Source organism: Cynocephalus volans, chromosome 2, assembly GCF_027409185.1.
Source record: "Cynocephalus volans isolate mCynVol1 chromosome 2, mCynVol1.pri, whole genome shotgun sequence".
In the NCBI taxonomy this organism is placed as follows: Eukaryota; Metazoa; Chordata; class Mammalia; order Dermoptera; family Cynocephalidae; genus Cynocephalus; species Cynocephalus volans.
Window position 1 is genome coordinate 151,092,766 of NC_084461.1, and position 144,179 is coordinate 151,236,944.

At 43.9% G+C, this 144,179-nt stretch overlaps 3 protein-coding genes and 1 pseudogene across 4 annotated transcripts in view; 3 read left to right on the top strand and 1 right to left on the bottom strand.

Annotated features, from left to right (window-relative positions):
* The first annotated feature begins 2,778 nt into the window (after nt 1-2,778).
* On the top strand, nt 2,779-3,604 carry LOC134370635 (glucose-induced degradation protein 8 homolog; annotated as a pseudogene).
* Nucleotides 3,605-23,446: 19,842 nt separating this feature from the next.
* On the top strand, nt 23,447-34,937 carry C2H5orf58 (chromosome 2 C5orf58 homolog). Its single transcript, XM_063085743.1, has 2 exons — nt 23,447-23,540; nt 34,786-34,937. Exons 1-2 carry the CDS (start codon nt 23,447-23,449, stop codon nt 34,935-34,937), a joined length of 246 nt encoding a protein of 81 aa, XP_062941813.1.
* Nucleotides 34,938-37,872: 2,935 nt separating this feature from the next.
* Nucleotides 37,873-83,615, bottom strand: LCP2 (lymphocyte cytosolic protein 2). The gene is made up of 21 exons (XM_063088102.1): nt 83,538-83,615; nt 79,275-79,337; nt 74,111-74,157; nt 63,459-63,524; nt 62,976-63,007; nt 62,318-62,355; nt 59,067-59,262; nt 56,722-56,819; nt 55,095-55,161; nt 54,910-54,993; nt 52,096-52,121; nt 51,948-51,976; nt 51,734-51,841; nt 50,284-50,314; nt 48,011-48,023; nt 47,165-47,294; nt 45,702-45,748; nt 42,560-42,654; nt 41,896-41,973; nt 39,562-39,717; nt 37,873-37,995 (listed from the first exon to the last, which is right to left on the bottom strand). Exons 1-21 carry the CDS (start codon nt 83,613-83,615, stop codon nt 37,873-37,875), a joined length of 1,605 nt encoding a protein of 534 aa, XP_062944172.1.
* Nucleotides 83,616-142,584: 58,969 nt separating this feature from the next.
* KCNIP1 (potassium voltage-gated channel interacting protein 1) overlaps nt 142,585-144,179 on the top strand; it is a 384,666-nt gene continuing 383,071 nt past the window's right edge. For both annotated transcript variants that reach the window (XM_063085913.1, XM_063085916.1), the window contains exon 1: nt 142,585-142,672. In XM_063085913.1, the coding sequence (XP_062941983.1) occupies nt 142,585-142,672 (88 nt within the window). The remainder of the gene's footprint in view (nt 142,673-144,179) is intronic.

A 144,179-nucleotide genomic window follows, 5' to 3' on the forward strand; every position in this document is an offset into this window, starting at 1 on the left:
CTTCTAAGAGTTTCATAGTATTAGATCTTACATTTGGGTTATTCGTTCATTTTGAGTAAATTTTGTATATGGTGTGAGGTTGGAGTCCAATTTTATTTTTTTATATGAATTTTTAATTTTAAGACTCCTTATCTTTTGGAGAATCATAAATATTTGCAGATTAATTTAAATGTCCAGAACTTGTTTTAAAATAATATGTGAAAGAGATGAAGAGAATATATAGATAAAATAAGATCGCCCATGAACTGATCACTGTTGAAGTCAGATAATGAGTATATGGAAGTTTATTACACTAATCTACTTCTGTATACTTTTAGTTTTTTCATAATAAAATAAAGGCATTATCTTTTAAAAAGATATATAGAAATATTTACAAATGAAAATACATGATGTCTGAAATTTGTTTCAAAATAATTTTGATGAGGGAGTGGCGGAGAATGTAAATGAAACAAAAGTGGTCATGAGTTGGTAGTTACTGAAGCTGTGTGATGGCACATGTGGGTTAATTGTGCTGATCTTTCCACTTTTGAATATATTTGAAATTTTTCCACATTCATTTTTTTTTTAATGGGATACATATTTTATTGCCCAAGATTTTACTTGGTAATAGTGAGAATCTTTCCAAATGAAGGCAAGAGAAGACAGGCTACACAACAGTAATGGTGGGTAATGTTAATTATTCTCAAAAGCCAGCCAGTGTCAGAACTGTATAAAAGGAATCTAGCAGGTTAGCATGTTTTCATAATTCTCCCAGAAAAGGAGGAGGGGTAACATTTGATTGGGCCTTAAAGGATGAGCATAAGTTTGTCAAGAAGAGAGAAGAGAAAGGGTGGTCTTGGTAAAGGCCCTGGGGTGGTAAAAGGCTGGGAAAATTTGAGAGGAGTGAGCAGCTAGTCATAGGAAGTCAGGAGATTAGGTAATGGACTATTGGTGACGGTCCTTGAAGAGCTTGCTAAGAACAGGCTTTCAAGTAAGCCAGAGTGTGTGTTAACTGAACCAACATTTATTCAAAAAAGAATGCAGGAGACTTTATCTAAAAATCTGAATTTCTAAATTTCTTGAAAATTTGGAAGATCTAGCAACATGGGGCCTGCATTCTCCAATGGAACAACTGACCAGAGCTGAAGGGTGGCTGCCCCTGTAGAGTGGCCATACTTTCTTCAGTTCAATGAGTCTCTCCCAGCCTCTGTCACATGCTCCACAGGAGGCCCGGTGGCAGGGCCATTCATTGCCATAATTTGCCTGGAGTTTTTGTTTTGTTTTGTTTTGTTTTCTTATAATGAGGAAATATTTATCTGCAATTTCTTATGTCTCTGTCAAAAGTGAGAAAATAAAATGTAGACACAGAGGTCTGAGCATCTCAATAAAACATTTGAGAGAGCACAGTTCTCTGTGACAGTGAAGACAGCTCTATTTCAATCTGTTTCATATGCAGGGTGTAGCAGTATTAAGCAAATACGACTTAGGATGCCAGAGCAACAACAATAACAATTGCACTGACACTAACAGGAGTCTACTGAGCACCCACCTGCACCAGATGCTCTTCTACTGCTTTTCAGTATTACATCATTTCCTCCTTATGAAGACCTCCTATCCCCACTCGACAAGGTTATGTTGCTGTGTCCACAGCCAGCGAGTTGTGATTCAAGGCACAGATCTCAGAGCTCCAGACCACCATGCTTAGCAACGGCAAGAAAGTTAAGACTGATAATGCTACAAGATTTATTCTTGAATGTGAGTTAGAAGGTACTCCACCCATGGAAGGCAGTGACGTTGTCTTACTCCTTTCTGTATTGAAGACCCTTCCCCGACATCTAGCATGATGTCTTTTCCGTAGTGGGGATCCAAATAATACTTGTTTAATCAATTAATTAATAAGTGTTGTCATCAGATCCTCTTGGAGTTTTCTCTTCACCAGGGTAAACATCCTTTGAATGTTTAATGTTCCTTACTTCTCAGAGCTAACCTTAAGGCACCCAGGGCCAGGACTAGGGGAGGCAAGAGAAGTGCCCAGATTGCAATGTGAAGAAGACACCAGCTCTCAGTTGTCCACCCTGCACTTGCATGAGCCCCGGAATGAGGGCCTCCTTATATTTTGTACCTTGGCCACCTCTCTTGCCTCATCCCTGCCCAGCAAGTCACCTCTCTCTTTCATATCCCTGGACTCCAGGTGTGATCTACTCAAAACAAACTACAAGAAGGGCTGCCATCATCTTTGTTCTGAACATAACATCCCTGTTAATACTGTCTAGGATCCCATTTCTAATCTTTTACACTTCCCTTCCCTACCCTAGGTCTGTCTCTGTCCTTCTTCCCCATACCACGTACACACATGGGCTTCTCTCTCCAGCACTGGCCCATCCTATCCTTTTTTAAGACTGGGAGCAGGGCTTTGCACTTAATCTAAATAAGCTTTATCTTGTTTGTTTCAACAACTACTGTGATTAAGTATCATTTTTTTTAGATCTTGTTTATTTTTCAGCACATTAGCTATTTTCCCAAGCCTTGTTTTTATTCACTCATTTATTCATTCAACACACATTTCCTGAGCGCCCGTTCTGAGCCAAGCCCTGTGCTGAGGGCACAGAAATGAATGACATGGTCTCTGTCCTTGAGGATCTATGGCATAGTCCAATGGAAGAAACAGGCAGGTAAACAGCTGACAATAACACAGTGGGCTGAGTGTGATGGGAGAGGAGAAGGGCAGTGCTAAGTGCCCACAATGGCACCAAAACCAGACTAGAGGTCCTGGGAAGGCTTCTGGAAGAGGTGACCTGGATGTTGAGATCAGAGAGGGATGACCAGATATTGTTCATCATTGGGTCTGATAAACGAGCCTTCTTGTCTTCCTCCAAGTTGTTAATACACGTCCAATGAGCAGATATGAATCGACTCATCATGAACTACCTGGTTACAGAGGGTTTTAAGGAAGCAGCAGAGAAGTTTCAAATGGAATCTGGGATTGAACTTAGCATGGATCTTGAAACACTTGATAAGCAAATCAAGATTCGGGAGATGATACTGAACGGTCAAATGCAGGAGGCTGTCACGTTGACAGCCTCCATCCAGAGCTCTTGGACAAAAATTGGTATCTTCACTTTCATTTGCAGCAACACCATTTGATTGAGCTGATCCACCAGCAAGAGACAGAGGCGGCACTGGAGTTTGCCCAGACACGGATGGCAGAGAAGGGTGGGGAGAGCAGAGAATGCCTCACAGATATGGAGTGCACACTGGCCCTGCTGGCCTTTCACAGCCCCCAAGAGTCGCCCTTTGGAGACCTCCTCCACACGATGCAGAGGAAGAAGGTATGGAGTGAAGTTAACCAGACTGTCCTAGGTTATGAAAACCATGAGCCAACAGCCAGGGTTGCAAAGGTACTGAAACTACTGCTTTGGGCTCAGAGTGAGCTGGGCCAGAAGAAAGTAAAATATCCCAAAATGACAGACCTTTCAGCAAGGTTGTGATTGAGGAGCCCAAGCAGAGACTGTGCAGGCAGACCCGGCACTGTCCTTGCAGCACAGGACTCGCCTCCATCAGCCTGCAACTAGAAGCTTTTTACTGCAGAAGAAAACTTTTCTTCTCCCCTTGTACTTTTTTTTGACCTGGCATCTTTCTTAAAGGGAAAAAATGGCCCTTCTAAGCACCGGAAAACTCGCAATGAAAGACATTGTCTCTTTGGAAGTCTGATGCCAACTGTGCACCGCAGTACCTTTTTTTTTAGACAGGCAGCAGGTTACTCCTCCAGTGCTCTTGGAATTCTTGGCTATGGAGGGTTTAGTCTGCCACAGAGTGCCACATTGTTAGGGAATATCAGATAACCTGAAGGCCACCCACTCAAAGTGTATGAAAAGCACTGATCATTATTTGGCTTTCTGTTATCACATAGGCAAACAGCACATTTTCTTAATTCTCCTAGGTCTTGTCAGGAATTCATCTACAAATTTTTCCTTGGTTTTTCCACCCTTGGTTTTTTGTCTGGTATTTTTTGTTAGTTTTTTCATAAGAAAAAATATATATAAATTTATAAATCTTAATTCAGAGATGACTTTTGTTTTGTTTTGTCTCATTTTCCTGATAACTCAGAAAAATATTTTTGATTAAACTTTTGAGATAGTTGTCAATTCACATGCAAATGGAAGAAATGATACAGAGATCCTGCATACTCTCTACCCAATTTCTTGGGTACTGTTTCAGAGATGACTTTTGTCTGATGGTATTGAGTTTGATTTCTTTTTCCCTTTGGTCTGGGTTGTGTGGATCTGAGAGAGGGGAGGATCTGTGTGTGAGGGGAGGGACTGTGTGGTTTTTAAGTTTTTAAATATATATTTTGGTGCTGTATGTGATAAGAGACTCGTTCATAATGGATCAACAAACCGTCTCTTCTAGGCAGTTTTGTCAAAAATAAAGGTTTCTCTTTAATTTCAAGAATGACCAAAAAATAAAAATAAAAAGAGTCAGGGGGCAGGACTAAGGCTAAGCTTTGTAAGAAACAGGAAAACGTCTCCATCTGAGAAAGGAAGTCACTCCATTGAATACCAGATGTGCTTTAAAAGGCTGCTGCTAGCTTATAGGGGGCCTTTGTGAATATTAAAGAAAAAAAAATACACCTCTAGGCAGAGGAATTAGAAAAAGGCAGTCCTAAAGTAGGCTTCTCTGCTCCTCCCTCCCTCCCCGCTGTACGGTCTGATGAGAGGAGCGTAACCAAAATACAGTGGGAAGGGTCCCTTGAGGGGAAAAGGTCCTATTCCCCTGCTTCTCTCCCTTTTCATCCATAATCATCAGCAGAGTCCTTTAGGTTGTAACGAAAGAGAGGGGGTGACTAGCCCACAGTCACAAGGCCCTCAGAAGACAAAAGAGGCTGATGTTCAGGACTCCAGACTTGGCAGTGTCAGTCAGAACCTTCACAGTCCCTGCCTCAAGAAATTCACTGCTCCTCAAACCTCCCACTGAACTCAGTTCTCAAATGCCCGATCACAGCGGCTGAGCCAAGTCAGCCGTCTCTTTATTAAGGAAGCAGCGCCCCCCGCTGACACTCCTGACCATATATAGACGTGCTTTATAGATGATTACTGAGCTGTGCTGGAGTCAGCAGAGATTTTATTTACACTCACTATGTCTCTGAAAAGAAGCCCAGTCGGACCACTGTTCATTGGCTTTATTTATTCAATTTATTTCAAATGCGAAGAACTGGGGAATTCCATCTTATATATTATTATTAATGGTAATAACAATTATTGATTATCAAACATTATGATTCATGTATTGTGCTAAGTGCTTATATGCACTATATTCAAATTTCTCAACAATATAATAGAAATGAATTAGTAAAAAAATAAAATGAAAAATCAAAGATATAAAAACGAATAGCACAAATTTATGATTACCTGATTCAACAGACATACTCAGTCAAACTGCTATTACTTTACTGTTTTTATTGTGGAGATGGTTTGCAAACTAGCACCTGTCAAGGACCACACTTTGAGAAGCTCAAAGCTTTAGAGCCCCAGTGAGCCACTATATCTGTGTCTGGAAGAATAAGTGGCATTCAGCCAGGGCACAAGGGGAAAAGAGCAGATGAGGAGGGCATTGAGGCGAGGGCAGAGCCATGTGAAGCCAGATGGTATGATTGGGGAATAGCAGACTGTTGGCTAGGTGGGCTGGAGAGGTGAGAGGTGAGGTTAGCAGGTAAGCTCAGGTCTTGGAGGGCTTTTATGGCTATGATGGAGAGCTGAGCAATGAAAACTGTACTGAGCAGGCCCTAAATCTCAAAAGGAACTTCCAGGGTTATAGCTCCCTTCTGAGTGTTGTAAAAACAACCAGGGGCAGTTCACCTGCATAAATTGCCCCATTTTACTCATCTTATTGCCAACCTAAGCACATTTATTTCCAAAAGAAAGAAAGAAAGAAAGAAAGAAAGAAAGAAAGAAAGAAAGAAAGAAAGAAAGAAAGAAAGAAAGAAAGAAAGAAAGAAAGAAGAAGAAGGAAGGAAGGAAGGAAGGAAGGAAGGAAGGAAGGAAGGAAGGAAGGAAGGAAGGAAGGAAGGAAGGAAAGAAAGAAAAAGAAACAAGTAATGAAAAGAAACTGGCATTTGATTGGATCAGTACTTGAGTCAATGGCAGCTTTATCACTTTTTATTTATTTATAACTTTATTAGCAAGCTCAGAAATGCAATAGCTAAAGAACTTTAGCCAGTAGGCGTGCCCTATACTACACAGTTTGACCCAATCACCTGTATTTTAGAAATATTCATTTTATCATTTCACGTATATTAGGAGCTCCTCAAGGGTAAAAATAAAACCCTAAGTATAACAAAAATAGCTTTCATTTCCAATCCCAAATGTTTGTCACACTATATTCACAAATGAGGAAACTGAGGCTCAGGGCAATGACATAGGGCACCCAAATTCACACAACTAAGCAAATGGTAGATGCAGGATTCCAACACAGACCTGTCCAGCCCCAAACCTGTGCTTCTCTGCACCAGCTCATGTGCTCCTGGCATCAGCCCTGCTGCCACACTGGTGAAACAAGACACAACAGACCTGGTGAGTGAGGTAGGGGTGATTAAAGAACATCAGGGAGGACCAGGCAAAACTGCGGGGTGGGGGGACTATTTAATATCACTAAAGCATTTTTCTCAGTTGGACCATCAGGAGATAAAAAGCAATGACCAGCAAGCCTTTTAAAATTTTGATTGAAGTGGCAATAAAACACAATCTAAATGGCTGCATTAGGAAGACACTGAAACTCCTAAGGAAAGATGATTTTTAAAAGGGTGTAAAGGTAAGTGGCCAGGACACTGGATTATTTTTAAAGTACCAAGCAGACTTGGCACATAGAAAATCCAACATATCCTTAAAATCATCGGAGTTAACATTCATCAAGCATGTGCTCAGTGCTTTACCTGCATTATGTCATTCAGTCGAATCCTCACAATGATCCTAATAAGTATATTTGACTATTCCCATTTTATAAATGAAAAAGCTGAGGTTCAGGAAAGTTAAGTGAGTTGTCCAGAGTCTCAGAGTTAGTAAGTAGAGAAACCAGAATTTGAACCCAAGTTTATCAGAATCCAGACCCTGACCTCTCAAGATTCATGTTGTCGATATCTCAAGCAAACGAGAGATTTAATGCTTTGATCAGTGAAGTGGAGGTGAGACTATCCTTGGAAGGCAGCCAGATGTATCTCTGGGACTACGGATGTTAAGATTACTGGTTCTTGATGTGTATAAAATGTCCAAGTCCTCTCTTAGCACCAGGTAAATGGAAGACCCTGCAGCTGCTCTTGAATGGCCTTTGATCATTTACCAGGATAAATTCATTGGTGGGGTTTTCATCTCTTTTGTCAAGCAAGTGGATGTCACTTGATTCTTTAAAAAATGCTCAGCCAGGCAGGGAGCATCCATCTGAAAATGGTGGGTTTCCCTCTATAGCAGATACAGGCCACAGCCCCACAGCACCATCAGCCCACATACTAAGGGGACACAAATAGTTGGATGAAATGAATGTGACCTCAGCAAAGTGATCATTGTGGTCCTAATGGTCAGCATCATCACGGTGGGAATTATCTGGGATGCATCCAGGAAAGGAAATAGCAGCCAGGGCCAGCTGTAGATCTGAAATACAACCTTTGCTCTCATCCTGAAAGAAGTCATGGAAGGGACCATTCAACTGAGGCAGGCTCCAACATTATATTCCACTTCAACCAGTCATTATATAGGCCTTACTGCAAACTGTTACAGCTGGGCTGTGAAAATGGCTGTCCTAACTTTGGGGAAAACATTTGATAATAAATCATCACAGTCCCGGTCCTCTTGAAGCTCATAATCTAGAGGACCAAAAGACAATACAAAAGCAAATACATAACAAATTAAGCAATTACTGGTTATGGTAACTACTGGGAAGGAAATTAATGGGTGACAAGTCACAGAATAACTGGAGGAGTGCATCAGTCAGTGTCCCAGCGGGAAACAGAGGACACACTCACACTAGATAATTTATTAAAGATACAGTTTACCATGGTTTGGGCAACGCTGGACACAGTAGAGACTTATGGGGGCAGTACTCCTGGGGCTAATAACAGTGAGGTACCATTTCTACCTTTAGGGCTGGAAGGGTCAGAGGAGAAAACAGTTGCCAAAACCTAGAACAAGAGGTCACTGGAGAGCCCTGCTTGACAGGACAGTGACCCTTGGAAGAGACAAGGCCAACCAGAGTGACCCAGCAGGGAAGGAGCAGGAGTAACAAATAAAACCCAACCTCAGAGACACCCTTCTTCCCCAGGGCCCATCCTCAGACACTTCATTTCCAGGATGGATTTCTCTGGATGTAAGGCTTGGCAAAGTCAGGTTACAGAGGTGAGATGGCCAGGCCCATAGCAGAAATGGCTCAAGACTCCATAGTCATCCCATATTAACACACACTCTTCAAGGGCAGTTGCTTTTGCAGACACCCTGGGACTTGGCTGAATGAAAAGGGGCTATTTGCATACCAGGACAGCTCAGAGCAAATGAACTCTCTTCATCTTCCATGTCAGGCTGGAGGGAGGTATTCTTTAGACCTTGAGAGATGACCTTGGGCAAGCCACTTAGTATTTCCATTTGTAAAAAGAGAGCATTAGGCTTAATGATTTCTAGATAGTAGGCAAAGCTGTGTAGAGGAAGAAGCACAGAAGACAGGCAGCTGTGAGTTCAAACCCTCTATACTGCAACTGGCTGGCCAACCTTGGGCACACCATATCTCTGGGCCTCAGCTCTCCTGTCTGCCAATGGAAATGATAATGTCTACCCAGCCCAATCATAGCATTTAAGCAATATCTATAAAATCCTTACCATTTTGTGGGTAGAATAGGAGCTCCATACATGTCTATTCTCGTCCTTGAGGGCAATAAAACATAGGGTCAAGAGAGCAGGCTCTGAGGTAGACAGCATGGGTTTGAAAAAGGCTCTAGGAAAAATGCCATCTTCCCCCATATGGTTTTTGCCAGAATCAAATGAAATAATACATATGAAGCATTTAGAATATCCTTCAGCTGTAATATTCTGCAGCTGTACATAACATTACAAAGAGTTTTCCAGAATGTTCTCTGAGATTTTTCTCAGTGCTTTTGGTTCCACAAAGTTACCTGGGGTTGGTTAAATATCATGTTGCCATCATTTTCACTATAATAGGATTGCACCCATAAGCCCCTAACCTAACCTGCTTTGTCCTGGGTAACAGGCATCCAAGGAGGCAGACTGTGGGTACAGCAGAGAGAGCACCAGAAAAGAAGAACATGTGTTTACCTCAGATCCCCAAAAGATCACCAACCAAAGGAGTGCTGACTCCACCCCTCAGCATCACAATTTAGTGCCCTAACTGCTTTTTCAGCCCCCTGGCACGACTTGGTACTGAAGCACAAGGAATTCCAGAGATTAAGAAGGGAAGCTGCTAATTTAAATGAATAGCTTTGGCAAAATGAGCTCCCCTGAAGAGCTCTGAGGGAGATAATGGAGGCTTGTGCTTGGAGGCTGGAGTCAGGATGGTAGTTTATTGAGCTCCAGGGCTAAGCATTGCTATAGCAACAAATGACTTAGCAACAGTTTTGAACAGACTGTTTCTTTGAAAGAGTTTACATAATAGGGATTACTTGGGTTCTTTCTGGAAGGAACAACATAAGGACTTTTCCCCCTTTTCTTAAATATGAGGACATTTGAAGGAATAATCCTTTTTCAAAAGCTGTATAATAGAAAGGGGGGGGGAAGATGAAGGCTTTTCACTGAAATGCTAGCAGTTATATTCCCTAAGTGGAGAGATCACAGGTGATTTTTTTGGTTTTTTTGGGGGGGGGGGGTGATTTTCTGAGTCTTCCATGATGATTTTGGCTTTGTAACTAGGAAAACATTACATTAAAAATAAAAATCATTATGATAAGACATAAGCCTGGAAATGTGAACAGTGTGTGTGCGAAAAATATAGGAAAATGTCAGGACCCCTCAGATGTTCAGACTCTTGCGGAGCATTTGATGTAAATGCTCCGCAAGAGTCTGAACGTGCGCCCAGTTATTTTGGCTATTGATTAATGTAATTGCGTATGTATGCCCAGGTGTCCTGTGTTATGGACTTACGTTTAAAGGGCAAGTGGCTCTGAGCCACGGGGAGGTCACTACTGCTGCTGAAGGCTGTTGTTGTCAGTGCCCCAGGATGCCCCGAGAGGCTACCGCTGCTGCTGCTACTGCTGCTGTAAGTTGCTGCTGAGGAAGCTGAGGACTGAAGACTGAGCTCGTGTTGTCTGCCAGTGGCTCCCGGAATCTTTCCCAATTGCCTACCATGGACCTGTGTGTGAGGAGTCTGGGGACCTAGCGTGGTATGTGAGGGGTCTGGTGACCCAGTCTGTACAATGGGTTTGAAGGGTCTGAGCCCTGACAATACAAATGGAAAACTTAATATAACTAAAATAATGAAACATTTTGGCTTTAGTTATGAATTACTTTAACAATACAGTCACCCTAACCAGACAATTAGCATAGCTATTGCCTCAACCTGACAACTGGCGTAGTCTCGTAACCCTACAGGGTGTTTTGGTTGGTGGAAGGATGGCCCATAGGGGCTTTACAACACTGTGGCTCCCTAGCGTTGGCTGGTTTGACCATGGGAAAGCACCCCAAAGGTTAACAAATGACACAGAGCCAGTTGACACCTTCCTGAGGGGAGAATTTGGATCCTGCTGTCCTTAGAATGGAAGAAGGGAGCCCTGCACTGCCGACTCCCCCATTTCATCCCTGCTCACCTCTGCAACACAGATGGAGCAACTAAGGAGATCAAAACCCTGTTTCTTTGTGAAAAGCAGACATTGGGTAATGAGGAAAAAGTCAGTAGTCACTGTGTACTGTGAGGGTTTATCCAGGGATCTCATGACTTGGGAGGAAAATGAGATTTGAGAGACAGCCAGTATGAAGCGTAGTATTGTGAATTTGGTAATTCATGAAGGTCTTAAGATGAATTTCTCTAAAATACTTCTTCCAGTGATTGATATTATTATTTTGTGCGTAAGAATTGAGGGAGCAGGGGAATTTCTGGAGGAAAATCTAAGCAAAACTTTCAGCATGCATTTATTGAGCTCCTTCTGAATACTAGGCATTCATTTGAAGGAATTCATAGTTGTGTAGTACATATATAAGCAACTGTAATATGCCTTACTATGTTCATAAATAATATATAATGGTTGAAAACCACAAGCTTGAGATCAGACTTGCGTCTGAATCCAGCTCTGCAAATAACCACCTGTGTGGCCTCCAGCCTCTTGCTCAAGCTTACAGAAACAGGCAGTGCAGCTGGGATTTGAACCCATGCACATATGATCCCAGGGGCCTGGAATCCTTAAAGCAAACAGGTTTGGGCTGAAAGGATTTGTGGCTTTCTGGGAGGTAAGGATCCTCTGCTCCATCTAAATGTTCTCTCTTCACCAGCCACAGTTCAGCTGTATAGTGTTCTGCCCGCAGCCCTATGCACCTGAGAATCTAGGCTTTGGGACACTTTGTTTGCTTAGGCATTTCCACCTGTCTCCATTTTTAATTTTGTCAGAGCCATGAATTAAGTGGGAAACAGATCTGACTTATTAATTCCATTCCTGCTCCATGATAGTGCCCAGAGGCCTGTAGATGCACACTGTGAATCACAAAGAATAATAATAATAATAATAAAGAGCTCTCTGTTGAAAGCTGCCTTAGGGGATATCTGTCAGCTTGTTGGGACCCCCAGAGAGCCAACTTCCTCTTTCCTCATTCTAGAATAAACCACAGGAAGAGGAATCAGTAAGTGACAGGAAATTTAAGGCCAAGCAAAGAGAAATTCCCAGCTCTAACCACTTCCTTGGCTAGCCATGAAAATTCTTAGCCTTCTTTTCTACAAAAATAGGAGATTTACAGTATTACTGTGCCAAGCCCTTTGCACAGATAGTAAATGCAATCCTCACAACAGCCCTATTAGGTAAATATTCTAATTATCATCATTTTACACATCAGGACATTGAAGACTTAGGATAAGTAACCCTAGGATGCACAACTTATAAACTGAGGAGCTAGGATTTAAATTCAGAGCCACATGATCCTGAAGACTGTATTCTTTTAGCCACACTAGGCTGCTACAAATTTCTAATTTCTTCTTGAAAGTTCTTTTTGAACATTCCACCAAAACCCCAGAACTGTAGTCCTGGTCCAAGAGAGAATTAAGCCAAGGAGAATGTTGTAAACACACTTTGCCCTCCCACAGGTTCCCTTTTGTAGGAGACTGGAAGTTTCTTATTCACTCAGCAAACCTGGCTCACTCTGAGTCAGGCACTAAACTAAGTACTGACACAAAAGAAGCAAATAAGGTCCAACTGCAGGCCCCAACAAGCTCACAAGCTCAATCTAGCAGGAGAGACAGACTGGGAAACAGATCCAGCAGACACTTTGGGGCGGCCTCAGGAATGGAGGGAATATCTTGGGAGGATGCAGTGGAGATGAGATTCTAAGTCAGTGCCCTGTGCAACCTCAGAAACAATATGGAGGAGAAAGCATATGGCCCAGCCACTTCCCAGCCGAATGATCTTAAGCCCAACACTAAGCCTCTTTGAGTCTCAATTTCCTCTGGTATAATTTGCAAGACTCTAACAGTTAAATGAGATATCGTAGGCTAGGCTGACATCCCCGCCCTTCCATCAAGTCCATGTTAACTCTACCTCCTAAACATTTCTCTACTCTTATTTCCATCTATGTGACCATTTTAAACAAGGCACTGCCATCTTTTGCTTGGACTCCTGCAATATACTCTGAACTGGACTTCTTTTGTTTGTTCTTTCCCCCTTCAAATCTGTTCACCATCATGAAGCCAGGGTCATCCTTTCAAACCACAAATATCAACCACCTCTATTCCCATTCCCCACTTGCTTAAGACCCTTCGTGGCTTCCTACAGGTGTCATGAGAGAGACCACAAGCTCCATGGTCCTAGCATGGTCTGACCCCTGCCCTCTTTTCAGCCTCACCTTGCCCTGGGCTCCTCCTTGCTCCCTGCACTCCAGCCTCTCCGACATTCTTTCATGCTCTCTCATCTGCCATGAGGCCTCCTAACCCAGGGCCCTTGAGCACATGGTTCCTTTTCCTGGCATATTCTTCTCTCCTTTTCATAGTGTCTAATTAAATTGTTACTTAATATGTATTTTTGTGATCTGTGGATTGCCATTTGTCTCCTGCTGCAGACCATGAGCTGCATGGTAACAAGAGACCTATTGGTTTGGGCTCACCGCTATACATCTAAAACACAGCATGGTGTCTGATGCAGAAGAGATATTCAGAGAAAATTTGTTACATGAATAAATGCATGGAACTCCATAAGTTTACAAAAATATGAGTTTCTGTTTCCTTGCCTAGGACTTCTTAGGAATGAAAGTTCAAAAACATTGCTTTTCTTTGGGGGTTATCTTAATGAAACAGATGATTTATCAAAATCTCCAAGTGTGGACTCCTAAGATTTTGCTCTCTTACAAGAGATGGTCAGCAGAGGGCCCCACAGGAGCAATTATTGAAGTCAGGTCAGTGAAAAAAAAAAATCACAGCTGCTGAGAGACAGCAGACCCTGTCTCTGTCAATCCTTGAGCATCTCAGAGAGACCACCCATGACTAGGGTGCATAAAGCAATGGGACTCTGGCCCACCGTGTCTAAAAATCTTTTGATTTGGCCTTAAGAAACAGGAATTCATAGGGTAGGAGATCAGAGCCCTGTGTAGATATCTTAATGCAAATGCACTGCCTGCTCCTTGAGTTGTCAGTTTCACACCAAATAATTTGTAATCAAGAGGCTTTCCCTGCTGGGCAGAATCGTGCATGAGTGTTAGGAGAGATTTGCTTTCTTTGGGGGCCACTTTTTGCTTGCCAGTCAGTAGTTTTATTTCCATTTTAATTTTCAGAGGATCTGCCCCCCAGCAACAGCCTGTGGTTTGGAATTCATGCCTCTGTTGTGTGTTTACGCACTGTGCTTGCTTGTAATTGACAAATTTAAATTCTGGTCATATTTCATTTATTATCCAGACCCGGGGAAAAATCCTAGGCGAAAACCTAATTACAGCAAAAGTGCCACAAGGTAATTGCTGTGAAAGAACTCCTGCAGTGGCAGGGCTGAATATTTCATCCTCCCATAAAATGATTATGCTGACAAGATTCTGAAAAATAATAAAATCTGTTTAATAAAAAAGAAGCAAACTATCAATGTTTTTACACACAAAGTATTAAAACATCCTTCATTTTGGACAGTTCCCAAGTCATTTGATTTTTATTCAAATGATGATTCACAGCCCAGATAGTTCTTTTATCAGAGACCAGAGTTTCGTAATCCTTCCCACAGGAGGCTGTTTTGAAGCTTTCAGACCTGTTGTGGCCTTCTCGGACAGCTGTCAGTCTACTTTTCATTGCTTTATCAGATCTTTGGTGTGTGCTCCAGAATCAGAAAGCAGATGAAATGAAGGAGGAATACCCTTAGTTTAGGTTGCTGTGTTTAGATTGCTATGACTCATCCACTTTCTCCCTAGCCACCATGGGGGATGCCCCTCTTTCCAAGGGCTTAGAAGCCATGAAGGTGTGACTTCAGCAGGCAGAGCTTTGCTGAGAACCCAGTGAGGTTCCAGGGGGTAATTCTCATGTTGGTTTCTCTCACTGTCCAGGATGCCACTATAGCAGGGGCCAAATCCATTCAGTCAGCTACTGAACAAAGATATATTGAGCACTTGCTGAGTGCCAGGAATTGTGCTAGGTACAGGATAGATAATAGTGAAAAAGACAATGGGTTCTTGCCCTTAAAAGAGGTATATTATAGTGAAAAAGACAGGCCAAAAACAAAACCAAAAAGTAAACAGAAACATAAATAAAAACATCACAGATTATATTGTGTTGTATAGAAACAAAGAAGGGGCTGGGATACAGGGTGGGGTGGCATTAGAGAAAAGTCTCTCTGAATCTTAAAGCATAAAAAGGAGCCAATCTGGGAGGCTCAGAAGGAAACAACTGCATAACAATTGTTGGCATGTACTAGGACTGGAAGAAGAGTATGGGAAAAGGAGACTGGAGCTGTGGGGCCTTACAGACCAGGGTCAGGAGTTTAGTGTTGATTCCAAGTGCTACAGAAAACCACTGGAGGGTTTTAAGCAGGAGAAGAACACGATCTAATTTACATTTTAAAAAGCTCATCCCACTGTAGTGCATAGAGTGGGTTGTGGGGGCAAGAGTAGCAGAGGTGGTGGTGTCCTTACCAGGGGAATGGCAGCAGAAGTAGAAGCAGAGAAAGTTTTGAGTACAAAAATTTACATATAAAAACAAATATTTCAAAAATCATATAACATCTCAGACCTTAGCACTAGACTTTCCATTATGATGACAAGTGAAATTATAGATCAAAACAAAGAAAAAAGGCTAGGAAACAGACAAAATAAAGACTTAAATTAGAAAGAACTTGGAGCTGAGATCCCCATCTCCTTCCTCCCATCTCAGAGAAGGAAGCAGACATTGTAAGCCTGTTTGCTGCTGTGTCAGTGGAGTCTTTCCACCCCAAACATTTTCCTCTCTAATTAAGTGGACCGTACATATGACTAAAGTTATATAAATATTTAAGGGGAATAAACCCTACTGAATTCTGGCATCAGTAGCCAAAATAAGTTTCAACTGTGGTCACGTATTTGTGTCTTGTAGAAGACGCCCAATGAAGCTTTAAGTCAGTGTTCCTCAAAGTGTGGTCCACAGACCACCTAATTTAAAATGGAAGGAGGGGAGATTAAAAATGCAGTTTCAGGGATCCCCACCTTAGATTTACTGAATCAGTCTTTGAGGTGGGCCCCAGAATCTGCATTTTCACAAGCTCCCAAAGTTCATTGACTGTTGTGCACTGCAAAGTTTAAGAAGCTCTGCTTCTTTGATGTACCATGCTAAGAAATGACCTGAAAAGATTAAAATACAGAAAAGAGGGTTGCAGATAAGTTACAGCTAGGCTAAATAAATAAATACAAAGAAATAAGATCACCCTTAAATCTCATAATCAGAAATGTTAATTACTCATGGTTAACATTTTGGTGTATATTTTTCCAAGCTTGCTTTCATACACATGTACATTCATTTTTCCATCACAAAAGGTGAGTACACACTTATATTCTATTGTAATTTACTTCATGAATATAATATGTCTTTTCAGAAAGATGCTCATTCTTCATTGCATGGCTGACTGATGGGGGCGCAGGGTGGGAGTCGGGGAAAAGCCCAGAGGGAAACAGCATTTGATTAGGATCTATGCCTTTAATAAACAGAGGAAGTATTGTTGGGGGGTGGATGCTGGCATGATAGAATTAGAAACATATTTTATTTCGGGACTGAGATGAGTATTCTCTGATTGGTGGATCTCTGGAAATAAACACAACTTGTGTCATGAATATGCCTTGTTGGATGAAGACATCTTCTAAAAGCCAAGCACAGAGTTTTTAGACAAAAAGGCACAGCAAGCAACTGTCAAAACACAGTGCCATATTGAATACTTTCAGCTTCTGTCCATTTGTGTTCTCAAAAGCCTAGCTTCTTTCATGCATTGCAGGGATGCTGAAGAAAGAGAAAAGCTAAATTCTGGCACAGTAAGTATATCTCTTTTATTATTTTGTATGTCACGTGGGAAAACTTCAACATTATCTTGGCTTCCATATCTACCAACTCTACAAAACTTCACACCGTTTTCTCTTCTTTTTTCATGGCTCAAGTGTTTAAGTGTTTGGGGTAGAGGGTTGCCAGATTTAGGAAATAAGGATTTTCAGTTAAAATTGCATCTCAGATAAAAAACGAATAAATTTGGAGTATAAGTATACACCATTCAACATTCAGGACATACTTGTGTTAAAAAAAATTATCTGTTCTTTCTCCAAAATTTGAATTTAACTGCGTGTCCAGTATTTTTTGTGGCAATCCTATTTGGGTAGCTTCTTATTTCAGAGAGAAATGTTGGTACCAAACAATAATTTCTTAATCAGAAGTGAAAACACTTCAGTTAACTTAGGAGTAATGTAGATTTTTATTAATAACATCTTCCTGTGTTTCAGAAATGTTTCTCTTGGAATAAAAGAAAATGACTCCTAGAGGAGAATATCAGCCACTTAAAGAAGATGGTGGGCGGGGAATCCAACTTTCACTTCAGACCAGGGAGGCAGAAGTCTTCTGCTTGCTGCTTACTTCTTTTATGTGGTTGGCCATGGGGAAAGTACTTATGTTGGTTGTTCAGATACACGGAAATTTCTTTGATCTTTCAGACACTGGTCATGCTCCTCAGGTAATGATCCAAGGATGTGCTCATGTTGCTACCTCCCAAATCTGTGTACTCAGGGTGATATGGTTCGAATGTCTGTCCCCTCCAAAGCTCATGTTGAAGCTTAATCCCCAATTTGGTATTTGAAAGGAGGGGCCTTTAAGAGGCAATTAATCCATTCAGGGATTAATGTATTAATGGATTCATGGGTTATCATGGGAGCAGACTGGTAGCTTCATAAGGAGAAAAGGAGAGCACATTAGGATGCTCATGCCCCTGCCCCCTCACCATGTGATTGCCTGTGTCCCCTGGGGACTCTGCAGAGTCCCCACCAGGACCAAGGCCCTCACCGGATGCACCTCTTGACCTTTAACTTCCCGGCCTCCAGACTGTAAGAAATACACTTTGTTTTTTTGTAAATTACCCAGTTTCAGGTATTCTAAGTGACAGAAAACAAACTAAGACTCAGGGGTTGTACAAAGCAGAAGAGAGTTGATGCTCTGGCAGGAAGCCAGTCCCTAGACACAGAGGCTGGCACTTTTAATTAATAATGAACAAGCAGAGGAGGGAAATGGGAGTTCTGAGATTGACTAGAAGTGAGATATTTACTCAATTTGTTTTCTTGGAAAAGACGACTTTATGTCAAGAATCTGTAATAAAACTAACTGAGGCACTCACACCCGGCTCCATAAAACACTTAATCACCTTGTTGTTCTGTTACAGCTTTTCGCTTTACGGGGGAATTTACCAGCTCTTTAATCGCCTTTATTTGATTAACATTAGAATCAACAACTGCAGCATGTGTTAGGTTCTAGTAAAATCTTCTATTTGCAAACTTATTAAGGAAGATAGATTTTTTTTTAAGGCCTAAACTATTACAGCCTCAAGCCTTAAGTAGCAGATCATGCTTTTAATGTTTTGTTTTCTTAGCAAAAAAAGTAAACATAATCCATAGTTACTTAAGGAGGGAAAACACTGCAATAAGTAGTCATCATTGCTCCAAGACAATTTTATGGAGGAAACTACATTATTGCAATCTATCTTGTTCTGAGTTTTTATATCTTTTTTTCCTCTTACAACATCTATTTAAAAGAAACACAAAGTTGATTCTTCTTGTGAATAATTAATGGCTGAATGATGATCTTTTCCAAATGACAGTAGTTTGAATTTATTCATAAAACTCTGGAGGGTGGAAGGCCTTTAGATTCTATCAAAAATCCTGTGAGATCTGTAAGGAGGATCTTAATCAACAGGTAGTTGAGCAGTGGCAGTTCCTGCAAACACCTGAGGGACCCTGAAATAGGTTCAATGTTCTTGGAACAATAGGACACCACATCCTACCCAGCCCTGGACCCTGTCATTACTTGGTTTTCAGAATTCTCAGTCTTAATGCTATATTTGCCCACATACTTTTTCAGTCTACCTGAACATCTTATTTCCTCCTGCTATTATCTACAGGAAGTTTCCAAATGTACACATGGAATCATGCATGTCTGAGGCAAAGTTTTCACTGGTCAGCATCAAAATAAGGGAGGAAAAAGGAAAGGATGCCAAAAGTAAGCTTTTTGTTAACCTAGTCATATTCTGAAATTATGACCTTCCTCCTTTTATTTTCTTCCTTCTGTTTTGATGTTAAATTATCCTTGCTTGTATAAAACAGTGATGCTAGTTATTTTTGTTTTGTTTTGTATTGTTAATGTCCTTAATTCAGAAAATAGATGTTGCTCACCCCATATTTGTGTGTGCATGAGTGCATGTGTATTTAGGTTCAATGATCTATGAACCCCAAAACATTTGGGACCAATGATGTACTCATTTACTATTTCAGGAGATGGTGTATTACTTTGCTAGGGCTGCTATAACAAAATACCATAGACAGGGTGGTTCAAACAACAGAAATATCTTACAGCTCTGGAAATCCAAGATCAAGGTGTCGACAGGTTTAGTTTCTTCTCAGGCTTCTCTCCTTGGCTTGCAGATGGCCACCTTCTCACAGTATCTTCACTGTCTTTACTCTGTGTTCAGATGCCCCTAATGTCTCTCTGTGTGTCTAAATTTCCTCTTCTTGAAAGGACACCAGTCGCATTGGATTGGGGCCTACCCTACTGCCCCCATTTTAATATAATCACATTTTTAAGGACCCTCTCTACAAATACAGTCACATTCTTAGGTACTGGAGGGGTAGGATTTCAACAAATGAATTTGAGAGGAACACAATTCAGCCCATAACAGATGATATTCTGGTCTAGGAGAAACATGGTACAGAGTAAATAATAGAAGGACCCAGCATCACAAAGATAACATGGATATGGGTTCTGCTCTTTCTTGGTCTTGGACTCCTGAGCAGGAACTAAGCTGTGTGAGCTTAAGCTTCTTTTTCCATATAGCTGGGAGGATAGCTACATGAGAGAATTTTCAGAAGATTAAAACTCCTAACACAATGAATGATACACTGTGAATGCTCAGAGAATGTTTGTTTCCTATTCTTCTGCTCCTCTTTTTTCCCCCTTACTCATCACTCAGAATTAAATGAAAAATTCTCAGCACATATAACAGAAATAAGACACTAGCAAATGTTCAAATTTAAAATGTTAAGTGAGGGAAGCATTGGCAGAGAGACTGGTATGAAACTGCAGTGTTGGGTAGGGTTAATTCATAAAGGCTGCCTCTGGGAAATTTGAACGGCACATACAGCACATTGAGAATTAAGGAGTCTTAGAATGGAAAGGATAATTAAAGAGAATCTAATCCTGGATTTTGCAAAGCATGGGACATGTCCCACTAGTCATATGAGGGATGTTTTTATGTGGTACACAGGCACTAAACAATGTGTACTCACACGGTAAGTAGTTATTCCCCTTCCAATTCTTTCAACCCTGCTGATCACATCAAGAAGAAAAGTCTCAGTTTGTGCTAGACTGTATTCAACTTTTCTCTAACACTTAATAAGAACCCATTTTAACAAAGAAGATCAGGCTGCAGGCCATTGCTTCGGGAGGCAAGCATATCTAGATGATTTAAAATATTTTCTTATTTTTTATTGTCTTTATTTTTCCTATTACCTTCTGTTTGGGTTTTATTCCATTTACATTGGTGATGTAAAGATTTTTAAGTAAATTTAAATTTTAAAAGGAAGTTTAAAATATGAAGGTAATAATAATACAGTTGGCACATGGTTATGGCAAGCAATCATTAGTGGTGGCCCAAGAATGAGTGAAATAGGAAATACTGGTTTACCCCATCACTGTCACAAGGAAAAGGGTGAAGAAACTAAGGCTCAGAAAAAGGAAGGTACTCTTTTCCCAGATCACATAAGCTATGGTTAGAAATGAAGTTCAGTCCTCTTATGTCACTCCCCATCTATCTAGTTCTGTATCAGACTACAAATTCTACAGTGTTACACTGAAGGTAATTGGATATAAGTTAACCAACAGACCTTGTGATGTGGGTTGTCAGGAAGGCTCTGGTTTCAGAGGCTGGAGCATGTTACAAGGGAGGCTGGCTTACATAAGTCAAAGGCTTGTGTAGAAAGCCTAAGCTGGAAGCCTAAGTTCCTCAATTCCTGAGGGCACCAAGAAAAGTCTTTGGGCCAGTCCCAAAGGTTGCAGTGGCAGAGATTCCTCTTGGAATCAAACATCGATGGCTTGAATCCCAGCTTCTCTGCTTGGCAAGAAACTATTGCACATAGCTCATCTGCACTCTCCACTCATCTGTAAAAATTTGTGGGAATGATAATAGCTAACATTCATGGGGCACTCGTCATCTGCCAAGCACCTCTGATGCATTATCTCACCTCACCCTCAAAATATCAATTTACCTTCTCCACAAGGTAAGTGAAGACGTTTGGATGCTGAATGCTTACATCGCTCATCGGCATTACGCAGCTAAACAAGTGACGGAACAGGACTCAAAGCCAAGCAGTTTCAGTCCAGACTCTAGCCTTAACCCCACCTCTGCACATTAAATGAAGACGAAGACGGTGAAGCCCCTAGAACAGTGCCTGGCACACAAGAGTCAGGATGTGTTAGCGCAGCCCTGTCAGAGCCTTCTCCGGCTGCGGGGGATGGGGAGGGGCTTTCCTGCAACTGTAACTCCCAGGATGCCCCAGGCGGAGAAGCTGGCCAATCAGGAAGCGCCGCCTCACGTCTCCAAGCGCTCGCCCCGCAGTGATCAGAACTTCGGTGACGGTTGGCTGGGTGGGTCTGACAGGCTTGGGCTTGTCGGGCAGGCCAGGGCTACTCGGTTTTAAATGATCCTAATCCGGTTTGGGAGGCAAGGACTGCTGACATTTCCCAGGCTGCCTGGGGCTCCATCTTCAGCCACCAAGTGGCAGTTGGGGCGCTGGTATCCGGCTTCCCACTTGGCGGCCCCCAAGGGCCTGGGGCTCCTCTTCAGTGATGGTTGGGTCACAAAGTGGCGTTTGGTTGGGTGGGCCAGGCAGGGACAGTGGTGGTCCGCAGGCCGGGGTCACTGAGCGCGTGTTACGTTGTCCTAATCGGGTTTGGGGAGGCGAGGACTGTGGAAACTTCCAGGCTGCCTAGGCATCCTCTTCAGCCGCTGAGTGGGCGGTAGGGCGGGCTGGCTGCACCTCGCGGCCCCCAAAGCTCGGGGGTCGTCCTGGGTGTCGGTTGGGCCGAGAAGGAGGATGTGGCCTTCAGAATAAAAACCACAGTGGTAATAACCGCTCCTCAGGGTTGAGGGCTTGAGCTGCGTACTGTGGCCGGGGTTAGCGCCTTCAGGGCATCGGTGCCGTCTGGCACTGCATCTTGGCCTTTGTCCGCCCTGATACTCCTGCCCCCCAGAGCCCGGTCTCCACTTCTGACCTGGTGAAGTGCTCTTTCTCTGGCAGCTCCTTTGCCTTGGTAATGGCCTGGCCAAGCTCCCTGAAGAAAGCTCGACCCAAACCTGAACAGTCTTCAGTTTAGTGGGATCCAGACACCACTGTGCTCTCCCACCTCAGGCACCCACCGGGCACTTGAGGGCCCTGGATAACCAGACTCCAGAGTGGGGGGAGTCAGCTCTCCTGGACATTTATCCATTTAGTTTCTGCTTTACTCTTGGGTGGGTGGGTGTGTGTGTGTGTGCGCGTGTGTGCACGTTACATATATTCCTCGTTTTTAAAGTTCTTTGATTGCACCACCCCACTCCCATTCCCTTCTTTTCAGCTTTCCTCTCCCCTCAAACCTGAATCTTTTGGTTTGGCATGCCCGAGTAAGAGAGATGACGCTCCCTTTTTAGTGTATAGGGGCTTGGAGATGGATGTAAAATGTATTTGATTCATTGATGTCTGGAAAACAAAATTATTTCTTTTACAGTGGTTCTAGAGTGAGAGAAATAGGATAAATTTCCCTGGTTCAGGAAAAGGCAGAGGCAAGGATTAACTTAAAGGTTAGTTTGTCTTCATTATTTTGAACAAGCATCCCAACCCATAACCATCCACCTTCCACACTGCTGGAATTGTATGTGCTAATTGTGATTTATTTTCTCAAGTCATTTTAAGAGATTTGAATGGCTTAATTTCTATTGAGTTACCTCTATTGAGGTATTTGTATTTCTATTGAGTATTTGTATTTTGGTTAACACACTTGGTTAAATACATGTACTATGTATCTAACATAGCAACGCATTGATATATACATTTCAGTTAACTGAAATTAAAATGTTTGTTGCCCTAACTCTCAAAGCAAAAGTGGCCATTTTGCCATCCTCTTAGTCAAATTACATTACAATCAAATCCTATTTTGAGTTTCATTGTGGGCCCTGTCATTCAAGAATAAGTTAGAAAAGACACCGATTTACGTAAAACTAGAGATCTCACACTATTGCTAAGTTGTAAGGTAGTTTATAAGTGCTTATGCTTTCTGAAGAGGGGACATCTTCATTTCTATTTTAAGGGCCCCATCTTGTGGATATGGTTTGATTAAAGAAGCCTCATCCTAAGAATTCCAGTTGCAGTTGTTTTCAGTTGGAAAAATACTATGTAACATACTTTCCTATATTTGAATTCTAACCAGTTATAAAGACTCATTTCACAATTATTTCAGTTCTGAAATAACAGATTTTTCTTTTAGATAAATACTGAAAAATTGAGAATTTTAAATGTACATATTACTCATAGTTCTGATTTATATGTTGTTTTTGTTTTTCTTTTAAAATCAGATGCTTAAGAATAATGTTTCTGACCATAAGCTGAACATGGAAGCCCTAATTAAAAACATTAACACAGTTTCTTTGGAGTTGAAGAAGATGAAAGGTAAGTATGGAATCACTAAATTAAAATGTATGCATGACATTGTTATAAAATAAATATTAGAGCCAATTTGTGCTTCTGCTGGGGTGTAACTGAATTTTGCCCTCTAATTAGGATTTCTGTATTTCTTAAGAAATGTCTACAATGCAATATGAACTAGATCTCTAAAGACAAATTATTGTTTGAATATTGACCTGAGACTTAGCAGATCTGAATTCCCATCCCTGATGCTAAAAAGCTTATCAAACTAACCTCTTTCGGTTTACTTCCCTTTCTTCCCTCCAACACACTATTACGTGATTATGTCACATTCTGCAAAATTCACTGTCTTTATCCATGAAACCTTGGTAATCCCTTAAGTTTCATTCCAAATTAAAAATTATAAGTTTGATTCTGTGAGTTAAGCATTCTTCATTTTAAGCAGATTCAGAGTAGGTTTAGAGCTTATAGATCATGATGTTGATGTCTGTGAGTTATGTCTATGTTTATGTTTATGTCTGTGAGTCACTCATCTCACAGACATTTTCTGCTATTTTATCCCAGGCACATAAAATGTCCATGACTGAATATTTTTAGGGATATTCTATCGCATACCAAACATTTCCTATGTTGGAGAACTCCCTACCTCACTGATTAACCCATTCCATTTTAGACAATTCCTCCTATGGACTAGCTGAAATCTGGCCCCCTATTCCTTTTACTATGTGTTCTATTTCTAACAATGAAAACTACAGTGAATATGTGGTTTTTCTTCTTATGACAACTCTTGGATATTGAAGATAGCTTCTGTGTCAGTTATGAGGCCCCCAGCTATAAGTAACAAAATACCAACCTAACTTGGCTTCTACAATAAGGAAATGAATGAGAAGATCCAAGGTAGGGCAGCACTAAAGTTAACTCAGAGGTTTAAAAACTTCATCCAGGACCAGGTTCTTACTATCTTTCTACTCCATCATGTTCCCTCTCGTTATCACTACTCAAGGTCATTACCTTCAGATGTGGCTATATGTAGACATTATCTCTGCCTGAGTCTCTTTATATAAGCCTTTCCCCAGATCCCTCCAGCACATTTCCCCTTTCCTTTCATTGGTCAGATTTGCATCACAAGCAAATGCCTACAGCAGCCACTGCTAAAGGGAATGGTACTGCCAAGACCAGTTTGGACCAGTCAGAACTTACTGCTGGAGCTGGGGAGAAGAGCACCTCAAACGGAATCAAGTTGTGCCACCAAGAAGAAGAGGGGAGTGGCTGTTAGTTAGGTACCAAATAGTGAGTGCCTGTTATGCATTTTTCATGTGTTCTCCCTAGGGTAGCATTTCCCAGATTTTGATCTAGGAACCCTACTGTCTCAAGACATGTTAATAGATGGCGTGCAATAAAAGAGTTTATGCTCTTATGATCAGACAAGTTTGGGAAGTGCTTTATGCTATATATTTCTCTCACAAATTCACAGTGCATATTAACAAAGGCTCTGAAGAGTCTAATGTAAAGAAATTTGATTAGCTTTGCTTAATTCATTATCTCTCAAAACCAATGTCAACACTACAATGAAGATTCTCTTTTTTTTTTTTTTTTTTTTTATTTTTTATTTTTATTTTTTTTTTAAATTTTATTTTGTCGATATACATTGTAGCTGATTAATGCTCCCCATCACCAAAACCTCCCTCCCTTCTCCCTCCCCCCCTCCCCCCCAACAATGTCCTTTCTGTTTGTTTGTTGTATCAATTGTGGTTGTTATATCTTCTTCCTCCCCGCCCCCCGGTTTGTGTGTGTATGTGTGTATGTGTGTGTGTGAATTTATATATTAATTTTTAGCTCCCTCCAATAAGTGAGAACATGTGGTATTTCTCTTTCTGTGCCTGACTTGTTTCACTTAATATAATTCTCTCAAGGTCCATCCATGTTGTTGCAAATGGCAGTATTTCATTCGTTTTTATAGCTGAGTAGTATTCCATTGTGTAGATGTACCACATTTTCCGTATCCACTCATCTGATGATGGGCATTTGGGCTGGTTCCAACTCTTGGCTATTGTAAAGAGTGCTGCGATGAACATTGGGGAACAGGTATACCTTCGACTTGATGATTTCCATTCCTCTGGGTATATTCCCAACAGTGGGATGGCTGGGTCGTATGGTAGATCTATTTGCAATTGTTTAAGGAACCTCCATACCATTTTCCATAGAGGCTGCACCATTTTGCAGTCCCACCAACAATGTATGAGAGTTCCTTTTTCTCCGCAGCCTCGCCAGCATTTATCGTTCATAGTCTTTTGGATTTTAGCCATCCTAACTGGGGTTAGATGGTATCTCAATGTGGTTTTGATTTGCATTTCCCGGATGCTGAGTGATGTTGAGCATTTTTTCATATGTCTGTTGGCCATTTGGATATCTTCCTTAGAGAAATGCCTACTTAGCTCTTTTGCCCATTTTTTAATTGGGTTGCTTGTTTTCTTCTTGTAAAGTTGTTTGAGTTCCTTATATATTCTGGATATTAATCCTTTGTCAGATGTATATTTTGCAAATATTTTCTCCCACTCTGTTGGTTGTCTTTTAACTCTTTTAATTGTTTCTTTTGCTGTGCAGAAGCTTTTTAGTTTGATATAATCCCATTTGTTTATTTTTCCTTTGGTTGCCCGTGCTTTTGGGGTCGTATTCATGAAGTCTGTGCCCAGTCCTATTTCCTGAAGTGTTTCCCCTATGTTTTCTTTAAGAAGTTTTATTGTGTCAGGGTGTATATTTAAATCCTTAATCCATTTTGAGTTGATTTTAGTATACGGTGAGAGGTATGGATCTAGTTTCATTCTCCTGCATATCGATATCCAGTTATCCCAGCACCACTTGCTGAAGAGGCAGTCCCTTCCCCAGTGAATAGGTTTGGTGCCTTTGTCAAAGATCAGATGGCAGTAAGTGTGTGGGTTGATTTCTGGATTCTCTATTCTATTCCATTGGTCAGTGTGTCTGTTTTTATGCCAGTACCATACTGTTTTGGTTATTATAGCTTTGTAGTATAGCTTAAAGTCAGGTAGTGTTATGCCTCCAGCTTTATTTTTTTTGCTGAGCATTGCTTTGGCTATTCGTGGTCTTTTATTGTTCCATATAAATGTCTGAATAGTTTTTTCCATTTCTGAGAAAAATATCTTTGGAATTTTGATGGGGATTGCATTGAATTTGTATATCACTTTGGGTAGTATGGACATTTTCACTATGTTGATTCTTCCAATCCAAGAGCATGGAATATCTTTCCATCTTCTTGTATCCTCTCTAATTTCTCTCAGCAGTGGTTTGTAGTTCTCATTATAGAGATTTTTCACCTCCTTGGTTAACTCAATTCCTAAGTATTTTATTTTTTTGGTGGCTATTGTAAATGGGCAGGCTTTCTTGATTTCTCCTTCTGCATGTTCACTATTGGAGAAAAGAAATGCTACTGATTTTTGTGTGTTGATTTTGTATCCTGCTACTGTGCTGAAATCATTTATCAATTCCAAGAGTTTTTTTGTAGAGGTTTTAGGCTGTTCGATATATAGGATCATGTCATCTGCAAACAGGGACAGTTTGACTTCATCTTTTCCAATCTGGATGCCCTTTATTTCCTTCTGTTCTCTGATTGCTCTGGCTAGTACTTCCAACACTATGTTGAATAGGAGTGGTGAGAGTGGGCATCCTTGTCTAGTGCCTGTTCTTAAAGGAAAAGCTTTCAGCTTTTCCCCATTCAGGATGATATTGGCAGTGGGTTTGTCATATATGGCTTTAATTATGTTGAGATACTTTCCCTCTATACCTAACTTATAGAGGGTCTTTGTCATGAATGAGTGCTGAACTTTATCAAATGCTTTTTCAGCATCTATAGAGATGATCATATGGTCCTTGTGTTTGAGTTTATTAATATGGTGTATCACATTTATTGATTTGCGTATGTTGAACCAACCTTGCATCCCTGGGATGAATCCCACTTGATCGTGATGAATAATTTTTCGTATGTGTTGCTGTATTCTGTTTGCTAGTATTTTAGTGAGGATTTTTGCATCTATATTCATCAAGGATATCGGCCTGTAGTTTTCTTTTTTGGTTATATCTTTACCTGGTTTTGGTATCAGGATGATGTTTGCTTCATAGAATGAGTTTGGGAGATTTGCGTCCGTTTCAATCTTTTGGAATAGTTTGTAAAGAATCGGTGTCAATTCCTCTTTGAATGTTTGGTAAAATTCTGCTGTGAATCCATCTGGTCCTGGGCTTTTCTTTGTTGGGAGCCTTCTGATAACAGCTTCAATCTCCTTTATTGTTATTGGTCTGTTCAGATTTTCTACGTCTTCACGGTTCAGTTTTGGGAGCTTGTGTGTGTCCAGAAATTTATCCATTTCCTCCAGATTTTCAAATTTGTTGGCGTACAGTTGTTTATAGTAGTCTCGAATGATTCCTTGTATTTCAGATGAATCAGTTGTAATATCGCCTTTTTCATTTCTAATTTTTGTTATTTGAGTCTTCTCTCTTCTTTTTTTTGTTAGCCATGCTAATGGTTTGTCAATTTTATTTATCTTTTCAAAAAACCAACTTTTTGATTCATTGATCTTTTGAATTGTTTTTTGGTTTTCAATTTCATTCAGTTCTGCTCTGATCTTAATGATTTCTTTCCGTCTGCTAACTTTAGGATTGGATTGTTCTTGTTTTTCTAGTTCTTTAAGGTGAAGTGTTAGGTTGTTCACTTGCCATCTTTCCATTCTTCTGAAGTGAGCATTTAATGCAATAAATTTTCCCCTCAATACTGCTTTTGCAGTATCCCACAGGTTTTGGTATGATGTATCATTGTTTTCATTAGTTTCAATAAATGTTTTGATTTCCTGCTTGATTTCTTCTTGGACCCATATGTCATTAAGTAGAATGCTGTTTAATTTCCATGTGTTTGTATAGTTTCCAGAGTTTTGTTTGTTATTAATTTCTAGTTTTAATCCATTGTGGTCTGAGAAGATACATGGGATAATTCCAATTTTTTTGAATTTACTGAGACTTGATTTGTGACCTAATATGTGATCTATCCTGGAGAATGATCCATGTGCTGATGAGAAGAATGAATATTCTGAGGTTGTTGGGTGGAATGTTCTGTAGATATCTGCCAATTCCAATTGGTCTAGAGTCTTGTTTAGATCTTGTGTTTCTCTACTGATTCTTTGCCTAGATGATCTGTCTAATATTGACAGTGGAGTGTTCAGGTCCCCTGCTATTATGGTATTAGTGTCTATTTCCTTCTTTAGGTCTAATAGAGTTTGTTTTATAAATCTGGCTGCTCCAACATTGGGTGCGTACATATTTATGATTGTTATGTCTTCTTGATGGATCAGTCCTTTTATCATTAAGTAGTGTCCCTCATTGTCTCTTTTTATGGTTTTTAGTTTAAAGTCTATTTTGTCAGATATAAGAATAGCCACTCCAGCTCGTTTTTCTTTTCTGTTTGCATGGTAAATCTTTTTCCATCCTTTCACTCTTAGTCTGTGTGAATCTTTATGGGTGAGGTGGGTCTCTTGTAGGCAGCATATAGTTGGGTCCTGTTTTTTGATCCAGTCAGCCAGTCTGTGTCTTTTAATTGGGGAATTTAAGCCTTTAACATTAAGAGTTGTTATTGAAAGGTGTTGATTTATTCCTAGCATTTTATTGGTTGTTTGGTTGTCTTAGGTGTCTTTTGTTCCTTGCTTTCTGATTTACTGTTTGGTTTCTTTGTTTGTTGGTTCCTTAGGTTGTAGATAGTGTTTTTGTTAGCTTGTTTTCTCTTCATGAATGCCATTTTTATTGTACTAGCGGGTTTAGATTTTTCTTAGGTTTTTATGGCAGTGGTAGTTATTTTTCAGGAACCAAACCCAGTACTCCCTTGAGGATTTCTTGTAAGGGTGGTCTTGTGGTAGTGAACTCCCGCAGTTTTTGTTTGTCTGAGAAATATACTATTTGCCCCTCATTTCGGAAGGATAGCCTTGCAGGGTAGAGTATTCTTGGCTGGCAATCTTTGTCTTTTAGTATTTTGAAAATATCATCCCATTCCTTTCTAGCTTTTAGGGTTTGTGATGAAAAGTCTGATGTTAACCTGATTGGGGCTCCCTTATAGGTGATTTGACGCTTCTCTCTTGCAGCTTTTAAGATTCTCTCTTTGTCTCTGAGTTTTGCCAATTTGACTATGACATGTCTTGGAGAAGGCCTTTTTGGGTTGAATATGTTTGGAGATCGTTGAGCTTCCTGGATCTGAAGATCTGTGATTTTTCCTATACCTGGGAAGTTTTCTGCCACTATTTTGTTGAATATGTTTTCAATGGAATCTCCATTTTCCTCCCCTTCTGGAATACCCATGACTCGGATATTTGAGCGCTTGAGGTTGTCTGATATCTCTCTCAGATTTTCTTCCATGTCCTTGATTCTTTTTTCTTTCTTTTTGTCTGCTTGTGTTATTTCAAACAGCCCATCTTCAAGTTCAGAGGTTCTCTCTTCAACTTCGACAAGCCTGCTGGTTAAACTCTCCGTTGTGTTTTTTATTTCGCTGAATAACTTCTTCAGTTCAGCAAGTTCTGCTACATTTTTTTCAGGACATTGATTTCCTTGTATATTTCCTCTTTCAGATCCTGTATACTTTTCCTCATTTCATCATGATGTCTAGCTGAGTTTTCTTGTATCTCATTCAGTTTCCTTAGAATTATCACTCGAAATTCCTTGTCAGTTATTTCAAGGGCTTCTTGTTCTATAGGATCTAGAGTATGAGATTTATTAACTTTTGGTGGTGTACTTTCTTGATATTTTGTATTTCTGGTGTCTTTTTTTTGGTGTTTATTCATTGTTGCAGGGGGTTTCACAGTCCACTGGTTTAAGACTAATGACTAACTAGGATGTTGCTGTGGTTGCCAATTTGGTATGGCTCCCGCCGTGACTGCTCAGTTGGCCTCTAGTGTCTTGTGTGTGTGGTTGCCTCGGGTCTTGGGCTTCTCCGGGGATCCACCTTTCTGGTCAGCTTGTACTCTGCTGGGCTGGTGGATCACGTACCACAGGGTGTGTGATCTCTGTTGAGCTTTCACTTTCTGTACAGGACTTCTCCCCGTTCCGTGTGCTCTGGCCCAGGCTGTTAGATCGTGCAGTGGCGACCCCACCGGGTGTGTGGTTTCTGTCGAGACTCCGCCTCCCTGGCCGCACGTCTCCCCCCTCTGTGCACACTGTGCTGGGCTGGGGCGTGTCTTCTGCACCCCTCGTCTATCAGCTGGGCCTTCAAGACCCTGCTCAGCACCGCCTCGCCCAGGAAGTCTACCAGGTTTCTGCTAGGCACAGACGACCGGTCTCTCTGGGTGCCTTTGTAGCACTGTGTAGATCTTTCTCGGGTCTTGTTCACCTTTGTATCCCCCCGGTATAAACCGAGTCTAGTGCCCGCCTGCAGCCTGCTCTCCGGCAGGTTCAAGCGGACCTGGGAACTCTCCTACCGCACTATTCCCAACCAGAAATTCGTTAGGCTTTTTTCCAAACTGGTGGTCGCAGAGATGGTATCTGCCTCCCAGTAACAGGAAGTTTACCGGGGCCGGAGTCCAGGGTGTGGTGGAGTGACAGTCGGCCCGCCCGTACTTCCTAGCCCTCCCAAAACTGGTCGGGACGCCCCACACCCCCAGTCCTGCCAGAGAACCGCGGAGGGAGTGGGAGAGGAGGTCGGCCCGCAGGGTCCGGAAAGCCCCGCGCCAGGCCAAGCAAATGGGCTCAGTGATGGCCGAGCAGGGCGGAGCTGCCCGCACCTGGGAAAATGGAGGCAGCACCGGGGCAGTGAGTGGCCTGGTGGTGCAGGCGGAAGCCGCGTGGGCATTCACCCCCCGAACAGAGCTGTGCCAGGGATCACTCACAGTGCTGTGCCAGGTCGGGCGCTCGCTCTGTCTCTGGTTTGTTGCCTTCCGTGTTCTCGGCGCTGCCGCCTCGGGCTGTTCAGTCGCGGCGCCGCTCGGGCGCTCCCAGGAATCTTCTTTAATGCCAGCCTGAAACCTCGAATCCTGAATAGGGCAGCTGGCCGCCTTCAGTGCGGCCCCAGCCTCCGGGATCCTGGCTGCATCCACAGCAGCCCTGGCGCCGTGTTCCCTGTTTCAAGACTCACTTTTGCAGCTAAGAATCAGTTCTTTTCCTGCTCCACACTTCAAAGCTGTTGCCTGTAAATGAGGCAGCCTCTCCTGCCGGGGGCAAAGTGGCGTTGAGCCCCCACGACCGGCCAGCAGCAGCAGTCCTCCCTTAAGAGATGGCCAGAGGAAGGTCCACAAGTTTCCCGGCTGCCTGAGGCCCAGTGGCCACCTTTTCCACCTCAGCTACTCCGCGCCAGCCGCCGCAGCCGCCGCCATCTTGAAACTCCAGAATCAAGTTTTTACCCCAACCCCTACCTACCACCAAAGCCTCCTGTACTTGTACCCTTGGCTATTTCTGTCAATACTACTCCACTCTACCAGTTGTCAGACCAAACTCCTTGGGTCATCCTTGTCTGTACTCTGTCTCACGCCTGACATCCAATTCATCAGCAAATTTGGTCAGCTCTGCCTTCAAAATTTATCTTGATTCTGCAATATCTCATCATTATTCACCACTACCACCCTAGTCCAGTCCACCATCATTTCTCAGCTGGACTATTGTGTCAACATTTTAGTTGGTCTTTCTTTCCACCTTGGTCACCCACAGTCTCTTCCCACAGAGCCAAAGATTCTCTTTTTAAAATGTAAATCTGCTGAAAACCCTCATTGGCTCACTGTTGTTCTCAGGATAAAGTCCAAATCTCTTAAAAGGGACTATATGACCTCTCCAGTCTCTTACCTTATTCTTTTCTCCTACATGTTCTAGACTCCAGTCATACTGAATTATTTATATGTTCACACATGCTCTCTGTGTCTGTGACTTAACACATACATCTCCTTCTGAAATCCCAATGCTACAACCCACTTCTACCACACCAGGTTAACTGCTAGTTATTAGTCAAGGTCACTTACATTGGAAAACTTCTGAGCTAGCAAGTTATCCCTTCTGCCCTTTCATATCACCTGTCACAGTGTGTTATAATTGCATGTTTACTTACTTTTCCTGTCCCTGCTCAATTATAAGCTCCTTCAGGATATTCCTAGCACTTAACACAGTTCCTTGATATAATAGGTTCTTGGAAAATGTTTATTAAATGAATAAATAGTTCTGGATGCTTGAACTCATTTAAAATACTTGGAGGAGCTTTAGATTCCTCTGAAACTTGATTGTCTAATTGTTCTAGTTTGGAGAGTATTCTTTCACGGAGTAAATAGAAATAAACATGATAAATGTGTTCCTGAAAAGTTGTGTGGGTAGGTCAGGCAGTTAGGATATGAGGGACTAGACTGGGAGGGCCAACTTGTGGTAAACACTCCATTTACCCCCTCTTCATCCCCCAAATAATAATGTCAACAGCTAATGCTTGCAGCATTTACCATGATCCAGGCACTCTTCTAAGAGCTCTGTGTAAATGAATTCACTTGTCATATCAACCCTATGAAGTAAGAACTATTACCATTGGCATTTACAGATGTGAAAATAGATACAGAGAGCTTAACTAACTTTCCCAAGGTCAAGCAACTAGTAAGTAGTAGAAGTGAGATTTAAATTTAATTGATTCATAAAAGACAAAAATCCGCAAGGGAAAGAGATCGCAAGAAGAGATAACAACAAAACAGAAAGCAATTGGAAGCAAATAAACAAATCTGAACCCTAAATTCCAAAAATCTGAATCCTAAGAATGGCTAGGTAAAGCCAAGAAATAGTCCCCAAGATTCCATACATGGTAACACCAGAATCCTCTGGAAGTAAGGGTAAAGTAAGGCTAATAACAGGACTAATTAAATGTTTAAGAAACTAGATCCCTGAGGTCTCTTCCCCCTTTTACCTAACTGGGCAAATATTCCTCTTCTGTGACAGAAGACTTGAGGTTAAAATAAGGGATCTCTGGCCTGGAACCACTAGCCATAAGTTGCAGGAGAGTACTGTACTGAAAACAAAGATGTATGACAAAGTTTACATACTGAATTAGGAGACCACCAGCTTTCTTTTCTCATGTGGCTACCAAAACACTGGCGGTCAGGTTTATGCCCTCCAAATTTTTTTTTTTTTTTTCAGACATCTAACCAGCCTAAGAGAAAGACCTAAAGTTACTGATAGCAGAGGTTTCCCCAACAAAATAACAATATAAGCCAGATAATCCCACAGTATAGACTACCATAGGCATAGAGCTTTCGATTATTTTTTTAGTGCCACAGTCTTAAATATGAGCAAACAACTGTGGCACAGCAGTTATTTGAGGAACTCATCTAATATGAAAAGCAGAGACAAATAGATTCAACCAATAAGGAAGAAACAGAAATTATGAGGGGAGATGAAAACTTCAAGAAACTACCATTTAATATCCATGGAGAAGTAAGAGAAGATGCTGTATCCATGAAAAAGGAACAGGATACTACAAAAGAATATTTAGAGAACAAAAGGGAGCTCTTGGAAATTAAAAGTGTAACAGTAGAAATTAAAAACTCTATAGAAGAGCTGAAAGATAAAATGAAGAAATCTCCCTAGGGGATAAGAGCAAAATGACAGAGCTAGAAGGTATTTGGGGTTGGTGGAGGGAGAAGGAGTGGGAGGCAGGAATTACAAGGTAAGTAAAGGAAGTCCAGCATTAAATAAATAAGAGTGTTAGGACATAGACAATGGATGAGGAAGAATTCATTAAAGAAATTATCTAAGAAAATTTCCCAGAGCTGAAAGACATAAGTTTCTGCAATGAAAGAACCCAACACAATAGATGAAAATAGACCCATACCAAGTCACAGTATTGTGAAATTTTAGAATATGGGAAGAACAAAAACATTTCTAAAAATTCTGAAGAGAAAACAAAGATTAAGAATTATAGTCACATGCAGCAGTGCCTTTGGAAATCTGAAGAAATACGATTTCCAACCTAGATTTCTATAGCTAGTCAACCTACTAATTGAACATTAGTGTAGAGAGAAAAATTTTCAGACATATAATTTCCCCCCCTCAGGAAGTTACTGAGGCTGTATTACAGTAAATTTTTATGTCATGCTTATTTTATAGTATATAAATCTGGTTTTAAGTCAAAATGGAGCACCCCTAAGTTGTGGTTTGATAAACAATCAGTTGGGAAAAACTAAATTAGGAATTAGGAAATAGCTACTGAAAGCAATAATAGTTGTTTATGATATATGTGCTACAATATCTTCTGTGGTTTTGTTTTACACAGAGCTCTCCCAGTTACTGCTTTGTGACCTTACTCTACATTTTAATCATCCTGTGAAGACAGAGGATTTACCTGAAACAGAGAGGAACGACCCCCTCTTTGAAGAGTCTAAAATATCAGATAGATCCCTTGCTTCTCTCAGTTTTTCTATCTGATTTCTTGTTTGTTGTGAATTTCTGTTTTTATTATTGAATTAACAAGTATCTAGGAGAACTGAGTTTACTAATACAGTATATTTAATGCATTTAAAATAAAAATAATGCAGAATTGTAAATAAGCATTTCATGTTCTTAAAGGCTGTTTCCTTGTTGTTTCAATGTTTTAAAAAATGGCTAATTTATTTCACTAATGGCAAGAGTATGATACAGGAAATTGGCCATGTTGTGCTGCCTTTTACCTTATGCCTGAATTTGGCTCAGATTGAAGGAGAGTTACTAAATTATTAGTGGATGGTAGTATGAGTTTATATTAATCAGAATACCTCTGGTAGCAAGTGCCAAACACAACTCCAACTAGCTGAAGCATTTATTGGTTGCGTGACTTGGAAGTCCATGGTTGGAATAGATTTCAAGGGCTCTACTAATTCATCTGATGTCTCTATTAGTTGTGTTCCTGTGTGCTGGCCTCTTCTCTAATATAGACTGGTTTCCTCCACATGGTGGGTGGAAGGTGATAGAAGCATAGCAGCAGACAACATCCAGAATACAGCACTGCCTTTTGGGGACCCCAGAGAACAGAGAGATCCTGTCTCAGCCTTTGTGTTTAACATTAGAGAGAGGGACCCTTACCGGCCCAGCTTTGGTAAGATGTTTATCAACTGACCAGGGCTCTGAGCATCTGGAGTCATACACAAGGCCTGTGGCCAAAATAGGCAAGGCTCAGCCAGTACTTGAAAAGAGGGAAAAAGAATGCCAGTTAAGAAAACATCAGATTCTCACCACTGATTTCAGTCATAGCAGTGAATAGAACTACTTTATCCTAAAACTTCCTAATTTCTGTCCTATTCCACCAAGATACTTAGAAATAAAATAACCTTTGGTTTGCCTTTCACTACCAAATAGTTACTTTGAAATCTACCATGCTTTTCATTTTAGGTATTTTTGAACATAAGGATAGAATACCATGAAGCAAGATACAAGCTGAGTTCACTCCATTACAGAACTTGTGGTGCCTGTTCTCCTCAGTACCCAGCACCTCCCTCAGTGTTTAACATAGAGCAGCCAATAAATAAATACTCGTTGGATATCCTGTTGAATAAATGTGAATGACTGCAGGTTTTTCAGCTTCTGAACTCCCAAGTTTTGGACCCTGCAGTGGATTAAATGGCCCCCCAAAGTCATTGAAGCTTAATCCCCACTGTAACTATTGAGAGTGGGAAATCCTATTGTGGTAGTTGAATGGTGAGCCTTGGAGAGGTGATTAGATTGTGAGGACTATGCCATAGTGAACTGATTAGTAATGGTGCTCATGGGTGTGGTTCTGAGGGCTTTAAAAGGAGAGTGCATGAGAGTCCCCCTCTCTCTGCTCTGCCATTTCTGCCATGTGAGACCCCTGGGTCACTATTGCTACCACCAAGGCCTTCACCAGATGTGTTCCCTGGACTTTGGACTTCCCAGCCTCCAAAACTGAAAGCAATAAATTTTATTTTCTTAAAAATTACCCAGTTCCAAATATTTTGTTATAAACACAGAAACAGACTAATACAGACCCTAAATTGAGAACAGGTTTGCAAGGATGAGGTCTTGTGAAACACCATTTCTATCATTATTTAAAAGTCCCCCCATGCCACATACTCCTTATCTTAGCATATCATTAGTTTTAACCTGGTGACTTCTTAGGTTCCTTCTAATTGTCCTTTTATTAGTTCATGAAGATGAAGATGCAAGATATTATTTTTCACTCAGACAATCATAGGTTAAGCAGAGAAGCCAAAAAAAATTTTTTTTGTTAATAAAAGTTATAACTAAGGGGAAAAACTTGAAAAACAACCCAATTGTCCCTGTTTTGCCGAATACCAGATATTCACTTGCTAAATGCCTACTCCTTTTTGTTAAGTGAGATTTGTAAACTGAAGGAAAGAGTTGAACTGCTTTGAAGGGTTTATACAGCCTATTTGGGAAGGATGAGAAAAGGCTTATGATGGAGCTGTCAGGGGATAAAAAGAGAAGAGCAGTATCTAATAAAGTCTGATAAAATTTCACTATGCATAAGCACTGCTCTTTCATCTTCCCAAGAAGTCTTTGGTAAAATCTACATCACTGGACATGCTTTTGAAGTTGGAGGGGAGTGGGGGGTGTGTGCAGTGTGGGCATGGGGATGTGATGGAGTGCCAACTTAAACCCAGTTATATTTGACACCAAAGCCTCATCTCTAAATTGAAAATGCTTTTTGGTATCTGTAACTTAAATTTGCTTTTAAACAAAAATACAATAGTATGGACTAGACAATAAAGTCAATGAAATTGTTTTAGAAACCCAAAAGTAAAGCAAAAGACAATTTTAATCCCAGAAAGTTATTCCAAAAAAAGGTACACAAAAATTCCCCCAGCAAAAAACACCAAATGAGAAAGAATGAAATTATACTTTTGAAGCCTCTTAAATTATTGCTGCTGAGCAAATAAATTTTAGTAATTTTCAAATTACATGTATAAAACTGATGATTGACTCTGACTGACAAAGGTTTGGCTATAAAAAAAATCAGTTTTATGTGATACCAAAAACTTACTGTTTCAGTGTTTTTAAACTAGGGACAAATTATTTCTATAGCTGTGTAAACTACTGTACTTTGAAATGGGTATTCAAAAAATACACTTTAAAAAAATGAATTATTACACTGCACTACTAATCTTCAAGTGGGAACATTATTACTCATGCACTTTACAAACATTGAAGAAGAATAAATAAATTATGGGATAATTGACAGTCTTCATTTCAAACACAGTTTTTAAAGGAAAAGAAAAAAAACAAAAACCCAGTGTTCATGTTGAGGGGTTCGATTCAGTCCTAAGTGTTTGTCCGTTCACCAGTGTTGATCGATCTTCCCATGTTGGCAACAGAGGCAGGAAGAAGGTTCATTTGCTTGGCTAACTTGCTATGGATACCCTGCTGCATGTGTTAGTGTGCACTGGTATCTGGAACCTCGGTTTTTCCCATCAATGAGCAGAAGTGGCATTTTCCTGAAGTAGTCAATGATACCTGACACAGACAAAAAGTCCTGAAAGCACCAAAATAGAGAGATAAGTCAACATTGGAATGGATAGCATGAATTTCACTCTCAATTTTTTTTATCTGCATATATGCTACCTCTTCAAGTTATGAGGATTGCAAGAAAAAACATATAAAATGTAGCAAATATTTTAATGATTTCTGCCATGGGATTTTGAAAAAAAAAATCCTCACAAACATCCAACAAAACATGGATAAAAGACAAAATATGTTTATGTATGTGTATGAGTGTGTATATATACTCATGTAGGGGGCCATTTACCCAAAATATTCTGATTATGATACCCTTGCCTTGGGGTTGCCCTATTTGTTTCTCCTTTTGGTTTTGGTTCCTGTATCCCTACTCACTCCCAATCATTAATAGTATTAGGAGGTATAAGGAATCGGGAGGTCAGACATTGTCTACAATGTCTAGGGGTGGTATCTATAGTGTAGCGCAATGGTTTCTGTTGTGGCTCCACTGCCATTTCCATATTCTTAAGGGCTCAGCAGCCAAGTCTTTGCATTCATAGCCTTGATCACCCTATCCCTGATGGCCAGACTGGGAAAAGCCCTATTCGTCTTTCTAGGTATGGGACAGAAGTCACCTACGTAACCCAAAGAGATTTGTGCATTTCCTCCAAGACTAATCTGTGAGGTGCCTCATTCTGGGCAGCTGCAATTTAGTGGTATGTACTTGTGTGCTTGCACAATCTTAGTGGACAGATACCTCTGTTTCTAGAAGACCTATGCAACTCTCTATCCACAGCAAAAAAGTGATCCAAATATTTGACCAAAATTGTGATTTTTTTACTAATTAACATTATCATAACTTAAAAGTATTTGGAGTGAAGTGGAAGTTATGGGTAAGCTCTTTCTCATTCCGGAAATGTTTGATTCAGCTAGTCCTCCTCCTGGAACTTTGAACTTAAGCATGTGTTGAGCATTAACTTTGGTTGTCAGTTTCATTTGCAGAAAGTAGCCCTAAGGGTTTCTTTCATATCAGTTCTGATTTCTACCCAAAAAGTGACTGGCATGAGAATCTAAGCCTTGGCCTAACAGAAGAAAATTTTTTTGGAATTTAGCTATCTTTACAGAGCCAAGCCTCCAGTTTTAGTAAGAAATGACCCAAGTATCAAAATAATCACCACAGCGAGTATTGTACTTTTCCCCTTTCCCAGGTGGTGTCTATTAAAATACAGCCCTATAAGTACACTGCAATCTTACATTAAAATTATGTCACAGAGGTGAGTAATAGAAGGGATTTGTCTTTGACACCATCTAACTGGATTTTTTTAAAAATGTAAATGTTAACTTTTCTTTTTCCTGATTTTAAAAGTCATACATGTGATTTTAGACTATTTGGAATAAAAGATATAAGAAAGATTCCTATGGCAGAGGTAGCCATTTTGCTTTATTTTCCTTGCAATAAGTAAAGAGCTTCACTAATGTGATTTAACTCTAAAATCGTCATACATTATGGACTCCCAAAGAATGTTGCAGCGAGGCTTCAGGAAGGTGTACAGAGAGGCATAAATAGAGAATTTGGAGAAATTTTGAAACTTGAAGTCCTTACCTCTTTCCCTCGAAGTCCAGTTCCCAACAAGTAAACTTGACTTTCCTCCTGATAACGGATCTGGATGTTGTAAACTTTATCTTTGTACAACACCATGAGGACATATGGATTGGTTACTGTTTTTTTAGAGCTGTCTCTAACGAGAAAAGTGCCATCCTAAAAGGATAAACTCTTGTTATTATGGGAGCAGTAAAATTCAATACTTTCCCTTGGCCTATAACAGCAATAGACAAGCCTCCAGGGATTTGCAAAACCTGTCAGTTTCAGTTTGCAATTCATTGACTGCAAAACCTGTCAGGCAACAACATTCAATTCCCCAAACAGCTACAGATCTTATATGTCAATGAATTTTTAGGTTATCAAGAAAGAGCCAGCAGAGGCTATATATCAGAGAAATTTCCAAGTCAACTCTCTGAAGTCCCAATGAAAAAGAAATATTTTTTCAGTGATAAAACAAATACTGTAATAGGTAGTTGTGTGGATAAAGGGCCAGGAGTAATAAGTACTTTACTGGTTAATTCAAGATAGATGTTTCTACTCCTGTGGGCTAATTCTCTAACCTTTTCTTTCCACATCCAAAGTCAGAAAACACCCAAGTGACTATGAAATTCATCCCTTTTAAAACCTCCTGACCTGTAGATATAATACAGGATGTGCTCAGTTTCCCTGGGCTTGGGTTTCATGACATGCCTCTGGGTTTCCAGCCACTTCTGAAGTTTCAGGCCCCCTCCTCTGAGTTCTCCCCTGGAGGAAAGCTACTGTTGCCTGTTAGACCTATTTTTAGCACCAACAGGAGGAAAATGAGACAACAGGGGTGGGCTTATACAATTCAGTGGCTGGGCATCAGAACATCCTGATGTGTACAACTGGGAACCACCCCCTTAATTGAATATTCATTAGATAGAGAAACTATAAAAGCCGAATCCCAGCCAAAGGCAGGGTTGTTGTTGCTTACTTTCTTGGAGGCAGCTTGCACTTTCAGCAAGCAGCTGTTCATTCTCTTGAGCCAACATGCACTTTGTACTGAACTTTAAGTATGTTTTTCTTGTTTTGGTGCTAGACTTGATGTCTGTACTGACCTTACTTTTGTGTTAAACTTGGTGTGGGCCCTGCTGCATCTCTGGAGCATGCCACACTCTCTCTGTGGAACCTGTATTTCTTACCTATTTTATTAAACTTGTTCTCACTGTCTACTGTAACTCTGCCCTTGAATTCTTTCCTGCGGTAGAGTCAAGAAGCTGGTAAGAGGACTGGGTGGGTTGAGGCTGACTATTCGCCCCACGACCCTACCTCCGACATCAGATACAGCGTTTCATCCATCACACACCCAAACAAAACTGAATGTGGACTGTGTTCTTACCACCCTTTTTTCTGATATTTACTAAACTAGTGCTGTAATTTGTCCTGTACTTTACCTTTTTATTCAATAAATTATTGCTACATAATATCAACACTGTAAAAATGCTAACATTAAAATAGAGTTAATTAGTAAAAACTCATTTAAGCTACTCTCCTCTGTGTACTGAATCAGGGTAGTTTTAAATAGCCATCAATCTGCAATAATGTCTTTCCTTTGTTCTTTTTATTCCAAGTTAATTGAGCCAGTCAGAACATCTCTGTTAAACAATCATACCTCTGGACTAGTGACTCACAGCCTTGCCTTCAAATTAGAATCACCCGGGGAGTTTTGAAGACTCACAGAACCCACACAATACCCTGGACTAATCTCTCCAGGTGAGACTCAAGAATCAGGATTCTTTTTAGGTTCCCCAGGTGATAAAAATGTGCACCTAAGCTTGAGAACTGCTGCTGTAGACTTCAGATGTAAAAGATGAAAGATCTTTGCTTTCCCTTCTCTGACATACAGATTTAAGGTTAAGGTTTGGCAACAGGCCACAGGGAATCTGGTTAAGACCTTTTAATATTGAAGGACAAGCTAGAAATTTCTAGGGGAAAGGGCAAAAAGTTGCTGCTGTCTCTCTCAATATGGATCCCTTCACGTTGAAGTGGATAACAACTGTGTGTTAAAAGGAAAATGTAGTTGGTAAGATTTTGGAAATTTGGGGAGTCTCCTTTTGACACTGCACAATTCCTATGACAGAACTTTTTTGTTAATAAACTCTTAAGATTCCTCAGCCAAATGACTGCCTTAATTTCGATTTTTTTTTTTTTTTCAGAGTCCAGGAATCACTGGCACTAACGGGTCTCCTAGGTATAACAGTAGAACAGTACCTAGCAGAATTCGTAGCCCATAATTGGTATTCAATAAAAGTCAGTTCCCTTCTCCTTCTATTAATATTTATAACTACTTAAAAATAAACTGCAGCACAGTACCTGATTTATCTTTCTAAGAGCAGCTTCTGCCTCTGGTCGGGTAATGTAAGAAACGTACCACTCTTCATTTAATGAATTCTGAAAATGTAAATTTTTAAAAACTGAATAAATGTTGCAGTTACATATATAAGTGAAAAGAAAAGCCTCCAAGTAATAATTTCCATAAATCACTACTTCAATTCCATGAGGTTTGAGACATTTGTTTTCTTAATTTGAGTATAGAATCATTTAGGGGGGACTTAATAGAAGATAATTTGTGTGAACTGCTTTTTATCATGACACCGATTGCAAAGGTAGCTGTGAATAAGCATTCCTTGTATAATGGAACCTCTAATCAGGAAAGATACAGATACAATAATTTCTTCAGTTTACTATAATAACATGCTGAATGAAAACACTGGATCAACAAGCATTTAAGTGACTTAGCAAAGTCATAAGCTAGGAAACATGAAAGATAGGATTATTTTTCTCTTTGTTTAATGCAAAACACATTTGCCATTGGAAGAATCTGAAAGAACATATTATTTTTCATCTGGATCCTCTCCTTTAATTTAAAAATGAAATAAAACTAGTAGAAGATAAAAGTACAAAACAGTATTCAATGGGAATTTCTGATGATTCATTTGCTGGAGGGGAAACAAAAATAAAACATATGCTTTATTACCTCTTCTTCCCCAGGGGACGGCGGTGGAGGTTTGCTTGGAACTGGCAGGGGAAAGTTTCTGCCTTCAGCTCTGAGAAGTGGTCTGTTGGCAGGGCCTTTAAAAGCATAGCATTCTGAAAGTTAATTTACTGTAAGCTATTGTTTATTTCTGTCATAACACATTTTTTTTCCAAAATACCCTTGCAATTGTTCCAATAATTAACCTAACAAGAAACCAAGCTTCAAAAATACTTTTTACCTGCTCAAAACCATGAGGGCTGCTCAGGCATTATTCTGTGACCATGCCAGTAAAACTTTGAGAGCAGAACTTCAAATCTGAACAATTTCCTACATGTGCATATGTTACATAATATAGTGACCAGATCCATTTATGAAATAACCAAAATTGTTTCAATGTGAACATCAAAAAGAATATTCAAGAGACAGATGTTTCATAGATTCTTGTAATACAGCACACTCAGAATGGACTGCCAATCACTGATGTAGTGACAATGCAGTAATAAAGATAATTATGTCTTCATTGTTTTCACAAAAAGAAATGTAAGTTTCCCAAGACAAGATGAAATGACCTTGAGAGTATTGTTAGCTTTTAGAATCAAAGTTTGCTACGTACTGTTCTAAAGAAGTATAACTAGTTCAAGTCACATAGAAGGCATTACAGATTATCTGATCAATCAGGAAGTCTCCATTGGGTACTTATAAATAACCCAACCGTTGTGCCTCACTTTAAAATTATTTTTTCTTTACAGTTCCCTGAATCTTTACAAGAATGTGTTTCCTCATCTCAGAAAAGGTTTGATTGTGTTTACTTGTAATTGCCAAGGCTGTTTTCTATGTGCCAGCACAGCTGTTAAAAACTGAAAAATTATGTTAGTTGAATGTTCTCTTAATTATTCATCCATCATTCTTTGTTCATTTGGCAAATATTTATTCAGTACTACTCTGTCCAGGTCTTGAGTAAGGCACTTTGTGTACATTACCTTTAATCTTCACAGCAACATTACAAGGTGGGCATTATCTTCATTATGCATACAAGAAAACTGGCTCAAAGAGCCTAAGCAAATCATATGGCAAGGCCAAGACTTGAACCTGTGGTTTCCAAACATTACTGTGCATAAGTAAGAATCCCTGGGGGACTCTGAATCACCTAGGGCCCAGGAATCTGCATGTTGAAAAGTACCCCAGGTGATCTGGCACCAGGACTATTACTACATCTATACTGTTACACTACTGAGGAGAGGAGAGACACCTGGGATGGGTTGAAGTCTCCTGAGCCATGTCACTAGGATTATTTAAGATGGCCTTCCTGGTTCCTAAATAAGCAAATAAGGCTGGCCATGAGCTGCCAGTGCCTTCCTTCTCCAGGTTCCCAATGCCTAAATAGACCTTCCTCCTCCCCACCTTTACTGTCTAACACTTTTACACTTTTATAATGCTTGTTGAATGAATGAAATCTAATAATATGGGAGAGTAACAGAACTAAGGCCTGTGTTGCATGGCTGTTTCAGAGTTGAAGAATTAGTCTCTTTCTGCTTCTGCACCGGCAGCCCAGCACCATAAAGTCTTGATTCAAAACATATATTTTTATTGCAGTCATTCACCACCCTTAATATCTAGATTCTCCAGGAAGTTGTGACAGATTTTTGGACAATGCACAACACAACCATTACCTTCCTGACATTGGAGCAGCCAGTTGAGAAGACTGAGGACAAGGTGTCCTGGAAGTCTTGGGGGAAAGGGGATCAATTTTGATTAAGGTAGTATTCCAAAAAATACTTAACCATTTGCATTCCTAATCCTCATCACCAACTCATAAAATCAGAGATCTGTAGAATGTACTTTTGGAAATATTGCTGTAAGTGAAGTTGGAACTCAGATGCCTACTGGGGCCAGGCAGGTAACACAAATGTGTGTTTACAAAACATTGAGTTTTGGGGATTGTGGAAAATTAAGGGGGAGGAACAGAAAACTGGGGAAAACATATGGTGAATGTGGACACTATAACCTCAAATGCTTAGAAAATATTGAAAACTTAGTGGGTGTCACTGATGTCAGCAGTGGGACAACATCCATACGTGAACTGATGTCTCCAACTGAATACCATAGATGTGTTCTTGAAAAAATGTTTATTCTTGAGCTGTAATTCAAACTTATGAACATAGCTTTCTATTTAAAACACACACACACTGGTGTTTCTGCTCATGGACCATGACTGCAAAAAAAAAAAAAAGGTGTTCTTCACAGCATTTTTAAAATAATTTAAGTCAACATTTAAAAATTGGGTATTTTCGCATTAAAGACCATATTTTCAACTTTTCTTTAAAAAAAAAATAGAAATTTTGGCAACAGTAGGCCAGTTTCCCAGCATGGCAAATATTTACTTACTAGAGTTGGATAACTTTCCATAGTCATTTGACAATCATTCAACAGGAGTTTAAAAAGTGCCATGTGCCAGTCACTTGCAAAGCTTTAAACATAAAAAATAAACACAATCTAGTCCTACACTGTAGGCCTTTGCTGCTACTCAAAGTGGGCCAGCAGCATCAGCATTGCTTGGGAACTTGTTAGAAATGCAAACCTCAGGTCTCACCCCAGACCTACTGAATTAGAATCTGCATTTTAACACAATTCCCAGGTGATTTGTATGCACATTTAAATTGGAGAATACTCTAAGCAAACAGCCAGAGGCAGTATTATAACAAATTCAGGTTCTTGGGTCTCACCCCAGACTTACTAAATCAGAATCTTTGAGATGGGATTCTTTTAATCTGTATTTTAAACATGCTCCCCAACTCACAACCCAAGGGCAGATTCATCATGGAAAACTAAAACTAACTACAGAGAGAACCAAGCACTGTTCTGGGCTCTGTATGGAAACAGCAGGTAGGAGTAGCCCTCCTGGGAAGATTAGGGATTAGGGCTGGCTTCCTAGTGAAGTGTGTGTGCATGTAGTATTTTATACAGTATCTGGTCATTCAAACAGCCCTGGGCACACTGTAAATGCTGAATTAAATGCTGAATGAGGAAGTCAGATGCTTTTAGGGAACAACAGAACCCTTGCCAAAAGGCTTTGGGACAGTTTGAGAATCCAGTCAGAAAGTCATGTTGGCTGGGGTAGGTCACCAAAGCCCAGAGTACGAACCTTGAGAGAAGTATGGCGGCAGGGAGGCGCTCTGTGGAAAACTGTTACTGTGGAGACAGAAAAGAATGTATTTTTGTTGGATTGGGGTGATGGAGCCAGATAGGGGAACTAGGGTCAGGAAGCTAGACCACAGTGCTTCTTGTTTTGTTATTAGTTCCCACCCCCCTCCCTGATACCAGGGGGGCTGGGCAAAGGGAAGGAACTTACCAGACATATTTCACTACTGTCCCAAGAGCTAACACATTTCGCAAGCCAAAAAACAACAAAAATAAAACCACATAAAGGGCATTTAAAAGTTACTTTAAAAAGTTGTTAGCAGGTTGAGGTCTTTGAGTTTGGAGAACAGCAGAAATGCTTGGGAGAGGACTTCTCTTTTGGTAGGAAAATACATAAATGGGCATTTGTTTGTGAACAGTGATTCCCAGGGCCTAGTGGTCTGCAAAGAGATGGTACTGCATCAGAGAGCGTCAGCATTAGCAGGGGCTGGGTTGGGGAGGAAGGGTCTGTGGGGGGTCTGTGCTGTCTGCTCCCTCCGTGATACACAGTAACTCCTCACGCATTCGCCCCAACCTTCAGTAAAAGTGTGCTTTGCACAGCAACCTCAGGCAAGTGGCATTTTGTGAGAATGAAGGATGGAGTTGGGGCCCAGTGTAGGATAAAGCAACATGAGAAAATAGCAGACTTGGCAAAAGAAGAAAAACAGCTAGAAGAATGAGGAGAAGCAGCAGAAAGTCAGGGCAAGAGGCACCCAGAGAAAATGAAAAAGTTTAAGAATCCTTCCAGTTATTTGGCAGGGGTGGAAAGATCGTGCTGGTGGTTGAGTTTTCTACAATATGTAGGGTGGGAACTTGGGCTTCTCCCTCTGATTATTAAAGGAGAGGGTGAGCCCAAAGGGCTGGAGGCCTTGGGGACAGCAAGAGGCTTATTTGGGGAAGAATGACCTGGGCCTTTATCCTGTTCATGCCTGTGCCTCGGACAGCATTATTATGAATTCTGAAAAATGCTGCTGACTTTCAGAAAATGGACCTGCTAGGGACAGAGCTCACGCAATGAAGTCTTAGCATCTGCTACATGCAAGGCACATTTTCTCAGTCTGCCCATCCAAGATGCAAGATGAACTCTAAGTACTTAAATTAATTGGGTTTCTTAACGATTGCTTGTTTATTCGAACTCACAAAGTGAAAACATTCTCCATTTTCTGCCAAAGGATCCATCCTATCTGGGGTGATCATGGGGGAAGTCAATTCTGTCCCCCTCTTACCCCAAGCAGAGACTCGGAGGACAGTGGTAGATTAACATGCTGTTCTCAGTGCTCACTTTGGTTTTGTTTTTAAACACCCAAATTGTTTATACACTGCTGCCCACTGGTTCATTTCTTTCTTCCTCAACCCACCTCGCATTATGTCAGTGTTGGTGGACCCAGATGTTATATTAAGCTAGAATTTAATGAAATAGCCACAAACCTTTCTGAGAATGCTCCAGGCATGTGAGATGAAGGGAGAGAGTGCTTGGGGCTTGGCTTGGTAGATCGTGAAGGGAAAGTATTGGAGCTCATAGAAAGTAGTGCTGGCTGGGGCAAAGGTCTTTGATGCACTGTGGGGAAGTAGAAAAACATTGAGGAGATTGTCAGGATCCAAGTGTTACTAAGGAAAATTCCAGAACTGCTCCCTTGTTTGAAATAGCTTGTATAAAGAGAGATTCAAAAATCCAAAAGATCAGATATAATTAGGAAGGGGTAGGATGGAACCCTACCCCCAAGGTTTTTCTAGATGATTTATCACCTTAGAATACATTTTTAAAATGCTGTTCTATATCATTCTCTATAATACACACTTATTTTATTTTTTTAATTTTTGAAATGCTACCTTGTCAGAAAATTGTCAACTGGAAACCTTATGAATTTCAGAAATGATTCACAAGTTTTGTTTTGTTTTATGAAAGCCAAAATTTTATGCTATCTCATTCATCTGCAGTTATTGATTCTTTACCCACATGTGTTAGAGGGCAGAATATTAAAAAAAAATTATCAAATCATATGTGCAATTTTTAATTTTTTTGTACAATTAAGTAATCTGCACTGTTACCCATGAACATAACAGTTCTCTTTGGTCACCAAATCAAACAATTTCATTTTACTACAGTTATGCAATATACCAATTGGTATAATTCTACTTAATACTAATTTAACAGTTATAATTGATTCTTTGGGGTTTCTGTACTAAATGACTCCATTTGAATGCCTGAGCAGAAAAATAGAAGAATGAGTTATAAATGAGTTATAAGTTGTAAGAAAGCATTTCTGAACATACCATCATCTTCATCCTGGGAAGGAGAAAAAAAGAAAAAAAAGATATTAACTTATCATCAAAATACAGTGACTAAAAGAAAAACTGCATTTCTCAATCAAATAAATGTCACTGCCTGGTTGTCTAGTGGTTAGGATTCGGCGCTCTCAAATAAATGTCACTGCTTGTTTCTTTAGCAGTTATGCCAGTTCATAATAAATACATTATGGAGAATATTAAAACTTGCTAAGAGGTTTATGATTTCTTACCATAAACTATCATCTAAGGACACTCCAATCTGAGACTCTCCTCATGTACTTAGCATGAAATAGATTCTGAAGTGCCTAAAAAGGCCTAAAGATGTAACAATACTGACAATATCTATGATGTGCCAAAAAGATTCATACACAACATTTCATTCAATTCTCCTAGCAACTCTTCAAGAATTTAACATCCTCATATTACAAATGGAAATATGATGCTCAGGAAGGATTCCTACCTCGCCAAGGGGTATAAAATGGATTTGACCCCAAATCTGTCTGACCCAAAGCTCAGCCTTCTCTTTGGCCCTCGTTTGCAATGGCTGCTCTTCTTAGCAGTGACACCACCCTACTTATTTATAGTGTGGCTTACGAGGTACATCTACAACCCTACCCATTTTTATCTTCAGGGCAACCTTGCAAAATAGACAAGGGAAGGACTATTTTCTCAGATAAGAAATGCAGTTCAAAGGGACAAAATGATTTTGCCATTGACTAGTAGACCAAAAAGCTTAACTTAGATTTGTTTTGTTAGGCCAGACTAGTGGGTGATGAAATAGCACATTCTTCAAAGTGGCATTGCAAGGATTAAGTTAGTTACTATGTGTATCTGGCATATGTTAAGTGCTCTTTACTAAAAGTTAGCTATCATTAGTCCTACTACACATTGAGACAAGGCAAGAAGGACCACAGTCAGGATCACTCATCCCAATGGGCCAAATGGGAGTCCCAGCAGAGAGCTGCATAAATAAATGCACCTGGGCTCATGAATCCACACAGTAAAATCGCTCTTCGACACTGTTGCAACTGTGTCCTCTCTGGGTCAAGAATATACAACACCCATATTCTCATGACAGCAAGTGTCAAGCCTTCTAGAGACTGGGAACCTCAGTAATGTGATGTTACCCTCACTGTCCAACCTTACCCCCATTTGTCTCTATGTCCCTGCAGCCACACTGCTGTCCTTGCTATCCCTGCAGGCTCCATGGGCATTGCCATCCAACTGCTCAGGACATTCCAGAGGCTGGAATGCACTTTGGCTGCCTCTTAGGGTGACTATTCTGTGTCCCCCCATCATTCAATAACCATCATAAATCTCACCTCCTCTAAATGGCTCCTTGACCTACACAGATCACTTTCTTCCCTTAGCCTCCACAGAGTATTCCATGATCAAACATTCCATGTTTAGCATGTGTGATGTGGGTGAGCCTGTCTCCATAATATCTTAGCACTTCTTTTGAACACGCACAGCATCTAGCACAGAGCTATGGAAACAGCAGGCACTTGTGGGGCTGAGCATTCGAGCAGAGGCAGGGGTCTGATGGCCTTCAGAAGGCTTGTAGCATAGACAAACTCAGACAGACCTGGATTCAAATGCTGGCTATTTTCTAGCTGCACAACTTGCAATGAGTATCTCACCCCTTCTGAGCCTCAATTTCCTCTGAGTAAAAGAAAAAGGATGATTCCTCACAGGGTCATTAAATGCAAAGAGTATATAAAGCTAGGAGTGACCAACCATCCTAGTCTGCCTAGGACTGAGGTAGTTGCTGTGATGTGGAAATTTCAATGCTCAAGCTGGGAAAGCTCCAGTAATCAGGGACAGCTGGTCACCCTGCCAACGAGCACATGGTAAGCATTCAATAAATTCTATTTTCCCTCTTTTTAGGCCATACAACAGAGGCCTTAGAAACTTTGGCATGAGGCCTAGACTGTTGGGCACCTCTCACTTTATTCTCTCCTCTGCTCCCTGCCCTCTCACCTTGCTAACTACTACCTGGTCATGGGGCTGCAACTAACCCAGCCACTCTGGAAGCTCTCAGAGGAATGGAGTTAAGCAATACAGCATGATGAACTCAAGGGAAAGATCGAGACCCCAATGATGCGGACATCAGTATTCAAGAGCCTACTGTGTGCGGGCCCTGCTCCATGCACTGAGCTTCAATGAAAGCCAAGACGCATGTATATAGTCCCAACCTCACGGAGCCTGCACTGCCTTTTCCTTTGCCAAGCATTTACAAGATGACATTTTATACTTACATTCTCTCTTCTGTCTGATCCCCATCCGTGCCTGAAGTGAATCAAGGCAAAGAAAATGAATTGAGCACAAAGAGTTTAAGAGCCAGCCTCAGAATATATATTCACTTAATCCAATAATGAGAAATCAAATCCACTGAGCCATGGTAAGGTGGGAAGCAGCTTGCCCCAGCAGAAAGGCAGAGAAAGGGAGTGGAAGGGAGATTTGGGTACTCGATGTTCTGTGATCGGTACAAGCTGAGCTAGGCAAACCTTTATTTTGAGTAGCTACTGCAGCAAATAATTATATATTTATTGAAAAAAGAAAGGTTAGTCAGCAAACTAACCCTTTAGTAGCTATTAAATTTCACTGAGTAGATGTTTCTCCAAACAAATGAAAACATTTTAGGTAATATTCTCCTTTGCTGATGTTTTAAAACAGCCATCTCAGGGCTTCCCCTGTATGCAAAGGGAAGATAGTGGGGAAACGTTTCTGCTTTGGGATTTTCCCAAAGGGGGCTCAGTGCGGTTGGCCCAGATAAACGAGCTAGTCACGCAGATTTGGTGACACCTGCCTCAGAGCTGCGGTGGGCATCTGTACTGCCTGTGCCCACGTTGTGTTCTCTTTAGGGAGGGATCAAAGAGGAGGACAATTCGTTGACCCCCATATGTGTCAGATGCTTCCTATACCATCATCTCACCCTGAGTTTATTTAAAAATTTGATACTTTGTTCATTATGATTTTTTGTGTTCATTTTGATTTTCAAAATAGTGCTTTAAAGTGTTATTAAACTTGATTACTGAATTTTCTGGCACACTCTACACCTGGCCTGATTTAATCCTCACAACAGCCAAGCAAGGGCGATAGTTGTGAATCCTGATATCACAGATGAGAGCTAAAAAAGCCTTGGTTATATCCTTCTTAAGTAGCAGGGTTGGCCCTGACCCAGATACGTTTGTGCCATTTGGTAAATAGGCCCAAAATGACTTTGTAGTAAGGTTAGAAATACTAGCGCAGACCTCAGTATTCTGCAATTATAAAATGTGGTTGAGCAGTAGACTCTTATAGTGACCTAAAAACCGCCCTCAATTATTTTCTCTTTGCTACCTGCACTGAAAAATAAAATGGTAGGTACATCTCCTATATGCATTGTGAAGGCTTTGCTCTAACAAGGCAGGAAAACACCAAAAATCTGACTGTTTGAAGACAAGGTCTCCACAAACAGCAGTCATACTCCTGATTAAGCATGTCTCTACTCATTTCTCAGCTAGATCCCCAGTTTCTTCAAAGAGATGCTGGTACTTTATATCCACCCTGAGAAGCCTGAACATTCCTCAAGCCACAGCAACAAAAGGAGCCCACTCCCACCCACAGCGCTGCAGACTCTCAGTTCCCAGCATAGAGCTCACACTAGGCAGGTTTCCAGGATCATGCACTCTGTTTGAATAAGTGCAAGCAACACAAGACAGTTACTTTGGCACAGGTGGCTTCTTCCCTGGCAGGGGGCTACTTCTTTCATGTCTTTCTGTGGTTGGTGGTAAAGGAGGCTTTTGTATCTTGGGTAAATGCTCCCCAAGAGGCCTGCAGAGTACAGAGAAAGGATATGTGAGAAACAAACTAAACTGCTGTGACAGAGTTCTATAATATACCCCATGTGCCCTCACCTAAATGCAACAGATGGTCTTACCTTCCCGTTGGAATTGCTGGAATCGAGGGCTGTAAGACAGCAGGGAAGACAGATGAGTGCCCAAGACTTTTCAAAGAATAATGACAAGAAGCAAAATGAACACACACACACACACACACACACACACACACACAGAGAAATAGCTTACCTTGTCAGAAAACGCTGGTTTCTTTCCTGTAAACAACAGATAGCAAATGGGCCTTGAATTCAGGACATGATTAGCATGAGTTTTTAAAACGTAGTTTGATAAAATCATGAGTCTGACTCAGCCCTTTAGGCTGATTGGGTTTGAGCACTGAAGAATCACAGACTTCAGACCTGGAAGGGTCCATTACAGAGCACCTAATTTTATAGGCTTAGAGAAATTAAGTGGCTTGCCCAAGATCACACAGTTTTTTGCAATACAACTTATATTGTTTATCGCTTTTTATAAACAATACTGTTGTACATACAAACAATCTTGTGGGTTCTGGGCTTATTTTCAACATTTTATTTAATATAAATGATGATCAAAAGGATTAACATCTTCTTGGAGGTTTATGTCTCTTTTTTTGGCCAAAATGTTCTTTGTACAGCCTAAGCTTTATTTCCATATCTGAAATAAACCCATGTGCATTGGAGGGGTTAATTTTCCTGCACTCCTGTGGTATGTTTGGCGTTATGTAAAACACTCCACTTCGTTTCTGAAAAAACTTCTAACTTGGCCGAGAGGGTTATAGGAGATTTTCCTGGTGGGCTACGAATCATTTTGTTTTGGTTTTTGTTGGCTTATGTTTATTTGTTTGTTTGACTTTTCTCTTAGAACGGATGACATTCAGCCTCCCTGAAGAAATGCCAGGTGCAACTGAGAACTCTATACTGCCAAGTTATTCAAAGCAATTTAATTTTTATTCTATCTTGAAGTCCCTGAGGGTAGGTTTGCCCTTTGTGCCCTTTGTCTTCGATGTGAAAAAAAGTATTACTAACTGGATTCAACCAGGTCTAAAATCCTGTATGACCTTGAACAATGCTCAAGTTCAATTGAGCACTTTGAGTCTCAATTTCCTCATCTGTAAAATGGGGATTATAAGTTAAAACAGCATAAGTTTGCTGTAAGTATTACATGACAACTTATGTGCAAGGTAAAGGACAGGATGGGTGCGCGCTGACAATTGTCAGTTAGCGCTTCTCTTTCTCTCCCTCCCATGCCCAGGCACAGTTAACACCCTAAGGTGACTGGTGATAGGATCCTCCTGTTGCTTTCACATTTCCACAGCATGATTTATTCCTTAAGGACTGAGTACATGCCAGGTCCATATAGGTCTTAAGAATATTGTCACACTGTAACGATCTTACTGGCTAATGGAAGAGAGTTTCGATGGTATATGATGTTTACTATTTATAAAACTTTGGTTTGGGATAGAACCTCTACTTTAGAGTGGTACCCAGAAAATTTAGATTTATATCTTTCAGCCTGAATGCATTTTTCTTTTTAAGAAATCTGATGATTTATGCATATTCTCCGGGCGTGTTAGGAATCTCATGTCAAAAGGCTAAGCATTGTAAGAAGTTAGATCTTTCAAAATATCATGAACAAGGGAGTAATTCAAGGGTAGAACAGGTGTTGTTAGGAAAAAAAAAATCTTTAAAAACTTTTTTTAAATAGAAAGAAAGAATCTTTAAAAAGGGTAACTTTTGTGTCAGGAGACGATTGTGAAGGACGTGATGTCAGTATTCCACTTTTCTGATGCCTTGGCTCATAGTAGTGAGCAGGATTAGCGTCTGAAGTCAAATCTGTACTTTTACATAATTTGTGCAGCTCTCTGCAGTGAACTATTCTAAACCAAAATAGCCAACACAGCTTTCTATGCCTCAGCTGAGCTGTGAGGCAATTTAGGAAAACAGCAGCAAGCAGCAGCTTCAAATCCTAGAACTGAATGTCATTTTGCCAATGGACAAGGAGATCAAGGCCACAAAAGGCTAAATGCCTTGCTCAGAGCATAGCTAAGGAAGGGCAGGGGCTCCTTATTGGTTCAGTTTCAGAGTTCCTGCCCCAGACCCATCTAGTTCACAGCAAGTTAAAACCTCAAGTGCACCATGATGTGGTGAGAAAGAGCACCCACTTAGAAGTCAGAAAGACATGGGTTCAAATCCTGCATTACTTATTCAAATATAGGCAAATTATTCAACTTCATCGAGCCTCAGTTTCATCATCTGTGAAGTAGAGATAGTAATATATCCCTTTTGTTGAGTTGGCATGAGGATTAGAGATAACGTAGGTATATTTGCTTTAGGTAAAGCACTTGCCCCATAGTAGGGGCTCCATAAATGGTAGCTAAGTTTTAGAATTGAACTGAAAATAGCTCCATGTGGAGGTAGCGAGAATTGTAGAATACTCTGTGGAAGAAAAGAACTGTAGTATACCCAGTGTTTGGTCAACTGCATGCATACAACAAAAGACAGCCCTGACACTTAAATAACACCTTAGAGTTCTATAAAGCATTTTCTCCTTACAGAACACCCACCTTTACCAATTAGAAGACTGAGCCCTGAAAGAGTAACAGCCCTGTGGTCAGTTAGCTACTAAATAGCCACCAAGGGGCAGACAACAGCTCTCCAAGACCTCTCGTCTCTTAGTCCAGGTCCTCCCTCTGCACCTCAAAGCCTCCCATGGTTCTTGGTTGAAGGACAATGAGGTGTGTACACAGAGCACATGCCTGAAGAAGCAGGCACAGCCCAGGAGTTCTGCAGTCAGGCTGATCTGGTTTGGGTCTCTGCCCCCATCACTTGATAGCTGAGTGATCTTGGTAATTTACCTCTGTGCCTCACTTTCCTCATATGTAAAATGAGGATGATTCTGCTAGACTCCACTTCATAGTATTGTGGCAATAGTTAAATGAGATGGTACATGTGAAAAGCATGCAGTAAGCACTCTATAAAGGTTGACCGTTATTACTATGCATCAAATATGAATCATACCAACCTAGTGCAAAAGGCTCTCTGTCAAACGGAGCTAATGAACGATCTAGGGGAGGTTTCGTGCTTCTGTCTATTGAAGGAGCAGGGACTGGAAGGGAAAAAGACTGATGTCAAGTAAAGGAAGAAAGCAGCTGCCTGGGGTGGGAGGGGGTGGGCTGGTGGGCCAGAGAGAATGGCTCTTATACTTACGCTTTGCTGTTTTGTGATTTCTACTTCTGCTAGGCTCCTCATGGTTGGGCTGAGGAGGGGGTAGTGGCTGCATAAAAAAAGACCCAAATGTTAGGAAGCATTTCTAACATCAGCAAGACCTGGTGGCTTTGTCTCCAAAAATAAATAAGTCTGCATCTACTTACTTTTCTCCATCTTCACGTTCCACCCACCAACATCCTCTCCATTTGTCATCTGAACTACTGCAATAGCCTCCTGTCTGTGCTCCCTATTCTACACTCTCTTGTGCAAGCTATTTGCGTGACTGCCAAGTGAGCATGTCACTTCCCTGCTAAGCCCTCCAGCAGCTCCCACCACATCAGGAAAAAAATATAAACTCACCATGGTCAGCAAGCCCTGCCTGGCACTTGTCCACCCTGCCAACCCCTTCTCATACACCTCTCTCTGATGCTCCCTGGGCCCCCACTATAGGGTTGTCTTGTAGTTTCTCCAGAATCTCAAGCTCCAGCCCTTTTTGGCATCTCTGTACTTGTGTTTTCCTCTGCCTAGAATGTTCTTCTCCCAGCTTCCCACAACTGGCTCATTCTGACCCAGCTCCTTGTCACCTCCCCACCCACTATCATGTTACCTGGTCTTCTGTCCCCCTAACCACAACTAACTCCTCAAATGACCTCATTTATACATCTGTGTACCTGTTTATTATCTGACTCTTCCTAACCCACATTGAAACTACAAGAAAGCAGGGACCTTATTCATCTTGCTCACACTCTGTCCCCAGCACCTAGAACACTGCTTGGCACATAGTAGCTGCTCAATCAATATCTGTCGATGGAATGAGTGAATTCTGCATCCCAATAGTGGAGGTGAAGGTTTTCAGATTTCAAAAGCAAAATGCATTTGTAGATAAATTCACTTCTGTGAGCCCCCTTTGCACTGGAACTGCACAAGCAGGAGGGAGGCATCTATTCTCGGACAGGAGGTCCTAATTGATGTGATCCAGATTTTGAGTTTTTGGGAAAATATGTCATCACCTTCCTTCTAGTCCTATCACTTTGTCATTTGCCACAGCTGTTAAAGTGCTCAGGACACTTGTGAAAAGAACACATTCCCAGCTATCAATCAACTCCTTAGTCTGGGCTTCTCAGAGTAGCTCTGGGAATTTATGAGATCCACAGGAGCTGGATTAAATGCTTGGAGAAAGAGGAAAGGTTTTCTGAAGGCATTCATCCTTGGAATTTCAGGCGTGGGCCAACAGGTGGTGCAAGTCTTTTTGCAGGAGAGAGGTGAGGGCTTGGTACCCAGGCAGGCAATACCAGTAGGTGCCACTGACTGAATTCAGTTTTCTTAGAGTTTATTTTACAGTTTTCACTTACTTCAAATAGTGGAAAGCAACCGGAGGGGAATTTTTATCATATGAGTAGTTTATATTGTTTATGGCACACGGAAAGTACCAATAAGCATTATGATGTAAATAAAAATCACCAAAAAAAAGAAACACAGGGAGTACTTAGAGATGCGTTTTCCCAGCCTAGATATACTCTTTTCTTACAAAAATAGAATTAGGTAAAGATATTTGGAGTTTTCTCTCTGGCAGAGAAAATAACTGGAGAGGACGCAAAGTGCCATAAAAGAACGTGAGGAGGCCTACCGAGGGGCTCCGGCCCACCGGCGGGGGAGGGAGGGCCGCCATCGGTCTCTGGGGGGGCACAGGAGGCTGCTGGGGGGCTTTTCCGGAGAGGGGCCGGTCTGTGGAAACACAAGAATATTACAGTGAAAGGAGAAATGCGAGACTAAGACGAATGTTGGCCGAACTCGGGGGTCTCCAGGAACAGACGCTGCGCCCGACTCTGTGCAGCTCGGGCCCCACGGGCGCCTGACCCTCATCCCCCACACCTGCACCTGCGCCACCTCGAGCCCCAGCGTGGCAAGACCCAGCCGGGATCCCACAAGGGGTGGGGAATTCCTGGCCCCTCCCTGGCCCTCTTTCTCTCCTCAACCACCGGCTGGCTCTTATCTCTCCTCAAGGGCACAGGTATTTACCAGAGATTTTGCCAAACAAAGAAAAGCCTCTTGCTAATCAGCTCAGCCAGTACCAGGAGGGAGTATTTTCAGACTAAATTGTAAAGGAGTAAACATACAAATGCCTCCGCATGCACAGACACAAAAGCACGCATGTGCACACCTGCACACACGCACACACACCTGCACACACGCACACACACGTGAGTGCGCACTCACACACAGCACATCCAGATGCCTGTGCAGGGTTTAACCGGCTGTCACCACTTGTGGGGAGCCTGTTCTGGTTCCCCTTCCTTCCCCTCACAAATGATCTGGGCAGTCCTGCCCCTCCCACTTCCTCCTTTTGCCCATTTCTCCCATTAAAGGGAAGAGCTGGTCACCATCCCTTGTTACTAAATGGCAGATTCCTAACCAGTACACAGACTCGCCCTGGACAGAAACTCACATTATTCTGATTGCCACAGAGGTATCCCCAGGCCAGGTTGACAGGCTGGCAATTATTTCCTCCCCCTTCAACAAGGAAAGGCCAGGAAGGGACTGTGAGGCATGAGAGGCGAGTGAGCGCCTCCTTACTTGTGGTGCCTCCCTTGCCTCCCCCTGGGCCTGGCCCTGGAGAGGCCTTGTTCTACCACAGAGAATGGGCTCAGAGTGAGCACAAGCCTGGCTAATTTCACACCAGTCCACCCATGCTGGCCAGCTCCTCTATCACACCATGCTCCTTTGAACCTCAGGGCCTTTGCACAGCCATTTCTATTGCTTCAAGTGTTCTCCCTTACCACATTTATCCTCACTTGGCCAACTCGTACTCATCCTTTAATATTGCAGCTTAAATATCACATCCTAAGAAAAGCAGGCCCAGAGTAGGCATCCACTCCAGCCTCATCTCCTGCACTTGTCTCCTTGACTATATATCATGGTGCAGTTAAATAACTCTGTGACTTGTTTGTTTGATGCTGCCTCACCCACTGGACTATGAGGCCCTTAGAGTGAGGACTGTCTCATTCACCCCATATCTACATAACTGGCACGACAGCTTAGGTCTCCATTTCTTCTCTGGACCTCCATTTCCTTAGAAACGAAACAAAGCTGGTAATGTTGCCCTTATCACACAGAGTGCTTAATAACACAAAATGAGATATTGAGACAGTGTTTGTGAAAGGACTTTAAAATTGCAAAGCGTTATACACCCTACAGGATTAGAAGTATTAATTTTTTGTGGTGTTGATCATCAACTTCTGGCTTACTCCCTGATATTATATTATGCATGTGTGCATGTGTTTGTCTTCTGTCACCACCGCTACTAGAATGTAAGCCCCCCAAGGCAAGGGCTGTGTCTTCTCTCCTGATGATTTCCCAGTACTTAGAATGGAAGCTGGCTCACAGTAGATCAATATTTTTGTTCACTAAATGAATGAATGAATGAATGAATTAGAGAGAAATGGGCTAACGACAGGTAGATTATTAAAATCTTTAATACGGTCTAAATTTTTTAAAGTTAGAGTCAAACTCTACTCGATATCTTTATCTTTATTCTGACAGTCTGCAGGTGGTAGTGCCACATAACTATGATTTGGTCAAAAGACAGGGAGGAACAGAAAGGTGCTCTCGAGTGCCTGAGTAACCCACAGAATGATTTATAACTGCCAAATACCCTTTAGGGGCAGTTAATTGCTGATGTCAGGATAATGGTATCCACATTACCACAGGCTCTGATTTGTTTGCAGGATCAGTAATCCTCACAGGTAACTTATGTGCTCTTTACTGCTATTAAACTATTTTGCAGATAAGGAAATTGAGGCCCAGAGAGGTGGAGTCACTTGTCCAAAGCCACACAGCCATTAAGAAGGTGAGCTGGTACCAGCACCCAAAGGTTTCTGCTCCATTGGGCAAGCTGGGGCACCAGCCTCCCATGCAGCAGTGGGGAGTGTGGCTTTGGGCTGCCCGGCCAGCAATCAGGAAGCAGGTCCTTACCAATGTACATGGAGTTGGTGTTGGGGAAAGGCTTGGCAGGCAGGATGGAGTTCTGCAAAGCTTCCTCGTCGTTGGAGGGTGGCGGCTCATAATCAGCATCGTCTTCCACAGGCGCCTCTTCCTCCTCATTGGGGGACTCGTAGTCACCATCATCCTCCCCATCCTGATCGTCATTGGGACTTTCATAGTCATCTTCCTGCCAGCACAGTGACAGGGACAGTACAATTGCAGAGGCTCTGTGGCACTTGAAGTGCCTGTGTCTACTCTCTCTCTCTGCTGAGCCTCACAAGGGCACACCCTGGGGGCCAGCAGCCCAAGGATGGCTACTCTTATTTTACAGATGGGGAAACTGAGGTTGGGGAGCACAATATCACAAGTCGTGCGCTTGGGACCTCAGTCAAGATCTTCCGGCCATTAGGCTAGTACTTTTTCCTTTACAACTTTTTGCACAGCAGAGAAAAACAGAAGAAATGAGGATGCTAGAATAGGGGGTGGGGGTATGGGCTCTGTCTTGAGTAAACACTATCTCTACTCCAGGCATCAGCAAGAGAAAGACCAAATGCCTGGAGCATTTGTGATGACACCAGTTAATTGTCATTTCTGTTCTTAGTGTGGCTGTGCTCAAAAAACTTCTTCTCCTTATAACCCAGGGCAGCGTTGAAAGGCAAGCTAATGAGGGAAACCAGACAAACAAAGCCTGTTAATTGGAAGGCAGATTAAGTTGTGTGGGAGAGGGGATGGCCAGGGGATGTGCCATTCTTTCTGCTGAGAATCAAATGAATGGAAACAACATTTTGTTGTTCATGAAATCTGACACTGCATTTGAAGCTGCTCTCTTGGAAAAGACTATAAATTTTAGATTTCTTATTGTATTTTATTTTTGCTTCTTCATGGGCCCCATGGAAAGTAAGCCCTAGGTGTTAGGTGGTTGTCTTTGAAGCAGTTCCTGAGTGTGGACAAGCATCGTAATGATTTCTCAAGCAGAGGTGGCACCAGCAGCCACCAAGTGGCGAGTGGCTCATCACTGCCATGCTACAGTCAAATGGGAAAAGGAATGAGCACAGAGCTCTAAAGTCAAGGGTGGCATAGAAAGGAGTAATAGATGGTGACAACTTTTCAAGGAAAGCTATGTACAAATAGTCTGGAAATCCTGACAGCTTTGATAGGTGGCTTGAGGAGGACTGTCTCTTAGTTGTTCAGTTGAAAGATTCTTGTGTTTGTTTTTGTCTTGAGAAATAGTAAAACAACTATAGGAAGGCAAAGTAGGGTTGAGGACCTTCCTGACTCCAGAAAAGACTTTGTCCTGCCCTGTCAGTGTTCCTATAACTTAGGAGCAGGTGGACACTGAACCCCTGAGGAACAGAACAGGAACAACGTTCTCAGCATGGAGGTCCGCAGACAGGTGCCCCCTCCAGCCCCTGCAGACACCATCCTAAAATGACAGTGTCGCCCATGCTTGGGCCTGTCCACTCCAGATGCATACATGCATCAGCCTTCATTCTGGAAGCCTTTCTCAAACAACAGCGTTTTCCTCTCTGCTTCTAGAACAATTATTTCCTTCCAATCATTTGGCCCCTAAATTTGTATTCACGATCTTGTCACAAACCATATTCTGTCTTATGAGTGTTAAATTTAAATGGAAACCAGTCCTGAAGAATCCTTGAGCAGATAAAACCAGTTAGACCTTACAAGTGACCTCAACTTTGTTTGATTTGAGAACATAAACAAAACTTAACCTGAGCTATTTCTTTCCTATATTAAAGAAAAAACAGAACCTAAGCTCAACCAATTAGAAGCAGCCAACAAACTTATAACTAGGGACTTCCCAGTGGAATAGACCAAATAAGGCAACTGGATAACTGTAACGAAGCAAATAGTTTCTTTGCTTTACTTCTGTGTCTGTCCTATAAAAGCCTCCCCATTGCATTCCCGAACCGAACCACCTCTTGTTTGAAGCTGCTGATTCAAACATGAATTGTTGTTTGCCCAAATACACTCTAAAATTTTATTGTGCCTCAGTTTACCTTCTTGACATGTGTTATGCTTACTGTAAAATGTTCATGATTGAGTTATCTCCACCCACTTTCCCTGGGGTCCCCTGTGCAGAGCTGGGCACATAACACAACTATCAAGTTTTATAGACGCCAGTGAGTAGAAGGCCTAGGTTTATAGGGAGGATTGAAGACTAGCTGCAGGCTGAGCACAGAAGGGGCCATATGTTAAGCAGTGACAGATTCAGCTTTTGTGCAAATATGTAAACATTTGGGGGAAAACACTGGTCTACTTTCCCTTTTGTACAAAATAAATGTTATATTCCTTTGTTTTCAGAAAACACAAACGTAACTAAAAAAGCTTTTTCACATTAAATGCTTTCTTTTACCAGAATCCCAATAGGATGAGGGACCTTTTGTGTCTGCTTTCTAAAGGCACTAGAGGCAGCTGCTTACCAGAAAGAACACCCGACCAAGGGTTGGGTGGCCTGGTCCAGGTCTGCCTCTAGCTAGCCGTGTGGCTCTACATAAGTCACATTCTCCAATGGTCCCAGTTCCTTCTTCTATAAAATGAATAGATTGGGCTACAATCCAGAATAGAGTTCTTAGCCTGAGTCTAGCTTCAGGGGTGGGGACTGTATATGTAGTTTTCTGGGGTGGGGGTGTGCAGAGCCCACTAGACTCTCAAAGGGGATCACTGTGACCCCTCAACTGTAAAAACCAACTGCATTGGTCCATCCCTGAGGTCTTTTCAGGACTAAGTCAATTCTGAAATCCGTTTTTGTCTGTGCTACCGATCGGGACTCAAGTCCATGAGAAAAGCTATTTCAGCTTAGATTTCTAGGAGAGTCCATTTTTGGACACAACAGAATGGGGGTGGGGAAAAGCCCTCCCATGGGGGTGGTAAAGGTAGGTAATTGTGTGGTCAGCAGACTACAGCCCAAGAGCCAAGTCCAGCCCCTACCCCTGTTTTTGTAAATAAAGGTGTTTTGGCTCCAGACATACCTGTTCCTTTGTTCATTGTCTATGGTTACTTGTGTGCTATAATGTCAGAGTAGAGTAGCTGAGACACACTGTATGGCTTCCAAAGCCTAAAATATTTACTTTCTGGCCCACTGCGGAACACATTTTCTGAGCCCTGGGTGGGTGCACTGGCACCTTGCTAGAGGCCCTGCCACACTTGGTGTTATGGTAGATCCTTATTACAAAGCCACCCTGGACACTGCTGTACAGGTGGAAGACAGGCCACACCATACTCACAAAGGATGACCAGCCCCCATTGTCTTCTTCATGGCTTTCTGTGGGAGGAGATAACACCATCATCAGTACCAAAAGCCCTGCCACTTGGAGGGAAGTCAAAGCAGCCCCCCATCTGATACCCTCCCACACCGCACCCCATCCCAGGCCCTCTCCTACCTTCCACATTACCTGGCAACTTACCGTCAGCTCTAGAGTTTCTACCTAAGGAGCTCATCCCACCAGGGGGCGGCAGTGGTTCTCAACCTTTCACTTAGGAGTGCTTTAAAGTATGCAGATACTTGGGGCCCTATCCCTAGAGCTTCTGATTCAGCAGGACTGGGTGGGGCCCAGGAATCTGCATTTTAACACTGTGTACAATTTAACAATTGAAAAACTGCTTGAAAGACTCAGGTGCTAGGTCCATCTATGCTGCCCCACAGAGCTCCCAGAGATCCTCAGCGTGTCTCTGCAGAGGGTCCCAGCTGAGCAGACACCAGAAGTTGAGGGCCCTTCAGAGTGACACATTTTCTTCTCTCAATCAGGCTCAAACACTTTTCTGGGTAAAAACTGGCGATGAGTAAGGTCACCTGCATGGCACTGCAGGAGCCCCATGAACCAAAAGACAAGGACATACCCATTGCCTCCTAAAGCAATCACCTCCCAGCCCTGACAACTTTACCTGTCTCTTCAGGAAACCGCTGCACCTGGGGTCTGCAAAGGCAAAGAGCATTGCATTAGCAGCCCTATTGATTTAAGGGATCTCCCTCTGTCCTCCATGCAGCCCTGCAAGAAGAGCCCCAAGTGGAGGGTGCATCTCACTGCCCAGGAAGGACTTGTGTCCTTGTTGCTCAGCAACCAGGACTAGGCTGCCCTAAAAGTTCTGGAAACCACCAAAGCCACATTGGTGGCAAGACTGAGAGCTCGTGACTGCCTGATGCTCTGGGGGAAGTTCCCCTGACGTCCCAGACTCTGGGGCAGGATGCAGAGCAGGGAGAGGGAACCCCACCCCTCCTTGGGCACCATTTTCAAAACTCCTGGGACGGAGGGGATCACCACAGGTCAAAAAGTGGTACAAAAACAATTCTGTGCCTCCTTTTTAGGGTTCCACATGGGTTTGAAAATTCTTGTTTCCTTACACCAAGCCCTGGGCTGCCCCACTCACTTGCGTGTGAAAATGCTCCTCCTCTCTTCATTCCTGTTGATTTCTTGACTTAACTTACTGAGAATCCTACAAGATAAAGATATAAATGAAAAGATGAAACCATCTCCTGGCTGCAACCTTCCTGCTGACCCTGAAGTACCCTGATCTCTATAACCTTGGGTACCTAGGCCAGCGTTGGTCAGTCTCCTCTTTGTGGCCTTTAGCCAGGCTCCCTCCTTCACCTCCGTGGGGACCCTCTGCTCCTCACTTCCTCCCAGAATGTGTCACCTCATTCCCGTGCCAGACCTTGCTCTTGCTGATCCTTCACTCCTGCCCAGGAAGCCCTCTCTTCGCTTTTCAGATCTGTGTCTGGCTGAGCCTTCAAGGTCTGGCTCAGAATCCCTCCTTAAAGACGTCTCAGCTCACACCTGGCTTCTCTCTCCTCCAAAATTCTGTATCCTTAGGATCTGGATACTATGGCTGTGTGTTTAATTATATCATTACTCCTGTGGCTGAAATCCCCTGAATCTTGGCTTAGCATCCTATGGTTTCTTGCTCGCAGGAATCTTCAAACCATCTCCCAGACTTAGAAGAATCAGCCACTTGTTGCATATTTCTTATCACAACCTCTAGTGGGCTGTTGTTTGGTGTGTCATCACCTTCCATTCTCCAGACTCTAATTTGGTGACAGGGATTCTTACAGAAACTTGGAGAAGTATTTCCAGTAAAGGCACAGCACGCAGAGTGAAGGACTCCCTGAATCACCCATCCCCTGAAGCCAGCCTTGGCAAGACCCTTGGAGACACCCTTAATCATCAGTTACTTCCGTATCTGAAATAGCAAACTCCCAAACCCCAGGACACAGAGGGCCTTTGCCATCAGGGCTGCATTTCAAGCGTGCCTTAGCAACATGCATTCATCTCAGTCTCTTGAACCTCCAGGACATGAGACTCCAGCGTCCCTTAGCACCCACTGATGAGAACCAGGGGACTTTATTAGTAAATGAGTTCAGTGTGTCCTAGAGATTTGAGGCAACTGGAAGGAACCTCAGAGATTTTCTCGTCAAACTTCATTTTACAGAGGAGGCAACAAAGGCCCAGACAAAAGAAGTGAGTACCCAAAACCACATAGAAGGTTAGTGATGAAAGCCACCCCTCTCTCCAACACACACCAGCCCCACAAGCCAGGCTCCCTCATTTCCAAGCAGATGCCCTTTCAAAGCACCACATCCTTGTGTTAATTCTCTTTATGCTGCGAGCTTCCTGGGAGTGACACTGTGAGTCCCTGGCCCATCTGTGAGAATGACCCGCAATCTACATTCCTTCTGATTAATGACGATCTCAAGGTAAGAAATTTGTTTTAAAACAAACCTGCTCATTAGCAAAGGCACTCCTGAGCATCAGCCACTTCCCTCTTCCTTCTGGCCCCTGCAGACCCCTCCCTGACTTCCCCACTTCTCCATGCTCCCAGGGAGCTGCTGCTTGGGGCCCTCATTAGAATGACAGGATAAATGCATGTTGATAGCCATGCTGGGGACCTAAGGGGACAGATTAGAGAGGGCAATGTTTAATCCTCTGTAATACGTCATTGTTGGACTTTCAGACTTCAGTGACCACCCAGAGGAGGAGATACTTTAAAGCAAGAGTGGGGCTTCCTAGTCGCCTCCTGACAGGAGTGCTTGTGACACAGTTGTTCTTGGCTCCCTTAAGTGGTTTTTTGGAGAAGATGATGCGCATTTGAGATGGAAGGTCTCCTACAAAACAGTCTGGGAACCCTGCTAGTGTCCTGCATCATGGCCTTGTCAGTGGTGCTGCCCGCAGCAGCCACTCCTACTCAGTCACCCGTTTATTCAACAATATGCATTAAGGGCCTCCTAAGTGCCGGGAACTCTGCTGGGTGCTCAAGATGCATCAGTAAACAAAGCGGACAAAGGGCTCTGCTCTCCCGGAGCTTATGTGCAGGTGGAGAGAAACAGACGATAAATAATGAATATTTTAGGAGGTGAAATTCGAAGCATGTACCGTGTATATACATGTACAGTGGTGGTGGGGGCTGGGGAAGGGGGCATGGAGTGCTGGCATGGGTGCAGCTGCAATTTAAAATGATCAGTCCTCAAAGATGAGGTGACATTTCAGCAATGACTTGAGGGAGGTGGGGCCTCACCTCAAGGCCTCCGTCCCACAGAGCCTGGCAAGGCTCTGACTGGCTCATGGTCTTCAAAAGACCTCCCACCCTCTGCGGTGTCACTTCTCACCAGTATCTCTAACAGCCAGGCTGGAGGCTGCTGAGGCTCTAACTGGCTAAGGAAGGAAATGCCAAACCACAGGCCCCAACATAGGAGCAGCAAAGAGCAGAGAGAGAGCAGTGTGGGGCCCAGCAGTCAAGCTTGCAGCAAAACTTGGGCTCCCAGGGTCCTCCTGATTTTATGGGCTTTAGAGAACACCTTCCAAGTCAGCAGGACCACTGCTGGGGGGCTGGTGGACAGGTGGACAGGGTGGCAGTGCTGGTGGTCAAGGCAGGAAGGTGATTGATACTGCTGTGTGCAAACCTTCAAAGTTGCACCCCACCCCTGGAGGGCCAAGTGACAGTGAGTGACTGGAGGTGACTCATTCTCCTTCCTCCCCACAAACCCTAGGTCTCACTCAGGACCAGGAAAAGAGGCAGAGGGGGCTGGGCAGCCATAGACAGTAGTTCTCTCTGCTTCCCTTTGGTTGAGGGATGAGCTGGCTCTGGAAATGGGACTGAACCTCCCACAGGAAGTCAGGCCATTGCAGAAAGGTGGCATCCTGTGAGGACCTGGGTCCCAGCCCAATTGCATCCCCAACTTGCTGCATGATGAGGGTCAGTCTTCATTTGCTTAGTCTAGAGTCTCTCCTGGTGATGTACTAGGTACGGAACCTGCAGGCACAGTCTGACTCCAATGTCCTGCTCCAAAGGCAGTACCCACTCCAAGGGTGTGACCTCAGACCAGGCATTTGTCCTCTGGAGGCCCCAGATTCCATATCAGCACAATAAGGGGGTTGGACCTGATTAGGGAAGCCCTGATGGTCCTGATCATCAGGATTACCTGGGTGCACCTGTTACAGACATGGATTGCCAGGCCCACCCTAGATTTATCAGACTCTCTAGGGAAAGGCCTGGGATTGGTAACATCCACCAGCCCCCAGGGGATTCTTATTTCTTATGAAATAAATCCTGCTATGCTTCACACTGGTGCAATTGTTTTTACAAAAAGGAGGAGGAGAAGGAGACAAAAGAAGAGGAGGAGAGGGAGGGAGAGAGGGAGAAGGAACTTTGTAATTAGGAAGAGAGTGAGGAAGGGGAGTGAGGGAGAATGAGGGGTCTCAGTCTGTCTTTGATGTATCCCCTCAGTTCTCCCTTTCAGTGGTGCCTTGTACTCTGCCAACTGTGAGTGAAGGCCCACTAGTGGGTCTTGAAGTCAACTTTCCTGATCATGCAAGAAGTAAAAAAGAAAGAAATTAAAAGAAAGGCAGGCAAAAAAGAAGGAAGGAAGGAAGGAAAATTTCAGACCACACAGCACAAGAGTAGGTATTGTCTCATGAAAATTCTATTTTTGAGGCCTATGTTGTCTATTTTGTGGTCTATATTGTAGTTGTGTACTGGGTGACAATGTAAAGTGTACTTCTTACCACTGCTCTCAAGGTAAGAGCTTTGAACTGAATTTCCTCCTTCCTCTCACACAGGGCCCCGCCACAGTGGGAGGCTTGCTCCCTCAGCTCAGAGTCCAGACTGCTGGCTGTTCCCTCCCAAGACGACAGGGTCCCCAGGCCCTGGGCAGGGCAGCAGTCTGCCTCCCTCCAGTGCTCCCACTTCCTCTGGCCTCCGAGGTCAGCTCTCCACCCCGCCTCCCCGCCACAGCCTCACTCTCCATCCTGCTGTCACTGCACATATCCTTCTGTAAAGGGACAAAGCACTCCACCTTTCAAGATCAGCCTGCTTGAACCAAGCCAAACCTTCCAAATTTTGTCCTGGTCATGCAAGAAGCCAAGAAGCAGCCAAGATGTTGTCTTTAAGACTAAGGAAGTGGCCTTTCAGCAGCATCTCAGGCCTCGCTAGAGAACCACATGTGGGTGGGAAAGAATCATTTGAGGGCACAGTATGGTTCCCACTTCTCACCCAGTCCCCCACCCCTACAGTTTTATACATAGTGTGTTACTTGTGCCTCTGATCATTTGTGTGGTAGACAAGTATACTCATTCCCACTTTTACCAGTAAGGAAGGCGAGGGACTGAGGGACGTATTCATTGAAGGCCACATGCCAGTGTTGATGTGGAGCTGAGCCCTGAAGTAAAGTTTCTGGATGTGCACTGGAAGGGAAGGGGTGACAGTGGAGAGGAGTCACCTTTCATGGACTAGCGAACGCTGAGGAGGGCCAGGTACCCGGGCAGGGATTAGCCAATGAACAGGAAAGGGAAGGAGCGTGTTGGAGACAGGCCTCGTCACTGTTTCAGGTCTGCAGACGGATGGTCACATTCTTTAACAGGTACAAGAACGTTCTTTTCAATTCTGGGTCTCTCCCTTCCCCTCCTTTCTCCTTCCCTGTCTCAGGTACAGAAGTAGATTCTAAGTAGATGGGCAGGAGACCATCTCTGCCATTGGGAGACTTATAGCTTTACCAGGAAGACAGCCAATTAAACAAATATTTCTGCATTACTTCTCTGATTGGATCTTAGATTTCCCAGCCTAATTCTACTATTGATAATGGGAACCGTGAGAATGAATGTAAGGAGAATCATCTAACTCCTATCTGTTGCCTACACCATCCACCCCATCACTCCCTTCTTTTTGTTTTTTTAAGTTACACTGTGGATTTAAATATAAAACTTATGTATAACATCTCCTTCTTGAATAAACTCCAAATAGGCATCAGTAGATTTTTACATAAATTCTATCGATTTCACAAGGCCTCTGTCAGCTGTACCATCAGGTTTAATTTAGGCTCCATAAAGGGAGCCTTCAGTGTTTTCTTTAAAAATTCTCCTCCATTACAATGTTGGAGGTGTCTTGAGATTAACTATGTCCTGAGAGAGTGACTATTTTTACAGACAGAAAGAGCCCTTGTCACCAGAATCTGCCTTCTTACACAATCTATTTAATACTGATTTATTAAGCATGGGGCAAGGAAATAGAGATATTCAGAAGAGTGTAATCCTGTTTTGGTCTGCTATACATAAGTATGGTTTCTTTTCCATAGCTTTTTAGATTATGATCAAGACAAACCAAACTATATACAAAGGAATGGAATGAATAAGTATTGAATATCCATACATGTCAAAGATGGCACCAGGCAGTTTATGTGGGCTGCTCCTTAAATACTCCCCACTCACTGAAAGTCAGCTTTTTCCTCTTCTGTAGATGAGGAAACTGAGGCTTAGACTGTGGACATAACTTCCCCAAGGTCCCACAGCTGGTGGGAGGTGGAGTCAGTTTTCCAACCTTCATCTCACCCACTCCAAAGCCCCAGGCTTTTTCTATTCTTTTTAATCTTCCCTCTCTAGCAGGATAGAATAATTAATAAAATGTTGAAATTGTGCTAATCAGGATCTTACATAAAATGAGAATGGTTAACACTTAGTCCATGCATATTGTTATTTCCTCTAATTTTCCCATCAACCCTTTGAGGTAGATTCTATTATCCCCATTTTACAGATGGCGAGGCTGAGGCTCAGAAAGCTGAGATAACTTATCCACAGTCTCACAGCTCATGAAGAGGAGAGTCAGGTTTCAAGTAGTATGACATCTCCTGTCTGCTGTTCATATTTAAAATAATAGTATTTAAAACTAGTGAACACCTATAGTCCAAGTAACTCATTCCTTCCTTTTATAGTCTAGGGAACTGAGGGTGGTCTAGAGACGTGTCCCAGGTCACATCACCCATTAGAAGTAGAGCTGGAATTGGCATTTGTTACACATTTCTACCAAGAGGACAGTAATTCTCTGAGTCACTTAATCAGGGCAGCCTGGGCCTTCCCTTGATGTCTTTCTTCCCCATCAGTCCCCATGTTAACCCTTTGTGTTCCTTAGGCAGGCCTCATAGTTTATCTCAGGTACACATTTAAACATATTGGAGGGGATTGTACCACGGGCCAAGTTTTTGTTTCAGTTTTCAAGTAGTTAAAGAAATATACCACCCCACCCCACTTGCAATGTGAGTGTTTACAATTCTCCCTTCTACCTTAATTAGCAGCCACTTCTCACCCCCACCTCCTTCTCCAGGCACTCAAACACAGCTTGAAGACATAAGTTGAGCTTAGCCTTAAGAAGAAAAGGATCTCCCAAGCTGAAGGTGCCTTCTTTATCTCTGTCCTTCTATTGTTCTGATTAAATCCTTTCCATCCTCCATCCTCATACTCACAGCCCTAGGGGAGGCTCCTATCTCATTAGTGGGACCATGTCCACCATCTCCTACCTTTGTCCCATGCCCTAGCTGAACCCTCCTGTAAAGCATCTTTTACACTGCCCTGGACAGATCCAATACACAAATTTACCTTGATGTTCTTCCTGGTGCACTCACTTCCCTAATACTCACAGAATCCTTACAGTGGCTCATGAGACCTTTATAAAGTGTGACACTCACACCCCCATCAGTAATTCTAGCCTCTTTTGCTTTTTACTTTCCCAACTATATGCCCCAGACATCTGACCCACTGGTAGTTCCACTGAACACACATCCACAGTGCCTTTGTAAAATGCTCCCCATTTCTAGAACATCCTGCAATCCATTCTTCGTCTGACCACTCTTGGCATATTTTAGGATTCAGGTTAGGGTCCCTTCCTCCCAGAAGTCTTCTCAGAGTGCCATGGGGAAAATTACTCCCGCCTTCTTGCTCCCATTAAATTTGTACGTGCATGTGCTATAGCACTGTTATAATAGCATAATTGCTTTGTTTGTAGATCTGATCCTCCAATTAGAGTGTGAGTATCCTGAGAGTGGGGATTCTGTTTCTTATCTTTGTAGCCTGAGTAACTAACAAAAGCCTGACACAATGTAGGTATCCAATAGCAGTTCACTAAATTAATGAAGTATTAATCTTGTATAGGGACCAGGGCAAACTCAAATGCCCTCAGAGCCAAGTATATAGAGAGAGACCCACACAGGTAACATTTCTGGCACTCTTCATTTCTTTGTGTAGATCCAGATCAATATCTGGTATCATTTCCCTTCTGCCTGAAGGAATTTCTTTAATATTTATTATAGTGCAGGTCAACTAGTGATGAATTCTTTCAGATTTTATATGTCTAAAAAGGTCTTTATTTCACCTTCATTTCTGAAAGACATTTTTGCTGGGTATTAAACTCTAGATTGCAATATTTTTCTTTTGGTACTTTAAAACATTGTTCCATTATCTTCTCAGTTGTATTATTTCTGACTAGAAATATGCTGTCATCCTTCTGTTTATTCCTCTGTATGTAATATGCCTGTTTTCTCTGACTGCTTTTAAGATTTTCTGTTCATTGGTGGTTTTGAGCAATTTGATCATGATATACTTTGGGGTATTTTTCATACTGTTTCTTGGGCTTGGGGTTTGTTGGTCCTCTTGGACCTGTGGGTTTATAATTTTTTCATCCAATTTAGACATTTTTTCACTCATTATTTCTTCAAATATTTTATTTCTGTCTCTCCTTCCTCTCCTCATGTGCATACTTTTTCCTCTCTTTTGGGGACTTTAGACATATATTTGGCTACTTAAAATTGTCCCAGAGTTCCCTGATGCTCTTTTCATTGTTTCATCTTAATTATTTTTTCTTCTGTGTTTCATTTTTGATACTTTTTATTACTGTGTCCTCATGTTTACTAACATTTTATTCTGCAATGTCTAATCTGCTGTTAATCCCAAGCAGTGTATTTCTCATTTCATATATTATAATTTTCATCTCTAGAAGTTCTATTTGGGTCTTTTTGTATTTCCTATGCCTCACCTTAACTTTTCAAACATATAAGACACAGTTATATCATTCTTGTCTGCTAATTCTAATATCTATATCAGTTATGGGTCAGTTTTTATATGTTGTTTTTCCACTTCATGATGGGTCATATCTTCCTGCCTATTTGCATGCCTTTTAGTCTCTGATTAAATGGCTAATGTTGTAAATTTTATTTTGTTAAGTAATATATATTTTTGCATTCCTATAAATGTTTTTAAGTTTTGTCTTGGGATGCAGTTAAGTTACTTGAAAACAGCTTGATTCTTTTGAGTCTTGCTTTTAGGATTTGCTAGGCAGGACTGAACAGTTTTTAGATTAGGGCTAATTATTCCCTGCTACTGAGGCAAGATCCTTCTATTTACTCTACCCAATGACTGGAGATTTTCCAGCCTGGCTGGTAAAAACAGGCACCATTTCCAGCCCTGTGAGTGGCTACTGTTACCTCTAATCCTGTTGGGTAGTTGTTTTTCCAGCTATAGGTAGTCTCCTCACATGTATGTACTCATTAACACTGCTGAAGAAGAAGCCTCTGAAGTTCTCTATGTAGCTTTCTCCTCTCTGGTACCTGTTCGATGAACTCTAGATTCCTGGACTCTTAGCTCTGTCTCCTCCACTCAAGGTGTCCACTAGACTCCACCTATGCTTTCTGCTTCTTGCATCATGGTCTGGAGACTCTCTCAAAGCAGTGAGAAATCATGGGGCTTACAACATTTATTTTCTACCCTTCATTGTCTGATGTCCAATGTCTTGAAAACTGCTACTTCATATTTTGTTTGGTTCTTTGGTTATTTTCAGTGGGAAAGTAAATCTGATCCCTATTACTTCATCTTTGATGAAAGCCAACATCTCCATGCATAGGATATTAATGATTGATGCACCTTAGGATAATCTCCTAGGGAGTGGTTGGAACCATGATGAACTGGAGAGCAGAATCCCATCTAAACAGGACAGTAGCTGTCAGATACAGCTGGCCATTGCCACAATAGGATATAGACCCTGGATTACCACATCTTTTATTTATTTCTAAAGAAGCTGAATTTTGTGAAACTTTTCATGATTTTAAAGCACAGCATGGACCAAATTTAACATGCCTTTAGGCTGGGTCTGGCCCACCAGCCACCAGTTCTGAACACTGTGTGTTAAGGTCAATTCTTTACATAGAATGATGGTTTGTCCCTAGAGCATCACAAGTATGCAATCATGGAAATATCTTATATCTGCACTGTCTAATACAGTAGTCACCAGCTATTTGTAGATATTAAAATGAGGCTAGTGCCTCTGATGAGCTGCATTTAAAATTTAATTTAAATTTAAATAGCCACATGTGGTTAGAGGAAATCCTTAGAAAGATCAAGAAATCTTCAACAACATTGGTCCCTGGAAATAGGCAGCACCAAAGGCAAATCCTTATTTCTCTGTTTTCCTTCACCCTTCCAAACAAGGAAAACCTGAGAGTCATGCTAAAAATATTTTCTTTAATTGAGCTACTCTGGCATTTCTTCCTACTCATGAGATCTCCCAACCTCCTAATCCTTCCACCTACTTCCTTTTTATCATTATGAGTTCTGAGGCCCTTAGAGCAAGGAAAGGGACCTCAGAGAATGTCCAGAGTAGAGGTCTTAAATTTGTAACACCTAGTCCATAGGTATGTTTACTTTGGCTTTTACAATATTTAAAAATAGTTTATTCGACATTTAAAAATTGATATATATTACATTAAAGCCACACTTACAGCTACTCTCAATAAATATGAAGATTGTATATTGATGGGTCCACATGGGCTGGAGCTGAGTAGCTGCTGAACTCTTTGAATGGAGCATATGATATTTGACTTGCCACAATCCCCACCACTCCCTATTGTTCACCAACAACCAAGCTTTGTGTTGGTTACTTTGTTTTTACCAAAATTGTATTATTATTGTTATTATAATTGTATTATTCTTATAGTGGAGAAATATTTGTCTATACCCATGTTTTATTCAAATGTGGTAAAATGAAAGATAAATGAATAGGGCTTTGTGTTTTCAACCTGGCCCATTTTACACATTTATATCAACTGCCTGGCTCCTGTAGGTATGTGAGTATTTGAGAACTTTACTAGAGGGATGAAAAAATATATGGCATGATACACATATTACAACTTCTCATTTCAGCACCCATGGCAGACATGAGAAATCAGTCACAGCTCCCTTTCCTCAGGATTCTTCTCAACACAACACCTCTTGCCACCATTCCCAAGTAGTCAGTATTGACAGACAAAATGACATCCACTGCCATCCTTCATCTGGTTCAACTCTCATTTTACTGAGCTGGAAATGACGGTCCAGAAAATTTAAGCCATGCACCTGAGGATAATCCTTAGGAAGTGGTGGAAACCACTGAGTCAATGATGATGCCATAATGAAACCATGAGTCTCTTGATTCTGGTGCTATTTTCACAGGCCCAAGCACCTCGTGGGAAAAGAGGAAATAAAAATATGGTCCAGCGTTGGGTTTATCTTTGACAAGAGCATCCAACACACCAGCTGAGCAAGATCTGTTACTTCCTTTTTCCAACTTACCATGTAACTTCTCTTTCCCATGCCTTACCCTTGCCCTCATCTTTCCTACTTGCTTTACTTTTTTTCAAATCAACAGTGATATATAACTGACTTGGCGCCCCTGGAATGCTCCTCATTCCAACCTCTGTTTCCCAAACTCCCAAAGGTGTCAGAGGGAGTACTTACGGCACCCGGAGCTTGGGGAACTTCTGGATGTCATTTTCTGTCAGGTTCTGAAATGAAGACACATGGCAGGCAAGTTACAACCCACAGGAAGGACTCTGAGCTAGGTGAGTAGAGTAATATGTGGAACAATGGGAAGTAGTGGGGACTGTGGCAAACTGAAGCATGTCCCCCACCCATCCACCCAAAGTAGGCAGCTTCTAGGTATTACATAAATTTGCCTGTCAGGTTGCTGTTGATGGACCTGCTTTTCCAAAGGGACTCCTGAAGTCTGGGTTTCATGTGAAATGTCCTGAGTTCTAAATGTTGACTTAAATAAACAAACACTGTGAGGGCTAAATCTGTGAAATAAAGCAGAACTTGTTTTATGGGCTGAATTGCCTTGTTGTGACCTCTTCCTACAATCTTACCCCAGACTTCAGGACCCCTCTCAGTCTCCATTTGGATCAGCTGTAGAGAAACCAGCCTGAAGAAGAAATCTGTGTGTCTTATACCATAGTCACACCCAAAAAGTCTCTTTCACCAGGGTTATTAGTAGAATTCTCAAGATTTGGGGATGCAATAAAAAGGCCTTCCTGAAGGAACCAAGAGGGGAAAGGGAAAAAACCTTGCATTTGTCAAGAACTGAGTCTGTGCCTCTACCTTATAAAACTTTGAGTAATCGCCACATCAACCCTGTGATATAGGAACTATCACATTCCCATTGTATAGGTGAGAACACTGAGGCTCAGGGATGTTAAGGGAATTTCAGCTTGGAGTTGATGGATCTGGAGATGGAACTCTGTTCTATGGCATCCACATTCTATTGTCTTCCTGCCTCCTCCCATGTTCAAACCCTTTGAGGGTCCCAGTGGCCTATCTTGAAGGGGAGGAGGGTGTAAAGTTAAAAGGAGGTATCTTGAAGAGAGGAGGAGAGGTGGATAGGCTAATATAACAGAAAGGAGAGTGGGCATGCCTTCCATGAAACCAATGGTGAGCCAAAGAAGGACTCCATTGCTATTCTAATTAAGACCAGAGGGCTGGGTGGTTAGAGTGGGAGCTCTGGAGTCAGACAGACTGTACTTGAATCTTGGTTCATTCACCTAGCAGTTGCCTCATTTGGGGCACACAGCCTCTCTGAGCCTCAGTTTTCTTATCTGTAAAATGGAGATTACCATAATAATAATACTAACCTTTCAGGCACTGTGAGGATTGAGTGAGATAATGTATGTAATGTGCTTGGCACAGTGCCTGGCACAGAGTATGGGACTGAGAAATGGGGAAGTAAGGGGAGGAATTACTACCCCAGAGGGAGGGAGCATCTGGGGTCTGGTTGGCCCTTAGAGGCTAGTGGTTTTGCTTCTTCTCCACTTCCATGCTGGGAGCTGCTTGTCAGGTTGTTTGCTGCCCTTTCAGAAGAGCTGGGCACTCTTCCCTTTGAGCTCAGCTGGTATAGGAGCTGGGGCTGAGGCATCTTAGCAATGTACTGATTGGATTCATCTGATCCAGCTCTTGGGAGCAGTCTCTGACCCAACCCCTTTATCAGATCACCTGAGGCAGGGTTGGGACAGGTGAAGAAAGTCATCCAAGAGTCTTTAGAGAATAGGCTTTGGCCAGGCTTCTTAACTTGCTCTAACTCTTGCTCTCTCTTTTTAACATCACTGAGCAACAGAGTCTCCTTCTTCCAGAACTACCCTACTCTTAGGGGGAGTATTAAGACCTGTTCAGAGTGTGACATGATGAGTTGAAGGCTTCCTGAGGGCTGCCACAGGGACTAGAGCTGAGCACTGGGCAGCTGGCCACCAGCTTCTGTTGTTCTGAGAGGCGGACATAAACTGAGGAAATTTCAGGAGAAGTGTGGAGGAGAAGATGGATATGAGCATAGCTGGAGACACAGGAGCAGAATGTTAGGAGAGAGAAAGATATTTAGAACAGGGACAAGAACTGTGAGAAAAGATGAGAGATGTTGATTTTTGGAGAGTTTTGCTGTGGGATGTAACCCTCTCCTTCACCTCTTTCAAAAACCCTCAGCAAACTCTGGGTTACCCATACAATTATTTTAAAGTTAGATTTGTGGCTTTTAGGGAATATGATTGCATGCTGAGGTTGTCCAAAAGAGGGGTACAGAGAAAAAAAAGCACACATCCACACTCTGCCTGGAGAGGCAATGTGGCAGACACTGCTGTTTGCCTACCCAATATCCACTTTCCCTTTCTTTCTTACTGACAGGTCTTAGATTTTGTTAAGGGCAGTAAACATGCTTGTTCAAAATATTTAACTCCCTAGACTCCCTTGCAGATGGCAGAGGTAACATGACTCAGATGTAACTAGTGACCTATAACTTGAAGTCTATTGGATGAAGCTTCCGGAAAAGTTACTACTTTCCTGAAACAAAGGGTTGGGGTGTCTTCACCATTTACCATGCACATTTTACTCTTTGCCCTTCCCCACTCCCTCCTGCCTGCAATGGAGATATGATGTCTAGAGGAAGGGTGTTCTATTCAAAGCTGTTAGGACAGAAAGCACAGGATCCTTCCATAGGCTAGATGGAGCCTAGATTCTTGATGACTTCCTTCAGCAGCTTACCAGCCCCACCTGTACATTTCTTACTACTTGAGAAAGACCAACCCTTTTTGAGTTAAGCCACTGTGGTCAGGTTTCTGTGACATGCAGCCACATGCCTGTCGAATTGACACAGATCTCAAGCACATTTCCTCCTCTTCTTACACCTTCTGGAAACATAGCACCCTCATTTTCCACCAGACAAGGCTCTATGCTTCTCAGTGGAAAACACAAATGACAGCAAGACAAATTCAAGGAAACTACTAACTCCTTCTCTGAAGAAGAATGAAAGGAAAAGAAAGAAAGGAAAAGATGGAAGGAAGAAAAGGAGGAAAGAAGAAAGGGAGGGAGGAAGGGAGGGAGGGAGAGAGGAAGGAAGGAAAAATAACTAGGGATTTCTACACTTGCCTTCAATAGCAGAATGGCCCTGGGTATTATAGAGCTGGAAGGAGTGATAGATGAGTAAAGCTTAGACCAGGAGTCCGAATTTGTACCCAGAGCACCTGGGGTGGAGGATGGGTTCTAGCAGAAGCTGCCTTTACATAACCCAGTTGCTGGGGCAGGTGCTGGGTTCTGCTCCCTGCTCTCCTGGCTTCTAGGGCCCCTCTTTCCACTTCCTCCTTTTCACACAGTGAGCAGAATGTGCCCCATTCTCTGAGGGACTGATAGGTCCCAGAGAGTGGAACAGAGGAGACATAGATGCCTGGAAACCATCTCTCAACCAAGAAAACAACCCTGTCTTATCACACCCAATATTGACATGGAAAGTGTTGAGGGGAATTACAGAGCTGTGAGGGGCTGTCACCCACCAAGACCCAGTCCAACATACTCAGTCAACAGAGGAGGGAGCAAAGAGAGGCTCAGGAAGGCGAGTGTTTGCCGAAGGTTTCCCAGGACATCCTCAAAGATGTCTTTCTCCCTATCCACTCAACTGTAATAAGTCCCTGTTCTCAGTGCTAAGGGCCCCAGAATGAAATATTCAGTTTTAGCAGTAATTTGCAGGAATAGCAACAACAAAGCTCCAGGAATTCTGTTGACTCAAAGCTCTAAGGCTCTGGGGCCAACCCCTCCAGAAGGATACTGCCTTCAAGGCATACAAAGGGCTGGCAATAAGCCCTTAGGAAAGTAGAGAAGAGCTGAAAGAAGAAAATAAAAAATCATATAGTATTAGACTAAATTAAATGTATGCTTTAGTCCAATTACTAGGTCTGTGACTTAGGACAAATTATATCACAGCTCTGCACATGTTTCCTCATATGCAAATAAGGTGGTTGAAAGCCTTCCTGAAGATGCCTTTCTGCTATATATAAAACAAGTTTCTGGAAGGCAGGAATTACATCTTAATCATTTCTCTATTCCCAGCACATGGCATATCCAGTATATAAAGGGAGCTCAGGAAAATGCTTGTCAAGTAAGTGAATGGGTGAATGAATGAATGATTTAGGTGGAACAGTGAATAAACATGTCTTACGTGGCACCTGAAAACAAAACGTAGATCAATAGGAGTACAGGTTTAGTCTCAGCATGAGATTTCAGAGCTGCCCAGAATGGAGTGAATGACTATGAGTGGTAGTGAGCTTACCATCCCTGAGGGAATTCCAGCAGATGCTGGCAGGGATCATATAAAAAATGAGCTGGTGTGCTGGGTGGCAAGCTGAAGAATGTGACCTCTCTGGTTTCTTCCAACTGCCCTAAGGTCTCATGGTCAAGTTTCTTTACTGACTATGACTTCCAGGGAGACACAACTTTGCTTGCCATTTTCACTCTGAATTCAAATTGGGCACATCTACCCCCATGAGACCCTTGGAGACTTGTTTCCACTTCTTTTTTAAAGAGTGAAGCAAAGTATCCAGAAGGGATGAATTGGTGCAGATGGGGTCTCTCTTAACCCATAGACAAAGGTGGTATTTCAGGGGGAATGCTCAGAGCACCTCCCCAACCACAACCCAGTGCCTCTGTCTCCACCATTAAAGCTGCATTCCTTTCCCTTTAATAGTTTGGTCCTTAATACACACCTGCACCTTGGTCTTACACTTACAGTTTTTTGAATTTTAATACAGCGGAGAGAACCATAACGCATGTATGTTTGACACAGAATCAATTGCATAAATTTAGTAGTGAGAAAGAGGAAAGTAATTGAAATAATGAGGGTGATTCCACCCTTTATTTCACTCCATGAGTAGGTGCACCAGAGAGAGAAATAGAAGGTCTTCCATTCTTTCATATGGTCTTTCTTTTCCCCTTGGGTGTCTCAAAGTATGGATGTCATTTGAATAGATTTCAAGGTATTTATGTATGTATGTATGTATTTATTTATTTATTTGTTTGTTTGTTTGTTTGTTTGTTTATTTTTACTATACTTGGATATCTCCTTATACTTTGAATTTAGAAAGTATCTCAGTATCAGCAAAAGATCTGAGAGGGATTTTGGATGGGAGGATCCCACAAGGTAGTGAGAGGGGACCGTCCCAAACCTCTGAATAAGACACATGGTCGCATGGGGATCTTGAAAAGAGGCATTGACTATGGGCATCTCCAAAGACAGGGTAGATGAGTTGGCCTTGCAGCCATTAGGAGAAAGACAGAATATCTTTGGTTTCAATGTGTCAAACTGGCCAGAGCTTACCAAAAACCGAGCCCCGTCTATGTGGTACTTCTTCACTGCCTTCTCACAGTCCCTGTAGCTCAGCTGCAAAGAGAAGAGGAAAATGTTCTCAGTAATAGGCTCATGCCGCTGGTTTCCCTTCCTTGCCGGCCCCAGAAACTTAGCAATTTGTGGTACTTGTGGCTAGCCAGGTTCCCTCCTTCCCTCCCCTGTCTACAGAGAAGCCCTGTCCCCACCTCAGCCCTGTTTCACTACGCCCTTGGGACTGCCTGAAAAGGAGAAATTGCCTCTCTCAAAGGCTCTGGGGCCAACCCCTCCAGAAAGAGACTGTCTTCAAGGCACACAGAGGACTGGCCACGTGCTCCTTAGGAAAGTAGAGAAGAGCTGAAAGAAGAAAATAAATCCCATTCATTGTCTCACCACCCAAAGACAACCTCAGTGAGCACTGTGATGTTTCTTTCAATGATTTTTGCCCAGCACATTTCTAAACGTAATTGAAGTTGTAATTTATATTCATTTATTTCATTCATATAATTTATATGTCATCCTGATGTTTTTCTCTTAAATTACCTAAAGTGATAATATAAGCACTGCCTAGTGTTATTGCAAACTTTTTGTAAATATTATTTTAATAGCTACAACACTAATCACTCTCTTATTGCTAAGCATTTAGGTTGTTTACCAAACTGCTGTTCCAATAATGATAATAAAAACTGCTAATAATTATTGAATGCTTTCTATATGGCAGACACCATTCTAAGTAATTATACCAATCTCAAGTCATTTAATCCTCACATTTTGCAGATGGGGAAGGGGAGGCACAGAGAGTCAGGTAACGTGCATGATGTTCCATGGGTTGTAGGTGACAGAGGTGACAATCAGGCTTGAGAACAAGGCTTTCATGTCTCTGCCAGGAATGTTTTCATTTTCATAACAGTACAACTTACATACAGTAAGTAAAGGGAACAGACAGCTACAATTCAGTTACAGCTGAATACACCATCTGGACCAAAACATAGAACATCATCGGATACCTTTTGCGTAATTTTTTTTTTCTTCCTATTTAGGATACATTGTTTAAGTCAGATTTTCAGAATAGAGTTGTATAGTATCAACAGGAACAAACCATTCTTAGGGTCTTGTTGATTTTTCTAAACCAACCAACAATAACATGAAACGCCCATTTCACCTTGTCCTCAATACCATAATCATTCGCAATTGAGATATCTCTAAGTTTGATGTTTTGGGGTGAAGTATTTAAGGTTAAATATTGGTCCTTGAGAATCCTAGGTTCTTCCCCCAAGTGTGGGCTCACAGTTTGTGGCAGCCTTCTTTGGGGGCAAATTTAAAATCACATTCTTACTTTATGGCCAACAAATCTGAAAAGTAAATACAATCGTAACCTCTTGGCTTGGAAGAGTGGAATGAATATCACACTCAGAAAGCTGATTTAGAGGTCCACGTCAAAAGCAAGCACATCTGCGGAACGCTGGCCTCCTTTTATCTATATGCAGTGGGGTGTAAATGGTTCTCGGAATAGTCAACTGCCTTTAAGTCATCATTTTAACTGTCATTATCAGATGAATCTCCAATTTTTCACAGTGCTGACTTTGACTCTAGATTGACAGACAGCCCTGCAGACTGAGACCTCAACATTTGATTCTGCTACAGTAAAATTGGGGCCTGGGCACCTAAAATCTGCATTTTTAACAAGCACCCTAGATGATTCTTATGAGCATCCAGCTTTGGTAGATACTGTGGTCTAGAGCAGTTGCCTGGCTTTGTAGATAGGACCACTGAAGCCCACAGAGGGGAAGGGACTGGCGAAGGTCAAACAGTGACTTGGGAACGCAGCTGGGATTAGAACTCATTGCTCTGAGCCAGGGCCTCTCCATTGCATGGCCCAAGGATGCTCTCCTGCCAAGGCAAAAAGATTTGGAGGGGTTAAAGAAATGCAAAATGTGGTCTCAGTCCTCAGGAGCTTACATGCCAGACACAGGATGAGGAGCATATATTTGAGACAATAAAACACAAGGCCTGATAGTTTGCATGGGCATCCCCAGCTAGGAGCCAGTTAACAGATCAGGAGGAAGGGAAGAGTGAACATTCATTAGGCCCCCTCTGTCTGCTGAACGTCTTGCACACATTATTTCCTTTAATCCTCACAACATCTTGTTCGGTTAGTTACTGTTAGCATCTTTATTTACTGATAAGGATGCCAAGGCACAGAGAGGTGAAGTAATTAAAGAAAGGCCACAAAGCTAGAAAAGGTGACAGAGCTGGGATTCAAACCAAGGTGTGTCTGACTCCAGGGCTGGGTGGGGAGGTGTCTCCTAGGTGGCCCTGACTCCACTGCTTCCATAGAAATTGCACCTGCGATCAATCCTTCAAATGGCACATTCAATCGCTAACAGCCGTCCCCAAATGGCTCCGTGGTCGATTAACTTGGAATTTTCTCTCTGGGGGACTGAGTTGCTCAGCATCTGAAGGGTCTCTATCCAAGTCTGTGGGGGGCCAAGACTTCTAGGATCACAGATTGCCCTCAGCCTCCTCTTTCCTGCCCTCAGTCCTTCTATGCCAGGAAGGGGAACCTGTCCCAGTGCTGTGGATTTTTCTCTGGGGTCTGGGATCTCTCAGAAGAAAACCCTCCCTTCCCCCAACTCAGGCAGAGAGATGACTCCTTGATCCACCCCTGACCTGTCGTCCATCTTCCTGCACTAATGGGAACTTCACCCGTGGATTCCTCTATTGTTCAACTGGATTGTGTAATTCTCCTTGTCACTCTTGCAGACGGGGCCTGTCTGTACCTCTCAGCCTGTCCCCAGGCGTTCCCTCCATAATTCTCCATTCCTTTCTCCTTTCTTTATTGAGGTAACATGCCACTTTATTCCATCTTGGCAAATTTCACCTTGTTGCCCTAACATATTTGATCTATATTTAAGAAACGTATTTAGAAACATCCTTCAAAAGTCAGTAGTCCAACGATTATTGCACCCACAATGCTGACACCAAAGTTTATTATGACTTTGTGGAGGGAAAGTAACAGAAACAAAATGCACAAAAAGTGGCAGTTAACAGGATCTGTGGCTGTGCCTCTTCTGAACCACACCTGGTTTACCATGTTCACATTTTCCTCAAGAGCAGCTGTGACTGTAAATACCTTGTGACTATGTAGACACCAGGCTTGGCTACGTGTCCTAGGGAGCTTACTTCATCCTTCTGGGTCTCAGTTTCTCCAGAACAGGGAGTTGAATTAGATGACTGCTAAGGTTTTAGTATTATAATCTCATGCTTATGGCAGTCTAGAATATCAACCAAATTTGATGCCAGCTTGCAGGGATGGGGGTGTTAGAAGCTCAGATGTCCCTCACAAGGCATCTGATCCCATGGACCGGAGTAGAGGGTCTCTAACTGAGTCATGTGGTTGAGATCGGGCCAAGCAGATATGTGGTCCTCACCAGCATGTCCTCCAAGCCTGGAAGACAGGACAGCAACACTCTGGTCCCAGCTCTGCCACAAGCTTGGCCTCAGACCTTGCTTGGATAATTCCCTTCCCCTCTAGGGGCTTCAGTTTCCCTAGCTATAGCCTGGGCCTCATACCAGTTTTCTGGCCTGCCTCACAAGACTCTCATAGAGCTCCAATGAGACTGTCCCAGGTAAGAGCTTGAGGACCCCTCTGTCAGGGTCATGAGCAATGACTGCACAGACGCCATATCTAGCATGTTCACCATAGCCCTCTCTCCATCTCTCCTGTGCTGGTTATTCTTTGTCCTACCCCAGAACCCTGCGTCTCCCCTTTGTAGTAAGTAACCTCGATCTCAGCGGTTATAGCAGTTTTCTGCATCTCTGAGCATGGGTTTTGAAACCAGACAGGTGTGACTTGAATCCTGCCTCTATCATATGTAGTCTCTGGGGCTTTGAGCCATTTAATTTCCCTGAGCCGTTTTGCAGCTGAGTCAAGGGGACAAGAATATTGACCTCACAAGATAGTGGAGAGCGTTAAACAGGACAGTGCCTAAAGAGCACCAAATTCAGATGCTTGTACATCATAGACACATACCTATCTGGGGGCTCCCCGTCCCACCTTTCTCTCTAGAGGTCATAGCCAGGAAAACTCAGTGATCTACACGGCACTCACGCAACCAGTAAGGTTGCCGCGGGGTTGGTAGTTCCATTGTTATCTTTTACACCTCTTGTGTTTTGCCCAGATTTTCCATCTTCAAGCCTCTGCTCAGCCCACAAAGGGCACTACCAGCCTGACCACTAAAAAAAGACAGGACTCACCTTCTTGAAATAGTCAGCAAGGCTGTCGGAGTCCCAGGTCAGTACCTCTGAGCGAAAGGGCACATTCCTCAGGGCCATGGCTGCTCTCCCAGGAGGAAGCTCACAAGCTGAGTGTGGGTGCTGCACCCATGGACAAAAAAGCCCAAATCCAGAGTTTGGTGGTGTCTGTGGCTCTTCCAACTCCCAGCTACCCTCTGAAACAGCCTCGGTGCAGCAGATGTCTTTTCTGGGGTAGCCAGATCCCAGAAAGCAACGGCTTCCTCTGCGAACAAATATGGTCTCTTCTCAGAAAACGACTCAGCTAGTTTCCTTTACCACTTCCTCTGCTGGGCTCTAAATAAGTAAACAAGGAAGCTCATCTCTGGGGGCTTGAAGTGCAGAGACAGCGACAGGGTTGGTAATTCCCCGCTGGTTCCAGGCACCCTAGTCCAGTGAGAGGGGTAATGAAAGGGAGTTAAACTCCAATGTGAGTCAAAAGATTTCTCCATTAAACCTCCTGGCACCTATATGTCTACACCACAGTTCTGCTCGGCTAGGTCTTTGCAGATGAACATCTATTTTGACGGTTGACCTAAAATAAAGACAATTTCTCACATCAGTGAAATGCTAGGGAAAGGAGCCTGGCCATTTACTGCTTTCCAACCATCTTCCCCTCCCAGTCAGGAGTCTCTATCAAAAACTGGGATCCCTTCAGCTGTCTCTTTCCCATTAGTGTGAGAAGGTCCTTGGTGAGTGAGTGAGTCAGGCACCCAGGGTTGAATGTGGTGCTGCACTGGGCAGGCCCAGGCTCAATTTCCAATGTGACCATTTCTGTGCTGTGCAACCTTAGGCAAGGACTCGAAATCTGGGAATCTCAGTTTCCATAATTGTAAAACAGGAAAACAGAGAATTGCCTCATATACACATGTAACCTACATTCATTCAACTAGAAAAACTTAAACGGAAAATTTTTTTTTAAAAATTAACAACTGTATTGATGGTGCCATATATTCTATTCACTGTTGATTCCTCCATATATTCTAGTCAAAGAGAAAGTTCCATGGAGAGAGGAGATGGGAATCTGATTTTTTTTTTAGCCCATCTCAGACCCTGTGCATGTCTATAGACTGAGCAGTTTGCTAGCAGAGGGCAAGTCCAGTGTCTAAAAGCAAATACATTTGTGCAATATGGCAGCCTATAAACACAATTAGCTACTTTATCTAGTGCTCCACGCACACACACACACACACATACACACACAAACACATGCAGCCATCTGTTCCAATGCTTGAGGAAAGAACTAGTTCTGTTGCCCTTACTGAGTGATGCTCTGTTGGCCCCTGAAGTGGTGCCTTCCCAAAGGCTTTTCAAGGGTAACTTTGGCCATGCAGTTTCCATCTTATACACAATCTAAGGAGCCCGTCACCAGTGTAGTACACCTGCCTCACTAGCTAGTTGTGAGCTTAAATAAGGTAGCATTTAGTCCTAGGCCCAGCACCTGGGAAGTGATCCATAAATGTGAGCCGGTATTAGCCTCAACTCAGAGGGTACTGGGGACATCAGCTGAGGTAGTCTAGGCCAAGTGCTCCTTACAGGTCTGGTACCTAAGAGCTCTTGATAACCGATCATGCTCTATAGAGCAAGGCTCTGTTGTTCAAAAGCTCTGCCACAAGCAAGAGAGGTCACTTCACCTTTCAAATCACCAGCACAACAGCAAATGATAAGAAACCATCTGAAAGAAAGGGAGGGAGAGAAATCACTTCTAAGTACGGTAATCAAAGAGGATGTCATGGAATTAACTGGGATTGATGCAGAGTCCTGGGGGATGGAGTAGATGGGAGGGAACTCGGGACCTCAATCAACAAATTAGTCAATCTGTCTCTTTCTCTCTCTCAAAACACACAGCACCTCTAGAAAGGAACATTCTAGATCATCCTTAAAAGGAGAAGTAATTTTTTTTTTTAAATGATGCTCACCCAGACTCAGGAGAAGAAAAAAACTACATAAAAGCAGAAGTTGGAATGAAAATATACAATATAACATAATATTAGGCTCCTTTGGAAGAATTATCCAATAAATGTGGCCAAGAGGATAATCTATGAAACTCATTTAGAAGATAGATATAATCTGGATGATAGAGCTGAATGATTAGCTCAGTTGCTTAGAATGTGGTGCTGATGACACCAAGGTCCAGGGTTTGATCTCTGTACTGACCGGCCACCAAAAGGAAACCTGGATGACAATAATGATGACAATGAGAATCATAAAGGATGCAGTGCCTTGAATCCTTCCTATGTACAAGGGAGTGTGCTAATAAGAACTTTGTTCTGGCTGTCTTAATTATTGGCACTCTTATTATTCCTTCTTTACACAAGACAAAATTGAGGCTCAGATAGGTGATGTTACTTTGCACCCACCACGTAGGTTGTGCAGCTGGATCTAGTCCAAAGTTTACCTAAGGCCAGATCACCTATCTTTTGTCATTTGCCACCTTGAGGCTCTATGATGTTACGTAAATTGCTCATGGTAGAGTCAGGATTCAAGCCCAGATCACTCTCCAGGGCCTGGACCCTTTCCTCTCAATTGGTCTGCCTCCTGTGAAGGGCAAGTGAGGCTGTCAATCGGAACAAGCTCAGAAAAGGGCACCTTGCATGAGGCAGGCACTTGGTGCCCACTCCCCATGGACCCACAGGCAGTTCCTCAGAAGAGCAGCTGGGCAGGTGCTGCAGGTGATGCAAGGGGAAGCTTGTTGTCTCAGGCCGGGAGCCTTTCCTCTTCCCCGGTCCCTGGTGATTTCCTAGCACTCACAAGTTTCACATCCCCTGTCCCTGGCTAAAGGGTTCCAGAAGCTCCAGGGGCAGGGCCAGTTAACCCCCAAGAGAGGCTCAGGAGACCAGAAGGACCAGTGTGACACTGTGCAGGCCAGCTCACTTGACCCAGCCTCGTAAATGGGGCAATCATGAGAACAGCCTCTGATGACAGCCCACGACAATAGAGATGCCGTGACAATGAAGACCAGGGCCAACTCAGCTCAGTTTAGAGTATCGGTCTATTGGCTTCAAGCATGAAGCAGAACAGAAAGTGGGAAGAGGTAAGCCTCAGGGACTTAAAGCAGTGAGCGGCCCGTGGTGAGATGCGCTCTCCCATCTCTCTCTCTCCCCCAACCTGGTGGAGAAACCCAGAACTTATGAAGGAGCAAATTAAAAGGTTAGCAGAGGCCTTCTTAGGCTTTGTGATATGTATCTCAAGGTTAGGGGGCAAACCATCATAACAGGAACAACATTATGCTAGTACACGGGGAGAGAGGCTGGTGGGACAGGAAACTTACCTGTGCATGTAGTGGAGGCTGTGCACAAGAAAGCAATGCTCGTACTTGCAGGGAGCTACACGTCAGAGTGCTACAACTTAGGGACAAAAAGCAGTTGTGGGAGCAGCAAACTGCAGCCTAGCCTGGAAGGTCACCTGACCCTCCTTCCCTCCCCGACCCCACCACATCCAGACTTGAAGCTCCCTCCCTTTTCCTCTAACCCACAGCAGGATCAGGAGGGGAAGTAACTGGCCTCCTTCACAGCTAATTTTAGAGGTGAGAAACATACACAGCTCATTAGAAGAGACTTGGGAGTTGCAGCTTCTTTGTGGGGGGTGGGAGACGGGGCATGGGAAGTCCTTGCTTAGGGACCAGGGGAGAATGGAAAGTTGGGACTTTATACATGACAACATGTTGAGCTTCTTAGGAGAGGGGCCTAAGAAGTTAGAAGGTGGGTGGGAGGAAGTGCTCATTTGGATTTGATTTGAACTAGGCTCTTGACTAGGAGAAAGAGGAAAAGATGGTAGCATGTGACCCTCAGAGGACATTAACTTGGGATGCTGTGGCAATGGAGAGAGTGTCCCTGCACCCGTTCACCCCGGCCTGACCTCCACCAACTTTTTATGGCTCGGATTTATCACTGGAGGCTGAGGTAAATTGCTGTCGGAACTGGAGGGTCTGTGTGGATCTGCCTGTTTTGAGGGAACAAAGGTAGTTGGGGGACAGTTTTCTCCTCCATTCGTAGAGGCAGGCAGTGGAGACACCACTCGGGTCTGGGGTCCTTCTGGATGGCAAAGGGCTCCACCTACCCAGTGGATGTGAGCAGAGGCAGGAAAGGGTTCTGGTTGCTCTGCTGGACAGAGCAGCTCCACATGCAGCGGCAGCCATACACTGAGGCACAGACCACAGGAGGCTGTCTCTGAATGGGGTGGGGGCCTCCCATGTGACCATGCCGGATGTGGAGGGCCGGTCCTCACCAGCACTGCTAGAGGCTGTGGGGGTGGGAGGTAGTAGGTGAGGAAGGGACCCATGCAACCCCATTGTGGCCTTCTCCAGACCACACTCTGCTCTGTCTCGATGGTCACCAAGGGCTTCTTCCCACCCCAGCCTACACACAGTTCTTACCTCCCCCATCCTGGGATAAGGCAGGAGGAAATCATGAACCAGCTGCTCTGTGCAAGGCAACCAGGAGCAATATTTTCCACTTCCTCATAGCTGGTGATTTCATTCCTTTAAACAAATTTTTTTTAATCCCCTTTCTCTGTCTTTGTCACTCTGCTGTTTTAGTTGAGGGACCTCAGAAGTTCAAAGGTGGGAGGGAGGAAGTGCTTATTTGGACTTCCTGTCAAGCCTCACCTTCTTGTCTGCCCTATTTTTGACTTTGGCAGCCTGAACCCAGAATCCTGTCCTGCGAAGAAAGGAAATTCCCCAAGTGCTAGCAAAGGTGGGCGGGGGGGGGGGGGGGGGGCAGGGGGCAGGAGAGGGGAAGGCAGGCTTCTCACCTTAACAGAAGACAAAAAACCTTGCCCTCCTCCTCAGGCAAGTTGGAGTAAGGCAGAACTGAAGGGTCGGGGTGGGGGGGAACTGGGGGGTACAAGAACAAAAAGCAAAACCAATTTTACCCTCCAGCCAACAAAAGCAAATGTGACATCCTCCAGCTGCTTCTCTATAAGGAAGAGCTGTGGACCCAAGAAATCTATACATGCCCCTAAGACGAATTGAAGATTTTCAAAAAACAAGAACAGCAGGGGTTAGGAGTTTGGGGTAGGTTTGGGGAGAAGTGGGTACATCCAGAAAGCATGTAATCTATCAACCCTTCCATGAGGCCTCAAGTGTTTGGGGGAAAGAACGCTAGGTCCTTACATGTAAGGGTACCATGTAACCCTTATAACTCCTTTTTGTGAGAAGAAGATAGAGTTATACTATATATACCCATTTTAGATTGAAGAGAAAAGCTTGGGGAGACCAAATGCTTGCCCAAGGCCTCACAGATAATCAGAGGTAGAATGTGGGATTTGAAACCAGATCTGTCTGACAAAAGACTCTTTTCACCAAAAGATCATTTCCAGGGATAGAAACTGTGCTAGGTGAATCATTAATATTCACCCAGAACAGGTCTTGCCAACCATATTCATTAGGCTGTGAAAAACAGGATATTTTGTCTTTGAGCTCTCAGATAATGATCCTTGGTTTGCATACATTTTTCTCTAATTAAAAGGAGACAGGCTTAGCAATTCTAATGCTGTGTTAATGGTGTGGGCTCATTGAGTTCTTCCCCACAGTATCCTGCAAGAGGGTGACACCCACATAAGGCTGCGAGGCTCGGCTGGGTCAGGCTGAGTTGGGAGATAGGATGTGGGGGTAGTGGAGGAGAAGAGTAAAATAAGGGAGGAAAATGAGCACCAGCCTTTATGCCTTCCAGCCTGGGTCCCTGAAGAAAGAAGCCTGAGTTCCTCCCACTGTGGAGACCTTGGAGCTGCTAGGCTTCCTCATGTTACAAGCCTAGTTCTTAAAATAGTCCTTTTGAGTATGTGAATGCCCCTGTATCCTTCTAATAAGTTACCCTGTTGCTCAGGTTGGACAGAGTTGGGCTCTGCTGCTTACAACCAGAAACCCCTAACTCTTCCAGAAACATAGACCATTGCCCTTTAATTTGTCCGAACAATGTCAAGGGGGAGAAAGGAGGTAGCCTGGAGTAATGAAAAGAGCCATCGGCTGGGAGGTGGGGAGCACCCGGGCTTAGATTCTAATCGAGCAGTGCCATCAGCTGTGTATCTGACCTTGAGCCCCTTTTTATGTTTCCTCATCTTTAAAAGGGGCTTATAATACTTAACATCCCTCTTGGTGTTTTGTTGATAAAGGAGGTTGCTGGCATATCGTAGAGACGCTGCAAGTTCATTGCCTTTCCCTAAACAATTTCTGGAGCTTCCTTTCAGATCCTCTCCGTATCTGATTAATTTTCTGTCTACATCTCTTTGGAGATAGGAATAAAAGAAACACAAATAATCTGATATCAAGGATTTATTGTGAAAAGCTTTCGTGGAATATCATTTTGTGTGTGTTGCAGGGAAAGGGTGGTGATCATACATGTGATCAGCCAAACCAGGGCATTTCTGCAAGTAGAAGTAGGCTGGAACAGCAGGTATACTTTCAGGCCACTCCTGGCAAATGAAGTGTATGGGCACCCTAATCACAGAGCTCTCACCTTGTTTTGCTGATGTCTTAGTCTGTTTTTCTCCTTCAATGTCTCATCTGCTTCAGTTAGGCAGAATTCCCTACTCCTTACTTGTTCGGGCAAATGGTGATTCTGTTTGCACTTAGCAAGAAATCAGAACCCTATCTGCCACAGACAGAAGCCCCACATGTAACTCAGGTGGGGCACATTCAAGCATGAAGCTCTCACTTATGCTCCCCAAGCCCAGGGGCTGCTGATTTTCAGCTGTCTGATGAGGCCTCCTCAGGGTATTGCATTATCTTGCCCTTACTGGAACTGGAAGGCCCACTGTATCTTTAAACCAAGGAGATTCTACAGTTTACAGCTCTAAATTTAATGTGCAACTAGCCAAAAAATGCCAGATTCTCACAAATAAGCTTTTCTGTTTCTGCCACCCCAACCCCATGGTTCATGGTTATCTACTGTAGAGTTTCAGGCCTTCTGAGAAGGGCCTTCTGCTCTCTGACTTTCAGGGCTGTGAGTTAGGAAGTTTCACCTAGGCAACTTCAGGGCCAGAATTCCCCTGAACTGCAGCACGCTCTGACAGAGGGCCTTTGTTCCTGTTTTGGTAGCCTCTTGTGTGAATGTGGAATCTCAGAGGAACTCAAGTTCATTCTGGAGACTTGGCAGAATAATCTTCCTGGTCCAGCCTTTCTTCTCAAGTTCAACCCCTCAAGAATTTAAAACCACAGGCAATTTTCTCTTTCTAAAGACAGAATCTATAGCAGCAAAGACTCACATCTTGGAGTCAGCATAACCTATTTGAATCCCAACTCTGTTTCACTCCAGCTATGTGACCTTAGGCAGATTACTCAACTTCTCTGTGCCACAGTTGCCACAGGGGGATGAGAAAAGGTGACCCCATTGAGTGGTTGTGAGGATTCAGTGAAATAAAATGAAAAGCATGGAGTCCAGCCCTGTCACATTGCTAGCAGTGCTCACTATTATGAACACATCTGACTCATTCATCCCTCCACGGGGACCAGCCCAGAGCAGCAGTTAGCTCTCCATTGCTGTGCATTGCCTGGGTGGCTTATAACACTGAGCTCCCCTCTCCTATATCACATGTGGATGGTGATCAATAGCATACACTTCTCTGTAATATTCCTGATGTAGACAGACAATAAAAGTGGTAGAGTTAAGGTTTCCTAATAATTAAGAAGAGGTGCTGCAGGCTCAAAGGCTAATATGGCCAGGCACAAATGCAAGTAAGTGAAGCAAGCCTACTGGGAAAAACAACAACTGAATGCAGTGATTAATGGCATCCTACTCTCGGCATCGGTGTCAGGGAGATGATAAGGCAGAGTGGAGGCTGGGGCAACCAGGAAGCAACTCGGGTCAAGCCTGTTGTCATACTGTAATGCAGGCCCTCTAATGCCAGAATCTGGGCCTTGTCTTGCCTGATCTTTGTTTAAGAAAAGCTAGAAAGCTGGATTTTAAGTAAAAAATAAAATTAAAAATGCAGTCAATTGTGGTAGGCAGAATGATGACCCCCAAAGATGTCCTTGCCTTAATCCTGGAATTTGTGAATATGTTAGGTTATACGGAAAAAGGGAATTAAGATTGCAGATGAAATTGATTGCTCATTAGCTGACCTTAAAATGGGGAGATTGTCCTAGAATATCTGGGTGCCCCAATGTAATCACGACAGTCTTTAAAAGTGGAAGAGGGAAAGTGGGAGAAGAGAGAATCAGAGGGACATATTATTATGGAAGAAAGACACAGAAAGATACAACATCGCAGGTTTTGAAGATGGAGGAAGGGACCATAGCAGAGGGATGTGAGTGGCCTCTAGAAGCTTGGAAAGGCATGGAAAGGAATTTTCTCCTAGAACCTTCAGAAGGCAATGCAGTCTTTGATTTTAGCCCTGTGAGACCCATGTGAGATTTTTGACGTCCAGGACTATACCATAATAAATTTTTGTTGTTTTAAGTCACTGAGTTTGTGGTGATTTGTTACAGCAGCAAACATTTTTTTTTTTAAAGGTGCAAAACATGTAAGCCAAGCAAACCACATCTGTTGGCTGTAGAGCTACTGTGAGCCACTCTGACTGAGGATCACTGAATGAGGATACCTTTCTTAAACTGGAAGGACTTGCAAATCACCAGCATGGACTCCATGACCTACTCAGTGGCAGCGAGGGCCCAGATCACACAGCTGTGACTCACACTAGGGAGGCTGAGTCTTAGAACAGTACACACATCGCTATCTGGGCACCGACAGGAGGCAAATGGAGGTGCACTAATGTTGGAAAGTCCCTGCCAGTGTGGCGTCCACACCACATGCACTTGCTGGAATGAGAAAGAAATAGCAACCCAAATGGGTTGGGCCATTTTGTCTCTGTTTTATTCAAGAAGCAAAAAATGCTCCAGGGTAAGTTCAGGAGGGCCAAGTGTAGGCATTGTCTTTAGAACTTAAACCCTGTCTAAGAAGAGACTCTCTTCTATACAAAGCATTGCCATTGCTGTCAACTCTGTTGCCTGCTTCCCAGACTGCCATTCCTGTTTCTCAAGCCAGCTGCATTTCCTTTTTTTCTTTGCTTTTTTTTTTCTTTGCATGCAATTTCTGAAACACCGTTCCGTTTCCCCAGAAAGCTCTGCACTGAGTGAGAACATGAACACGTATGTCTTCATTGGCCACTGTTTTCTATGTCACTGGTTTTCTGAGCCCTGGGTCTTGGAATGCTTTACTTGCAAAGGATGCCTATCAAGACAGCGCATGTCTGGAAGTGAACCTCTGGGAAATGGAACCAGAGACTTGGCATTATGGAGGGACAAGGGCCCTTAAAGGGACTTAGTACCAAAGTGGCAGCCCATGGGTGTCTTTTAGCTATGGGTGTTCTGTTGGGACAACGACACTCCTCACTGTCCTCACTCCACAAAAACGACTTTGAAAGCATTTAGCTGAGACATGTTCTCTTTCATCAGCCACAGTCCTCAGTCTTCCCCATGACCTTATACCATTCCCCTTTAGTCATCTGTATCCCCACCAAGCCCTCAAAGGAGTTTGAATTTGTGACAGTTTATACTTGTCCAAGCCCTACATTTAACTCAATTCACTTATTTATTCATTCAACAAATATTTATTGAGCTCCCGCTATGTGCCAAAAAATGTGATGGGGATTCAGGAGTGAACAAACAGACAAAGTCATTGGTCTTATGGAGCTTAATAATGATAATAATAATGAATAATAATGGCACTGATGATGATGATGATGAAGATGATAATTAATAAGCATTGAGGATTTACTTTGTGCCAGGCTATGTTCTAAGCCATGTATGCTATATATATACAAGTTGACTTTTGAGCAACGCAGGAGTTAGGGGTGTTGACTTCCTATGCAGTCAAAAAACCCAGAAGAACTTTTGACTCCCCCAAAACTTAACTACTAATAGCCTACTGTTGACAGGAAGCCTTAATGATAACATAAACAACAGATTAACACATATTTTGTATGTTATATGTATTATATACTGTATTCTTACAATAAGTAAGTGAAAGGTCACTGAGAGGCCTGACTGGGTTCAAGGTCAACAGAGTGGGTGGATGTGCTGGCCAGTCCTAATGCCATTAAGGAAATCACAAGGAGGCTAGAGAAAAGAAAATGTTATTAATATAAAGAAAATCATAAGAGAAAACTGCAAGACCACTTTTTACTGCCATACTCAATTTCCTGGAGAGAGGAAGCGCTCAGGAGGAGATGATCACCATCACACAGTGTTTTAAGCATATACTTGAACACTCGAGCTCACCACAGTAGCGTCAGGAGGTATCACAACAGTACAGTATTACCACAGTTCACTTTATGCAGTTAGGATTTAATAGTGTGTCTTTACTTTTGTTTACATTTCTCTTGACTGTGAATGCCGCCAGGTATGGTCTGTAAGTGTTTATGCATGAAAGTTTTGAGAAATTTAAAATTTTTATAATAGATTTGTGTATATTTGATGGTAATATATGATAAAATAGACTAGTATCCACATATATTTTGTGCATCCATGATATACCTAACTTTTTCTTAATTTTTTTTGTTGTTGTTATTTCTAGGCTATGCAATTGTCTGCAAGCTTTTTCAAATTTTCTCAAATTTCCAAAAAATTTTCCAATATATATATTGGAAAAAATCTGCATGTAAGTGTACATGCATGGTACAAATTCTTGTTGTTCAAGGGTCAACTATGTATGTGTGAAACTCATTTTATCCTTACAACAGGCCTATGAGGTATTTCCCTCACTATGAGATGAAGAAACTGAGGCACAGAGCAGTTCTATCCTTATTTGGCAGACAGACATTTACGAAGAAGCAAATAAAAGACTCTAGGGCTCTCCTGTACAATATGGTAGCTACTAGCTTGACTACTTAAATCTAAACTAACTAAAACGAAATAAAACTCAAAATTCAATTCCTTGGACACACACATCTCAAGCACTCAACAGTCACATGTGGCTGTGGCTACCACTTTGGGCAACCCAAATGCAGAACATTTCCTTCATGGCAGAGTTCTATGGGGCTGCACTGGTCACAACACTCATGGAAGAATGGAAGCTACAAGGTTTGAATCCTGCCCTGACTCTCACCAGCTGAGAGACACTGAGCAAGTTTCTTAATCTCTCTGTACCTTGGATTTTTGATCTATAAAATGTAGTTAATACTAATACCATCCTCAAGGAGTTTTGGGAGCAGATGAGTTAATTTTGGGATGTTTAGAACAGTGGCCAGCACATACTAAACCTCTGATTGATTATAGCTACTATCATAAATGTATAAAATGATGGGAGGTTGTGATAAATGCTATGAAGAAAAATAAAGCGGGATGAAGGGATAGAAGGTGACAGGGTCTTGCTTAGACAGAACGATCAAGGATGTCCTCTTGGAGGGTGGCATCTGAATGAAGGTAGGAAGCCGGGCTTGTGGATAACTGGGGGGAGAACATCCAGGAAGAGGCTGTGAGCAGAGGCGCTGAGGCTGGGGCTTGCCTGGCTAGTCCCAGGAAGAGCTTTGAGGCCAGTGTAGCTGGGAAGGAGTGAGCGCGAGCGAGCGGGAGAGAGGCGGGCTCGGGGAGATACAGAAGGACCACTTTGAGGATTTGGGCATTTGTACTGAGTGTGATGGGAGCACCTCTTGGGTTCTGAGCAGGGAGGTGTTGGGGTCTGACTTACATTTTAGTGAATCACCCTGCCTGGCCGACCATGTGTGGACAGAAGACCGTGGGGCAGGGGTGGAGACTGGTAGGCCTGTTAGAAGGCCACTGCAGCGGTGGGCCAGCTGGAGACACTGAAAGGCACGGAGGTGAGGGGGTTTCCTATTCAGAGCCACCCTTCACACCAGCTGTCCCCTCTGCCTCGAGCTCTCATTGCCCAGATGTCCTCCTGGCTCACTCCTGCACCTCCTTAGGCCTTGACTCAGAGGTCACCCCTTCTGAAAGGGCTCCCTGTCCCCCTTCCCTGCTTTATTTTTTCTCCTTAGCACTTATCCTGAAATCATTAATATACAACATATTTTCCTGGTTTTGTCTACAGTGGGCAGTATATGAGGGTATGAGGGTCGGGATTTTCATCAGCTTTGTTCATGCTGAATCTCCAGCACCTACAGCAGTGCCTGGCATAAACTAGACTCTTGAGACATCATATTTCCGAATCAATGAATGAATGGTATAGAAGGCAGGAGAACAGGTGATCATTGAGAAAAGTGAAAGCCAGAGAGGGGAAGTCACTGGCCTAAAGGCACACAGCAGTTAATGACAGCGCCTGTACTGGAGCCCAGGCCTCCCAACCCTGGCCCAGTACTCTCCCATGTTTCTCACTACTTCACGCACTTTTTTCTTTATTCTTGGAGCTCTTGATGAGCATTTTCCTCTCATTTCCTTTCCATTGTCCTCAGCTGTCATTTTTCTCTTGAACTAGCTATGTCTTCGCTCTCTTCCCTGTTCTCTCCAGACTATGTTCTTTGTTCGGTTGAACTTTCCCTTTTTCTGCAGGCCCAGCCCAACTGCAACATCTGGAAAGTTATCCGCATGATGTGAAAGAAAAGGAACAGGAAGCCGAGACACCAACCCTATTTCTCTATGCGGGCAGGCTGGGGAGTGTTGGGGGAAGCGGGGTGGGGGAGCTCAGACAAGCTAAGCATCCTCCCCCCAAACATAGATGCTACTGAGCAACCATGGTGGGCCATGCAGTTTTCTCTGCTGCCCAGGGATTACCCTGAGAAACCTCACTAATGCTGCCCTCGAGAGCAGAGAGAAAGCTTAGGCTTTCCTCCCCTGTATGTGGTAGCATAGAGGTCCTTAGAGCTGATCATTCCATCCCTCCCCTTCTCTCAGACCGATGAAGTCAGTGTGCATCTCCAGCTTGCCTTCTGGCTATTCTGCACTCTTACTCTACCCTGCCTCCAGTGTGACAGCAAAACTCTCCTCCTCATTCTTTATAATAATTGTACAATAAAATGGCTACCTTTTAGGACACTTATTTTATATTAGGCACTTTGCAAATCCACAATCCTGCAAATCTCACTTTCCAAATCAGGACAGTAGGCTCAAAGGTAACCCCATGGGTGAGTGGTGGAGTTGGGCTCAATCCTAGAGTCTGTCTGTATCTGGTTCTAGAGCTCGTTTTCTTTCTCCCTTACACAATAATCATTCATTCATTCACCATTTGTTCATTTATTCGTTCATTCAGCAATTTTTTAATCTAGCCATACTATGTACCTGGCTGTGTTCTAGGCACTAAGTTTTGGTACTGAACAGGCAGGCAAGGTCCTGTCCTCCAAGATCTAACATTCCATTTGAGCAGTGAGGGAAAAAACAATGAACAAGAAATAAATGCACCAATAAGGTAATGTTCAATAGGGATAACTTGTGTGGTCACATGGAAATAAGCTAGTGTGAGAGAGTGAGCACAGGGGTAGGGGCTTCTCAGTTGGCTGGTTGGGGAACTTTACTTCATGCCGATGGGAGCCCAATACAGCTGCAAGGAAACGGTCCACTGGGAGGCTGGGGTCCAGGTCAGAAAGGGGCCTGGATTGGAGCAGGGCATCAGGAGGGTGGGGAGATGCATGGCTTACCTTGGAGAAAATCGCTGGGTGGTGCAGATCTCTTTAACCACTGCCTGTTTGAAGCCTTTTTGTTCCTTGACTCCAGCCCTTCTTTATTAAATAGTACATACCATGTTCCCTGTTATGTTTAATATCAACTCTTCTTCTGTCCTTGTCCTTTTTTCTTTCCATGCCTGGTCATGTCCCCTTACAGACTTTCTTCTGCTGACTCCAAAGGCCAAGGAGACTGACAGCAACAACCACAGCAAAAATAGCAGCAGCCACAGCAGCAGCAGCCACAACTACCTAGAGCTTCCCCTGGGGGCTTCCTCCAAGCTGTACCTCTCTCTCACCCTCCGCTGCTCCCTCCCCAGCTGGTTCCTCCTCCCCCTCTACCCTCCCCACCTCTGCCCACAGCCTCACACCTGGATTCTCCTTCTGCCCAGCCCCCTTCAGGTTGGAGACTTGGCCAGACCTATGCCGGGCTTTCAGTTTGGTTGTCCTCCCTTCCCTGGGCTCAGGGGTTCTTCCTGGATCTTCTCAGCTTCTATCTGGTTATCTCACCAGGGCTCTGGGGCCCCAGACCAGACTCAAAGCCCCCAGGCCCCACTTATCTGGCAAGTGACGCAGGATGGTAGATTGAGAATAGGCATCTCCCAGCATTATCCTGTCTCTTTTCTGAGAAAACGTAAATGACCCCTTTCTGATTCTCTTCCCTATCAATGCTGAACATCATATTCTTTGGAAATCTTCCCTGAACCTTCAAAGTGTGGGTCAGGGCCCCCCTTTAAGTGTTTCCAGGGTGTGCTGTACTTACCTCTCATATAGCACCAACCAAGAGTGGCTGCTTATCTCTGCCACGAGAATGTGGTCTCCTTGAGGGCTGGTCAACTGTCAAGGAGGTATCTCTGTAATAAACAAGGCTCCTGGAACAGATGAATGAATGAGCCTCATGTTGAGCTACTGAAGGCCCCAACTGGCCCAACTATAAGCCTGCTGAAGCCCTCCTGCTGAGGAGCCTCAGAAACCAGAATACATGTTCATTTTGGTTTCTGACTGTCCAGGGTATGGGAATCCTTTCAGATTTGGTGACTCTTCAACTTCTCCCTACAAAGCATAACTAGGGTATCTGTAGGTGCAGCAGGGGTTGGAGGATCAGAAGCACGTGTGAGAGATCCCTATGATTGTTCAGTGACGAGCAGGGAAGCCAGGCTTCCTATGACAAAATTAAAAATGGTGTGGAGATTTCTGCATTTCCAGAAAGACACAGAGACACCCCTATTTAGAATATAGTAAACCTCTGGCACTGTCTAGGGCTCCTAACCAGGTCAGAAGGCAGAGGTCTGGGAGATAGCCAGAGGGAATAGGCAAGGGAAAGATGGCTTCATATATATGCACTCTCCAAATCCCTTCAGGTTGTCTGTGACCCTCATATCTTATATTGTTTGAACAGAGTTATGTTTTTTTTTTTTTTTACCTACAGAAATAAAACATAGTCATTATGAAAGCATAAATAAAATATAGGGAAGAAAAAGAATAATAAAAATTAAACACTTAAAATGCTGGAATTTCCCTTTTATAAAAAAACTTTCTCAATTACAAAATGAGATTACACTCTTCATACAATTTTTTATAACCTCTGTTGAAAGAAAAACTTTAGACAAATTAAATTAGCAGAGTTTTTTTGAGCAAAGAACCATTTATGAATCTGCTGCACTTGGAACCAGAAGAGGTTCAGAGAGCCCAGCAGTGTGAGCAGCGAGCTTTTATAGGGTGAACACGAAAGCAATGTGGAGAAATCACCTGATTGGCTACAGCTAGGTGGCTGCCTTATTTGGGCATGGCATGATGAGCTGGCTCCCTGTGATTGGCTGAAACCCAGCTATTTGTTACAAACAATTTACTCCTAGATTAGGTTTCTGTTGTTTCTGTACTAAGTAAGGGTGCAGTTTGTAACATAGGAAGTCAAATTAGAGGCAGCTGCAGGCTAATGGCATCCTGCTTATTTAATTTAACACCTCTTTGTGGGTTTTTTTGTTTGTTTTATATATGTGACATACTGTGAACAGCTTTCCATGTGGTTGAATGACTTCCCAAAGCAGCTTTTGAAATGGCTGCTGAGCGTCCTGGGATGTGTGCAGGTACTAGAATTTATTTTAATAATTCCCTGAGGTTGGATATTTAGGTTGGTTCCAAATTTCATTATTATAACCCAGAAATGAGCATTCTTTTAGCTAAACTGCTGCACACAGTCATAATTATTTCTTTAGGATAAATTGCTAGATGTTGACTTAATAGGTCATGGTATCCACTGCTCTCTAGAAAGAAGGTTTTCATTTTGGCTCCTGCCAGTTGGGCATGAGGGAGTGTGTTGTCATTTTATGACATTTCCTTCTCTCATGGTTGCCGCTGTGTCCATGTAACCTGTTTTTGCTGGAGTAATGGATGATGGGCCATGCAGCTGGCTCCAGTACCCATCCAGGAAAAGCCTCAGGGAAATCTCAATAAATATGGCTTATTTCATGGATGGCCAGTGTGAATCTCAGTAGAGCAGGACAATAAATGATTAAAGAAATGCCATGATGGTCCTATTAAACACAGCAAAGAGGTTAATAGACTGTGGGATCACACAGACCTGGGTTTGAATACTGACCTTGCCTTGGGCAAGATCTTACTAAGCCTCAGTTTTCTCAGCTGTGAAATGGAATCATAATGTCACATCCTGATGGAGTTTGTTGTAAGTTAAATGGAATCAGGTATGAAAAACCCATAGCACAGGGTGGGTACCAAGGGAGCCCTCAGCACACAGTAGCTAGAATTATTACTAAATAGGCACAATAATTTGAGCCAATATAACAAACTGTTTATTTGAGGCCTTTAAGAGACCTGTTAAACTGCTGAGAATGATTTATAACCAGTGTAACAACTACTGTTATGGGAAGAGATGCCCATATGAGTTAATTTCCTTAAGTATTTACTATATTCTATGTTTCAGAATTCAGTGTTTCTTAACATTCCGCATGACATTTTATCTGGCTCAACAGGCCCTATTTTCATAAAGTTTGTCATGGCAAGCCTTCTCCATGGCAAGGGAAAGGCATACCCAGTCTTGGCCATCTGGTCAGAGGCTCCTTGGCTGGTGAGCTTGGGGAAAAGGCAGATCTCAGGGTGGTTCCAGGTATCTGTGCCATTATCTAACTCCCCAAGTAATTCTTATAGCTGACTGGGCCTACAACTACAAACTGCCATTGGAAATGCTAGGAGGTAACCATAAGTTGGATATTTGGGGACTTCTAGGAAGAAGGATGACATTTTTGTTTCATTCCGTTAAAAACACTAACCAAAGCAGCATTCTACTATATCCAGAAGAGGACACGGGCTTAGGTCTTTTAAGAAGGTTAACCCTCAGCTTTAAACCTTCTGCTGTGACTTTACATTTTTCTTCCCACCCTAGACCAGCTCTTCAGGGGGCCCATGAAGTTTGATTTTTAGTTCATTGTGCTGATGAAGCAGCATAGCCCAGAATTCTACTTCCTTCCCTGAGGACATACTCATTGTGGTTGTGCTATTTTCCATTTAAATGTCCTTTGGCAATTAAAGTGCTGCTTCCAACAGCTGGCCACTGGGCTTGCTTTGTCTGCAGATGCCACATGTTTATAACTGGCAGCTCGGTCTGGAAAAGAGAGAGCTTTTAAAGAGCAGTTCTATGCAGCCTCTTTCGATTCCTCCCAGGAAGTTAACTGATATTTCATTTTGTTATTTTAAGTTAGATCTCCTATTTTCCCCTCTCCTTAAAGGCTTCCATAAATCTTTCCAGTTCATGGGATTAATTATTTGAGTCAAGGCATTCTATCAGGCACTTTGTACAAAATTCTCAGAACAACTTGGAAAGGTCAGAATAGGGGCTGGTTGCTGCTTTTGGCTGTCCACTACCCTCCTGCCTTCTAGCACCTTACACTTCCCTTGGGAAGTGTTCCCAGTGGTGCAATCACAGTGACAAGTGTGCATTACCTATAGACCCCAAAGGGATTATTTTCCCTCATCCCTTTCCTCTGTCAACTTGGCCCATCAGACACTCCTTCCCAGGACACTGAGCTTGAATGTGTGATGCAAAGCAAGGCATGGGCTCAGCTGGAACATCTGGTGCACCTGTCTACGTATCATCTGGCTCCCCAGGTAGGAACCTGCTGAGTGCTCTCTGCAGCCTGGCCCACTGAGATCCCATGGCTGCTGCCCATTTTCTACTTTACAAGCCTGTTCAGATTCCCATCAATTCTGTGCCCCCAACTCCCAAAGCTGTTCAATAAAATCCATTCGTTGTTTAATAGTCAGTTTCTGCTGCTTGTCACCAAGAACCTGGCCTGATCTCTAGAGATTATTGACCCCAATTTACCCGATAAGGAAGTTGAGCTCTGGATTAGAGCTTATGAGCCAAAGGCTCCTTTCCTAGAGAACTTGGGTATGGAGGAATACTCTGTCTGGCCTGGGCTGGGCTGGATCTGGAGCCCTGGTATACAAAAAAGATTATGAGTCTTTGGTTTGGTTTCCTCACTGAAGCCTGCACAACAGTTCATTTCCTGAGTTGTGTGTTAAACATGACCAAATCCAGGTCAACACAGAATGGCAACTTATTACTGACTAGAGTTCCACCGGGTGTGGTACACAAAGCAATCTGGGTTAGAAAGTACATGAATACACAAGCTTTACAAATATAAGTTTGTGGACACACACACACATATATATATTGCTGAGTGTTAGGAAAATACAATAAGCTCATCTAATTCTTGATTTCATGTGACTTATTGATCAAAAAGAGGAAAAGATTTTTGAAGTTAAAAAAATCAATTGAATAAAAATAATATAGTAAATAAATAAAAGTAACTGTGCTTAATCTTAGGAAAGGCAAAAACCATGATGGTGATACAGGAAGGTCTGATATTGGAGAGTCTCCAGCAGCGTGGGAGGAACCTCTGAGGAGAGTCTCAGGCCAGATTCCTGAAAGGAATAAAATTCAGCACCAGTTAAAGGATGAGACACTAATACAAGGCAGCTCGCCGGAGAAGGTTTTTTATTCAGTGGGCACATTTGCTTTTATAGGGTTAGAAGAGAGCTGATAGGTTTGCTGAGGAAACGGGGCGTTCGGGGATTGGATGGATTGTGTTGCTAAGGGGCCAGGAGCAGGGAGCCTGTGCTGATTGGCGTGCAATTCGCGCCGGCAGGAAGGTATTGTGGCGCCGGCGGGAAGGAGAAGGCAGAAGAGAAGGGTAGCCAGCGCCATGATGGGGCACGGCCGAAAGGGTTCTCATATGACCTAATATTCCTCCCTTTTTGTTTTGTTAGGAAAAGGGCGATGTTTCTCTTTCTGGCTACTTCCTGCTGGTAGGGGGCGTCATTTGGGAAGGCGTTGGAGTGTCAGGGAGGAATATGGTCAGGAGACCCCATAATATGGTGGAATATAAGAGAACCTCCTGGGGGGTGAAATGGATGAAAGTTCCCTGCAGCCATAAGTCGATAATCTGTTGAGTCCACTCCTGATGTGTAAAAACCAGGTGTAGTAGCCAGGCGTGGAGGAAAGGGCATCTAGGAAGGCAATCCATCGCCTCCTGTATGTTTCATCAGCATGTGGTGAGGAGTTTCCGAGAAGAGGCAGAGGGTTCATCAGCAGCTAGGAGTTGGTAGTTTCTAAGTAAAAGCTGGTTAAAAGTCTGGTTAGAAATATTGCCCACTTGGGTTTGTAAAAACTTGAGTATACAAGGTAAAAAAAGGCATACCAGAAGGATTACAGAGAGGGGGCCGAGGATGGGCCAAACCCAGGTTAGGAGAGGGTTGGACATTAGAGAGGAGAATGGGCTGGAGTCGGGTGGGGCACGCAGGCTGATAGCTAGTTCAGGGGGTTTAATGATGTTATTTTCTACCACATCCGATTCGTTAATATAATAACAACATTCTTCTCTTAGGAAGAGGCAGGTGCCACCTTTTTCCGCTGTGAGCTGATCAAGGGCTTCCTGTTCTGGAGGGTCACTTGGGCCAAAGAAGTTATTTGTTTTTGTAGGGAGGTTAGAGATTCTGCCGTGGACGTGAGGCCCTTTCTAACCTGGATTTAATATCTTCGACCGCCCACAGAGAGTGGCCCAGGGCTCCTCCCGAGAGGCCAGCACTGGCGATGGAAATGGTTAAAGACATACCAACCAGGATAGGGAGGAAAGCCACTCTTTTCTGTTGGTCTGGGGGATTAAGAAGGTGAACCATTTCTGAGCTGGTGTATAGGGTGAGCTGGGGAACAACAGTTACGAGAAGGCAAGGAGAAGTTATGTTGGGGAGGAAAGTGGTGATAAGGGTTCCATTGCACCAAAAAAATGTTCCAGGCCATGCATGAGTGGTATTTGTGAGGTTCAGAATGTATTGGCAAAAGGGGTCATTGAAAGATTTGGAAATAGTGGGGCCACAAAGGCATTTTCTAGGGAGGAGGGTGTGGTTGCCGTCCTCAGGCTCCTGCAAAGGAACATTGGGTAGGGGTGAAGAGGGCAGTGGGGCCTGGGAAGGGTTTGGATGAAGGAGTGAGTCGGTGTTGTTGACTGGGACAGCGGCAAGCAGGGGGTGAGCCAAGGAGGCACACAAAAAGCAATTTCCAGGGGAAATGGATGGAACAGTCTGGTTTAAAAAGGACAGGGTATCGGAGATGATCTGTAACAAAGTATATATAGGGGAGCCCGAGGCATGAAGGGAAGGGGCATTTTCTAAAGAGGATATGATGTTCTGTTCATGATGTTTTATGTCTGTAGAGACAAGGGACATAGGGTCGTGAAGAGGAACATACTCACGGGATATTTCAAAAGTTCCGCAGGGGTGTGAAGCATAGCCATTACAGTAAACAGAAGCAAGGACCTTGGCAGCCCACCGGCTCTCCCATGGGTCCTGGATGGTTAAAGAACACTGTCGTTTGCTGTCACACTGAAAAAGTCTCCCACCAGTCGGCTGTCCCATATACCCTAACCCCCAGTGGATCTGACAGGACCAATACGGAAGCCGCCATAGGTGTCAGGCCACCAGCAGCAGTAATCGTGGGTCTGATCAAAGAGGAAGCAAAGGTAAGGGCGGTTGGCTTGTTTAACTAACTTGGAATTGGAAAGAGTGATAGTGACAGCCTCGGAGCAACCTTTGATGGAGCAGTCCGCAGAAGCGGCCAAATGGGTGACTTTGATTTTTTTTGTGTGTGTGTGTATGACTCTCTCACCTTAAATCTCCATATGTAAGATGGAGAAGAAGAGGAACTTTGAGGAAGTATAAAGAGAAAGAGGAGGAGGATATAAAAAGTGTTAAGAATACTAAAAGGGAGCATCCTTGTGGTTGAGGAGAGGAAGGGCAGGAATGCAGGATAATCGCAATTTCCGGGGATTAGATGGGTCTGGAGTACAAGAATAAGAGGGAGAAGGAGTAGATGGAGGGGAGCCTCGGGACTCTTCTGAGATATCCTGGATGCCGGTGGGGACGAGGTTCCAGGAGTCTGATTTTAATCTAGAAATGTGAATCCAGGGAGTAAAATGGTTACCAGGTAAAGAGAGTGTGGCGGCTGTAGGGGTGCAAAGAATAACTGGGCAGGGGCCCTCCCACTTGGGCGTGAGAGGTCCTTTTTCTTCCGGGGAGTTGTAATATACTAGTTGTCCAGGGTGGAGAGGCAAGAAGTTTTGAGAGGAAGCAGGGTCAGGAAGAAGCCAATCTTGAAATTTCCAAAGTTCAGAGCGGAGATGGAAAAGGAGAGGTGAATTGAGGTCTGGCGGTATTGGACCCTGTGAGGGAGTGAGCCCTGGAGGTAAGAGGGGACGCCGGTTCATTATTTCAAAAGGAGACAACAGAGAGGGTTTTTTTGGAAGAGCCCTTATCCTGAGTAAGGCCAACGGGAGTAGCTGAACCCAGTCCAGGTGTAGTTCTAAGGGTAATTTTGTTAAAATATTCTTAAGAGTTCTGTTGGATCTCTCTACCTTTCTGGAAGCCTGGGGACAATAGGGACAGTGTAAGTGCCACTGAAAAGAGAAAGCTTGGGAAACTTTCTGGGTAATCTGAGAGATAAACTCAGGACCATTGTCTGACTGTAATGAAGTGGGCATTCCAAACCTAGGCATAATCTGAGAGAAGGATGGACGCCACTGTAATAGCCCCTTTATTAGATGTGAGGAAGGCCTCTACCCATCCAGAGAAGGTATCTACGAACACTAGGAGCTATCTGGTGCGTCGTACAGGCGGCATGTTAGTGACATCCACCTGCCAATCAGCTGCAGATGTGTGACCTCTGGTCTGGTGGGAGGGGAAATGTTTAGGTTTTAAAGGAGTGTTGGGGTTAGAGCGCTGGCAGAGTTTACAAGTGAGGGAAATTTCCTGTAGGAGGGCTTTATCTAAAGGGGTGAGCGTAAAGAAAGCTTGTAAAAAGATTGTTAAAGTTTGGGGGCTAGTGTGGAAGAGAGCATGTAGAAGCTGGAACAGGGCCGTATTGTCTGTGGGGGGGATGGCAGAGAGGGCGGCTAAAAGATGAGCAGGTTTATGTTCGGGATTCATGGCCACTGTTCGTGCAGCCGCGTCGGCCCTGGAATTGCCCTGTGTGATAGGGGAGTTGCCTTTCTGATGAGACTTGCAGTGAACTACCCCTAGCCAGATGGGCAGACGAGAGGCCTCTATAAGTTTGGTGATAAGGGATGAATTAGTGATTGAGTTTCCTTTTGTGGTGAGTAGGCCCCGTTCCCTCCACACAGCAGCATGGGACAACAGGATGTGGAAAACATATCTGGAGTCAGTGTAAAGCATGAGGGATTTACCTTGGGCTAAAATACAGGCTCTTGTAACTGCTATAAGCTCAGCCTGTTGGTTGGTAGTGCCTGGGGGTAGGGGTTTGGCTTCTGTGATTTCGGTGAGAGAGGTTACGGCATATCCTGCAAAATGGGCAGAGTCCTGTCTGAAAGAACTACCGTCCGTAAACCAAATGTAATCGGGATGAGAGAGAGGTCCTTCTGAAATAGAGGAGTGACAGGGCAGGAAGTTTTCTAGGGCCTCTAGGCAGTCATGGGAAGGGGTGCCTATACTTGAAGGACAAGGTATGGAAAGTAAATTGGCAGGATTTAAAGGGGAGGTACAGAAGAAAGGTGATGTCAGGGTTTTCGAGGAAGGAGGTGAGAAGGGACAAAACCCTGGATGGAGGGAGGGATTGAAGTCCCTTGTATGTCAGGAGATCCTTTAAGTGGTGGGGGGAAAGGATAGTGAATGGTGCCCCAAAAGTTAATTTGTATGCCTCCTTTTGTAAGAGCTGTCTGGCGGCCAGGGCCCTTATGCAGGGTGCCCATCCACGGACGGTGGGATCTAACTGCTTAGAAAGGTATGCTACGGGAGCAAAGGTGGGTCCATAATTTTGCCCCAACACCCCGAGTGCCTGTCCGCCCTTCTCATGGACATACAAGAAGAGAGGTTTAGAGAGATCAGGGAGATGAAGTGCCGGTGCCTGTACAAGGGTCTGTCACAATTTTAAAAAGGGATGGCCGGGGGAGGAGAGTAGGGGGTCATCAGGGGGACCCTTAGTTAGGTTATACAGAGGTCTGGCCAGGAGGGAATAATTTGGGACCCAGGCTCTGAAGTATCCAGCTAATCCCCAAAATGACAATATTTCAGCCTTTGTTTGGGGAATGGGAAGGTCCATGAGAAGTTGTTTTCTGTTAAGCGTAATTGACTTTTTCCCTGGGGAAAGGAGAAAGCCGAGGTAGGTTACCGTTGACTGGGAAATTTGGGCTTTATGTGGGGAGACCCGACATCCTTTATTAGCTAAGTGATTTAATAGGTGAGCGGTATCTGTTTGAGATTGCTTCCACGAGGGGCTGCACAAGAGAAGGTCACCTACATACTGAAGAAGCATGGAATCGGGTGGTTGGCATAAAAATCAGTGAGATCCTGGGCTAAAACCTGGCCAAAGATGTGAGGACTGTCCCGAAATCCCTGTGGGAGAACAGTCCGGGTAAATTGTCGGGAGTGTCGGGTTTAAGGATCAGTCCAAGTGAAAGCAAAGATATCTTGAGAGCTTGGTGCTAGAGGTATAGAGAAGAAAGCATCCTTTAAATCCAAAACCGAAAAGTGGGTTGTGGTGGCTGGGATGTTAGAAAGGAGGGTATAGACATTGGGCACTAAGGGATAGATAAGGATGACTGAGGAGTTAATGAGGCGCAAATCCTGCACCAAGCGATAGGTCCCGTTAGGTTTTTTTACAGCTAGTATAAGGGTGTTGAAAGGCGAGTGAGTGGGCTGGAGATGGCCCTTTTTTTGTAAATCCTGAATGATGGGGCAAAGGCCAAGAAGGGCTGTGGTGGTCAGGGGATACTGGGCCTGGCATAGAAACTTAGTGGGGTCCTTAAGTCTAATGTGTATTGGAGAACACTTTGCAGTGGAGGGGCTTGACGTGTCCCAGACAACCGTGTTGACAGGCTCAGTTAATGTTGGAAAAGGAGGCCGTGAGTCCAAGTCGTCGGCCAGGAGTGCTATAAAACACTGTGTGGTAGGCGAGGCATGGGAGGTGATGGTGGTCGTAACCCTGAGAAGGGAGAGAATATCTCTTCCCAGTAGAGGGATGGGACATTGGGGCATGACAAGGAAGGAGTGTGAGAAGGGTGTGGAAACATCTTGCATGGTGCATGTTAATAGGGGGGTTTTACGAGGGAAAATCTGTTTACCTCCTACCCCGACAATAGGAGAGGTGGAAGGTGTAGTTGAGCCCCCAGAACTCCCTCAGGACCGAAAAAGTGGCTCCAGTGTCTAAGAGGAAGAAAATGGGGCACCCATCCACCACAAGCCGCACCCTGGGTTCCTGTGTCGTGATGGTCATGGTCGGGAACAGAGACCCAGGGCCCCATCAATCTTCTCCTGCTAGTCCCAACAGGTCAGGCTTAGCTTGTGGGGTGATTGGCCCCTCTCCTCTTCGGGTGGCAGGGCAATCAGATCTCCAATGGCCCCTTTTGTGGCATTTGGGACAGGTAGTGGTTGGAGGCCGAGGAGAGGGGCAGGCTTTTGCCCAATGTCCCTCTTTTCTGAATTTAAAGCAGGTTCCAGGGGGTGGCTTATGGGTTTGTGGGCACCTAGGTTGCGGCTGTCCTTGGATTATTTGTGCAAGCATCTGAAAATTTGCCTGATCAGCTCTCTGCTTGCGGTATTCCTTTTCCTCCTCTCTATTATGAAAAACCTTAAAAGCCACCGTAAGAATTTCAGTCTGAGGAGTAGCAGGCCCCTGCTCTAGCTTTTTAAATTTAGCCCTAATGTCGGGGTAGCTCTGGGCTAGGAAATAGGTCATTAAAACATGACAACCATCTAGGGTTTCTGGGTCTAGATTGGTATATTGTTGAAGGGACTTGGTTAACCTGTCTAAAAATTCAGAAGGGGTTTCTTCCTTTTTCTGTATTACTTCCTGCACCTTTTGGAAATTTACAACTTTTCGAGCAGCCAGTTTGAGGCCGGCTACAAGGCAGGAAGCAAAAACATCATGGGAATTTATGCCAATAGGGGTGTTATAATCTCATTGGAGATCCTGTTCTGGAACTACATTGGGACCTGTAGGGTGGTTAGGATTAGTCCTGTGTGTTTCGTCTCCATGGGCTCGGGCCAATTGCCATACACGCCTTCACTCCTCATGAAGGAGAGTGTTAGCTATCAACATGTATATGTCATGGTGTGTGAGACTGTAAGCCTGCAGGATCCACTGAAACTCCCTAACATAGGTGCTGGGGTCAGTGGTAAAGGAGCCCAGTTTCTTCTCTAATTGTGTGAGATCAGAGATGGAAAAAGGTACATGAACTCTGATTACCCCTTCTGAGCCAGCCACTTCTTGAAGTGGTGCAATAGTGGGAGGGACCGGAGGGAGCCCGTGTGATCTAGTCTGTGGAGAACTAAAAGGTTTTGCAGGAGGAGGGGAAACGGGGGGCAGCTGTGGAATTGGAGTGGAAGGGGAAGCTGAAATGGAAGATGGCAGAGAGGAACTGAGGTGGAGGGGGAAGTGGGAGCGGAGCGAGGTGGGTGGTATGCGGGTGTTTCATCCACAGGATGAAAGTAGGAGGGTCAAGAAGGGGTGGAGACTTACAGGCCAGGAGGACTTGGGAGGAAGAGCATGAAGAACAAAGATGGGGATTTTGTCTGAGGAGGCGAAAGGCCTTGACATAGGGGATCTCCTTCCACTTTTTGAGGGGCTGGCACTAGTTAAAAAGTTTGCAAAGGAGGTCTGGGTCTAGGGATCCCTCAAAAGGCCAATGGTTTTGGTTGTCCAGGGGGTACTGGGGCCAATCTTGAGTGCAAAATCTGATCAAGAGCTTTGGCTTAATATCTGGCATAAGGGAGAGTACAGTAAAGTTTCTGAGTAAGCATTTGAGGGGCGAGGTTTCCAGAAGGGATGAGGAGGCTCCCATTGTGAAGTGGACAGAGATAAGGAAATCAAGAGGAAGAGAAAAAGAGAAAATGAGGAAATGAATCCCCAGGCCAGAAGTGGGTCAGCAAAATCCAGGAGGCATCCCCTGAGGAGTTTGTGAGCCATGGAAGTTCTATAGGAACAGGATTAGGAGGAGAGTGAGGGTCATCACCCACACTTCAAGCTCCCAGGAGGCACAGTGCCGGAGGCCACGAGGAACCTAGTACTAGGATTTTTGGAACCCATTTTAGCGTCCAGAGAGAGAGAGAGAAAGAGAAGCAGAAAGGAGCCTCCACCCTGAACCCTCACGCTCAAAGGCTCCTGGAGAGAAGGGAGTGGATAGCTGGAGGGTCCGTCACGACCGTAAAGGTCTTAATGAGGTGTAACTTTATACCTCTTAAGGGCACCGGAGTCTAGTTGGTTGATAACTGCTCCGCTGTAGCCCGGAGGAGGGTGGCAGCCTTATAAGGGAAACTTACCTAAGGGTGGAAGTGGTGGTGAGTGCGAAGAGCCAGCGCCCGAAAAGGTGGACGAGGGCTAGCCGCCTTGGTTGAGATGGAGATGGGGTCCACAGTGGACAATCCCATCCTGGGTTTCGGCACCAATGACAGGAATAAAATTCAGCACCAGTTAAAGGATGAGACACAAACGCAAGGCAGCTCACTGGAGAAGGTTTTTTATTCAGCGGGCACATATGCTTTTATAGGGTAGAAGAGAGCTGATAGGTTTGCTGAGGACATGGGGCATTCGGGGATTGGATGGATTGCGTTGCTAAGGGGCCAGGAGCAGAGAGCCTGTGCTGATTGGCATGCGACTCGCGCCGGCAGGAAGGTATTGTGGCGCCAGTGGGAAGGAGAAGGCGGAAGAGAAGGGTAGCCAGCGCCATGATGGGGCGCAGCCAAAAGGGTTCTCATGCGACCTAATAATTCCCATCCCAGATGTGTCAACTCAAGGGGTGAATCTTCTTGGTACCACCTGTTTGGTTGAGATGGATCATCTGTAAGCTTCCACTTGCTATTGGCCAGCTAGCCTTTATCTGCAAATATGAGCAAGACCAAGCCTGCACAAGAGAGACAGGCTTTCTTTGCCCAGTGTCTAATGATCAAGTAATAGAGGAAAGTTGAGATTTTTCTGATTATTTAGAGGGAAGTTTTGGGAGGCCCATGAAACAGAAACTCAAGCATTCTGGGTGGTGTTAACCCTACTAGAAATGAACAATTGTAAGTTCATATTACAAATAAAAATACCATTTATAAAATACTTAGGTAGAAATATAGCAAAACATATGCAGGATAGATATGCTGAAAATGCAGCATGAAATATACTCAAGACAACCTAAATAAATGGAGAGACATACAGTATAGGCAAGCTGATTCTAAAATTTATACCGAAAAGCAAAGGACTGAGAATAGCTAAAACAGTTTTGAAAAAGAAGAGGAAAGTCGGAGAATCACATTTCCTGATTTTGATATTCAATACAAAGCTATAGTAATCAAGACAATGTGTTCTTGGTGACAAGATAAACACATAGATCAGGGTAACAAAATAGAGAGTACAGATGTAGACCTACACAAATATAGTCAATTGATATTCGACAAAAGTGTAACGGCAGTTCAGTGAGGAAGGGTAGTCTGTCAAAACTGTATTTGACAGTTCAGATGTTTGGATCATAGACCTAAGTTTAAAAGTAAAACTATAAAACTTTTAGAAGAAAACATGAGAGAAAATCTCAGGCAAGTAGTTCTTAGACAAGACACCAAAAGTACTATCCATAAAAGAAAAAAATGATAAATTAGACTTCACCAAATTTTTAAAAAATCTGTCTCTCTTATGAGAGAATGAAAATATAAGCTACAGAGAGGAAGAAAATGTTTCAAATCACATATCTGACAATATATCGAGGATATACACATAACTTGAAAACTTCATAGTAAGGAAACAAAAACCCAAGTTAAAAATAGGTAAAAGAGTTGATCAGAAACTTTACCAAAGAGAATACCCAGATGTCACATAAGCACAGGAAAAGAAGTTTAATATTATTAGCAATTAGGGAAATGGAAATTAAAACCACGATGACATACCACTACATACGCTAAGTACATTAAAAACACTGGAAAAAACAAGTACTGGTGAGAAGGTGAAGCAACTGAAACTCTCATACGTTGCTGGTGAGGATGCAAAATGGCACAGCCCCTCTGGAAAACACTTCGGTGGTTTCTAATAGAGTTAAGCACTCACTTTCCATGGGAATCAGCACTTCCATGCCTAGATATTTATACTAGAGAAATGAAAACATTACGCTCACACAAAAACCTGTAAGTGAATGTTTCTAGCAGTTCTAAACACCAAAAACTATCAATAACCCAAATGTCTTTCAGTTGGTGAATGCATAAACAATGGGTGGTACATCTATACCATGGAATGCTACCCTGCAGTAAAAGAAATATGAACTACTGCTATATGCAACGACTTGGATGAATCCAAAGGTACTATGCAGAGTGAAAGAAGTCAGTCTCAAAAGGTTACAAAGTGTGAGATTCCATTTACGTGACATTCTTAAAAAAGACAAAACTATCACGATGGAGAACAGACCAGTAACTGCCAAGGGCTAGGGATGGGAGGAGGGTTTGGCTACAAAGCGATAGCACAAGGAAGCTTTGGGGGTGACAGAACCTGTTCTGTATTCTGACTGTGGTGGTAGTCACACAAATCTAGTTAATTTAAAAAACAAAATTTAAAAAATCCTAGAAGTGATGATATACTTTGGAGGTGGTCGGCCATTACTACTACTGCCTCTGAATTGAGAAGAGAAGACTAAATGGTACGAGCAAAAGGTTAGACAATTCCTATAAAGCATCTGGAATTTACATTCACCCATCCATTCAGGCATCCATCCAACCAGCCAAGCACTACCTGTTGTTCCGACCGGCACATGACCAGCACCCACGGAGTGTACAATAAGATGGAGAAGGAAGATTTAATTTTAAACTGATAAAAATATAAAAAAGAGAGAGAGAGAGAGAGAAAGATTAATTGTGGTATCAGCAAAGAAGTACGTTGATGACTAAAAGACAGGAAAGTTTCTGAAGTGGTTTCCACTTAGGCAAGAATTTGCCAGATTTATATCAAATCCAGCAGCCTTCAATCATTCCTCTCCTTGGGCTATTACCCATGCAGCTATTTGTACATTGGCACAAAATATCTACTTTGGCCTATTTGCAAAATGTGTAATAATTACATTATTTTGTATATACCTTAGAAAATACAACAATGACATGTCTTCAACCCTGGGTTCATTTTATGTGAAATACTAGCAGATCTAATGTTGCATAAGCATTGGAAAAAGGAGAATTTCAGTTCCAAGGTGTGAATGGAGAGTCTGTCTTGATGGAGATCGTAAGCAGAAGAGAGAACTAGGAACTAAAAATGGAAATGAAAGGTCAGCAGAGGAAGAGGAATGGAGGTTTATTTTTTTTTCTTTTTACTTATTTCTTGTTATTTATTGCACTGAAGTCTTGGAAGAAATAGAGGTACAGGCAAGAGGGGATGGCCTTCAGGCAGCAAGTGTGTGGGCATCATCCACATGTGTTGGGCAAGATGTCACAATGACAGAGCCAAGACCTCTCACCTTGGTGACTGGCAAGAGGCCTTGAGAAATGTCTACTCGGTATACAAACAATAGACTAAATCTTCTTTTCATGATCTAGGATTTTTCAGGATTTTGAGAATCCAGTGGGGCCCACGAGGCAGAGCCCGGAAGCTGCATACAATCTGAAAAGAATCAAAATTTGGAATGGGGACCAGACAAGGCACAGAAACAATGTTCCTTAGCATGTGTCACCTGCAGCAAAATCATATGCACTTGCAAATTTATTTTTAAGTGTATAGAAAGGTAAGACGAATTGATGGATGGATAGAGGGCTAGCTGATTGATGGATAGTTATGTGATTTAAAAAAAAAACAAATTTTGGCCCTCAGGGAGGTGGAGTATAACTCCCTACCCTTTAAGTGTGGGGTGAACATAGGACTTCCTTCCAAAAAGTACGTATGGAAAGGGAGGAAAAGGAGTAACTTTACAGTGGAGAAACCTGACAAGCACTCCCTCAGCCAGACAGTCGAGATCCGCATCCACAGTGATAAGGCATGTATGTATCCTTGATAGGATGGGACGAGAACGGCACTTTGCCTCTGTTGTGCTTCTCCCAAAAACGCTTAAACGTAGTCTAATCATGAAAAAATCACCAGGCAAATTCCAGCTGAGGGACATTGTACAAAGTACCCTATATGTACTCCTCAAACTGCCAAGATCACCAAAAACAAGGGAAGTCTGGGAAACTGTCACAGCCAAAGGAACCTAAGGAGACATGGCAACTAGACGTAATGTGGTATCTTTGATGGAATCTTGGAACAAAAAAGGATATTAGGCAAAAGCTAAAGAAATGTGAGTAAAGTATGAATAGTTAACAATGATACATCAATATCAGTTACTTAATTTTTACAAAAGTACCGTAGTAATATAAGATGTTAACAATAAGGGAAACTAGCTGTGGAGTTTATAGTAACTCTGCATTCTTTGCAGTTTTTCCGTAAATCTAAAACTATTCTGAAATGAAAAGTTTATTTAAAGAAACAAGCTCAGTAAAATGTTAATGATAGAACCAAGGTGGTGAATATATTGTTTACTGTAAAATTCTTTCAACTTTGTTGTATGTTTGAAATTATTCATAATTCAGAAAGATAAATTTGTAAGCATTTTGTTTAAACTACAAGGTAGGAAGATCCTGACATTCTCCATGCAGTCAGCAGGCAAACAAAGAATTGCAAATTAAAACGAACAATAGGACACTCGTAAAGATGCACAGATTGTCTCCAAGGTGGTCCCTACTTGTTGGGCTGTGATCATTGCTTTATAGTAGTCACTGTAAAATCATTTATAAGATATTAATAACTTTACCATCGGCTTTGGTTCTTCCAACCCTGGTCTCCCTCTTGAGGTTTTAAGTTTCTTAATCACAATTTCTCCTAAACGCCCCACAGTCAGGGAGAGGCTATGTATTTATATATTTCCACAGGTGATCTATGATCCTGCTTCACAGAACAAAGCTGAGGCTATCAGACATAAATCCCCCACTTCCTGTCCTCCCATCTTCACTTATTTATAACCTTCCCACCCTCACCCCTTCTTTCCAGACTCAGCTGTTTAAGGTTGACCCCTCACCCTGTATCTTGATCAGTTATTTCATTCTTTCCCAAATCTTCAAACCTTCTGCACCAGCTCTTCTTCACAACCCCCAAAGCCTCCGAATCTCGTCATTAAACAATGAACCATGTCTTCCAAAAGCAAAACAAACCATCCCCCACAAACATCCTTTCCTGGCTTCTGTTCTCCTCTAATTCTTGTCTCATTTCTTTTTCCCAAGGTCAAGGTTCTTCAGAGGACAGCCTACACTTGCTGTCTGCACCACACTTTCATCCCTCAGTACTCAGCTCTACACTGAAAGCCGTCTGACGAGGTCACTGTCATTTCCCCAAGGCCAATGCCAACAGCGTCTTGTGGTCCCCTTCTCACTAGACTTTCAGCAGGTAACACTCACGACCAAATGTCTGCTTGACATTCTCCCTTCCCCTGGCTTCCAGGACCCCACTCTCCTCCCTAACCCCTTAGACTGATCCTTGTCAGTCTCCCTTGCTGGTTTCTTTCTCTGTTCACCCTGATAAATATCTGAGCTCTGTCCTTGGCCTTTGCATCATGCCCTAATACACTCTCCACAATCCAACTCCTCCCAAGGCCACCCTTACTCCAATGACTCCCAGGTATACACATCCCCATGGAATACCAAGAACTGACATGTAACTTGTTTTGGGAACCTCCAATGAGCTAGGCACTGTTGTAAGAAATTTACGTACATTGTCTCATCTGATCTTTACAACAACCCTGTGAGGCTGATAGTGTTAGCATCCCATTTTACAGAACACAGACAGCTCAAACAACTCTCCCAGGTTCACACAGCTTGAAGCCAGGATCTGAATTCAGTCCCATCCTCTAACCACCACATGCTCCTTGCAGGACATCTCCACCTGGAGGCTCTTCATCCACCTCTAACTCAACGTGCCCCAAATGGAACTCAAAATCTTTTCCAAAACTCTACCCCTTGTATTCCCAGGAGAGGATCCAGGCTTCTATAATTGGGCAGGGTGGGGCTCTTTAAGAAAAAAAATAAATAGTGAGTACAAAATTAGGTTTAGGGCCTTGATAGTGGTGTATGAGAGGGAGGGAACCTCACTCAGCCTTCACTAGCTTCATGATGAATCCCCCTCTATCCATCCTATATTCCCATGACTGGCATCTGGTCACTCCAGCTGGAGACCTGCAGCCTTCCTCTCTTTACAATCCCTCCCCCTTCCATTGCTCATCCATATGGAATCAAGGATGGCATCCCATCAGATCCATCTCCCTCAAATATCTAGTATCTCTCTCTACCTCTTCATACATCCCATCCTGATGTGGGTCAGGTCCTCAGCATCTCTCGCTTGGGCCATCATCATAGTCTATCCACTTTTCCTGCTTCAGCCTGAACTTACCCCAACACATTTCCTGTGCTTAGCAGGATGACTATCAGAAATAGACATCTCATCAACCCTTCTGTGATGCCCACTGTCCTCTGGCTAGTGTCAAATTCCTTAGCCTAGCATTACCCAACTCTGGTCAACCAGGCCAGCCTTACTTCACACTGTGCTCTTTTTGTTTCTTTCTTCGACAAATAATTATTGAGTGCCCACTCCTAAGTACTATCATCAAGTGCAAATAATAGGGTAAATGGAAGCTAACCACTGAAGATGCAGCATCAAACAAGACCAGCTCTTTCATACCCCATGTCCCACTACAGCAAACAGCTTGCAGATTCCAGACCACGTAAGACTGTGTTCAACCTCTCTGCCTTTTCCTGGGCTGTAGGACAGGCTCTAAAATTCATTGATCACCTAAATAATCACCACTTATCCTTCATGGCTCAAAGTGTCTACTGTGCCTTTATGCATCTACTTGGCTATGAGAGAGTCTCCCTCGATTCACAGTGAACTCTTTGATCACAGAGACAACATTTCATTCATCTCTACATCCCCACTGGAACTTGGTACATAGTAGATACCATCCCTTTATCCATCTATCCATCCACCCACCCATCCACTCATCCACCCATTCATCGATACCTCCATCCATCCATCCATCCATCCATCCATCCCTCCCTCCATCCATCCATCCATCCGTTCATCTACCAATCCATCCAACCACCCATCCAGTCATCTGTTAATCCATCCATTTTTCCATCCATCTATCTATCCATCCATCCATCCATCCATCCATCCACCCATCCATTTATCCAATAAATATTTCTGAATGTCTCAGTCTGCCAGCCAATTCTCCAGACTCTATGGATACAGAGAACAAGAAAGGTGAAGCCCCTGCTCTCACCACCCCTACATTCTAGTGTGGGGCACAGACAGTAGAAATAAACAAATAAGCAAGAGAGGTGAATGAGAAGTACTGTAAAGTAAATTAAACTGGCAGTATCCCAGAGAGGACTACTTTAGAGGGAATGGTCATGTCACCTTACAAGAAGGTGACATTTGTGATGAGACCCATGTGGTAAGACAGAAACAAGCCAAGGAGAAAGGGATTTAAAGTCCTCATGTAGGAATGAGATTTGCATGTTTGAGGAACAGAAAATAGCAGAGTAAGCAGGACAAGGGACAGAGATGACAGTGGGGAAGCTGGGGAAAGTGTGAGAACTTGGAAAACACAGAAAGTTTGGCAGTAGTCAGACCAGATTTGAATCCTTTTTCCAGCATTCAGCTCAACATGTATGAACTTAGACAAGTCGCTTCACCTCTCTAAGCCTCAGTTTTTCCGTCATGAAATGGGCACATGAGTACCTAAGTCATTGGGTTTGGGGGAAGAAAATTAAATAAAGCAGTTTGGTAAAATGCCTGGCACATGACGGGTTTCGACAAACATTATTTCCTCTTCTTTTTTTGCTTTAAACAGGTAATGATGTTGTTACCTAAAAGTTAGATTGCACCATTAGAAAGCAACCTTGTTCTTCATTCTTGTTCTACCAAGGCAAGAAAATGACAAAAATCACGCAATGAGTCTCAGTTCCCCATTTTGTTTATATCCAAGTTGATATTTCCCTTTTGCAACAATGAGAACCATGCAAAGCAAAAATGGAAACGGCTTCACCTCTTCTCTTCTCTGGATCCGGCGTGGCACCCGGGAGCACCCTCGGGGGCAGAGCTGCCAAGGGGCAGAGTCTCTGCAGGAGGCACCTTTGGCCTCTCTCCACGGCTATAGAAACAAGGATGACAAGAGCTGTGGACTGAGGAGGAGTGAGAATTAGACTGAGCCTTTGAGCACCTTGTTTAACATACCTTAGAAAGCGCCCTGTCCTGTCCTGTCCTGGCTTGCATGGGAGCCTCTAATGAGGCTTCACCTGGCTGAATTATTTTCTGTTTTGACTTAGCTCTTTTTTTCCTCTCCTTTAAAAAAATGTCCAAACAGGCTTCTAGCCACACTAGACTACCTAGTAAGGACGAGGGGGTGGGAGTGGGACGCAGTTGATGAGCTGGTTTTCTGAAGAGCCAGAAAGCTGTGGTCTTGGGAAGACTCAGCCCGGAAAGCTGCTGATGGAAGGCTGCCTGAGGAGCATGTGTGCCACTGTCCCCCCGACACAGACACACAGACAGACAGGCACACAGAGACACACACACACCCCTTCCTGGCCCCAGTTCTGCACCCCACCCCCACCCCCACCCCCACTCCCAGGAAGTAGATTTCTCAAACAGCAGGGCTGGGTATGAGTCACAGGCAATTCCGTTTTGTTGTGGGGCATAAGACTTCCCACTCGTGGGGCCAGAAAAAGTTGGTAAGGAGGAGATGTGGTCCTAACCTCAAGGGAAATCCCCCGTCTGTGTGGTGGTTTGGGAAGAAAGTGGCTGGGAAGAGCATGGTCCCTTTCCTCAGCTCTCCCGAGAGGCAAGGATGCCCTCGTTCCTATAGAGGCCCTCGTTCCCGGGTCGAGGTCTGCAGTCCATAGGGCTGGGTGCCACATGGTGTGTGGATGGTGTAGGGGAGGTGGGGGCCGGGGACTGATATAAGTGGTGTGGAATCCCTTAGAGGAGTCTTCCCAAGGTCACATAGTGGGAAGGGAGGGGAGTGTGTGTGTGTGTGTGTACTCACACTTATGTGCAAAGGTGGGGATGGGAAGGGAAACTGAGGCCATTCATATGTGGCACCACTGCTGGTCTCTAGGGCTTTCAAACTTTCCTCCAGGAGCTTCAGCCTCTGGGGAAAGAAGACAGGAGAACGTCATGGCACAATCCTAGCCCTGCCCGCCACGCCTCCCTCCTCACAGCCCTCTCCTTCCTTCAGGGGCAGGAGGGAAAGGCATGAGGTCTGTTGCTCACTCGATGCTCTCCTTTTCCCTCAAATCGGCTCAGACCAAGCGGAGAGGTGGGGCGGGGCCCCTTCTCCATAGAGCATCACAGAGGCCGGAGGTGAAGGGGTCTGCTGGGGAGGGAGCCCCCTGAATCCATGGGAGTAGTTCCCACGGCTCCCTGGGGAGGGGGAGCTCGGCCTCGGGAGGTTCTGCTCAGGCACCTTCTGTTCTCTTTCCATTCTCAGTGGGAATGACTCGTCCCTGTCCCTGGTCCCCGCAGGCTTCCCGCCATGCTTGTTCTTCAACTCACCGGAAAGGGATGGAGAGGAGAGGACCAAGGCAAAGCCGAGGGGTTTTGAAAGCAGACACAGCCCCAGTTGTGAGCACTGCCCCTGGGGGTCAGCTCTACCAGCAGCTTCCATCCCAGGTCACTCGGAGGCTGCCACCAGCCGTTCTGACAGCCAGGGGCCTGCCCAACACACCCTGGGTCCCAGCACTTCTCTGGAAGCAAAACGTTACTGTCCACCTCCGAGTCTCAGGGTGGGCAGGTGAGCTTTCATTAGTCTCAGCTGACGGTCAGTGCACAGTGTCACTGCCCAGCGAAACCACAGGAGGAAGAGACAGCTGAGTAGACACTCAGTAAACAGAAGGGACTTTACTTGAGCCAGAGATTAGGCAGATGCCTACGTCTGACTTTTAGGAGAAAGGGGAACATGACAAACTCATATTCTTAGCAGAGAGTTTATCAGTAAAGAAAACGTCTTCCAGCATGCCTCCTGGGGTGGGTATAGGTGGGGACCACTCTGAGACCACAGTCTGGTCACTGGCTTCCCCAAGCCCAGCACCAGGAGTCCACAGGGGGAAGCACAGGGTATGATGTCTCAAAGGTTCTTCCACAACAAGACTTGGAGCCAGTGAGGGTTTCCACTCAGATAATTGGAAACCCAGGAAACCTGAGAGGCTGCTCCTTGTCCCTTTCATTGACTGACTCTTTGTTGCACTTACCCAGCAAGGGATAGAGCAGCATTGCTCTCCCTCCTCCAGGTCCAGAGCTAGAGGAAATGCTCATTAGCAAAACTGCGGCTTTTCTCCAGGAGTAGCAGAGCTGTCAGCCTGACTAGCTTATGAGCCCTCAGCTGGTCTAGGTGGACTGTGGGAGTGTGCCCTGGGCTGAAGCATCTCTCACTCTGGGCTCTCGTATCCCTCATATGATGAGGCTGGGAAAATGGCACCAGGACTGTCCTGAACCCTGAGCCAACACCCTGGCCCTTGTTTAGATCCTATCTGGCTGTTTTGTGCTACTATTACTGCATCACGGCACTATCTTTCCTTGTTTACCAACGTGTTGTTCACAGGGTGGACCCCAGAACTGAAAACATGAATTAAGTAATGGTATTTGCCCCTTTGGAAATGTGCTGTATCTCTGAAAAACTGCAGACGCCCTCAATGCACTTGCCACACAAAGCTAAGTCAGCAGAACAGCACGTGTGGCTTTGGAGGCCAGTTCAGTTCTGCAAGTGGGGACAAAGACCATGTGGAATGTGGCCTTTCATTCCTGGGGCTTAGGGAGCTCCAAGTTCCTGCTCTCCCTGCCCTTGCTGCACCATTGTTAATTTTAGGAAAAACCCTGCCCTCTCCTAGTGTTGTCATTGAGTTTCGTGCAGCCTCAGTTTCTCTGTCTGTGAAAAGGAAAACCTAGTGTTAAATTCTTTCCCTGTGGAAAGAGATGGGTATGGCCTTGTGGGCCTTCCTGCAGCCTCTCCTCTGTCTCGATTGCCCTCTCTATTTCTCCCCCGCCTTCTGCCTGTTCTTTCTCTTTTCCCCTCCCTCTCCTGATGGGTCCTCTGTCCTCTTTCGTCTCTCTACCCCCTCCAGGCAGAAAGATGAAAAATGTGCATCTTTCTGGTTAAGCAGTTTTGCTTTACAGAAACACAGCCAATTTATGGTCCTGCCCTTCTCAGCTGGATACAATGTTTATTTACATTTAGGAGCATGAGGAGAGAAGCTTAGCTGAGAGTTTCTGAGGCTGGAGAAAATTACAGTGATACATAATGGCACTGCCCTCGCAGAGGTGCTGAGCTGTGCTGGGCCCAGGGGGCCATGAAGCTCCCAGTGGAGGGTAAGGGGAGGGGAGTGTCAGAAAGGAGAGGTCCACAGTTCCTCCTGATTTCAGGGATTAATTTACTGAGATATTCATAAGCCAAAAAACAGAGACAGAAAGACAGAGGGAAGGAGGGAGACCAAGCCAGACACACAGAGACAGAGATGGAGAGACATAGAGAGACAGACCAGAGAGGAGAGAGACCAAACACTGGAAGGGAAAGGAGAAAGAAAGAAGCTTAACAGTTCCTGAACATTTTTTTTTAATGTTTTATTTTATTTTATTTTTTTTAATTTTATTTATTTATTTATTTATTTATTTTTTAAATTTTATTTTGTCTATATACAATGTGGTTGATTACTGTGGCCCGTCACCGAAAACCTCCCTCCCTCCTCCCTCTCCCCCTCTCTCAAACAATGTCCTTTCTTTTTTTTTTTTTTTTTTTTTTTTAATTTTTATTTTATCGATATACATTGTGGCTGATTATTGCTCCCCATCACCAAAACCTCCCTCCCTCCTCCCTACCCCGCTACCCCCCAATAATGTCCTTTCTGTTTGCTTGTCGTATCAACTTCAAGTAATTGTAGTTGTTATGTCTTCTTCCCCCCTTCCCCGGGTTTTGTGTGTGTGTGTGTGTATGTGTGTGTGTGTGTGTGTGTGTGTGTGTGTGTGTGTGAATTTATTTATTTATTTTTAGCTCCCACCAATAAGTGAGAACATGTGGTATTTCTCTTTCTGTGCCTGACTTGTTTCACTTAATATAATTCTCTCAAGGTCCATCCATGTTATTGCAAATGGCAGTATTTCATTCGTTTTTATAGCTGAGTAGTATTCCATTGTGTAGATATACCACATTTTCCATAGCCACTCATCCGATGATGGACATTTGGGCTGGTTCCAACTCTTGGCTATTGTAAAGAGTGCTGCGATGAACATTGGGGAACAGGTATACCTTCGACTTGATGATTTCCATTCCTCTGGGTATATTCCCAGCAGTGGGATAGCTGGGTCATATGGCAGATCTATCTGCAATTGTTTGAGGAACCTCCATACCATTTTCCATAGAGGCTGCACCATTTTGCAGTCCCACCAACAATGTATGAGAGTTCCTTTTTCTCCGCAACCTCGCCAGCATTTATCGTTCAGAGTCTTTTGGATTTTAGCCATCCTCACTGGGGTGAGATGGTATCTCAGTGTAGTTTTGATTTGCATTTCCCGGATGCTGAGTGATGTTGAGCATTTTTTCATATGTCTGTTGGCCATTTGTATATCTTCCTTAGAGAAATGCCTACTTAGCTCTTTTGCCCATTTTTTAATTGGGTTGCTCATTTTTTTCTTGTAAAGTTGTTTGAGTTCCTTGTATATTCTAGATATTAATCCTTTGTCAGATGTATATTTTGCAAATATTTTCTGCCACTCTGTTGGTTGTCTTTTAACTATGTTCAGTGTTTCTTTTGCTGTGCAGAATCTCTTTAGCTTGATATAATCACATTTGTTTATTTTTCCTTTAGTTGCCCATGCTTTTGGGGTCATATTCATGAAGTCTGTGTCCAGTCCTATTTCCTGAAGTGTCTCTCCTAAGTTTTCCTTAAGAATTTTTATTGTTTCAGGGTGTATATTTAATTCTTTAATCCATTTGAGTTGACTTTAGTGTATGGTGAAAGGTGTGGGTCTAGTTTCATTCTCCTGCATATTGATATCCAGTTCTCCCAGCACCATTTGCTAAAGAGTCTCTTCCCCAGTGTATAGGCTTGGTGCCTTTGTCAAAGATCAGATGGCTGTAGGTGTGTGGGTTGATTTCTGGATTCTCTATTCTATTCCATTGATCAGTGTGTCTGTTTTTATGCCAGTACCATACTGTTTTGGTTATTATAGCTTTGTAGTATAGCTTAAAGTCCGGTAGTGTTATGCCTCCAGCTTTATTTTTTTTGCTCAGCGTTGCTTTCGCTATGCGTGATCTTTTGTAATTCCATACAAATGTCTGGATGGTTCTTTCCATTTCTGAGAAAAATGTCAGTGGAATTTTGATGGGGATTGCATTAAATTTGTATATCACTTTGGGTAGTATGGACATTTTCACTATGTTGATTCTTCCAATCCAAGAGCATGGGATATCTTTCCATCTTCTTGTATCCTCTCTAATTTCTCTCAGCAGTGGTTTGTAGTTCTCATTATACAGATTTTTCACATCCTTGGTTAACTCAATTCCTAAGTATTTTTTTTTTTTTGGTGGCTATTGTAAATGGGCAGGCTTTCTTGATTTCTCGTTCTGCATGTTCACTATTGGAGAAAAGAAATGCTACTGATTTTTGTGTGTTGATTTTGTATCCTGCTACTGTGCTGAAATCATTTATCAATTCCAACAGTTTCTTTGTAGAGTTTTTTGGCTGTTCGATATATAGGATCATGTCATCTGCAAACAGGGACAGCCTGACTTCATCTTTTCCAATCTGGATGCCCGTTATTTCCTTCTCTTCTCTGATTGCTCTGGCTAGTACTTCCAACACTATGTTGAATAGGAGCAGTGAGAGTGGGCATCCTTGTCTAGTTCCTGTTCTTAAAGGAAAAGCTTTCAGCTTTTCCCCATTCAGGATGATATTGGCAGTGGGTTTGGCATATATGGCTTTAATTATGTTGAGATACTTTCCCTCTATACCTAACTTATAGAGTGTCTTTGTCATGAATGAGTGCTGAACTTTATCAAATGCTTTTTCAGCATCTATAGAGATGATCATATGGTCCTTGTGTTTGAGTTTATTAATATGGTGTATCACATTTATTGATTTGCATATGTTGAACCAACCTTGCATCCCTGGGATGAATCCCATTTGATCGTGGTGAATAATTTTACGTATGTGTTGCTGTATTCTATTTGCTAGTACTTTAGTGAGGATTTTTACATCTATATTCATCAAGGATATCAGCCTGTAGTTTTCTTTTTTGGTTATATCTTTACCTGGTTTTGTTCCTGAACATTTTTTAAAGTCACAAATTGGATCTGAAGAGAGGAGCAAGGGTTTAAGATTTCTTTGTTGCACTTGATTTTTGAGAGATTTTTCTCTATTTACCACTCATTAAAAGGGCCCCAGCAGCAGGTGTCTGGCAACTGGGGAAGATCCCATAAAACCAGGATCAGTCACTGGGCCATTGTCCCTGACCTGCAGGGGGTCTAGTATCTTCTGCATTTTTCTGGGGTGCAGGGTAGTTGGGAGATACGGTGGCTAAGACACTGAAGTTTGTCCTGGAGACCCAGGTCACAAACTGATGTGTCTGGTGTTCCTCATGTCCCTCTGTCCCCTGAATATCCCTGTCCCGACAAACACATCACTGTGTCCTACTCTGCTCCACCCCTGAGCTCCAGGCGATGTGTTAGAGAGGAGAGCATGGGTTTGGGATTATCCAGAGCCCAGTTAGAACCTGGATCTGTCACTTACAAGATGTGTCTAAGCCAAGTTTCCTAATTTCTCTCAGCTTCAGTTTTCCCATCTGGAAAAATGAAGATACTAATACCTCACAGTGTTATTATAAGAATTGTTAATAATATTAGCATATTATTAAATAACAAAACATGTAACACTGACCACTCACAAATCACAGGTATTGAACACTGCACTGGGTCTGGCTTTTACATTCATGATCCCGGGGTGTCCTTACATCCTCTCTGCCAGGTGAGGATGACGAACACCCTCACTCTTTAGATGATGCATAGAAAAGCAAGGACTAAAGTTACTATGGCTGGTGTGGCTCCAAAGTCTTTAGCAACCACATAGGTGACCAAGAAATGTTAGCTTCCTTTCCTTCTGTACCTGTTGGTGTTTTGGTCTTTGTTTGTTTGTTTGTTCGTTGGGGTTTTTTTTTTTTTTTTTTTTTGGCAGCTGGCCCTTACAGGAATCTGAACCCTTCACCTTGGTGTTATGACACTGCCCTCTAACCGACTGAGCTAACTGGCCAGCCCCCTCAGTTTTCTATTTTGATAGGCCTGTTTCCTGCAGTGGGAGCCCAGACCTGTGTGGCTGACAAGCCCTGCAGAAAAGCAACTGGGCCCTGGCCCTGGGGGTGGGGGTGGGGGCCGCAGGCAGTTAGTGGGGATGAGGAGGGATAAGGAGTCCAGCATCACTTTATCTCTCTGAGGCCTCTGTTTCCTCCTCCCTAAAATGGAGGGGGTGCTCCACGTGTTGCCTGACCAGACAGGACATTGTGAGGACGCCAGGTAGGGAGGTGGAATCATCAGCCAGGGGGGGAAGCTACAGCTAAAGGGAAGGGTGGTGTGGACTCCAGGGGCATGAGGGAGAGGACTAGCACAAGCCAGGCTGTGGGTGCATTCTGACTTTGGTAGGGGAAGAAGAGACAGAAACCTGGAATTTTCTCAGGTCTGGGACCGAGACTCCCCACTTCGTTGAAAAAGCAGTCAAATTTTAGGATAAAATACACAGGGTTAGGATGCAGCTGCACGGGGCTTCAAGTACCTGCTCTGTCTCATCAGCTGTGTGGTCTTGGGCAATCGCTGTCTCTCTGAGCCTTAGTTTCCTCATCTGTAAAATGGGAATAAAACTAGTTAGTGTCTACCTCCAAGGGTAGGTGCAATAAGATCAGGTTTAGAAAGCTCTGGCACACGGTAAATGCTTATCCATGTTGCTGTCTGTTCCTGCAGCATTGCAGAGAGCTGAGGGGCTCCTCATCCTCACCTGACCTGGAGGCCTCACCCCAGCACCGCCACCCACGACTGAATCTGTGTGCCATCTGCAGGGCTCAAGAAACAGCATTTGAAAAATGAAGGCTCTGAGTTGCTTATGGATTTTCTATTTAAATTTACTAATCCCTAATTATAATCTCAGCAAGAAAGAAATGACTGAGGACCAGCAGGGGTTGTCAAGGAGCAATTCCTTGGCAATTTTCTTTTTTCCAGTGGAAGTGAAGGGAGGTAGAGAAGTGAGGACACAGGGAGGAGCTCAAATTCTCTACTCCTTCCCTTCTTCTGGGCTTAATGTTCTCTGCAGGGTTGGGTGGCTGCCTCGGAGCCAACTCAGCACTCTCCTTGTAGGACAGGGACAGAGGGATGGTAACCAAGTATTGGTGGTGGTGAGAAATGGGGAGTCGACCGTGGGTGGGGGACTTACCCAGACTGATGTTTCTTTGGTATTTCCCTTTTTCTTGAAAAGCCAAGACAGGGCCTGCTCTCCCCTCCACTCCTGGTTACAGATAACCCTAGGGTACATGCCTATTTGGTAGATGTTTTTGTTGTTGTTATTGTGTTTCCTTTTTTAATTTTCAAAGATGGGAGGAAGACCTGCATCAGAATTACCTAGAGTGCTTGTTAAAGATTCAGGTCCCAAAGTCTCACCCCAGACCCAAGAGAATCTTGCCAGCGTGGGGAGGTGGGCACAGGCTCCACACATGACTAGCAGAGTGGATGCTACTGATGGGCTCTGGAGGCTCCGAGCTCTGATGTGGACTGTAAGCTTGAGCCCATCCCCTTCCCACACAGCAACATGGCAGACACTCGGCCATCCTTGGGCAACTCAGCTCATCACCTCTTGGGTGCCTGTGGCTGAAGACGTTGGAAGTGAGTGTCAGTTGCAGAAAAGGGTGGCAGGAGGCTTGCCTTGTCCTCTGCGTGGAGCAACCCAAAACAGTGCACATGCAGTTGTTTGCAGAGTACTAGATCAAGAAGGACGCTAAGCGAGCAATTTCTGAGCCTAAGAGCAAAGCTGTAGAGTCAGATTGCTGAGCTTTAAATTCTGATTCTACCACCACCTACCAGCAAAACAACTCTGGACTTATCACTGAACCTCTGTCTGCCTCAACTTCCTCAGCTGTAAAAATCAGATAACAAGGTAATAATAGGACCATCTTCCTGGCACGTATGAACTGCTAATTAGATGTTAGCTGTTGTTGAAGGCTTACTCCATATCAAGCTCAGTGCTGAGCACCTTAGCTGGATTTTCTCGTTTAATCCTCCCCACCATCTTCCCAGTAAGTATGATTTAGTTCCATTTTACAGAGAACTGAGGCTCAAAGAGATGAAGTAACTGACCCAAGGTTAAAGAAGCAGTAAGGATTAGAGCCACTGATATATTCATAAAATATTTAATGCTCTCTGTGTGCCAGGCTTTATTCTAGGCATTGGGGGTTTTGCAGTACACGAGATAGATAAGGTTCCTGATCTCATGGCAATCACATCTAGTTGGGGGAGACTTGGAAACACAATCATCTGACTCCAGAGCCCAGGGGTCATACTATCACTTATACTGCCTCCTTGAGGGGTGAAGGGTCTTATCGTCATTCCTGAGCACATACTGGGCAGAAGAAATCCATCAGAGGCCTGGATGACTGGAATAACATGAGAAGTCCAGAAATAAATCCTGGTTCTACAGAGGGGGAGAGATGTTTCCTATGATGACCTTGGCCCGATTGAATACCCTCTACCTCTCCTATCCCCTGTCCCTGCATCTGGGTCCCTGGACTCTGTACTTAGTGGGGTTTGCTGAGAACAACTGAATCCAGGGCTGGTAGAGCAGGTTGAGGGTGGGATACAGATCAGCAGGTTCAGGATGGAGGTTGTAGGGTCTCACAAACTATGAGTAGAAATAGCACTCATTTTACATTCAAATCTAGCCTTTGCTGCCTGTGATTTCTGAAAACCTTTCCCAGAGTCTGCTGAGACCTTCCCCATCACTAGGAGGGAGGGCTGCCTCTCCCAGGCCCCCTGACCCACCTCCTCTCTGGGGCAGAAGAGAGGCCTCACCAGGCCTGGAGGGCTGATGGTGGGAGTGGGAGCTTGGGCTCCCTCTAGTGAGGCAGTGGGGCATTGCAGAAACACCTCCGTCCTAGTCCCAGCAACCTCTGCAGGACTTTCCCATCACGAAGGAGGTGGTGGGATTGAGTGAGTCCTGCTCAAAAGTGGCCCCTCTGTGGTTCCCTAGCAACATCTCACCAGCAGAGCTTTCTTAGAATGCTTACCCTTCTGAGGTCCTTGTCTCTGAACCTGAAATTGCCCCATCTGTGCACATGCAGATCCCCAGGGTCCAGCCCCATGTAGTCCCCTCAGACTTCCTCAACACAGGCAGCCTCCACACCATCCTTTCTCTGCCACACCAAGCATACACTGCTCCCCTTGCTGGATCCATTGGGTTTGGCTCACCATGTACCCTGGCTAGGAGTAGGGGATGGATCATGACAGAGATTGGTCTTGAGCACCAATTCCAGGCTCAGCTTTGCCTCTTGGAAACCAACCCCTAGTATTTTTGGAGCCAAACTTAGCATCCTAACAATTAGCAAACTATTGAAACCAGACACCTGGGCTCTACCAAGTCAGCAAAGGTTCCAAAAGCAGTGGAGAGCAGACCTGGGCCAGTGTCACTTTGAGCAAGTTGTGTGACCTCTCAGGGTTGCAATCTCTTTGGCTGAAAACTGAAACTAAAATGCTGGGGTTAAGAAGGACAAAATATGGGAAAGCACTTTGGAAAGTATAGTGTGCAAGCTGATGTTAGTATTTTATTACTATTGAAACCCGGAAGTAAGCTAGATGACTTATCCTTTAAACTCAAATGGATTTTTCCAGAATGCCTCCTCACCAAGTAGCAGGACCCTTCTCTGCCATTCTCTCTGCTATTGTGTAGGTGTGTGTGTGTGTGTGTGTGTGTGTGTGTGTGTGTGTGTGTGTGTGTGTGTGTGTTGGGAGGTGGTGGGATGGGTAAGGTGGGGATTTCCCAGTCATCTGGATCTCTGAGCACCTGCTTCCATTAAATTAGGCCAGTTTGGGGATATGTTTGGCTTCCTGTGTGTAGTGCTCTATTCTGCATCAAAAGCATCTGAATTTCATTCAATCCCTTCCCTGAATTCTCATTTAAAAACAAAACAAAACAAAAACCTGGCAAGTCCCTGTGGGTAGCTGACTTCTTCACAGGAAGTTTGAGGAGACAGACAGGGTTATTTTGTAGCCACACAAACAACTTAAAGTCAAATATGAGACATGCATGTTCCTAAGAGTCTTTAAGCTATTTTCAAGTTGAGGCCAACCTCCCTCTCCTCTTTCTTGAACCCCCTTCTGCTCTCTCTTATACCCAAATTCCTGCTTGTTTCTAAGACAGAGAAGTTTGGATTTTTCATTCTGTGCCTTCTGACAAACAACGGTGACATTCAGGTTCCATACCTCAACAAAGGCAGTTTCTGCCCTAAGGGGATTTAGGTGCCATCTGGTGGGATAACTTCTTTCTCCCACTACATGTTTGTTTATCTCTGGGCCTCCCAATCGTATGGTAAGAGAAAGGAAAGAGTGAGGACCAAAAGGTGCTGACTCTGCTGCAGGAGGCACTGTGTTCTGCCTCGTAGCCATTTTTGAAGGGTCTTAGCTCCCCAGTGGGAGGCATAAGGCCAAGCTCAAGCATTTTTCCATCCACACGGCAGGGTCTTAATAAAGCTTTGTCCTGTGATGAAGCAGGTCATTGACACATTGGGGGATACATGACTCATACGCTTCCCAACCTAAGCTGAAGCCACAGCAGCAAAGGAGCCTGGACACTCCTCCAGGTCCACTTGTGTCCAGTCCTCTGTCCTCCTGCTCTGGCAGCTCTGGAGCTCAAGGACTTCCAGATCTCACAGCCTTGACCATGGACAGAGATAGGAGGATCAATGAGTGGAGCTTGTGAGCAAGGTCAGATTCATGGCATTTTAAAACTCAAGATAATTCCACATTAGGATCGAAATACCCTGGAGGGTCCAGTCATGGGTCTCAGGTTCTTCATCTCTTTAGTAGGTTCCATGATCGATATTATGACCATAAGAACAGTAGCAACAATAATAGCTACCATTATTTGAGTTATTATTATATGCTGGGTCCTTACACACATTTTTCATGGAATAAAATAATCATATGATGTAGGTGCTATTATTACCCTCATTTTACAGAAGGGGAAACTGAGGCTTAAACAGGTTTTCTATGTCTAAAGTCACGTAGCTCAAAGGTGTAGAAACTGGGCTCTTAACTGTCTCCAGGCACTGCCCATTATACCACTTATCACTTGTATAAATATTTACAACTTAGATGTCAAATTCTTATACTGTATTATCTCATTTATGTCTCACCTGGATATATCCAACCAAGAAGCTATTCTCCCAACCATATCACAGACAAAGAAATTGAGGCTTACAGAGGGGAAGGGGTCTGCCTTTCCTTTGCTCATAGGAATGTGAGAGTAGTACAAAAGTAACGGGTACTGGCATTCTGCAAGCAGAGAGAGAACCTGGGGCGGGGTGGTGGGGCAGAGGGTGTAAGTGTGCCTTCTCTGTCCTGAGCGAGCTTACAGGCTGGATGGAGAAAAATGGCATAACACCACCCAAAAAGCCTCAAACTCACCTCTAGCATCTCTACTGTGTCTTGCCCTCCTCAGAACATGCCGGCTTGGCTGGACTTGACATCCACAATAGGTGAGTTGATTTTGCCATCTGAGGCCCTGGGCACTGTGACAAGGGGCGGTTTTCTTGGATCTGCAGCAAGCATTACACCAGAGTATGGGAAATGGTGCTTACTCCGCCCCCGACTCTGGGACGCAGTGCAAATGCCACTGTCTCCAGCCTGCTCATTAGCCACCCAGGACTCTGCTGGCCCCTCAAGCATTGGTGTAATTACCAAAATGGGGATGAATATTTAAAGGCACTATTACTTAAGCAGTAAATGCTTCCCCTCCAAGTTCCCCTCTGTCACTGTCGCTGGCTGGATTTCTAGAGCGATTGTTCTCACTTACACCCGGAGCTGCCTGTGATTTGACCTTGGTCCTGTGACCATTGTCCTCCCTTTCTTTGTGGATGGCCTTAAAGATGTTTGGGGATGGTCAGTCTGGCCTGGCTGGGAACATCAGGGTCAGCCCTCGTATTCTCCATGAATGGACCTCTGGGGACAAGACCCAGGCTAGTAGGGGGAGGGAGGAAAGAAACCGCAGAAGCAAAAAGGCCTGGGCACCCATGACTAATCACCCCTTTACTATTTCTGACACCACACCTTGGTGCCACAAAGGATTTGGGGTCATTTGTGACAATATATGTAGTAAAGGTAAGTGATCAAAAATCTGAAGATAGCATAGAATTTTGGTTAAAAATAATATAGGCTCTTCTACTCCTATTATCTTTGAGGTTGGGAGAGGTGGCTGCTCTGTTCAGGAGCTTTGTCTGTAGTATCCCCATAGGGTGCCCCAGGACTGCTCTGATTTTAGTGTTGAGTGCCTTGTACCTCTGGAAACTCCTTCATCCTGGGGAATCCAGGATAGTTGGTTACCTCACCTATTCTATGCCTGTATCAATTCTCATAGGAGGTCTCATCCCTATTTTAAAAATAAGGAAATAAAGTCTTTGAGAGTTGGCATATCTGGGCTATGTGCACATATCTGATGAGTGGTTATAGTGGCAGTTTGAACTCAAGTCTCGTGAGCTCCAAAACACTTATAATCCATGTTTACTGTTGCTCTAAACTAGGCAAGATCTTGAACAGACCAAAGTTTCAAGCTTCCTGGGGTGCATTTGTTTAAAATCATGTAGCTGCTGGAACATCTGGAACCCAAGGAAGACGGGGGGGAGCAGGGGACCTGCCTCCTTGAAGAAGACTCTCCAACAGGGAGGAGATGGGCATTCTTTCATTTAGCATACGATGACTGAGCAGTTATTCCTAGCCCATTCTGTCCCAGGCATTGGGATAGTGTGGAAGAAAATGGCCCAAGTCCATGCTGTCTTGGAGCTTGCAGTCTAGTGAGGGAGCAGACATCAGGCAGACAAATATGTAATGTAGGGGCAGGCAAGGGGTAAGGGCTCTGAAAAAACATGAAGCCCAGGGAGGGACTAGATAGTGGCAGGGGTGCCTTTCCGATGCAGTTTGTTGGAGACACCTCTCTGTGAAGACCTCAATAAAGTGAAAATGAGTTTGTCTAAGGATAGAATGTTCCAGGACGAGGAAAAACAATGCAGAGGCTCAAAGTCTGGAACATGCTTGGCTTGTGTAAGGAACAGCAGGAGACAGGTGAGGCTGGAAGGAGTGAGCAGGAGGAAGGAAAGGACGTGAGGAGAAGCAGCCAGGACCTGGTCACCCTGGGCTTTGTGGGTCCCAGTAAGACCTTGGATTTTGTTGGAGTGGTGATGGGAGGTCGCTGGAGGTTTTGGAACAGGAGAAAGACATGATGATGGGCTGGGGGTAACAGAGGCCAGGCCCACTCCTCACCTCCAGTCTCTCAGCCACGGATGTGATGTCTCCATTGGCCCCAGGACTGTGATGTTCCGCTGGCCAGTAGGCTGAGGCTCAGGGACCCAGAAGTCAGGGCTCAAAGTGGGGGACCCAGTCTGCAGCTTCTCCCTGCTCCATCCCCTGGGTCCCTGCTCTGGGTTGTTCAGCTCCTTGGTCTGCCTTCTTACATGTCTCCTCATTACTCCAGGGCCAGAGGCTTTTGATCTGATCACCAGAGTCTCAGTGAGCTCTCCATGCCCAGCATTGCATGAGTAGAGTGGAGTCATTCACTGTTCTGTGTGTGTCAAGCCTGGGCATAGAAGAACGTACAAAAGAGACACTTTCCCTCTACTCGTGGGTAGCTTATATCCAGTGAGGGAGGGAGACATTAAACAAATAGACACACAAAGGAGCATGCAAATCAGCACAACTGTGTACCACACGCCCACCATGGGCCAGGAGCAGGGACAGCAGTACATAGGCAGGCATAGTCTCTGCCCCGGAGGAGCTTGTGGGCTGGCGAGGACAGACAGGTGCACTATGCTGGCAGGTGAGCGCAGCAGCAGGAGACCCGCAAAGAAGAGGATGAGCTGGGCTGGGAGGCGTGTTTGATTGGAACAAAGATTTGTGCAACAGAGGGGGAGGGTAAGATAAAAGAAGCAGGCGGGGAGGGGCCTTTCGTTTTACATTCTTGCCCCAGTGTGTCTGCCAGACTAATCTTCCTCTGCAGAAAGAACTCTTTGAGCTCACTGACCCCTCACAGCAGTCACATGCGTATGTGTTATTCCTCCCATTCGACAGACTAGTGAACCAAGGCTCGGAGAGAGGAAGCAAGGTGCCCACTGCAGCCCCTAAACCATTTGTACAAATGCATTTTTCAGCAGCCCTGGACAAATCTCAGAGTTTGTGCTCAAGCTGAGCATGATGAGAGGGTATCTGAGACCAGAAGGTGGTTTATGCCACAGTTTTACTAAATACCGCTCTGGGCCGCCCATCTCCAGCTGAAAAGGCCATCACTCAGTGTTAGAAACCCTCTTGCAGGCCAAGCCCCGGGGGAAATTCCCTTCACTGGTGGGTCTATCAGGAGAGAACTACCCATGAGCAGTGAATAGAGTCGTGGAGGCTAGGGGCTCTGAGCTTACAGAGGCAGACTTGTGAGAGATGGAGGTGGAAGGAGGTCGAGGCAGGTCTGAGGACTGGAGGAGAGAGGACCAACATTTGGAGATCGGAGAGAAGACTTGCTTGGGTGGGGGGCACATGGGTTCCCTGATAGTCCCCCAGATATGCCAAGACTGAGCCCCTCCATTGACTGGATTTCATGAGGAATCCCTGCTACAGGTGGGGCAAGCCTTTGTTGCTCCCCCTTACCACTGGCTCTCCGACTGGGACCCTTCCAGGCAGCTCCGCCTATGTCTCCTACTTTCTTCCATGTTCCACATTGAGCCCCTCTTGTCTTCCACCATTTTCTCTGAATCCCACTCCCACCCTACAGTATTTGCAGCTCTACAGTTGTGGGGTCTGTGAGAGGAAAAGGAGGAAGAGTCAATGCAGGATAAATCCAGAGATTAACCCCTTCAGGAAAGAAAGACCAGCACTTTCCCTAGAATATTATTCTGGAGAAATGTTCTGAGAAAGGTCCAGGAAAATAACGTGCAAATCAGATCTATACAGGTGTATGGGTGTGAACATGCCTCTGCAGAAAGAAGCAGAAAGACCTGTGCCTGTGGCCTGGCTGTGTGACTCTGGGTGTCACTTCACCTGCAGGACCTCAATTTCCTCATCTGTCAAATGGGGATTCCAACCCTTCTCTCACATGACTATGATGGGGATTGCATGAGATGGGAGAGATGACTTAGCACCTAGCATGGTGCTTGGCACTTAGTAGGTGCACAGATGCATGTTTCTTTTCTCCATGGCTGCATGAAATTACTGGCCCTGCCATCCAGGGGTCCAAGAAAGGCATTGTTTAGGGAAAAGGGTAGGGAACATTATTCTCGGCCACTGAATGGGCTTTATGACTGTCCCTATAGCATGAATGTGTGATTCTAGGTGTCATTTATTCATTCATTCAGTTAACTTTCTTAGCTCCACTTCTGCCCTGGGCTTTGTGCCAGGCACTGGGGTGTCAGAAAGAAGAGGCCATTGTCTCTGCTCTCAGCACTACTTGGAGGAGTCATTAAAAATGAGGATTTCAGGACACATGCCCAGATACTTTGGTTTTACCAGGTTCCCGAGTGATCGTGATGATGCCTGTTGGAATTTGAGATCCAGTCACCAAAGTGTTTGGCCATGGGCTCTGAAATCCACATTTTTAAAAGTCCTCCAAGTAGTTCTGATTTAGATGACTATGTTAGTTTCCCGTGGCTGCCGTAACAAATTACCCCAAACTGGGTGGCTTAAAACAACAGACATTTTTCTCTCCCAGTCCTGGAAGGCAGAAGGACAAAATCAGATGTCATTCCCTCCAGGGCTCCAGGAAAATTTCTGCTCCTGTTGGCTCCAGGCATTCCTTGACATGGCTGCATCATGTCCATTTCTGTTTCTGTGGTCACCTTGCCTCCTCTTCTTCTGTCTATCTTCTCTTCTGTCTCTTATTAGGACCCTTGTCTTTGGATTTAAGGACTACTGGGATAATCCAGGATGATCTCATCTTAAGGTGCTTAATTTAATTACATCTGCAAGGACCCTTTTTCCAAATAAGGTCACCACGTTCACAAGCTCCAGGATGTGAACATAATCTTATCAGGAGCTGCCATTCAACCTACTGCATGGACTATGGACCACATTTTGAGAAGCATGTGCATGACTGTGGGGCTACTGAGAAATGGGCTGATCCGAGAGACAGGAAGGAGGTAGATGCATGAGGAGCAGGTGATGGGCTGGACAGACAGAAGAGGATAAGGGAGGATTTGTTCTGACTTGGGTGCTCTAGGAAGCTGATGTTACAGATCACGGAAATAGAGAACATGGGAGAAGCCAGCTGGGCCATTTGGAAAGATCAGGGCCCTGAGCACCTGGGACACAGGAAAGGTATATTTTGATGGGAAAGTGAGAGAAAAGAGGCACTCAGAATCTATCCACATTTAGGAATTGGGGCCCCAGCCCTAATTCTTCACTGTGTGGGGCTGGGTCCTGCTTTCAGTGACTCCAGAAAGCATAGGGAAAGTGGATATGAGACATAAATTGGTCTGTCTTTAGATCTCTCTGTTGGTTACAGCCAAGTGCTGCCAGTGCCCACATCTGTGGCCTTTGGTAACCAATTTAAAATAGTTCTCTTTCATGATTATGCAATAAAAGAGTCCCGTTCTTAGCATAGGGTGTAGAAGGGGCAGGAGATCAGTATCTGGCAGGACATGTCAATGCATAGCAATAGGTGGTATAAAGACTCTGGGCATTTGGGAGCATTAGAAAGAGAAGGGGTGACTTCAAGCACCAACTCAGCCTCTTCCCATCTCTGTGCTGGTGGCACCAGCAGCTGCACACTTGCCCTTCCTGCCAGTTCTGCAGTTCCCCACCCCGCTAGCCAGCCCCTGCAGACCTGCTGACACAGTAGAGAGAAGTGTGCATCGAGACCCCAACATGAGGGTCTCAACACAAATGAGCCTCAGAAACTCCAAAACACAGCACTGATGAATTGCCCTCAGCTTTGTAGGCATCATTTTCTCGAAATTACAATGGGAAAAAGACATGAAGTCCTGCTGAGAACGCGGAGCTAGCGTGCCCCCAGAGCGAGGCGGAATCCCTCTCTGAGGATCACACTCGAGCAGAACTGATTTTTCTGAGACTTAGAAGAAAAATAAAATCTGATTTAATGCTTAGGAAATTGCTTTTTTTACCCACCTGTGTAAGCCTGTATTTAAATGCTAATATTTTGGCCTGCTGGGATGCCACATTTGTTTTCTTCCTTAGGAGCAGCAAAAATTATGAATTCTCATAAACAAGTTATTTATGAGAATTCTAGCTCCTCCCTGCTCTCCTGAGTTCCCCATCTTCATTTCTATCTACCAACTGAACATTTGTCTCCCCAAGACACATGGAATCTGTAACCATCTCCCGTCCCGTCCCATCTCCCCATGCCTTTCACTGTTTCTTATTCTAGAGCTACTGGTAGCTTTTGTTTCCCTCCCTTCTCCCAGACCTTCCTCCAATTAGTCAACAGTCACATTGATTCCATCTTCTCCCTTGGGGGCAAATCACTTAACCTGCCTACAGCTCTACTTCCTCATCTGTAAAATGGGTATAATAAATTATAAGACTAACTTCATGAGTTGGTTACAAGACTAGGATGAGACAATCCAAATACAACACCCAGAACAGCATCTGGCAACAGAGTAACAAATCATGGTGAATATTTTACAATGATCACCACCCCCATGGAATTTGCTCTTTTCCTCTTCTTGGTTGTCCACTTATGACTGTGACTCTTATGAGCTGGCCAGCAACCTCTGGGAGGGCCCTATCCTGCTGGTTAGAAAACAGAGACTGGACACTCTTTCCATTTACATTATAGTATTTTCACTATCTGAAATTCTGTACCTTATGAATTCGTTTTTTTAATGGTCTGAGCACCCCATCCCCCATTCAACCTCAAAAATGCAATTTCTACCAGGGAAAGGATTTTGTCTTATTCACTATCACATTCCTAATGCCTACAGTATTCCTATCATATTCCTAATGCACACATAGGTGTGGAGTAAATATTTGTTGAATGACCGAATGAGAAGAAAAGGATTCTAGGATCTTAGAAAGGAAGGCATGTGGACTGTTCTGGTTATTAAGCTATTGACCCCAGATTCAAGGGCTCCCTTCTCTGCTCTGCTCAGGGATGCCGAGGCTGGGCCTGAAAACATTTCTGCTCTGCCAGCATCCCCATGACAAGCTCTGCCAATAGGGGAGAAGGGGGTGCAGGCCAGAGGAAGAGGACTCATGCCTTCCATGCTGCTTCCCACTCCTGCCTGCACCCCTCAGCTATAGTTCTGTACCTGAGCAGCAGCAGTTGGTTCCAATTTCTAGTTTTTTTTTTTTTTTGAACTCCTAAAATTAACCTCATCACCTGACCTCAGTGACACCAGCATCAGCCATCCAGCACCCCCTCCTCAGAGGTCTGTGTCTCAGCCCCACAGGGTCCTTCCCCTGAGCTTTTAGATCAGAAGATCCCAGACCCTTCCCTTTGCTCCCTGCCTTTCACCCTCCAGCTCTAGGGGTGGTAGCTGCTTCCTGGGTGCTGATTCTATGATTCCTCAGTGTCCCCTTCAGCCCTTTGTCATCCTCCAATTTCTGCTTACCAAGTCTTTAAATGAGATTCTGTCTGGTCAAACAGCTGGTGTGGTCTCTGTCTCCTGGCTGGATGGTGACTGATCCCTTGTCCGGCCAATCCCCTCTCCACCTCCCCTCCCAACCCCACAACCATGCGTGGAGGGACTACTCTCTAGGACAAACATCTCCATTCTCTCTCCACGATGCTTCCAGGGAGGGGAGTTTATGATTATAATCTACTACAGCTACTTGTTTCTTTCAACATAGAGGAAAAATGCATCTCCCAATGACTGTTGGTCACTTTAATTTTGAGTCCTGGTGAGATATGAAATAAATTTCTGTGAATTTCAGAGTTAAATGTCAAATGGTCTTGGATTCCAATTCTGCTTCAACTGTGTGGCCATTAAGAAATTACTTTCCCTCTTTGGACCTCTGTTTCTTCACCTATAGAATGGGTTATATAATATTAACTACCTTCTAGAGTTATGGTAAAGATTTGATGTACAGAAAGTAAGTACTTAGAACAGTGGCCTGCACAGAGAAGGAAGCCAGTGAATGATCTCATCCTTACTATCCTTGTGGAGGACAGCCTTTTAACCCTCTGAAGGACAGCATGTTTGTCCCTCTTAGTCTTGCAGTCAGAGAAGTCAGAGCACTCTCCCAGGCCCAGACACCATCTGGAGCCCCATCTGCCTGTCCTACTTCCTCCTGGAACTGGTGTGTGAAGATTCCCATAAACAGTTTCAGATAGAGAGATAGCTCTGACTTCCCAGGTTCCCTTGGATATTGCACGTTTGTGACACAGAGGCTGACTAATTACAAGCCCACTGATGGTCTAATTTCCCTGGTGCTACCTGAATACTCCTCTCCTGTTCCTTATTTGCAAAATAGCATGTTCCTTGAGCAGAGAACGATTCTCTCCTGTATTCTCCTATCATGAATTTGATACTGTCATAACTCGCCTTCTTTCGCCAGGAATGTTCTTGGCACACTGAACACCTTGCCCACTTTTCAGGGGATTTTGCTGTGTGATGTTTGAGATACTGCTGACCCTCTCTGGGCCTGACTTGTTCATCTAAGACAGAGTTCAAGTACGTGATGCCTTGTAGAGTTCAGAAGAAAATCCAAAATGCTTAGTGTTTGAGTTACCACTAGGGGAGATAAAAATTGGTGCCTGGATCTATGATTTCCAATAATCATGAAGTTTTGCCTACACGTCCTCTATTTATTTTCACCCTCCTTTTCCTATACTTGTTTGGTTTCCACCTCTGTGAATTCTTTTCCACTCACTACACTCGGTATCCTCAATCTTCTCTTCCTCTTCTGGAATTCTCTCACCCCTCACTTGTCATGAACAGTGATTTTATAATGGCTTCATGTGAAGACAAAGATCCCATCTCACACTTTCTTTGGAGCTCTCCACAGAGTCTGCAAGGGACTGGGTCCACAATTGGTGTTCAGAAATCTAGACTGACGGGGAATGGCTCTAGTGCAGGGGTATAGATGTTATGGAGTTGTTTTGGGAACAGTGTAGGAGCAGCATTAGCAGCAACAACAGGGGAGTAGGAGCAATAACCTTTGTCACTGATGTCATAACCTCTGCCATTTACTATGCCAGACACTGTGGTCAGCACAGTGTTAATTCCATTGAAACCTCCCCCAAACCCTGTGAGGTAAGGATTATTGTTCCCATTTTACAGAAGGAAACAACTGATGCTCAGTGAAGCTAACCTTGCTCAGCAGCTGCTAAGACCCTAGAATTAAGCTCAGGGCTGTCTTTGGCCTCTATATTTGCTATTCTCTCAGCCCAACTGTTCTTCCCCCCAGAGAGCTGTATGGCTGTTTGGGGTTTCCACTCAAATGTCATTTTAATAGAGAGAAGCTTTCTCCAGTAATCTTCTCTGAAATAGGAGCTCCTGCCACCCTCCTTCCTCTCAATCAGGTTTTTTTTTCCCTTCAAAGCACTATCTCGTGTGTGTGTGTGTGTGTGTGTGTGTGTGTGTGTGTGTGTGTGTGTGTGTGTGTGTATATATATAGAGAGAGAGAGAGACACATTTGTTGACTATGTCTGTCTCTCCACCACATGAATGTAAACTCAATAGGCCCAAGGACTTTGTCTGTTTTATCCACCACTGTATCCTCAGCATCTGGAACAGAGTCCATGATCATAGTACACAGTTGTCCCTTAGTATCCATGGGGAATTGGTTCCAGGACCTCCCATGGATACCAAAATCTGCACATGCTTAAGTCCCTGGTATAAAATGGTGTAATATCTGCATATAACCTCTGCACATCCTCTTGCATACTTTAAATTATCTCTAGATTACTTATAATACATAGTACAATGCAAATGCTATGTAAATAGTTGTTGTAGGGTATTGCTTAGGCAACAATGACCAAAAAAATAATAATTTTTTCCCTAATATTTTCCTTTCATAGTTGGCTGAATCCACAGGTGAGGAACCCACAGACACAGAGGGCCTGCTATACTTCTGAGATATATGTGTGGGATGAAGGATTTTGTAATACATACCTGGTGACAGGATCCGTGCTCTTGACCATCACCGGTCTTGCTTGGAGGAGTTGTGGGATACTCATTCATGGGATTTGTCAGATCCTTCAAATAACAGGTGCTGTTATGTGTTCAAATGTTCAAATTCCAGATTCCTGAGCTGGAGCGCAATTGCAGATCCACCCTGGAAATCTCTTATCATTCCCAAACAGATGCTGCTGACAGTGTTGTGGGAGCCACTCCTCCAGCAGGATTCCTGGCCAGATTTCCAGGCTGAAGACTGAGTTCTGGGTCAGCCAATGTCACTAAAGTCACAGCCATCATTTGCTCTGGCTTCTGAATTGTCCGTGTCCCTCTCTCTGGTGGGATGGAAGAGAGAAGCCAGTGTACCTGAGAGTCATATGTCCTGCAAAGTGAATCCTCCTGTTCAGAGGACAGAACTCTCCTTGGTAAAAGGGTCAGATGGGTACCACACCCTCCTTCTAAATTTTCTCTCTCAAAACTTTCTCCTCCTCCTCTATGGTGCCCAGGCAGTCTACTCTTTGCCGGCTCTTTGACCTAGTTCTTTCCTACTCTTTCTTAACACCTACCTGCCCTGTGTCTCAATCCCACTAAGACTGGGCAAAATGAAAGAAATTAACTGGATAAAGGGATTCTCAACAATGGCTTTATGTCTGATGGCGAATCCATCCCACTGTAAGTCTGTGGGGGCTTTGACCATGTCTGTCTAGTTCGCCTAGCTTGGCACTTTCTACGTCCTGGGTGCTCAGCTCTTTTCCACTTCCTGGGAGCTCAGTAAATATTGGATATGTGAATAAGTGAATCAAAGACTAAGTGCCATTAACATTCCCAGAAACCATGTGCATTTTAACAGGAGCCTTCAATACGTTAAGACAAAGAGTGAATAATGTGGTGATTTCAAGTCCTAAGACATCCAGCACAATGGGGTATTTTCTGCCGGGGCTCCTTTCTGTTTTACGTATCATGAGTCATACCATGCTAGTGGGTTAGGTAGCGCAGGCTACTCTGGGGCTTGGAGAAAGGTTCTGAGCTTGCAAACTGCCTCCCAGGCCTGTTCTGAGAGCTGAAATTTGTTGGTGTCCACCCTAAAAGCAGTTTCTTCAAGATTCACTTTCCCACAACTCCCAGGAAATGGGGAGGAAACCAGGCACGGTACATGAGTTCTGGCTTATCTGGCGTTTCATCAACCGGCAGTGTTCCTCTCTTAAGCAACCTATTCCTCTCAAACATCCCAGAGAGGCAGATCACAGGGAGATGAGCTGATATAGAAGAAGAGAAGAATTTTCCCAGGGCATGGCCTGGTCCAGATGAAGGAGGATTTCGTATCTGCTGTAAGGCAGCCACAGTGCATTGACTGAGGGCGCCCGTGGTCATAGCCCACAAGAATCTTCTGAATCACCAAAGAAGGCAAAGTGGGGTTGCTGTTAGGGAGGTTCATGCTCAGTGTAGATGGTGAGATACGATGTCCCTGAAGCTCCTTCCAACCCAGCCCACACAGTCTATGGTACTGAATGGCAGCCAGGCTCTTTATTAAGCAGCAGATAGACTTCTTAAGTGTGCAATGCCTTGCAGTTCCACTGTTAAGAGTATTGTACTGTAGTCGAATTATTTGAATCTCAGTCATTCCTTTAGGCATTTCTGAGGAATATTCTCTTAATCAAGAAAAGCCCCAGTTGCACTCCTCTCCTATCCTGATGAGAAAGCATGAACTTGTGCCTGCTCTGCAGGAGTGGAGGCTGGAACCCAGCAGTCTGACTTTGAGTCAGGGGCACCTGCAGCCAGGAGATCGTCAGAGGCATCGGCCATTCCAAGTCAGGGAGGCAGACAGCACCTGGTGCCAGTGTTGATGGAGCTGGATGGGCTGAGCAGGCTTGTTTGTCTGTCCAGTGTGCACAGAACAGCCCCCCAGGGGCTTTCTGCTCAGCCCGGCTTCCCCGGTTTGATGCAAACCAGCCGTTCAGAGGCTGCCTGCAAACTTTCCACTGAGCGCCGAGCAGCAGCTCCCTGCTCTGCAGGGAGTTCTCCCAGATCCTGATCAAGGCACCAAGAACTGATCTATCGGATTAACCAGGAAGAAAAGAGCGGGAGAGCAAGCGCAGGAGGCTGTGGGGCTGAGCGTTTTCTGTTGCAGTCCCCTCCCTTCTGACTAGAGTATTAATTGCTACATTACCGCTGCCACGTAAGAAATACAGTCAGCAAAGCTTGGGAGAGCTCCAGCTCCTCCCTCCCCGCTCTGCTCAGCTTCACCTTCCTCCTCGGTTCCCTCGGAGCACCTCGTGCCCTGGCAGTGCCGTCCCAGCCCTGGCACCCTGAGATTCTCCCGTGGAGAGGACTTGAGTGGACAACAGAAGTGGGTGGAGAGAGGGAGGGAGGCTTTGCCCTGCAGGCTGTCTGGATGCAGAAGCTGGACTCACTGCAGAGGCAGCTGTGCTGTTCCCAGAGCCCGGCTTCTGGGTTGTATCCATCTCTAAGAGTTCACCTAGGCAGGCTCCAAGTTCACAGGGGCACACGAGGTGGGTGCTGTCCCTTCTGTGTGCTGACAGCAGAGCCTGCCTCCCCTCTACCACCATGAGCGGCTGCTCCAAAAGATGCAAGCTTGGGTTCGTGAAATTTGCCCAGACCATCTTTAAGCTCATCACTGGGACCCTCAGCAAAGGTAGGGAGACTGGCCGCGACACTTATTTTCTGTCTTGATATGGCCTGGCTGGTCACACTGCCTCATTGTGGTCAGTGTGGACCTCCTGGTGTGCTCGGATCTTGGAGGAGACTGGTGGGAATCTGTGGCTGGGATTTGAGGTTGCTGACAACCTGGGTCCTGGCTGTCGGCTGGTGGGCACCCTGCCAGGGAGCTCAGCAGGCTGTAATTGCCTGGAACTTTGGAAATGGAGTTGGTGGTGTGTGGCGGATTGGTTATAGGCGGGCAGAGGGACAGAACCCTTCTCGGAGCCCTGGAAGCAGCTTAGCGTGACTGGAGTTTCAAGAAGTTATTCAGAGTGTTGTGTCTTGTTGATAAAAGAGAGATTTGATGCAGTGGGCTGTGAGTAATTCTGCAGAGCAGAGACGCTCGCAGGGGCTAGCAGGAGGTGGCAGCCGGGCTGGAACCCGCTGTGTGCCAGTGAGTTCAGAATCTGGATCAGCACTACAGGTCGCGTGCTGAGAGCTCTCTCTTATGGGATTCTAGAGTCCTGTGCTTCTGGGACTTTGTTCATTGTTCTGCTTTCTTAGATCACTGTCCCTCCACATTTCAAGCCTGTGTAGATGTCTGTCTTTTCTGCTTCCCCAAGAACTGCAGTGGCAGGTGGTTTGCAGCCCGGAAATGGTGGTTGGGTACCAGAGTTAGGACTGCATGTACATCATTCAGCCCAGGATGGGGCCGACAGCCCTGCACCCCCAACAGAGGGGAAGCTAACCTCTCTGGGCCGGTCCCTATCTCTTGAACCCCATTTTCCACTCTGTACCAGGGAGGGTGAGGCACTCAGATGGACTCTGGCAAACTTTCTGGAGCTAAATGTAAAGGGAAAATAGCAGCGTGATGTGGTTCCACTAGCTGAATAAATGTCTTTAAATATGCATGCCGTGTTCCCTTTTGGAGGGAAGAGGCATTGGAAGCAGCAGGCAGAATATTCAGGGAAGGAGTCCCACAAACCCTTGACTGGGGCTTTGAAAAATCACAATGACAGAAGATAAAGGCTATGCATAGCAGCTCTCATGATATGGCTCAGCTGCCCAGTGGGTCTGGCCTCTTGTAAATTGTGTGGCCTGGGGGGTAGTTTGTGTGATTTTGTTTATCTCCTTTCTCAGGCTTTTCTGTTCTTTCCCTACTACCCTTCTGAAATAGGGAATTCCCCTCCAGGATGGCCAGGGGGGAAAGACATCAGTGTCGAGGGTCAGGTTGCCTGGCAGAACTATTGGAGGCCCAGAGTCGGGTGAGCAGGATGCAAGGGGGGAGTAGCAGCAGCAGCTCTCAATGACTTTGCTTCCTCGAGGAGGAGAAAGCAGACAGCCTGGGAGATTCCACAAAGTTCCCTCATTCAATCCTCAGAAGCAAATGGAGGGTTTTCTTCCCGCACCACTGAGACCTCAGGGAGTGATGGGTGAGGGGCAGAAACCTGTCCCAGTCTCCACTTCCCAGAGGTGTAGCAAAGAGTAAGCTTTGGCCTGGG

What these genes read in the sequence shown, in the direction of transcription:
- C2H5orf58 (XM_063085743.1), top strand. Translation starts at nt 23,447, where the DNA reads ATGCTTAAGAATAATGTTTCTGACCATAAGCTGAACATGGAAGCCCTA. An exon ending in GGAGTTGAAGAAGATGAAAG is followed by an intron (nt 23,541 to 34,785) that starts GTAAGTATGGAA and finishes TGTTTTACACAG; the next exon opens with AGCTCTCCCAGTTACTGCTT.
- LCP2 (XM_063088102.1), bottom strand. Translation starts at nt 83,615, where the DNA reads ATGGCCCTGAGGAATGTGCCCTTTCGCTCAGAGGTACTGACCTGGGAC. An exon ending in AAATCACAAAACAGCAAAGC is followed by an intron (nt 54,994 to 55,094) that starts GTAAGTATAAGA and finishes TTTCCCTTCCAG; the next exon opens with TCCCTGCTCCTTCAATAGAC. An exon ending in CAGAGAGCCTTTTGCACTAG is followed by an intron (nt 52,122 to 54,909) that starts GTTGGTATGATT and finishes TGTTGTTTACAG; the next exon opens with GAAAGAAACCAGCGTTTTCT.